This window comes from Carcharodon carcharias, assembly GCF_017639515.1.
Source record: "Carcharodon carcharias isolate sCarCar2 chromosome 12 unlocalized genomic scaffold, sCarCar2.pri SUPER_12_unloc_1, whole genome shotgun sequence".
Taxonomy (NCBI): domain Eukaryota; kingdom Metazoa; phylum Chordata; class Chondrichthyes; order Lamniformes; family Lamnidae; genus Carcharodon; species Carcharodon carcharias.
In genome coordinates this window covers 13,733-156,074 of record NW_024470543.1, presented here as the reverse complement: position 1 = coordinate 156,074, position 142,342 = coordinate 13,733, and the positions used below count along the sequence as shown (strand labels likewise).

The 142,342-nt window shown below is 52.9% G+C and overlaps 1 protein-coding gene across 1 annotated transcript; it reads right to left on the bottom strand.

Annotated features, from left to right (window-relative positions):
• Positions 1-60,362: 60,362 nt before the first annotated feature.
• LOC121273406 (natural resistance-associated macrophage protein 1-like) lies at positions 60,363-131,361 on the bottom strand (the record flags this gene model as incomplete). The annotated part of the gene is made up of 12 exons (XM_041180589.1): positions 131,234-131,361; positions 120,607-120,758; positions 104,850-104,972; positions 104,642-104,761; positions 101,301-101,407; positions 99,555-99,625; positions 91,872-91,939; positions 82,907-83,062; positions 77,497-77,655; positions 73,306-73,392; positions 66,353-66,472; positions 60,363-60,512 (listed from the first exon to the last, which is right to left on the bottom strand). Coding segments are annotated over exons 1-12 (1,329 nt in total), but the record flags the coding sequence as incomplete, so codon positions are not given.
• Positions 131,362-142,342: the final 10,981 nt, after the last annotated feature.

The window sequence follows — 142,342 nt, the reverse complement described above, 5'->3', positions numbered from 1 at the left end:
CAGGGTCCTCCTCTCACACTCTCCTCTAGGTGCTGCTGACTGTCCCAGGGTCCTCCTCTCACACTCTCCTCTAGGTGCTGCTGACTGTCCCAGGGTCCTCCTCTCACACTCTCCTCTAGGTGCTGCTGACTGTCCCAGGGTCCTCCTCTCACACTCTCCTCTAGGTGCTGCTGACTGTCCCAGGGTCCTCCTCTCACACTCTCCTCTAGGTGCTGCTGACTGTCCCAGGGTCCTCCTCTCACACTCTCCTCTAGGTGCTGCTGACTGTCCCAGGGTCCTCCTCTCACACTCTCCTCTAGGTGCTGCTGACTGTCCCAGGGTCCTCCTCTCACACTCTCCTCTAGGTGCTGCTGACTGTCCCAGGGTCCTCCTCTCACACTCTCCTCTAGGTGCTGCTGACTGTCCCAGGGTCCTCCTCTCACACTCTCCTCTAGGTGCTGCTGACTGTCCCAGGGTCCTCCTCTCACACTCTCCTCTAGGTGCTGCTGACTGTCCCAGGGTCCTCCTCTCACACTCTCCTCTAGGTGCTGCTGACTGTCCCAGGGTCCTCCTCTCACACTCTCCTCTAGGTGCTGCTGACTGTCCCAGGGTCCTCCTCTCACACTCTCCTCTAGGTGCTGCTGACTGTCCCAGGGTCCTCCTCTCACACTCTCCTCTAGGTGCTGCTGACTGTCCCAGGGTCCTCCTCTCACACTCTCCTCTAGGTGCTGCTGACTGTCCCAGGGTCCTCCTCTCACACTCTCCTCTAGGTGCTGCTGACTGTCCCAGGGTCCTCCTCTCACACTCTCCTCTAGGTGCTGCTGACTGTCCCAGGGTCCTCCTCTCACACTCTCCTCTAGGTGCTGCTGACTGTCCCAGGGTCCTCCTCTCACACTCTCCTCTAGGTGCTGCTGACTGTCCCAGGGTCCTCCTCTCACACTCTCCTCTAGGTGCTGCTGACTGTCCCAGGGTCCTCCTCTCACACTCTCCTCTAGGTGCTGCTGACTGTCCCAGGGTCCTCCTCTCACACTCTCCTCTAGGTGCTGCTGACTGTCCCAGGGTCCTCCTCTCACACTCTCCTCTAGGTGCTGCTGACTGTCCCAGGGTCCTCCTCTCACACTCTCCTCTAGGTGCTGCTGACTGTCCCAGGGTCCTCCTCTCACACTCTCCTCTAGGTGCTGCTGACTGTCCCAGGGTCCTCCTCTCACACTCTCCTCTAGGTGCTGCTGACTGTCCCAGGGTCCTCCTCTCACACTCTCCTCTAGGTGCTGCTGACTGTCCCAGGGTCCTCCTCTCACACTCTCCTCTAGGTGCTGCTGACTGTCCCAGGGTCCTCCTCTCACACTCTCCTCTAGGTGCTGCTGACTGACTGTCCCAGGGTCCTCCTCTCACACTCTCCTCTAGGTGCTGCTGACTGTCCCAGGGTCCTCCTCTCACACTCTCCTCTAGGTGCTGCTGACTGTCCCAGGGTCCTCCTCTCACACTCTCCTCTAGGTGCTGCTGACTGTCCCAGGGTCCTCCTCTCACACTCTCCTCTAGGTGCTGCTGACTGTCCCAGGGTCCTCCTCTCACACTCTCCTCTAGGTGCTGCTGACTGTCCCAGGGTCCTCCTCTCACACTCTCCTCTAGTGCTGCTGCTGACTGTCCCAGGGTCCTCCTCTCACACTCTCCTCTAGGTGCTGCTGACTGTCCCAGGGTCCTCCTCTCACACTCTCCTCTAGGTGCTGCTGACTGTCCCAGGGTCCTCCTCTCACACTCTCCTCTAGGTGCTGCTGACTGTCCCAGGGTCCTCCTCTCACACTCTCCTCTAGGTGCTGCTGACTGTCCCAGGGTCCTCCTCTCACACTCTCCTCTAGGTGCTGCTGACTGTCCCAGGGTCCTCCTCTCACACTCTCCTCTAGGTGCTGCTGACTGTCCCAGGGTCCTCCTCTCACACTCTCCTCTAGGTGCTGCTGACTGTCCCAGGGTCCTCCTCTCACACTCTCCTCTAGGTGCTGCTGACTGTCCCAGGGTCCTCCTCTCACACTCTCCTCTAGGTGCTGCTGACTGTCCCAGGGTCCTCCTCTCACACTCTCCTCTAGGTGCTGCTGACTGTCCCAGGGTCCTCCTCTCACACTCTCCTCTAGGTGCTGCTGACTGTCCCAGGGTCCTCCTCTCACACTCTCCTCTAGGTGCTGCTGACTGTCCCAGGGTCCTCCTCTCACACTCTCCTCTAGGTGCTGCTGACTGTCCCAGGGTCCTCCTCTCACACTCTCCTCTAGGTGCTGCTGACTGTCCCAGGGTCCTCCTCTCACACTCTCCTCTAGGTGCTGCTGACTGTCCCAGGGTCCTCCTCTCACACTCTCCTCTAGGTGCTGCTGACTGTCCCAGGGTCCTCCTCTCACACTCTCCTCTAGGTGCTGCTGACTGTCCCAGGGTCCTCCTCTCACACTCTCCTCTAGGTGCTGCTGACTGTCCCAGGGTCCTCCTCTCACACTCTCCTCTAGGTGCTGCTGACTGTCCCAGGGTCCTCCTCTCACACTCTCCTCTAGGTGCTGCTGACTGTCCCAGGGTCCTCCTCTCACACTCTCCTCTAGGTGCTGCTGACTGTCCCAGGGTCCTCCTCTCACACTCTCCTCTAGGTGCTGCTGACTGTCCCAGGGTCCTCCTCTCACACTCTCCTCTAGGTGCTGCTGACTGTCCCAGGGTCCTCCTCTCACACTCTCCTCTAGGTGCTGCTGACTGTCCCAGGGTCCTCCTCTCACACTCTCCTCTAGGTGCTGCTGCTGACTGTCCCAGGGTCCTCCTCTCACACTCTCCTCTAGGTGCTGCTGACTGTCCCAGGGTCCTCCTCTCACACTCTCCTCTAGGTGCTGCTGACTGTCCCAGGGTCCTCCTCTCACACTCTCCTCTAGGTGCTGCTGACTGTCCCAGGGTCCTCCTCTCACACTCTCCTCTAGGTGCTGCTGACTGTCCCAGGGTCCTCCTCTCACACTCTCCTCTAGGTGCTGCTGACTGACTGTCCCAGGGTCCTCCTCTCACACTCTCCTCTAGGTGCTGCTGACTGTCCCAGGGTCCTCCTCTCACACTCTCCTCTAGTGTGCTGCTGACTGTCCCAGGGTCCTCCTCTCACACTCTCCTCTAGGTGCTGCTGACTGTCCCAGGGTCCTCCTCTCACACTCTCCTCTAGGTGCTGCTGACTGTCCCAGGGTCCTCCTCTCACACTCTCCTCTAGGTGCTGCTGACTGTCCCAGGGTCCTCCTCTCACACTCTCCTCTAGGTGCTGCTGACTGTCCCAGGGTCCTCCTCTCACACTCTCCTCTAGGTGCTGCTGACTGTCCCAGGGTCCTCCTCTCACACTCTCCTCTAGGTGCTGCTGACTGTCCCAGGGTCCTCCTCTCACACTCTCCTCTAGGTGCTGCTGACTGTCCCAGGGTCCTCCTCTCACACTCTCCTCTAGGTGCTGCTGACTGTCCCAGGGTCCTCCTCTCACACTCTCCTCTAGGTGCTGCTGACTGTCCCAGGGTCCTCCTCTCACACTCTCCTCTAGGTGCTGCTGACTGTCCCAGGGTCCTCCTCTCACACTCTCCTCTAGGTGCTGCTGACTGTCCCAGGGTCCTCCTCTCACACTCTCCTCTAGGTGCTGCTGACTGTCCCAGGGTCCTCCTCTCACACTCTCCTCTAGGTGCTGCTGACTGTCCCAGGGTCCTCCTCTCACACTCTCCTCTAGGTGCTGCTGACTGTCCCAGGGTCCTCCTCTCACACTCTCCTCTAGGTGCTGCTGACTGTCCCAGGGTCCTCCTCTCACACTCTCCTCTAGGTGCTGCTGACTGTCCCAGGGTCCTCCTCTCACACTCTCCTCTAGGTGCTGCTGACTGTCCCAGGGTCCTCCTCTCACACTCTCCTCTAGGTGCTGCTGACTGTCCCAGGGTCCTCCTCTCACACTCTCCTCTAGGTGCTGCTGACTGTCCCAGGGTCCTCCTCTCACACTCTCCTCTAGGTGCTGCTGACTGTCCCAGGGTCCTCCTCTCACACTCTCCTCTAGGTGCTGCTGACTGTCCCAGGGTCCTCCTCTCACACTCTCCTCTAGGTGCTGCTGACTGTCCCAGGGTCCTCCTCTCACACTCTCCTCTAGGTGCTGCTGACTGTCCCAGGGTCCTCCTCTCACACTCTCCTCTAGGTGCTGCTGCTGACTGTCCCAGGGTCCTCCTCTCACACTCTCCTCTAGGTGCTGCTGACTGTCCCAGGGTCCTCCTCTCACACTCTCCTCTAGGTGCTGCTGACTGTCCCAGGGTCCTCCTCTCACACTCTCCTCTAGGTGCTGCTGACTGTCCCAGGGTCCTCCTCTCACACTCTCCTCTAGGTGCTGCTGACTGTCCCAGGGTCCTCCTCTCACACTCTCCTCTAGGTGCTGCTGACTGTCCCAGGGTCCTCCTCTCACACTCTCCTCTAGGTGCTGCTGACTGTCCCAGGGTCCTCCTCTCACACTCTCCTCTAGGTGCTGCTGACTGTCCCAGGGTCCTCCTCTCACACTCTCCTCTAGGTGCTGCTGACTGTCCCAGGGTCCTCCTCTCACACTCTCCTCTAGGTGCTGCTGACTGTCCCAGGGTCCTCCTCTCACACTCTCCTCTAGGTGCTGCTGACTGTCCCAGGGTCCTCCTCTCACACTCTCCTCTAGGTGCTGCTGACTGTCCCAGGGTCCTCCTCTCACACTCTCCTCTAGGTGCTGCTGACTGTCCCAGGGTCCTCCTCTCACACTCTCCTCTAGGTGCTGCTGACTGTCCCAGGGTCCTCCTCTCACACTCTCCTCTAGGTGCTGCTGACTGTCCCAGGGTCCTCCTCTCACACTCTCCTCTAGGTGCTGCTGACTGTCCCAGGGTCCTCCTCTCACACTCTCCTCTAGGTGCTGCTGACTGTCCCAGGGTCCTCCTCTCACACTCTCCTCTAGGTGCTGCTGACTGTCCCAGGGTCCTCCTCTCACACTCTCCTCTAGGTGCTGCTGACTGTCCCAGGGTCCTCCTCTCACACTCTCCTCTAGGTGCTGCTGACTGTCCCAGGGTCCTCCTCTCACACTCTCCTCTAGGTGCTGCTGACTGTCCCAGGGTCCTCCTCTCACACTCTCCTCTAGGTGCTGCTGACTGTCCCAGGGTCCTCCTCTCACACTCTCCTCTAGGTGCTGCTGACTGTCCCAGGGTCCTCCTCTCACACTCTCCTCTAGGTGCTGCTGACTGTCCCAGGGTCCTCCTCTCACACTCTCCTCTAGGTGCTGCTGACTGTCCCAGGGTCCTCCTCTCACACTCTCCTCTAGGTGCTGCTGACTGTCCCAGGGTCCTCCTCTCACACTCTCCTCTAGGTGCTGCTGACTGTCCCAGGGTCCTCCTCTCACACTCTCCTCTAGGTGCTGCTGACTGTCCCAGGGTCCTCCTCTCACACTCTCCTCTAGGTGCTGCTGACTGTCCCAGGGTCCTCCTCTCACACTCTCCTCTAGGTGCTGCTGACTGTCCCAGGGTCCTCCTCTCACACTCTCCTCTAGGTGCTGCTGCTGACTGTCCCAGGGTCCTCCTCTCACACTCTCCTCTAGGTGCTGCTGACTGTCCCAGGGTCCTCCTCTCACACTCTCCTCTAGGTGCTGCTGACTGTCCCAGGGTCCTCCTCTCACACTCTCCTCTAGGTGCTGCTGACTGACTGTCCCAGGGTCCTCCTCTCACACTCTCCTCTAGGTGCTGCTGACTGTCCCAGGGTCCTCCTCTCACACTCTCCTCTAGGTGCTGCTGACTGTCCCAGGGTCCTCCTCTCACACTCTCCTCTAGGTGCTGCTGACTGTCCCAGGGTCCTCCTCTCACACTCTCCTCTAGGTGCTGCTGACTGTCCCAGGGTCCTCCTCTCACACTCTCCTCTAGGTGCTGCTGACTGTCCCAGGGTCCTCCTCTCACACTCTCCTCTAGGTGCTGCTGACTGTCCCAGGGTCCTCCTCTCACACTCTCCTCTAGTGCTGCTGCTGACTGTCCCAGGGTCCTCCTCTCACACTCTCCTCTAGGTGCTGCTGACTGTCCCAGGGTCCTCCTCTCACACTCTCCTCTAGGTGCTGCTGACTGTCCCAGGGTCCTCCTCTCACACTCTCCTCTAGGTGCTGCTGACTGTCCCAGGGTCCTCCTCTCACACTCTCCTCTAGGTGCTGCTGACTGTCCCAGGGTCCTCCTCTCACACTCTCCTCTAGTGCTGCTGCTGACTGTCCCAGGGTCCTCCTCTCACACTCTCCTCTAGTGCTGCTGCTGACTGTCCCAGGGTCCTCCTCTCACACTCTCCTCTAGGTGCTGCTGACTGTCCCAGGGTCCTCCTCTCACACTCTCCTCTAGGTGCTGCTGACTGTCCCAGGGTCCTCCTCTCACACTCTCCTCTAGGTGCTGCTGACTGTCCCAGGGTCCTCCTCTCACACTCTCCTCTAGGTGCTGCTGACTGTCCCAGGGTCCTCCTCTCACACTCTCCTCTAGGTGCTGCTGACTGTCCCAGGGTCCTCCTCTCACACTCTCCTCTAGGTGCTGCTGACTGTCCCAGGGTCCTCCTCTCACACTCTCCTCTAGGTGCTGCTGACTGTCCCAGGGTCCTCCTCTCACACTCTCCTCTAGGTGCTGCTGACTGTCCCAGGGTCCTCCTCTCACACTCTCCTCTAGGTGCTGCTGACTGTCCCAGGGTCCTCCTCTCACACTCTCCTCTAGGTGCTGCTGACTGTCCCAGGGTCCTCCTCTCACACTCTCCTCTAGGTGCTGCTGACTGTCCCAGGGTCCTCCTCTCACACTCTCCTCTAGGTGCTGCTGACTGTCCCAGGGTCCTCCTCTCACACTCTCCTCTAGGTGCTGCTGACTGTCCCAGGGTCCTCCTCTCACACTCTCCTCTAGGTGCTGCTGACTGTCCCAGGGTCCTCCTCTCACACTCTCCTCTAGGTGCTGCTGACTGTCCCAGGGTCCTCCTCTCACACTCTCCTCTAGGTGCTGCTGACTGTCCCAGGGTCCTCCTCTCACACTCTCCTCTAGGTGCTGCTGACTGTCCCAGGGTCCTCCTCTCACACTCTCCTCTAGGTGCTGCTGACTGTCCCAGGGTCCTCCTCTCACACTCTCCTCTAGGTGCTGCTGACTGTCCCAGGGTCCTCCTCTCACACTCTCCTCTAGGTGCTGCTGACTGTCCCAGGGTCCTCCTCTCACACTCTCCTCTAGGTGCTGCTGACTGTCCCAGGGTCCTCCTCTCACACTCTCCTCTAGGTGCTGCTGACTGTCCCAGGGTCCTCCTCTCACACTCTCCTCTAGGTGCTGCTGACTGTCCCAGGGTCCTCCTCTCACACTCTCCTCTAGGTGCTGCTGACTGTCCCAGGGTCCTCCTCTCACACTCTCCTCTAGGTGCTGCTGACTGTCCCAGGGTCCTCCTCTCACACTCTCCTCTAGTGCTGCTGACTGACTGTCCCAGGGTCCTCCTCTCACACTCTCCTCTAGGTGCTGCTGACTGTCCCAGGGTCCTCCTCTCACACTCTCCTCTAGGTGCTGCTGACTGTCCCAGGGTCCTCCTCTCACACTCTCCTCTAGGTGCTGCTGACTGTCCCAGGGTCCTCCTCTCACACTCTCCTCTAGGTGCTGCTGACTGTCCCAGGGTCCTCCTCTCACACTCTCCTCTAGGTGCTGCTGACTGTCCCAGGGTCCTCCTCTCACACTCTCCTCTAGGTGCTGCTGACTGTCCCAGGGTCCTCCTCTCACACTCTCCTCTAGGTGCTGCTGACTGTCCCAGGGTCCTCCTCTCACACTCTCCTCTAGGTGCTGCTGACTGTCCCAGGGTCCTCCTCTCACACTCTCCTCTAGGTGCTGCTGACTGTCCCAGGGTCCTCCTCTCACACTCTCCTCTAGGTGCTGCTGACTGTCCCAGGGTCCTCCTCTCACACTCTCCTCTAGGTGCTGCTGACTGTCCCAGGGTCCTCCTCTCACACTCTCCTCTAGGTGCTGCTGACTGTCCCAGGGTCCTCCTCTCACACTCTCCTCTAGGTGCTGCTGACTGTCCCAGGGTCCTCCTCTCACACTCTCCTCTAGGTGCTGCTGACTGTCCCAGGGTCCTCCTCTCACACTCTCCTCTAGGTGCTGCTGACTGTCCCAGGGTCCTCCTCTCACACTCTCCTCTAGGTGCTGCTGACTGTCCCAGGGTCCTCCTCTCACACTCTCCTCTAGGTGCTGCTGACTGTCCCAGGGTCCTCCTCTCACACTCTCCTCTAGGTGCTGCTGACTGTCCCAGGGTCCTCCTCTCACACTCTCCTCTAGGTGCTGCTGACTGTCCCAGGGTCCTCCTCTCACACTCTCCTCTAGGTGCTGCTGACTGTCCCAGGGTCCTCCTCTCACACTCTCCTCTAGGTGCTGCTGACTGTCCCAGGGTCCTCCTCTCACACTCTCCTCTAGGTGCTGCTGACTGTCCCAGGGTCCTCCTCTCACACTCTCCTCTAGGTGCTGCTGACTGTCCCAGGGTCCTCCTCTCACACTCTCCTCTAGGTGCTGCTGACTGTCCCAGGGTCCTCCTCTCACACTCTCCTCTAGGTGCTGCTGACTGTCCCAGGGTCCTCCTCTCACACTCTCCTCTAGGTGCTGCTGACTGTCCCAGGGTCCTCCTCTCACACTCTCCTCTAGGTGCTGCTGACTGTCCCAGGGTCCTCCTCTCACACTCTCCTCTAGGTGCTGCTGACTGTCCCAGGGTCCTCCTCTCACACTCTCCTCTAGTGCTGCTGCTGACTGTCCCAGGGTCCTCCTCTCACACTCTCCTCTAGGTGCTGCTGACTGTCCCAGGGTCCTCCTCTCACACTCTCCTCTAGGTGCTGCTGACTGTCCCAGGGTCCTCCTCTCACACTCTCCTCTAGGTGCTGCTGACTGTCCCAGGGTCCTCCTCTCACACTCTCCTCTAGGTGCTGCTGACTGTCCCAGGGTCCTCCTCTCACACTCTCCTCTAGGTGCTGCTGACTGTCCCAGGGTCCTCCTCTCACACTCTCCTCTAGGTGCTGCTGACTGTCCCAGGGTCCTCCTCTCACACTCTCCTCTAGGTGCTGCTGACTGTCCCAGGGTCCTCCTCTCACACTCTCCTCTAGGTGCTGCTGACTGTCCCAGGGTCCTCCTCTCACACTCTCCTCTAGGTGCTGCTGACTGTCCCAGGGTCCTCCTCTCACACTCTCCTCTAGGTGCTGCTGACTGTCCCAGGGTCCTCCTCTCACACTCTCCTCTAGGTGCTGCTGACTGTCCCAGGGTCCTCCTCTCACACTCTCCTCTAGGTGCTGCTGACTGTCCCAGGGTCCTCCTCTCACACTCTCCTCTAGTGTGCTGCTGACTGTCCCAGGGTCCTCCTCTCACACTCTCCTCTAGGTGCTGCTGACTGTCCCAGGGTCCTCCTCTCACACTCTCCTCTAGGTGCTGCTGACTGTCCCAGGGTCCTCCTCTCACACTCTCCTCTAGGTGCTGCTGACTGTCCCAGGGTCCTCCTCTCACACTCTCCTCTAGGTGCTGCTGACTGTCCCAGGGTCCTCCTCTCACACTCTCCTCTAGGTGCTGCTGACTGTCCCAGGGTCCTCCTCTCACACTCTCCTCTAGGTGCTGCTGACTGTCCCAGGGTCCTCCTCTCACACTCTCCTCTAGGTGCTGCTGACTGTCCCAGGGTCCTCCTCTCACACTCTCCTCTAGGTGCTGCTGACTGTCCCAGGGTCCTCCTCTCACACTCTCCTCTAGGTGCTGCTGACTGTCCCAGGGTCCTCCTCTCACACTCTCCTCTAGGTGCTGCTGACTGTCCCAGGGTCCTCCTCTCACACTCTCCTCTAGGTGCTGCTGACTGTCCCAGGGTCCTCCTCTCACACTCTCCTCTAGGTGCTGCTGACTGTCCCAGGGTCCTCCTCTCACACTCTCCTCTAGGTGCTGCTGACTGTCCCAGGGTCCTCCTCTCACACTCTCCTCTAGTGTGCTGCTGACTGTCCCAGGGTCCTCCTCTCACACTCTCCTCTAGGTGCTGCTGACTGTCCCAGGGTCCTCCTCTCACACTCTCCTCTAGGTGCTGCTGACTGTCCCAGGGTCCTCCTCTCACACTCTCCTCTAGGTGCTGCTGACTGTCCCAGGGTCCTCCTCTCACACTCTCCTCTAGGTGCTGCTGACTGTCCCAGGGTCCTCCTCTCACACTCTCCTCTAGGTGCTGCTGACTGTCCCAGGGTCCTCCTCTCACACTCTCCTCTAGGTGCTGCTGACTGTCCCAGGGTCCTCCTCTCACACTCTCCTCTAGGTGCTGCTGACTGTCCCAGGGTCCTCCTCTCACACTCTCCTCTAGGTGCTGCTGACTGTCCCAGGGTCCTCCTCTCACACTCTCCTCTAGGTGCTGCTGACTGTCCCAGGGTCCTCCTCTCACACTCTCCTCTAGGTGCTGCTGACTGTCCCAGGGTCCTCCTCTCACACTCTCCTCTAGGTGCTGCTGACTGTCCCAGGGTCCTCCTCTCACACTCTCCTCTAGGTGCTGCTGACTGTCCCAGGGTCCTCCTCTCACACTCTCCTCTAGGTGCTGCTGACTGTCCCAGGGTCCTCCTCTCACACTCTCCTCTAGGTGCTGCTGACTGTCCCAGGGTCCTCCTCTCACACTCTCCTCTAGGTGCTGCTGACTGTCCCAGGGTCCTCCTCTCACACTCTCCTCTAGGTGCTGCTGACTGTCCCAGGGTCCTCCTCTCACACTCTCCTCTAGGTGCTGCTGACTGTCCCAGGGTCCTCCTCTCACACTCTCCTCTAGGTGCTGCTGACTGTCCCAGGGTCCTCCTCTCACACTCTCCTCTAGGTGCTGCTGACTGTCCCAGGGTCCTCCTCTCACACTCTCCTCTAGGTGCTGCTGACTGTCCCAGGGTCCTCCTCTCACACTCTCCTCTAGGTGCTGCTGACTGTCCCAGGGTCCTCCTCTCACACTCTCCTCTAGGTGCTGCTGACTGTCCCAGGGTCCTCCTCTCACACTCTCCTCTAGGTGCTGCTGACTGTCCCAGGGTCCTCCTCTCACACTCTCCTCTAGGTGCTGCTGACTGTCCCAGGGTCCTCCTCTCACACTCTCCTCTAGGTGCTGCTGACTGTCCCAGGGTCCTCCTCTCACACTCTCCTCTAGGTGCTGCTGACTGTCCCAGGGTCCTCCTCTCACACTCTCCTCTAGGTGCTGCTGACTGTCCCAGGGTCCTCCTCTCACACTCTCCTCTAGGTGCTGCTGACTGTCCCAGGGTCCTCCTCTCACACTCTCCTCTAGTGCTGCTGACTGACTGTCCCAGGGTCCTCCTCTCACACTCTCCTCTAGGTGCTGCTGACTGTCCCAGGGTCCTCCTCTCACACTCTCCTCTAGGTGCTGCTGACTGTCCCAGGGTCCTCCTCTCACACTCTCCTCTAGGTGCTGCTGACTGTCCCAGGGTCCTCCTCTCACACTCTCCTCTAGGTGCTGCTGACTGTCCCAGGGTCCTCCTCTCACACTCTCCTCTAGGTGCTGCTGACTGTCCCAGGGTCCTCCTCTCACACTCTCCTCTAGGTGCTGCTGACTGTCCCAGGGTCCTCCTCTCACACTCTCCTCTAGGTGCTGCTGACTGTCCCAGGGTCCTCCTCTCACACTCTCCTCTAGGTGCTGCTGACTGTCCCAGGGTCCTCCTCTCACACTCTCCTCTAGGTGCTGCTGACTGTCCCAGGGTCCTCCTCTCACACTCTCCTCTAGGTGCTGCTGACTGTCCCAGGGTCCTCCTCTCACACTCTCCTCTAGTGTGCTGCTGACTGTCCCAGGGTCCTCCTCTCACACTCTCCTCTAGGTGCTGCTGACTGTCCCAGGGTCCTCCTCTCACACTCTCCTCTAGGTGCTGCTGACTGTCCCAGGGTCCTCCTCTCACACTCTCCTCTAGGTGCTGCTGACTGTCCCAGGGTCCTCCTCTCACACTCTCCTCTAGGTGCTGCTGACTGTCCCAGGGTCCTCCTCTCACACTCTCCTCTAGGTGCTGCTGACTGTCCCAGGGTCCTCCTCTCACACTCTCCTCTAGTGCTGCTGCTGACTGTCCCAGGGTCCTCCTCTCACACTCTCCTCTAGGTGCTGCTGACTGTCCCAGGGTCCTCCTCTCACACTCTCCTCTAGGTGCTGCTGACTGTCCCAGGGTCCTCCTCTCACACTCTCCTCTAGGTGCTGCTGACTGTCCCAGGGTCCTCCTCTCACACTCTCCTCTAGGTGCTGCTGACTGTCCCAGGGTCCTCCTCTCACACTCTCCTCTAGGTGCTGCTGACTGTCCCAGGGTCCTCCTCTCACACTCTCCTCTAGGTGCTGCTGACTGTCCCAGGGTCCTCCTCTCACACTCTCCTCTAGGTGCTGCTGACTGTCCCAGGGTCCTCCTCTCACACTCTCCTCTAGGTGCTGCTGACTGTCCCAGGGTCCTCCTCTCACACTCTCCTCTAGGTGCTGCTGACTGTCCCAGGGTCCTCCTCTCACACTCTCCTCTAGGTGCTGCTGACTGTCCCAGGGTCCTCCTCTCACACTCTCCTCTAGGTGCTGCTGACTGTCCCAGGGTCCTCCTCTCACACTCTCCTCTAGGTGCTGCTGACTGTCCCAGGGTCCTCCTCTCACACTCTCCTCTAGGTGCTGCTGACTGTCCCAGGGTCCTCCTCTCACACTCTCCTCTAGGTGCTGCTGACTGTCCCAGGGTCCTCCTCTCACACTCTCCTCTAGGTGCTGCTGACTGTCCCAGGGTCCTCCTCTCACACTCTCCTCTAGGTGCTGCTGACTGTCCCAGGGTCCTCCTCTCACACTCTCCTCTAGGTGCTGCTGACTGTCCCAGGGTCCTCCTCTCACACTCTCCTCTAGGTGCTGCTGACTGTCCCAGGGTCCTCCTCTCACACTCTCCTCTAGGTGCTGCTGACTGTCCCAGGGTCCTCCTCTCACACTCTCCTCTAGGTGCTGCTGACTGTCCCAGGGTCCTCCTCTCACACTCTCCTCTAGGTGCTGCTGACTGTCCCAGGGTCCTCCTCTCACACTCTCCTCTAGGTGCTGCTGACTGTCCCAGGGTCCTCCTCTCACACTCTCCTCTAGGTGCTGCTGACTGTCCCAGGGTCCTCCTCTCACACTCTCCTCTAGGTGCTGCTGACTGTCCCAGGGTCCTCCTCTCACACTCTCCTCTAGGTGCTGCTGACTGTCCCAGGGTCCTCCTCTCACACTCTCCTCTAGGTGCTGCTGACTGTCCCAGGGTCCTCCTCTCACACTCTCCTCTAGGTGCTGCTGACTGTCCCAGGGTCCTCCTCTCACACTCTCCTCTAGGTGCTGCTGACTGTCCCAGGGTCCTCCTCTCACACTCTCCTCTAGGTGCTGCTGACTGTCCCAGGGTCCTCCTCTCACACTCTCCTCTAGGTGCTGCTGACTGTCCCAGGGTCCTCCTCTCACACTCTCCTCTAGGTGCTGCTGACTGTCCCAGGGTCCTCCTCTCACACTCTCCTCTAGGTGCTGCTGACTGTCCCAGGGTCCTCCTCTCACACTCTCCTCTAGGTGCTGCTGACTGTCCCAGGGTCCTCCTCTCACACTCTCCTCTAGGTGCTGCTGACTGTCCCAGGGTCCTCCTCTCACACTCTCCTCTAGGTGCTGCTGACTGTCCCAGGGTCCTCCTCTCACACTCTCCTCTAGGTGCTGCTGACTGTCCCAGGGTCCTCCTCTCACACTCTCCTCTAGGTGCTGCTGACTGTCCCAGGGTCCTCCTCTCACACTCTCCTCTAGGTGCTGCTGACTGTCCCAGGGTCCTCCTCTCACACTCTCCTCTAGGTGCTGCTGACTGTCCCAGGGTCCTCCTCTCACACTCTCCTCTAGGTGCTGCTGACTGTCCCAGGGTCCTCCTCTCACACTCTCCTCTAGGTGCTGCTGACTGTCCCAGGGTCCTCCTCTCACACTCTCCTCTAGGTGCTGCTGACTGTCCCAGGGTCCTCCTCTCACACTCTCCTCTAGGTGCTGCTGACTGTCCCAGGGTCCTCCTCTCACACTCTCCTCTAGGTGCTGCTGACTGTCCCAGGGTCCTCCTCTCACACTCTCCTCTAGGTGCTGCTGACTGACTGTCCCAGGGTCCTCCTCTCACACTCTCCTCTAGGTGCTGCTGACTGTCCCAGGGTCCTCCTCTCACACTCTCCTCTAGGTGCTGCTGACTGTCCCAGGGTCCTCCTCTCACACTCTCCTCTAGGTGCTGCTGACTGTCCCAGGGTCCTCCTCTCACACTCTCCTCTAGGTGCTGCTGACTGTCCCAGGGTCCTCCTCTCACACTCTCCTCTAGGTGCTGCTGACTGTCCCAGGGTCCTCCTCTCACACTCTCCTCTAGGTGCTGCTGACTGTCCCAGGGTCCTCCTCTCACACTCTCCTCTAGGTGCTGCTGACTGTCCCAGGGTCCTCCTCTCACACTCTCCTCTAGGTGCTGCTGACTGTCCCAGGGTCCTCCTCTCACACTCTCCTCTAGTGCTGCTGCTGACTGTCCCAGGGTCCTCCTCTCACACTCTCCTCTAGGTGCTGCTGACTGTCCCAGGGTCCTCCTCTCACACTCTCCTCTAGGTGCTGCTGACTGTCCCAGGGTCCTCCTCTCACACTCTCCTCTAGGTGCTGCTGACTGTCCCAGGGTCCTCCTCTCACACTCTCCTCTAGGTGCTGCTGACTGTCCCAGGGTCCTCCTCTCACACTCTCCTCTAGGTGCTGCTGACTGTCCCAGGGTCCTCCTCTCACACTCTCCTCTAGGTGCTGCTGACTGTCCCAGGGTCCTCCTCTCACACTCTCCTCTAGGTGCTGCTGACTGTCCCAGGGTCCTCCTCTCACACTCTCCTCTAGGTGCTGCTGACTGTCCCAGGGTCCTCCTCTCACACTCTCCTCTAGGTGCTGCTGACTGTCCCAGGGTCCTCCTCTCACACTCTCCTCTAGGTGCTGCTGACTGTCCCAGGGTCCTCCTCTCACACTCTCCTCTAGGTGCTGCTGACTGTCCCAGGGTCCTCCTCTCACACTCTCCTCTAGGTGCTGCTGACTGTCCCAGGGTCCTCCTCTCACACTCTCCTCTAGGTGCTGCTGACTGTCCCAGGGTCCTCCTCTCACACTCTCCTCTAGGTGCTGCTGACTGTCCCAGGGTCCTCCTCTCACACTCTCCTCTAGGTGCTGCTGACTGTCCCAGGGTCCTCCTCTCACACTCTCCTCTAGGTGCTGCTGACTGTCCCAGGGTCCTCCTCTCACACTCTCCTCTAGGTGCTGCTGACTGTCCCAGGGTCCTCCTCTCACACTCTCCTCTAGGTGCTGCTGACTGTCCCAGGGTCCTCCTCTCACACTCTCCTCTAGGTGCTGCTGACTGTCCCAGGGTCCTCCTCTCACACTCTCCTCTAGGTGCTGCTGACTGTCCCAGGGTCCTCCTCTCACACTCTCCTCTAGGTGCTGCTGACTGTCCCAGGGTCCTCCTCTCACACTCTCCTCTAGGTGCTGCTGACTGTCCCAGGGTCCTCCTCTCACACTCTCCTCTAGGTGCTGCTGACTGTCCCAGGGTCCTCCTCTCACACTCTCCTCTAGGTGCTGCTGACTGTCCCAGGGTCCTCCTCTCACACTCTCCTCTAGGTGCTGCTGACTGTCCCAGGGTCCTCCTCTCACACTCTCCTCTAGGTGCTGCTGACTGTCCCAGGGTCCTCCTCTCACACTCTCCTCTAGGTGCTGCTGACTGTCCCAGGGTCCTCCTCTCACACTCTCCTCTAGGTGCTGCTGACTGTCCCAGGGTCCTCCTCTCACACTCTCCTCTAGGTGCTGCTGACTGTCCCAGGGTCCTCCTCTCACACTCTCCTCTAGGTGCTGCTGACTGTCCCAGGGTCCTCCTCTCACACTCTCCTCTAGGTGCTGCTGACTGTCCCAGGGTCCTCCTCTCACACTCTCCTCTAGGTGCTGCTGACTGTCCCAGGGTCCTCCTCTCACACTCTCCTCTAGGTGCTGCTGACTGTCCCAGGGTCCTCCTCTCACACTCTCCTCTAGGTGCTGCTGACTGTCCCAGGGTCCTCCTCTCACACTCTCCTCTAGGTGCTGCTGACTGTCCCAGGGTCCTCCTCTCACACTCTCCTCTAGGTGCTGCTGACTGTCCCAGGGTCCTCCTCTCACACTCTCCTCTAGGTGCTGCTGACTGTCCCAGGGTCCTCCTCTCACACTCTCCTCTAGTGCTGCTGCTGACTGTCCCAGGGTCCTCCTCTCACACTCTCCTCTAGGTGCTGCTGACTGTCCCAGGGTCCTCCTCTCACACTCTCCTCTAGGTGCTGCTGACTGTCCCAGGGTCCTCCTCTCACACTCTCCTCTAGTGTGCTGCTGACTGTCCCAGGGTCCTCCTCTCACACTCTCCTCTAGTGCTGCTGCTGACTGTCCCAGGGTCCTCCTCTCACACTCTCCTCTAGGTGCTGCTGACTGTCCCAGGGTCCTCCTCTCACACTCTCCTCTAGGTGCTGCTGACTGTCCCAGGGTCCTCCTCTCACACTCTCCTCTAGGTGCTGCTGACTGTCCCAGGGTCCTCCTCTCACACTCTCCTCTAGGTGCTGCTGACTGTCCCAGGGTCCTCCTCTCACACTCTCCTCTAGGTGCTGCTGACTGTCCCAGGGTCCTCCTCTCACACTCTCCTCTAGGTGCTGCTGACTGTCCCAGGGTCCTCCTCTCACACTCTCCTCTAGGTGCTGCTGACTGTCCCAGGGTCCTCCTCTCACACTCTCCTCTAGGTGCTGCTGACTGTCCCAGGGTCCTCCTCTCACACTCTCCTCTAGGTGCTGCTGACTGTCCCAGGGTCCTCCTCTCACACTCTCCTCTAGGTGCTGCTGACTGTCCCAGGGTCCTCCTCTCACACTCTCCTCTAGGTGCTGCTGACTGTCCCAGGGTCCTCCTCTCACACTCTCCTCTAGGTGCTGCTGACTGTCCCAGGGTCCTCCTCTCACACTCTCCTCTAGGTGCTGCTGACTGTCCCAGGGTCCTCCTCTCACACTCTCCTCTAGGTGCTGCTGACTGTCCCAGGGTCCTCCTCTCACACTCTCCTCTAGGTGCTGCTGACTGTCCCAGGGTCCTCCTCTCACACTCTCCTCTAGGTGCTGCTGACTGTCCCAGGGTCCTCCTCTCACACTCTCCTCTAGGTGCTGCTGACTGTCCCAGGGTCCTCCTCTCACACTCTCCTCTAGGTGCTGCTGACTGTCCCAGGGTCCTCCTCTCACACTCTCCTCTAGGTGCTGCTGACTGTCCCAGGGTCCTCCTCTCACACTCTCCTCTAGGTGCTGCTGACTGTCCCAGGGTCCTCCTCTCACACTCTCCTCTAGGTGCTGCTGACTGTCCCAGGGTCCTCCTCTCACACTCTCCTCTAGGTGCTGCTGACTGTCCCAGGGTCCTCCTCTCACACTCTCCTCTAGGTGCTGCTGACTGTCCCAGGGTCCTCCTCTCACACTCTCCTCTAGGTGCTGCTGACTGTCCCAGGGTCCTCCTCTCACACTCTCCTCTAGGTGCTGCTGACTGTCCCAGGGTCCTCCTCTCACACTCTCCTCTAGGTGCTGCTGACTGTCCCAGGGTCCTCCTCTCACACTCTCCTCTAGGTGCTGCTGACTGTCCCAGGGTCCTCCTCTCACACTCTCCTCTAGGTGCTGCTGACTGTCCCAGGGTCCTCCTCTCACACTCTCCTCTAGGTGCTGCTGACTGTCCCAGGGTCCTCCTCTCACACTCTCCTCTAGGTGCTGCTGACTGTCCCAGGGTCCTCCTCTCACACTCTCCTCTAGGTGCTGCTGACTGTCCCAGGGTCCTCCTCTCACACTCTCCTCTAGGTGCTGCTGACTGTCCCAGGGTCCTCCTCTCACACTCTCCTCTAGGTGCTGCTGACTGTCCCAGGGTCCTCCTCTCACACTCTCCTCTAGGTGCTGCTGACTGTCCCAGGGTCCTCCTCTCACACTCTCCTCTAGGTGCTGCTGACTGTCCCAGGGTCCTCCTCTCACACTCTCCTCTAGGTGCTGCTGACTGTCCCAGGGTCCTCCTCTCACACTCTCCTCTAGGTGCTGCTGACTGTCCCAGGGTCCTCCTCTCACACTCTCCTCTAGGTGCTGCTGACTGTCCCAGGGTCCTCCTCTCACACTCTCCTCTAGGTGCTGCTGACTGTCCCAGGGTCCTCCTCTCACACTCTCCTCTAGTGCTGCTGACTGACTGTCCCAGGGTCCTCCTCTCACACTCTCCTCTAGGTGCTGCTGACTGTCCCAGGGTCCTCCTCTCACACTCTCCTCTAGGTGCTGCTGACTGTCCCAGGGTCCTCCTCTCACACTCTCCTCTAGGTGCTGCTGACTGTCCCAGGGTCCTCCTCTCACACTCTCCTCTAGTGCTGCTGCTGACTGTCCCAGGGTCCTCCTCTCACACTCTCCTCTAGGTGCTGCTGACTGTCCCAGGGTCCTCCTCTCACACTCTCCTCTAGGTGCTGCTGACTGTCCCAGGGTCCTCCTCTCACACTCTCCTCTAGGTGCTGCTGACTGTGTCCCAGGGTCCTCCTCTCACACTCTCCTCTAGGTGCTGCTGACTGTCCCAGGGTCCTCCTCTCACACTCTCCTCTAGGTGCTGCTGACTGTCCCAGGGTCCTCCTCTCACACTCTCCTCTAGGTGCTGCTGACTGTCCCAGGGTCCTCCTCTCACACTCTCCTCTAGGTGCTGCTGACTGTCCCAGGGTCCTCCTCTCACACTCTCCTCTAGGTGCTGCTGACTGTCCCAGGGTCCTCCTCTCACACTCTCCTCTAGTGCTGCTGCTGACTGTCCCAGGGTCCTCCTCTCACACTCTCCTCTAGGTGCTGCTGACTGTCCCAGGGTCCTCCTCTCACACTCTCCTCTAGGTGCTGCTGACTGTCCCAGGGTCCTCCTCTCACACTCTCCTCTAGGTGCTGCTGACTGTCCCAGGGTCCTCCTCTCACACTCTCCTCTAGGTGCTGCTGACTGTCCCAGGGTCCTCCTCTCACACTCTCCTCTAGGTGCTGCTGACTGTCCCAGGGTCCTCCTCTCACACTCTCCTCTAGGTGCTGCTGACTGTCCCAGGGTCCTCCTCTCACACTCTCCTCTAGGTGCTGCTGACTGTCCCAGGGTCCTCCTCTCACACTCTCCTCTAGGTGCTGCTGACTGTCCCAGGGTCCTCCTCTCACACTCTCCTCTAGGTGCTGCTGACTGTCCCAGGGTCCTCCTCTCACACTCTCCTCTAGGTGCTGCTGACTGTCCCAGGGTCCTCCTCTCACACTCTCCTCTAGGTGCTGCTGACTGTCCCAGGGTCCTCCTCTCACACTCTCCTCTAGGTGCTGCTGACTGTCCCAGGGTCCTCCTCTCACACTCTCCTCTAGGTGCTGCTGACTGTCCCAGGGTCCTCCTCTCACACTCTCCTCTAGGTGCTGCTGACTGTCCCAGGGTCCTCCTCTCACACTCTCCTCTAGGTGCTGCTGACTGTCCCAGGGTCCTCCTCTCACACTCTCCTCTAGGTGCTGCTGACTGTCCCAGGGTCCTCCTCTCACACTCTCCTCTAGGTGCTGCTGACTGTCCCAGGGTCCTCCTCTCACACTCTCCTCTAGGTGCTGCTGACTGTCCCAGGGTCCTCCTCTCACACTCTCCTCTAGGTGCTGCTGACTGTCCCAGGGTCCTCCTCTCACACTCTCCTCTAGGTGCTGCTGACTGTCCCAGGGTCCTCCTCTCACACTCTCCTCTAGGTGCTGCTGACTGTCCCAGGGTCCTCCTCTCACACTCTCCTCTAGGTGCTGCTGACTGTCCCAGGGTCCTCCTCTCACACTCTCCTCTAGGTGCTGCTGCTGACTGTCCCAGGGTCCTCCTCTCACACTCTCCTCTAGGTGCTGCTGACTGTCCCAGGGTCCTCCTCTCACACTCTCCTCTAGGTGCTGCTGACTGTCCCAGGGTCCTCCTCTCACACTCTCCTCTAGGTGCTGCTGACTGTCCCAGGGTCCTCCTCTCACACTCTCCTCTAGGTGCTGCTGACTGTCCCAGGGTCCTCCTCTCACACTCTCCTCTAGGTGCTGCTGACTGTCCCAGGGTCCTCCTCTCACACTCTCCTCTAGGTGCTGCTGACTGTCCCAGGGTCCTCCTCTCACACTCTCCTCTAGGTGCTGCTGACTGTCCCAGGGTCCTCCTCTCACACTCTCCTCTAGGTGCTGCTGACTGTCCCAGGGTCCTCCTCTCACACTCTCCTCTAGGTGCTGCTGACTGTCCCAGGGTCCTCCTCTCACACTCTCCTCTAGGTGCTGCTGACTGTCCCAGGGTCCTCCTCTCACACTCTCCTCTAGGTGCTGCTGACTGTCCCAGGGTCCTCCTCTCACACTCTCCTCTAGGTGCTGCTGACTGTCCCAGGGTCCTCCTCTCACACTCTCCTCTAGGTGCTGCTGACTGTCCCAGGGTCCTCCTCTCACACTCTCCTCTAGGTGCTGCTGACTGTCCCAGGGTCCTCCTCTCACACTCTCCTCTAGGTGCTGCTGACTGTCCCAGGGTCCTCCTCTCACACTCTCCTCTAGGTGCTGCTGACTGTCCCAGGGTCCTCCTCTCACACTCTCCTCTAGGTGCTGCTGACTGTCCCAGGGTCCTCCTCTCACACTCTCCTCTAGGTGCTGCTGACTGTCCCAGGGTCCTCCTCTCACACTCTCCTCTAGGTGCTGCTGACTGTCCCAGGGTCCTCCTCTCACACTCTCCTCTAGGTGCTGCTGACTGTCCCAGGGTCCTCCTCTCACACTCTCCTCTAGGTGCTGCTGACTGTCCCAGGGTCCTCCTCTCACACTCTCCTCTAGGTGCTGCTGACTGTCCCAGGGTCCTCCTCTCACACTCTCCTCTAGGTGCTGCTGACTGTCCCAGGGTCCTCCTCTCACACTCTCCTCTAGGTGCTGCTGACTGTCCCAGGGTCCTCCTCTCACACTCTCCTCTAGGTGCTGCTGACTGTCCCAGGGTCCTCCTCTCACACTCTCCTCTAGGTGCTGCTGACTGTCCCAGGGTCCTCCTCTCACACTCTCCTCTAGGTGCTGCTGACTGTCCCAGGGTCCTCCTCTCACACTCTCCTCTAGGTGCTGCTGACTGTCCCAGGGTCCTCCTCTCACACTCTCCTCTAGGTGCTGCTGACTGTCCCAGGGTCCTCCTCTCACACTCTCCTCTAGTGTGCTGCTGACTGTCCCAGGGTCCTCCTCTCACACTCTCCTCTAGGTGCTGCTGACTGTCCCAGGGTCCTCCTCTCACACTCTCCTCTAGGTGCTGCTGACTGTCCCAGGGTCCTCCTCTCACACTCTCCTCTAGGTGCTGCTGACTGTCCCAGGGTCCTCCTCTCACACTCTCCTCTAGGTGCTGCTGACTGTCCCAGGGTCCTCCTCTCACACTCTCCTCTAGGTGCTGCTGACTGTCCCAGGGTCCTCCTCTCACACTCTCCTCTAGGTGCTGCTGACTGTCCCAGGGTCCTCCTCTCACACTCTCCTCTAGGTGCTGCTGACTGTCCCAGGGTCCTCCTCTCACACTCTCCTCTAGGTGCTGCTGACTGTCCCAGGGTCCTCCTCTCACACTCTCCTCTAGGTGCTGCTGACTGTCCCAGGGTCCTCCTCTCACACTCTCCTCTAGGTGCTGCTGACTGTCCCAGGGTCCTCCTCTCACACTCTCCTCTAGGTGCTGCTGACTGTCCCAGGGTCCTCCTCTCACACTCTCCTCTAGGTGCTGCTGACTGTCCCAGGGTCCTCCTCTCACACTCTCCTCTAGGTGCTGCAGACAGACTGTCCCAGGGTCCTCCTCTCACACTCTCCTCTAGGTGCTGCTGACTGTTCCAGGGTCCTCCTCTCACAGGCTCCTCTAGGTGCTGCTGACTGTGTCCCAGGGTCCTCCTCTCACACTCTCCTCTAGGTGCTGCTGACTGTCCCAGGGTCCTCCTCTCACACTCTCCTCTAGGTGCTGCTGACTGTCCCAGGGTCCTCCTCTCACACTCTCCTCTAGGTGCTGCTGACTGTCCCAGGGTCCTCCTCTCACACTCTCCTCTAGGTGCTGCTGACTGTCCCAGGGTCCTCCTCTCACACTCTCCTCTAGGTGCTGCTGACTGTCCCAGGGTCCTCCTCTCACACTCTCCTCTAGGTGCTGCTGACTGTCCCAGGGTCCTCCTCTCACACTCTCCTCTAGGTGCTGCTGACTGTCCCAGGGTCCTCCTCTCACACTCTCCTCTAGGTGCTGCTGACTGTCCCAGGGTCCTCCTCTCACACTCTCCTCTAGGTGCTGCTGACTGTCCCAGGGTCCTCCTCTCACACTCTCCTCTAGGTGCTGCTGACTGTCCCAGGGTCCTCCTCTCACACTCTCCTCTAGGTGCTGCTGACTGTCCCAGGGTCCTCCTCTCACACTCTCCTCTAGGTGCTGCTGACTGTCCCAGGGTCCTCCTCTCACACTCTCCTCTAGTGCTGCTGCTGACTGTCCCAGGGTCCTCCTCTCACACTCTCCTCTAGGTGCTGCTGACTGTCCCAGGGTCCTCCTCTCACACTCTCCTCTAGGTGCTGCTGACTGTCCCAGGGTCCTCCTCTCACACTCTCCTCTAGGTGCTGCTGCTGACTGTCCCAGGGTCCTCCTCTCACACTCTCCTCTAGGTGCTGCTGACTGTCCCAGGGTCCTCCTCTCACACTCTCCTCTAGGTGCTGCTGACTGTCCCAGGGTCCTCCTCTCACACTCTCCTCTAGGTGCTGCTGACTGTCCCAGGGTCCTCCTCTCACACTCTCCTCTAGGTGCTGCTGACTGTCCCAGGGTCCTCCTCTCACACTCTCCTCTAGGTGCTGCTGACTGTCCCAGGGTCCTCCTCTCACACTCTCCTCTAGGTGCTGCTGACTGTCCCAGGGTCCTCCTCTCACACTCTCCTCTAGGTGCTGCTGACTGTCCCAGGGTCCTCCTCTCACACTCTCCTCTAGGTGCTGCTGACTGTCCCAGGGTCCTCCTCTCACACTCTCCTCTAGGTGCTGCTGACTGTCCCAGGGTCCTCCTCTCACACTCTCCTCTAGGTGCTGCTGACTGTCCCAGGGTCCTCCTCTCACACTCTCCTCTAGGTGCTGCTGACTGTCCCAGGGTCCTCCTCTCACACTCTCCTCTAGGTGCTGCTGACTGTCCCAGGGTCCTCCTCTCACACTCTCCTCTAGGTGCTGCTGACTGTCCCAGGGTCCTCCTCTCACACTCTCCTCTAGGTGCTGCTGAGTGTCCCAGGGTCCGCCTCTCACACTCTCCTCTAGGTGCTGCTGACTGTCCCAGGGTCCTCCTCTCACACTCTCCTCTAGGTGCTGCTGACAGGGTCCTCCTCTCACACTCTCCTCTAGGTGCTGCTGACTGTCCCAGGGTCCTCCTCTCACACTCTCCTCTAGGTGCTGCTGACTGTCCCAGGGTCCTCCTCTCACACTCTCCTCTAGGTGCTGCTGACTGTCCCAGGGTCCTCCTCTCACACTCTCCTCTAGGTGCTGCTGACTGTCCCAGGGTCCTCCTCTCACACTCTCCTCTAGGTGCTGCTGACTGTCCCAGGGTCCTCCTCTCACACTCTCCTCTAGGTGCTGCTGACTGTCCCAGGGTCCTCCTCTCACACTCTCCTCTAGGTGCTGCTGACTGTCCCAGGGTCCTCCTCTCACACTCTCCTCTAGGTGCTGCTGACTGTCCCAGGGTCCTCCTCTCACACTCTCCTCTAGGTGCTGCTGACTGTCCCAGGGTCCTCCTCTCACACTCTCCTCTAGGTGCTGCTGACTGTCCCAGGGTCCTCCTCTCACACTCTCCTCTAGGTGCTGCTGACTGACTGTCCCAGGGTCCTCCTCTCACACTCTCCTCTAGGTGCTGCTGACTGTCCCAGGGTCCTCCTCTCACACTCTCCTCTAGGTGCTGCTGACTGTCCCAGGGTCCTCCTCTCACACTCTCCTCTAGGTGCTGCTGACTGTCCCAGGGTCCTCCTCTCACACTCTCCTCTAGGTGCTGCTGACTGTCCCAGGGTCCTCCTCTCACACTCTCCTCTAGGTGCTGCTGACTGTCCCAGGGTCCTCCTCTCACACTCTCCTCTAGGTGCTGCTGACTGTCCCAGGGTCCTCCTCTCACACTCTCCTCTAGGTGCTGCTGACTGTCCCAGGGTCCTCCTCTCACACTCTCCTCTAGGTGCTGCTGACTGTCCCAGGGTCCTCCTCTCACACTCTCCTCTAGGTGCTGCTGACTGTCCCAGGGTCCTCCTCTCACACTCTCCTCTAGGTGCTGCTGACTGTCCCAGGGTCCTCCTCTCACACTCTCCTCTAGGTGCTGCTGACTGTCCCAGGGTCCTCCTCTCACACTCTCCTCTAGGTGCTGCTGACTGTCCCAGGGTCCTCCTCTCACACTCTCCTCTAGGTGCTGCTGACTGTCCCAGGGTCCTCCTCTCACACTCTCCTCTAGGTGCTGCTGACTGTCCCAGGGTCCTCCTCTCACACTCTCCTCTAGGTGCTGCTGACTGTCCCAGGGTCCTCCTCTCACACTCTCCTCTAGGTGCTGCTGACTGTCCCAGGGTCCTCCTCTCACACTCTCCTCTAGGTGCTGCTGACTGTCCCAGGGTCCTCCTCTCACACTCTCCTCTAGGTGCTGCTGACTGTCCCAGGGTCCTCCTCTCACACTCTCCTCTAGGTGCTGCTGACTGTCCCAGGGTCCTCCTCTCACACTCTCCTCTAGGTGCTGCTGCTGACTGTCCCAGGGTCCTCCTCTCACACTCTCCTCTAGGTGCTGCTGACTGTCCCAGGGTCCTCCTCTCACACTCTCCTCTAGGTGCTGCTGACTGTGTCCCAGGGTCCTCCTCTCACACTCTCCTCTAGGTGCTGCTGACTGTCCCAGGGTCCTCCTCTCACACTCTCCTCTAGGTGCTGCTGACTGTCCCAGGGTCCTCCTCTCACACTCTCCTCTAGGTGCTGCTGACTGTCCCAGGGTCCTCCTCTCACACTCTCCTCTAGGTGCTGCTGACTGTCCCAGGGTCCTCCTCTCACACTCTCCTCTAGGTGCTGCTGACTGTCCCAGGGTCCTCCTCTCACACTCTCCTCTAGGTGCTGCTGACTGTCCCAGGGTCCTCCTCTCACACTCTCCTCTAGGTGCTGCTGACTGTCCCAGGGTCCTCCTCTCACACTCTCCTCTAGGTGCTGCTGCTGACTGTCCCAGGGTCCTCCTCTCACACTCTCCTCTAGGTGCTGCTGACTGTCCCAGGGTCCTCCTCTCACACTCTCCTCTAGGTGCTGCTGACTGTCCCAGGGTCCTCCTCTCACACTCTCCTCTAGGTGCTGCTGACTGTCCCAGGGTCCTCCTCTCACACTCTCCTCTAGGTGCTGCTGACTGTCCCAGGGTCCTCCTCTCACACTCTCCTCTAGGTGCTGCTGACTGTCCCAGGGTCCTCCTCTCACACTCTCCTCTAGGTGCTGCTGACTGTCCCAGGGTCCTCCTCTCACACTCTCCTCTAGGTGCTGCTGACTGTCCCAGGGTCCTCCTCTCACACTCTCCTCTAGGTGCTGCTGACTGTCCCAGGGTCCTCCTCTCACACTCTCCTCTAGGTGCTGCTGACTGTCCCAGGGTCCTCCTCTCACACTCTCCTCTAGGTGCTGCTGACTGTCCCAGGGTCCTCCTCTCACACTCTCCTCTAGGTGCTGCTGACTGTCCCAGGGTCCTCCTCTCACACTCTCCTCTAGGTGCTGCTGACTGTCCCAGGGTCCTCCTCTCACACTCTCCTCTAGGTGCTGCTGACTGTCCCAGGGTCCTCCTCTCACACTCTCCTCTAGGTGCTGCTGACTGTGTCCCAGGGTCCTCCTCTCACACTCTCCTCTAGGTGCTGCTGACTGTCCCAGGGTCCTCCTCTCACACTCTCCTCTAGGTGCTGCTGACTGTCCCAGGGTCCTCCTCTCACACTCTCCTCTAGGTGCTGCTGACTGTCCCAGGGTCCTCCTCTCACACTCTCCTCTAGGTGCTGCTGACTGTCCCAGGGTCCTCCTCTCACACTCTCCTCTAGGTGCTGCTGACTGACTGTCCCAGGGTCCTCCTCTCACACTCTCCTCTAGGTGCTGCTGACTGTCCCAGGGTCCTCCTCTCACACTCTCCTCTAGGTGTGCTGCTGACTGTCCCAGGGTCCTCCTCTCACACTCTCCTCTAGTGCTGCTGACTGACTGTCCCAGGGTCCTCCTCTCACACTCTCCTCTAGGTGCTGCTGACTGTCCCAGGGTCCTCCTCTCACACTCTCCTCTAGGTGCTGCTGACTGTCCCAGGGTCCTCCTCTCACACTCTCCTCTAGGTGCTGCTGACTGTCCCAGGGTCCTCCTCTCACACTCTCCTCTAGGTGCTGCTGACTGTCCCAGGGTCCTCCTCTCACACTCTCCTCTAGGTGCTGCTGACTGTCCCAGGGTCCTCCTCTCACACTCTCCTCTAGGTGCTGCTGACTGACTGTCCCAGGGTCCTCCTCTCACACTCTCCTCTAGGTGCTGCTGACTGTCCCAGGGTCCTCCTCTCACACTCTCCTCTAGGTGCTGCTGACTGTCCCAGGGTCCTCCTCTCACACTCTCCTCTAGGTGCTGCTGACTGTCCCAGGGTCCTCCTCTCACACTCTCCTCTAGGTGCTGCTGACTGTCCCAGGGTCCTCCTCTCACACTCTCCTCTAGGTGCTGCTGACTGTCCCAGGGTCCTCCTCTCACACTCTCCTCTAGTGCTGCTGACTGACTGTCCCAGGGTCCTCCTCTCACACTCTCCTCTAGGTGCTGCTGACTGTCCCAGGGTCCTCCTCTCACACTCTCCTCTAGGTGCTGCTGACTGTCCCAGGGTCCTCCTCTCACACTCTCCTCTAGGTGCTGCTGACTGACTGTCCCAGGGTCCTCCTCTCACACTCTCCTCTAGGTGCTGCTGACTGTCCCAGGGTCCTCCTCTCACACTCTCCTCTAGGTGCTGCTGACTGTCCCAGGGTCCTCCTCTCACACTCTCCTCTAGGTGCTGCTGACTGTCCCAGGGTCCTCCTCTCACACTCTCCTCTAGGTGCTGCTGACTGTCCCAGGGTCCTCCTCTCACACTCTCCTCTAGGTGCTGCTGACTGTCCCAGGGTCCTCCTCTCACACTCTCCTCTAGGTGCTGCTGACTGTCCCAGGGTCCTCCTCTCACACTCTCCTCTAGGTGCTGCTGACTGTCCCAGGGTCCTCCTCTCACACTCTCCTCTAGGTGCTGCTGACTGTCCCAGGGTCCTCCTCTCACACTCTCCTCTAGGTGCTGCTGACTGTCCCAGGGTCCTCCTCTCACACTCTCCTCTAGGTGCTGCTGACTGTCCCAGGGTCCTCCTCTCACACTCTCCTCTAGTGCTGCTGCTGACTGTCCCAGGGTCCTCCTCTCACACTCTCCTCTAGGTGCTGCTGACTGTCCCAGGGTCCTCCTCTCACACTCTCCTCTAGGTGCTGCTGACTGTCCCAGGGTCCTCCTCTCACACTCTCCTCTAGGTGCTGCTGACTGTCCCAGGGTCCTCCTCTCACACTCTCCTCTAGTGCTGCTGACTGACTGTCCCAGGGTCCTCCTCTCACACTCTCCTCTAGGTGCTGCTGACTGTCCCAGGGTCCTCCTCTCACACTCTCCTCTAGGTGCTGCTGACTGACTGTCCCAGGGTCCTCCTCTCACACTCTCCTCTAGGTGCTGCTGACTGTCCCAGGGTCCTCCTCTCACACTCTCCTCTAGGTGCTGCTGACTGTCCCAGGGTCCTCCTCTCACACTCTCCTCTAGGTGCTGCTGACTGACTGTCCCAGGGTCCTCCTCTCACACTCTCCTCTAGGTGCTGCTGACTGTCCCAGGGTCCTCCTCTCACACTCTCCTCTAGGTGCTGCTGACTGTCCCAGGGTCCTCCTCTCACACTCTCCTCTAGGTGCTGCTGACTGTCCCAGGGTCCTCCTCTCACACTCTCCTCTAGGTGCTGCTGCTGACTGTCCCAGGGTCCTCCTCTCACACTCTCCTCTAGGTGCTGCTGACTGTCCCAGGGTCCTCCTCTCACACTCTCCTCTAGGTGCTGCTGACTGTCCCAGGGTCCTCCTCTCACACTCTCCTCTAGGTGCTGCTGACTGACTGTCCCAGGGTCCTCCTCTCACACTCTCCTCTAGGTGCTGCTGACTGTCCCAGGGTCCTCCTCTCACACTCTCCTCTAGGTGCTGCTGACTGTCCCAGGGTCCTCCTCTCACACTCTCCTCTAGGTGCTGCTGACTGTGTCCCAGGGTCCTCCTCTCACACTCTCCTCTAGGTGCTGCTGACTGTCTGTCCAGGGTCCTCCTCTCACACTCTCCTCTAGGTGCTGCTGACTGTCCCAGGGTCCTCCTCTCACACTCTCCTCTAGGTGCTGCTGACTGTCCCAGGGTCCTCCTCTCACACTCTCCTCTAGGTGCTGCTGACTGTCCCAGGGTCCTCCTCTCACACTCTCCTCTAGGTGCTGCTGACTGTCCCAGGGTCCTCCTCTCACACTCTCCTCTAGGTGCTGCTGACTGTCCCAGGGTCCTCCTCTCACACTCTCCTCTAGGTGCTGCTGACTGTCCCAGGGTCCTCCTCTCACACTCTCCTCTAGGTGCTGCTGACTGTCCCAGGGTCCTCCTCTCACACTCTCCTCTAGGTGCTGCTGACTGTCCCAGGGTCCTCCTCTCACACTCTCCTCTAGGTGCTGCTGACTGTCCCAGGGTCCTCCTCTCACACTCTCCTCTAGGTGCTGCTGACTGTCCCAGGGTCCTCCTCTCACACTCTCCTCTAGGTGCTGCTGACTGTCCCAGGGTCCTCCTCTCACACTCTCCTCTAGGTGCTGCTGACTGTCCCAGGGTCCTCCTCTCACACTCTCCTCTAGGTGCTGCTGACTGTCCCAGGGTCCTCCTCTCACACTCTCCTCTAGGTGCTGCTGACTGTCCCAGGGTCCTCCTCTCACACTCTCCTCTAGGTGCTGCTGACTGTCCCAGGGTCCTCCTCTCACACTCTCCTCTAGGTGCTGCTGACTGTCCCAGGGTCCTCCTCTCACACTCTCCTCTAGGTGCTGCTGACTGACTGTCCCAGGGTCCTCCTCTCACACTCTCCTCTAGGTGCTGCTGACTGTCCCAGGGTCCTCCTCTCACACTCTCCTCTAGGTGCTGCTGACTGTCCCAGGGTCCTCCTCTCACACTCTCCTCTAGGTGCTGCTGACTGCTGTCCCAGGGTCCTCCTCTCACACTCTCCTCTAGGTGTGCTGCTGACTGTCCCAGGGTCCTCCTCTCACACTCTCCTCTAGGTGCTGCTGACTGACTGTCCCAGGGTCCTCCTCTCACACTCTCCTCTAGGTGCTGCTGACTGTCCCAGGGTCCTCCTCTCACACTCTCCTCTAGGTGCTGCTGACTGTCCCAGGGTCCTCCTCTCACACTCTCCTCTAGGTGCTGCTGACTGTCCCAGGGTCCTCCTCTCACACTCTCCTCTAGGTGCTGCTGACTGTCCCAGGGTCCTCCTCTCACACTCTCCTCTAGGTGCTGCTGACTGTCCCAGGGTCCTCCTCTCACACTCTCCTCTAGGTGCTGCTGACTGTCCCAGGGTCCTCCTCTCACACTCTCCTCTAGGTGCTGCTGACTGTCCCAGGGTCCTCCTCTCACACTCTCCTCTAGTGCTGCTGCTGACTGTCCCAGGGTCCTCCTCTCACACTCTCCTCTAGGTGCTGCTGACTGTCCCAGGGTCCTCCTCTCACACTCTCCTCTAGGTGCTGCTGACTGTCCCAGGGTCCTCCTCTCACACTCTCCTCTAGGTGCTGCTGACTGTCCCAGGGTCCTCCTCTCACACTCTCCTCTAGGTGCTGCTGACTGTCCCAGGGTCCTCCTCTCACACTCTCCTCTAGGTGCTGCTGACTGTCCCAGGGTCCTCCTCTCACACTCTCCTCTAGGTGCTGCTGACTGTCCCAGGGTCCTCCTCTCACACTCTCCTCTAGGTGCTGCTGACTGTCCCAGGGTCCTCCTCTCACACTCTCCTCTAGGTGCTGCTGACTGTCCCAGGGTCCTCCTCTCACACTCTCCTCTAGGTGCTGCTGACTGTCCCAGGGTCCTCCTCTCACACTCTCCTCTAGGTGCTGCTGACTGTCCCAGGGTCCTCCTCTCACACTCTCCTCTAGGTGCTGCTGACTGTCCCAGGGTCCTCCTCTCACACTCTCCTCTAGGTGCTGCTGACTGTCCCAGGGTCCTCCTCTCACACTCTCCTCTAGGTGCTGCTGACTGTCCCAGGGTCCTCCTCTCACACTCTCCTCTAGGTGCTGCTGACTGCTGTCCCAGGGTCCTCCTCTCACACTCTCCTCTAGGTGCTGCTGACTGTCCCAGGGTCCTCCTCTCACACTCTCCTCTAGGTGCTGCTGACTGTCCCAGGGTCCTCCTCTCACACTCTCCTCTAGGTGCTGCTGACTGTCCCAGGGTCCTCCTCTCACACTCTCCTCTAGGTGCTGCTGACTGCCTGTCCCAGGGTCCTCCTCTCACACTCTCCTCTAGGTGCTGCTGACTGTCCCAGGGTCCTCCTCTCACACTCTCCTCTAGGTGCTGCTGACTGTCCCAGGGTCCTCCTCTCACACTCTCCTCTAGGTGCTGCTGACTGTCCCAGGGTCCTCCTCTCACACTCTCCTCTAGGTGCTGCTGACTGACTGTCCCAGGGTCCTCCTCTCACACTCTCCTCTAGGTGCTGCTGACTGTCCCAGGGTCCTCCTCTCACACTCTCCTCTAGGTGCTGCTGACTGTCCCAGGGTCCTCCTCTCACACTCTCCTCTAGGTGCTGCTGACTGTCCCAGGGTCCTCCTCTCACACTCTCCTCTAGGTGCTGCTGACTGTCCCAGGGTCCTCCTCTCACACTCTCCTCTAGGTGCTGCTGACTGACTGTCCCAGGGTCCTCCTCTCACACTCTCCTCTAGGTGCTGCTGACTGTCCCAGGGTCCTCCTCTCACACTCTCCTCTAGGTGCTGCTGACTGTCCCAGGGTCCTCCTCTCACACTCTCCTCTAGGTGCTGCTGACTGTCCCAGGGTCCTCCTCTCACACTCTCCTCTAGGTGCTGCTGACTGTCCCAGGGTCCTCCTCTCACACTCTCCTCTAGGTGCTGCTGCTGACTGTCCCAGGGTCCTCCTCTCACACTCTCCTCTAGGTGCTGCTGACTGTCCCAGGGTCCTCCTCTCACACTCTCCTCTAGTGCTGCTGACTGACTGTCCCAGGGTCCTCCTCTCACACTCTCCTCTAGGTGCTGCTGACTGTCTGTCCAGGGTCCTCCTCTCACACTCTCCTCTAGGTGCTGCTGACTGTCCCAGGGTCCTCCTCTCACACTCTCCTCTAGGTGCTGCTGACTGTCCCAGGGTCCTCCTCTCACACTCTCCTCTAGGTGCTGCTGACTGTCCCAGGGTCCTCCTCTCACACTCTCCTCTAGGTGCTGCTGACTGTCTGTCCCAGGGTCCTCCTCTCACACTCTCCTCTAGGTGCTGCTGACTGTCCCAGGGTCCTCCTCTCACACTCTCCTCTAGGTGCTGCTGACTGTCCCAGGGTCCTCCTCTCACACTCTCCTCTAGGTGCTGCTGACTGTCCCAGGGTCCTCCTCTCACACTCTCCTCTAGTGCTGCTGACTGACTGTCCCAGGGTCCTCCTCTCACACTCTCCTCTAGGTGCTGCTGACTGTCCCAGGGTCCTCCTCTCACACTCTCCTCTAGGTGCTGCTGACTGTCCCAGGGTCCTCCTCTCACACTCTCCTCTAGGTGCTGCTGACTGTCCCAGGGTCCTCCTCTCACACTCTCCTCTAGGTGCTGCTGACTGTCCCAGGGTCCTCCTCTCACACTCTCCTCTAGGTGCTGCTGACTGTCCCAGGGTCCTCCTCTCACACTCTCCTCTAGGTGCTGCTGACTGTCCCAGGGTCCTCCTCTCACACTCTCCTCTAGGTGCTGCTGACTGTCCCAGGGTCCTCCTCTCACACTCTCCTCTAGGTGCTGCTGACTGTCCCAGGGTCCTCCTCTCACACTCTCCTCTAGGTGCTGCTGACTGTCCCAGGGTCCTCCTCTCACACTCTCCTCTAGGTGCTGCTGACTGTCCCAGGGTCCTCCTCTCACACTCTCCTCTAGGTGCTGCTGACTGTCCCAGGGTCCTCCTCTCACACTCTCCTCTAGGTGCTGCTGACTGTCCCAGGGTCCTCCTCTCACACTCTCCTCTAGGTGCTGCTGACTGTCCCAGGGTCCTCCTCTCACACTCTCCTCTAGGTGCTGCTGACTGTCCCAGGGTCCTCCTCTCACACTCTCCTCTAGGTGCTGCTGACTGCCTGTCCCAGGGTCCTCCTCTCACACTCTCCTCTAGGTGCTGCTGACTGTCCCAGGGTCCTCCTCTCACACTCTCCTCTAGGTGCTGCTGACTGTCCCAGGGTCCTCCTCTCACACTCTCCTCTAGTGCTGCTGACTGACTGTCCCAGGGTCCTCCTCTCACACTCTCCTCTAGGTGCTGCTGACTGTCCCAGGGTCCTCCTCTCACACTCTCCTCTAGGTGCTGCTGACTGTCCCAGGGTCCTCCTCTCACACTCTCCTCTAGGTGCTGCTGACTGTCCCAGGGTCCTCCTCTCACACTCTCCTCTAGGTGCTGCTGACTGTCCCAGGGTCCTCCTCTCACACTCTCCTCTAGGTGCTGCTGACTGTCCCAGGGTCCTCCTCTCACACTCTCCTCTAGGTGCTGCTGACTGTCCCAGGGTCCTCCTCTCACACTCTCCTCTAGGTGCTGCTGACTGTCCCAGGGTCCTCCTCTCACACTCTCCTCTAGGTGCTGCTGACTGCTGTCCCAGGGTCCTCCTCTCACACTCTCCTCTAGGTGCTGCTGACTGTCCCAGGGTCCTCCTCTCACACTCTCCTCTAGGTGCTGCTGACTGTCCCAGGGTCCTCCTCTCACACTCTCCTCTAGGTGCTGCTGACTGTCCCAGGGTCCTCCTCTCACACTCTCCTCTAGGTGCTGCTGACTGACTGTCCCAGGGTCCTCCTCTCACACTCTCCTCTAGGTGCTGCTGACTGTCCCAGGGTCCTCCTCTCACACTCTCCTCTAGGTGCTGCTGCTGACTGTCCCAGGGTCCTCCTCTCACACTCTCCTCTAGGTGCTGCTGACTGTCCCAGGGTCCTCCTCTCACACTCTCCTCTAGGTGCTGCTGACTGTCCCAGGGTCCTCCTCTCACACTCTCCTCTAGGTGCTGCTGACTGTCCCAGGGTCCTCCTCTCACACTCTCCTCTAGGTGCTGCTGACTGTCCCAGGGTCCTCCTCTCACACTCTCCTCTAGGTGCTGCTGACTGTCCCAGGGTCCTCCTCTCACACTCTCCTCTAGGTGCTGCTGACTGTCCCAGGGTCCTCCTCTCACACTCTCCTCTAGGTGCTGCTGACTGTCCCAGGGTCCTCCTCTCACACTCTCCTCTAGGTGCTGCTGACTGTCCCAGGGTCCTCCTCTCACACTCTCCTCTAGGTGCTGCTGACTGTCCCAGGGTCCTCCTCTCACACTCTCCTCTAGGTGCTGCTGACTGTCCCAGGGTCCTCCTCTCACACTCTCCTCTAGGTGCTGCTGACTGTCCCAGGGTCCTCCTCTCACACTCTCCTCTAGGTGTGCTGCTGACTGTCCCAGGGTCCTCCTCTCACACTCTCCTCTAGGTGCTGCTGACTGTCCCAGGGTCCTCCTCTCACACTCTCCTCTAGGTGCTGCTGACTGCCTGTCCCAGGGTCCTCCTCTCACACTCTCCTCTAGGTGCTGCTGACTGTCCCAGGGTCCTCCTCTCACACTCTCCTCTAGGTGCTGCTGACTGTCCCAGGGTCCTCCTCTCACACTCTCCTCTAGGTGCTGCTGACTGTCCCAGGGTCCTCCTCTCACACTCTCCTCTAGGTGCTGCTGACTGTCCCAGGGTCCTCCTCTCACACTCTCCTCTAGGTGCTGCTGACTGTCCCAGGGTCCTCCTCTCACACTCTCCTCTAGGTGCTGCTGACTGTCCCAGGGTCCTCCTCTCACACTCTCCTCTAGGTGCTGCTGACTGACTGTCCCAGGGTCCTCCTCTCACACTCTCCTCTAGGTGCTGCTGACTGTCCCAGGGTCCTCCTCTCACACTCTCCTCTAGGTGCTGCTGACTGACTGTCCCAGGGTCCTCCTCTCACACTCTCCTCTAGGTGCTGCTGACTGTCCCAGGGTCCTCCTCTCACACTCTCCTCTAGGTGCTGCTGACTGTCCCAGCGTCCTCCTCTCACACTCTCCTCTAGGTGCTGCTGACTGTCGCAGGGTCCTCCTCTCACACTCTCCTCTAGGTGCTGCTGACTGTCCCAGGGTCCTCCTCTCACACTCTCCTCTAGGTGCTGCTGACTGTCTGTCCAGGGTCCTCCTCTCACACTCTCCTCTAGGTGCTGCTGCTGACTGTCCCAGGGTCCTCCTCTCACACTCTCCTCTAGGTGCTGCTGACTGTCTGTCCCAGGGTCCTCCTCTCACACTCTCCTCTAGGTGCTGCTGACTGTCCCAGGGTCCTCCTCTCACACTCTCCTCTAGGTGCTGCTGACTGACTGTCCCAGGGTCCTCCTCTCACACTCTCCTCTAGGTGCTGCTGACTGTCCCAGGGTCCTCCTCTCACACTCTCCTCTAGGTGCTGCTGACTGCCTGTCCCAGGGTCCTCCTCTCACACTCTCCTCTAGGTGCTGCTGACTGTCTGTCCAGGGTCCTCCTCTCACAATCTCCTCTAGGTGCTGCTGACTGACTGTCCCAGGGTCCTCCTCTCACACTCTCCTCTAGGTGCTGCTGACTGTCGCAGGGTCCTCCTCTCACACTCTCCTCTAGGTGCTGCTGACTGTCCCAGGGTCCTCCTCTCACACTCTCCTCTAGGTGTTGCTGAGTGTCCCAGGGTACTCCTCTCACACTCTCCTCTATGTGCTGCTGACTGTCCCAGGGTCCTCCTCTCACACTCTCCTCTAGGTGCTGCTGACTGTCCCAGGGTCCTCCTCTCACACTCTCCTCTAGGTGCTGCTGACTGTCCCAGGGTCCTCCTCTCACACTCTCCTCTAGGTGCTGCTGACTGTCCCAGGGTCCTCCTCTCACACTCTCCTCTAGGTGCTGCTGACTGTCCCAGGGTCCTCCTCTCACACTCTCCTCTAGGTGCTGCTGACTGTCCCAGGGTCCTCCTCTCACACTCTCCTCTTGGTGCTGCTGACTGTCCCAGAGTCCTCCTCTCACACTCTCCTCTAGGTGCTGCTGACTGTCTGTCCCAGGGTCCTCCTCTCACACTCTCCTCTAGGTGTTGCTGACTGTCCCAGGGTCCTCCTCTCACACTCTCCTCTAGGTGCTGCTGACTGTCCCAGGGTCCTCCTCTCACACTCTCCTCTAGGTGCTGCTGACTGTCCCAGGGTCCTCCTCTCACACTCTCCTCTAGGTGCTGCTGACTGTCCCAGGGTCCTCCTCTCACACTCTCCTCTAGGTGCTGCTGACTGCCTGTCCCAGGGTCCTCCTCTCACACTCTCCTCTAGGTGCTGCTGACTGTCCCAGGGTCCTCCTCTCACACTCTCCTCTAGGTGCTGCTGACTGTCCCAGGGTCCTCCTCTCACACTCTCCTCTAGGTGCTGCTGACTGTCCCAGGGTCCTCCTCTCACACTCTCCTCTAGGTGCTGCTGACTGCCTGTCCCAGGGTCCTCCTCTCACACTCTCCTCTAGGTGCTGCTGACTGTCCCAGGGTCCTCCTCTCACACTCTCCTCTAGGTGCTGCTGACTGTCCCAGGGTCCTCCTCTCACACTCTCCTCTAGGTGCTGCTGACTGTCCCAGGGTCCTCCTCTCACACTCTCCTCTAGGTGCTGCTGACTGTCTGTCCCAGGGTCCTCCTCTCACACTCTCCTCTAGGTGCTGCTGACTGTCTGTCCCAGGGTCCTCCTCTCACACTCTCCTCTAGGTGCTGCTGACTGTCCCAGGGTCCTCCTCTCACACTCTCCTCTAGGTGCTGCTGACTGTCCCAGGGTCCTCCTCTCACACTCTCCTCTAGGTGCTGCTGACTGTCCCAGGGTCCTCCTCTCACACTCTCCTCTAGGTGCTGCTGACTGACTGTCCCAGGGTCCTCCTCTCACACTCTCCTCTAGGTGCTGCTGACTGTCCCAGGGTCCTCCTCTCACACTCTCCTCTAGGTGCTGCTGACTGTCCCAGGGTCCTCCTCTCACACTCTCCTCTAGGTGCTGCTGACTGTCCCAGGGTCCTCCTCTCACACTCTCCTCTAGGTGCTGCTGACTGTCCCAGGGTCCTCCTCTCACACTCTCCTCTAGGTGCTGCTGACTGTCCCAGGGTCCTCCTCTCACACTCTCCTCTAGGTGCTGCTGACTGTCCCAGGGTCCTCCTCTCACACTCTCCTCTAGGTGCTGCTGACTGTCCCAGGGTCCTCCTCTCACACTCTCCTCTAGGTGCTGCTGACTGTCCCAGGGTCCTCCTCTCACACTCTCCTCTAGGTGCTGCTGACTGTCCCAGGGTCCTCCTCTCACACTCTCCTCTAGGTGCTGCTGACTGTCCCAGGGTCCTCCTCTCACACTCTCCTCTAGGTGCTGCTGACTGTCCCAGGGTCCTCCTCTCACACTCTCCTCTAGGTGCTGCTGACTGTCCCAGGGTCCTCCTCTCACACTCTCCTCTAGGTGCTGCTGACTGTCCCAGGGTCCTCCTCTCACACTCTCCTCTAGGTGCTGCTGACTGTCCCAGGGTCCTCCTCTCACACTCTCCTCTAGGTGCTGCTGACTGTCCCAGGGTCCTCCTCTCACACTCTCCTCTAGGTGCTGCTGACTGTCCCAGGGTCCTCCTCTCACACTCTCCTCTAGGTGGTACTGCCTGCCTGTCCCAGGGTCCTCCTCTCACACTCTCCTCTAGGTGCTGCTGACTGTCTGTCCCAGGGTCCTCCTCTCACACTCTCCTCTAGGTGCTGCTGACTGTCCCAGGGTCCTCCTCTCACACTCTCCTCTAGGTGCTGCTGACTGTCCCAGGGTCCTCCTCTCACACTCTCCTCTAGGTGCTGCTGACTGTCCCAGGGTCCTCCTCTCACACTCTCCTCTAGGTGCTGCTGACTGTCTGTCCCAGGGTCCTCCTCTCACACTCTCCTCTAGGTGCTGCTGACTGTCCCAGGGTCCTCCTCTCACACTCTCCTCTAGGTGCTGCTGACTGTCCCAGGGTCCTCCTCTCACACTCTCCTCTAGGTGCTGCTGACTGTCCCAGGGTCCTCCTCTCACACTCTCCTCTAGGTGCTGCTGACTGTGTCCCAGGGTCCTCCTCTCACACTCTCCTCTAGGTGCTGCTGACTGTCCCAGGGTCCTCCTCTCACACTCTCCTCTAGGTGCTGCTGACTGTCCCAGGGTCCTCCTCTCACACTCTCCTCTAGGTGCTGCTGACTGTCCCAGGGTCCTCCTCTCACACTCTCCTCTAGGTGCTGCTGACTGTCCCAGGGTCCTCCTCTCACACTCTCCTCTAGGTGCTGCTGACTGTCCCAGGGTCCTCCTCTCACACTCTCCTCTAGGTGCTGCTGACTGTCCCAGGGTCCTCCTCTCACACTCTCCTCTAGGTGCTGCTGACTGTCCCAGGGTCCTCCTCTCACACTCTCCTCTAGGTGCTGCTGACTGTCCCAGGGTCCTCCTCTCACACTCTCCTCTAGGTGCTGCTGACTGCCTGTCCCAGGGTCCTCCTCTCACACTCTCCTCTAGGTGCTGCTGACTGTCCCAGGGTCCTCCTCTCACACTCTCCTCTAGGTGCTGCTGACTGTCCCAGGGTCCTCCTCTCACACTCTCCTCTAGGTGCTGCTGACTGTCCCAGGGTCCTCCTCTCACACTCTCCTCTAGTGCTGCTGACTGACTGTCCCAGGGTCCTCCTCTCACACTCTCCTCTAGGTGCTGCTGACTGTCCCAGGGTCCTCCTCTCACACTCTCCTCTAGGTGCTGCTGACTGTCCCAGGGTCCTCCTCTCACACTCTCCTCTAGGTGCTGCTGACTGTCCCAGGGTCCTCCTCTCACACTCTCCTCTAGGTGCTGCTGACTGTCTGTCCCAGGGTCCTCCTCTCACACTCTCCTCTAGGTGCTGCTGACTGTCCCAGGGTCCTCCTCTCACACTCTCCTCTAGGTGCTGCTGCTGACTGTCCCAGGGTCCTCCTCTCACACTCTCCTCTAGGTGCTGCTGACTGTCCCAGGGTCCTCCTCTCACACTCTCCTCTAGGTGCTGCTGACTGTCCCAGGGTCCTCCTCTCACACTCTCCTCTAGGTGCTGCTGACTGTCCCAGGGTCCTCCTCTCACACTCTCCTCTAGGTGCTGCTGACTGTCCCAGGGTCCTCCTCTCACACTCTCCTCTAGGCTGCTGACTGACTGTCCCAGGGTCCTCCTCTCACACTCTCCTCTAGGTGCTGCTGACTGTCCCAGGGTCCTCCTCTCACACTCTCCTCTAGGTGCTGCTGACTGTCCCAGGGTCCTCCTCTCACACTCTCCTCTAGGTGCTGCTGACTGTCCCAGGGTCCTCCTCTCACACTCTCCTCTAGGTGCTGCTGACTGTCCCAGGGTCCTCCTCTCACACTCTCCTCTAGGTGCTGCTGACTGTCCCAGGGTCCTCCTCTCACACTCTCCTCTAGGTGCTGCTGACTGTCCCAGGGTCCTCCTCTCACACTCTCCTCTAGGTGCTGCTGACTGTCCCAGGGTCCTCCTCTCACACTCTCCTCTAGGTGCTGCTGACTGTCCCAGGGTCCTCCTCTCACACTCTCCTCTAGGTGCTGCTGACTGTCCCAGGGTCCTCCTCTCACACTCTCCTCTAGGTGCTGCTGACTGTCCCAGGGTCCTCCTCTCACACTCTCCTCTAGGTGCTGCTGACTGTCCCAGGGTCCTCCTCTCACTCTCTCCTCTAGGTGCTGCTGACTGTCCCAGGGTCCTCCTCTCACACTCTCCTCTAGGTGCTGCTGACTGCCTGTCCCAGGGTCCTCCTCTCACACTCTCCTCTAGGTGCTGCTGACTGTCCCAGGGTCCCCCTCTCACACTCTCCTCTAGGTGCTGCTGACTGTCTGTCCCAGGGTCCTCCTCTCACACTCTCCTCTAGGTGCTGCTGACTGTCCCAGGGTCCTCCTCTCACACTCTCCTCTAGGTGCTGCTGACTGTCCCAGGGTCCTCCTCTCACACTCTCCTCTAGGTGCTGCTGACTGTCCCAGGGTCCTCCTCTCACACTCTCCTCTAGGTGCTGCTGACTGTCCCAGGGTCCTCCTCTCACACTCTCCTCTAGGTGCTGCTGACTGTCCCAGGGTCCTCCTCTCACACTCTCCTCTAGGTGCTGCTGACTGTCCCAGGGTCCTCCTCTCACACTCTCCTCTAGGTGCTGCTGACTGTCCCAGGGTCCTCCTCTCACACTCTCCTCTAGGTGCTGCTGACTGTCCCAGGGTCCTCCTCTCACACTCTCCTCTAGGTGCTGCTGACTGTCCCAGGGTCCTCCTCTCACACTCTCCTCTAGGTGCTGCTGACTGTCCCAGGGTCCTCCTCTCACACTCTCCTCTAGGTGCTGCTGACTGTCCCAGGGTCCTCCTCTCACACTCTCCTCTAGGTGCTGCTGACTGTCCCAGGGTCCTCCTCTCACACTCTCCTCTAGGTGCTGCTGACTGTCCCAGGGTCCTCCTCTCACACTCTCCTCTAGGTGCTGCTGACTGTCCCAGGGTCCTCCTCTCACACTCTCCTCTAGGTGCTGCTGACTGTCCCAGGGTCCTCCTCTCACACTCTCCTCTAGGTGCTGCTGACTGTCCCAGGGTCCTCCTCTCACACTCTCCTCTAGGTGCTGCTGACTGTCCCAGGGTCCTCCTCTCACACTCTCCTCTAGGTGCTGCTGACTGCCTGTCCCAGGGTCCTCCTCTCACACTCTCCTCTAGGTGCTGCTGACTGTCCCAGGGTCCTCCTCTCACACTCTCCTCTAGGTGCTGCTGCTGACTGTCCCAGGGTCCTCCTCTCACACTCTCCTCTAGGTGCTGCTGACTGTCCCAGGGTCCTCCTCTCACACTCTCCTCTAGGTGCTGCTGACTGTCCCAGGGTCCTCCTCTCACACTCTCCTCTAGGTGCTGCTGACTGTCCCAGGGTCCTCCTCTCACACTCTCCTCTAGGTGCTGCTGACTGTCCCAGGGTCCTCCTCTCACACTCTCCTCTAGGTGCTGCTGACTGACTGTCCCAGGGTCCTCCTCTCACACTCTCCTCTAGGTGCTGCTGACTGTCTGTCCCAGGGTCCTCCTCTCACACTCTCCTCTAGGTGCTGCTGACTGTCCCAGGGTCCTCCTCTCACACTCTCCTCTAGGTGCTGCTGACTGTCCCAGGGTCCTCCTCTCACACTCTCCTCTAGGTGCTGCTGACTGTCCCAGGGTCCTCCTCTCACACTCTCCTCTAGGTGCTGCTGCTGACTGTCCCAGGGTCCTCCTCTCACACTCTCCTCTAGGTGCTGCTGACTGTCCCAGGGTCCTCCTCTCACACTCTCCTCTAGTGCTGCTGCTGACTGTCCCAGGGTCCTCCTCTCACACTCTCCTCTAGGTGCTGCTGACTGACTGTCCCAGGGTCCTCCTCTCACACTCTCCTCTAGGTGCTGCTGACTGCCTCCCAGGGTCCTCCTCTCACACTCTCCTCTAGGTGCTGCTGCTGACTGTCCCAGGGTCCTCCTCTCACACTCTCCTCTAGGTGCTGCTGCTGTCTGTCCCAGGGTCCTCCTCTCACACTCTCCTCTAGGTGCTGCTGACTGTCCCAGGGTCCTCCTCTCACACTCTCCTCTAGGTGCTGCTGACTGACTGTCCCAGGGTCCTCCTCTCACACTCTCCTCTAGGTGCTGCTGACTGTCCCAGGGTCCTCCTCTCACACTCTCCTCTAGGTGCTGCTGACTGTCCCAGGGTCCTCCTCTCACACTCTCCTCTAGGTGCTGCTGACTGACTGTCCCAGGGTCCTCCTCTCACACTCTCCTCTAGGTGCTGCTGACTGTCCCAGGGTCCTCCTCTCACACTCTCCTCTAGGTGCTGCTGACTGCTGTCCCAGGGTCCTCCTCTCACACTCTCCTCTAGGTGCTGCTGCTGACTGTCCCAGGGTCCTCCTCTCACACTCTCCTCTAGGTGCTGCTGACTGTCCCAGGGTCCTCCTCTCACACTCTCCTCTAGGTGCTGCTGACTGTCCCAGGGTCCTCCTCTCACACTCTCCTCTAGGTGCTGCTGACTGTCCCAGGGTCCTCCTCTCACACTCTCCTCTAGGTGCTGCTGACTGTCCCAGGGTCCTCCTCTCACACTCTCCTCTAGGTGCTGCTGACTGTCCCAGGGTCCTCCTCTCACACTCTCCTCTAGGTGCTGCTGACTGTCCCAGGGTCCTCCTCTCACACTCTCCTCTAGGTGCTGCTGACTGTCCCAGGGTCCTCCTCTCACACTCTCCTCTAGGTGCTGCTGACTGTCCCAGGGTCCTCCTCTCACACTCTCCTCTAGGTGCTGCTGACTGTCCCAGGGTCCTCCTCTCACACTCTCCTCTAGGTGCTGCTGACTGTCCCAGGGTCCTCCTCTCACACTCTCCTCTAGGTGCTGCTGACTGTCCCAGGGTCCTCCTCTCACACTCTCCTCTAGGTGCTGCTGACTGTCCCAGGGTCCTCCTCTCACACTCTCCTCTAGGTGCTGCTGACTGTCCCAGGGTCCTCCTCTCACACTCTCCTCTAGGTGCTGCTGACTGCCTGTCCCAGGGTCCTCCTCTCACACTCTCCTCTAGGTGCTGCTGACTGTCCCAGGGTCCTCCTCTCACACTCTCCTCTAGGTGCTGCTGACTGTCCCAGGGTCCTCCTCTCACACTCTCCTCTAGGTGCTGCTGACTGTCCCAGGGTCCTCCTCTCACACTCTCCTCTAGGTGCTGCTGACTGCTGTCCCAGGGTCCTCCTCTCACACTCTCCTCTAGGTGCTGCTGACTGTCCCAGGGTCCTCCTCTCACACTCTCCTCTAGGTGCTGCTGACTGTCTGTCCCAGGGTCCTCCTCTCACACTCTCCTCTAGGTGCTGCTGACTGTCCCAGGGTCCTCCTCTCACACTCTCCTCTAGGTGCTGCTGACTGTCCCAGGGTCCTCCTCTCACACTCTCCTCTAGGTGCTGCTGACTGTCCCAGGGTCCTCCTCTCACACTCTCCTCTAGGTGCTGCTGACTGCTGTCCCAGGGTCCTCCTCTCACACTCTCCTCTAGGTGCTGCTGACTGTCCCAGGGTCCTCCTCTCACACTCTCCTCTAGGTGCTGCTGACTGACTGTCCCAGGGTCCTCCTCTCACACTCTCCTCTAGGTGCTGCTGACTGTCCCAGGGTCCTCCTCTCACACTCTCCTCTAGGTGCTGCTGACTGTCCCAGGGTCCTCCTCTCACACTCTCCTCTAGGTGCTGCTGACTGTCCCAGGGTCCTCCTCTCACACTCTCCTCTAGGTGCTGCTGACTGTCCCAGGGTCCTCCTCTCACACTCTCCTCTAGGTGCTGCTGACTGTCCCAGGGTCCTCCTCTCACACTCTCCTCTAGGTGCTGCTGACTGTCCCAGGGTCCTCCTCTCACACTCTCCTCTAGGTGCTGCTGACTGTCCCAGGGTCCTCCTCTCACACTCTCCTCTAGGTGCTGCTGACTGTCCCAGGGTCCTCCTCTCACACTCTCCTCTAGGTGCTGCTGACTGTCCCAGGGTCCTCCTCTCACACTCTCCTCTAGGTGCTGCTGACTGTCCCAGGGTCCTCCTCTCACACTCTCCTCTAGGTGCTGCTGACTGTCCCAGGGTCCTCCTCTCACACTCTCCTCTAGGTGCTGCTGACTGTCCCAGGGTCCTCCTCTCACACTCTCCTCTAGGTGCTGCTGACTGACTGTCCCAGGGTCCTCCTCTCACACTCTCCTCTAGGTGCTGCTGACTGTCCCAGGGTCCTCCTCTCACACTCTCCTCTAGGTGCTGCTGACTGTCCCAGGGTCCTCCTCTCACACTCTCCTCTAGGTGCTGCTGACTGTCCCAGGGTCCTCCTCTCACACTCTCCTCTAGGTGCTGCTGACTGTCCCAGGGTCCTCCTCTCACACTCTCCTCTAGGTGCTGCTGACTGTCCCAGGGTCCTCCTCTCACACTCTCCTCTAGGTGCTGCTGACTGTCCCAGGGTCCTCCTCTCACACTCTCCTCTAGGTGCTGCTGACTGTCCCAGGGTCCTCCTCTCACACTCTCCTCTAGGTGCTGCTGACTGCCTGTCCCAGGGTCCTCCTCTCACACTCTCCTCTAGGTGCTGCTGACTGTCCCAGGGTCCTCCTCTCACACTCTCCTCTAGGTGCTGCTGACTGTCCCAGGGTCCTCCTCTCACACTCTCCTCTAGGTGCTGCTGACTGCCTGTCCCAGGGTCCTCCTCTCACACTCTCCTCTAGGTGCTGCTGACTGTCCCAGGGTCCTCCTCTCACACTCTCCTCTAGGTGCTGCTGACTGTCCCAGGGTCCTCCTCTCACACTCTCCTCTAGGTGCTGCTGACTGTCCCAGGGTCCTCCTCTCACACTCTCCTCTAGGTGCTGCTGACTGTCCCAGGGTCCTCCTCTCACACTCTCCTCTAGGTGCTGCTGACTGTCCCAGGGTCCTCCTCTCACACTCTCCTCTAGGTGCTGCTGACTGTCCCAGGGTCCTCCTCTCACACTCTCCTCTAGGTGCTGCTGACTGTCCCAGGGTCCTCCTCTCACACTCTCCTCTAGTGTGCTGCTGACTGTCCCAGGGTCCTCCTCTCACACTCTCCTCTAGGTGCTGCTGACTGTCCCAGGGTCCTCCTCTCACACTCTCCTCTAGGTGCTGCTGACTGTCCCAGGGTCCTCCTCTCACACTCTCCTCTCGGTGCTGCTGACTGTCTGTCCCAGGGTCCTCCTCTCACACTCTCCTCTAGTGCTGCTGACTGACTGTCCCAGGGTCCTCCTCTCACACTCTCCTCTAGGTGCTGCTGACTGTCCCAGGGTCCTCCTCTCACACTCTCCTCTAGGTGCTGCTGACTGTCCCAGGGTCCTCCTCTCACACTCTCCTCTAGGTGCTGACTGACTGTCCCAGGGTCCTCCTCTCACACTCTCCTCTAGGTGCTGCTGACTGTCCCAGGGTCCTCCTCTCACACTCTCCTCTAGGTGCTGCTGACTGTCCCAGGGTCCTCCTCTCACACTCTCCTCTAGGTGCTGCTGACTGACTGTCCCAGGGTCCTCCTCTCACACTCTCCTCTAGGTGCTGCTGACTGTCCCAGGGTCCTCCTCTCACACTCTCCTCTAGGCTGCTGACTGACTGTCCCAGGGTCCTCCTCTCACACTCTCCTCTAGGTGCTGCTGACTGTCCCAGGGTCCTCCTCTCACACTCTCCTCTAGGTGCTGCTGACTGTCCCAGGGTCCTCCTCTCACACTCTCCTCTAGGTGCTGCTGACTGTCCCAGGGTCCTCCTCTCACACTCTCCTCTAGGTGCTGCTGACTGTCCCAGGGTCCTCCTCTCACACTCTCCTCTAGGTGCTGCTGACTGTCCCAGGGTCCTCCTCTCACACTCTCCTCTAGGTGCTGCTGACTGTCCAGGGTCCTCCTCTCACACTCTCCTCTAGGTGCTGCTGACTGTCTGTCCCAGGGTCCTCCTCTCACACTCTCCTCTAGGTGCTGCTGACTGTGTCCAGGGTCCTCCTCTCACACTCTCCTCTAGTGCTGCTGACTGACTGTCCCAGGGTCCTCCTCTCACACTCTCCTCTAGGTGCTGCTGACTGTCCCAGGGTCCTCCTCTCACACTCTCCTCTAGGTGCTGCTGACTGTCCCAGGGTCCTCCTCTCAAACTCTCCTCTATCTGCTGCTGACTGACTGTCCCAGGGTCCTCCACTCACACTCTCCTCTAGGTGCTGCTGACTGTCCCAGGGTCCTCCTCTCACACTCTCCTCTAGGTGCTGCTGACTGTCCCAGGGTCCTCCTCTCACACTCTCCTCTAGGTGCTGCTGACTGCCCAGGGTCCTCCTCTCACACTCTCCTCTAGGTGCTGCTGACTGTCCCAGGGTCCTCCTCTCACACTCTCCTCTAGGTGCTGCTGACTGCTGTCCCAGGGTCCTCCTCTCACACTCTCCTCTAGGTGCTGCTGACTGTCCCAGGGTCCTCCTCTCACACTCTCCTCTAGGTGCTGCTGACTGTCCCAGGGTCCTCCTCTCACACTCTCCTCTAGGTGCTGCTGACTGCCTGTCCCAGGGTCCTCCTCTCACACTCTCCTCTAGGTGCTGCTGACTGTCCCAGGGTCCTCCTCTCACACTCTCCTCTAGGTGCTGCTGACTGTCCCAGGGTCCTCCTCTCACACTCTCCTCTAGGTGCTGCTGACTGTCCCAGGGTCCTCCTCTCACACTCTCCTCTAGGTGCTGCTGACTGCCTGTCCAGGGTCCTCCTCTCACACTCTCCTCTAGGTGCTGCTGACTGTCCCAGGTCCTCCTCTCACACTCTCCTCTAGGTGCTGCTGACTGTCCCAGGGTCCTCCTCTCACACTCTCCTCTAGGTGCTGCTGACTGTCCCAGGGTCCTCCTCTCACACTCTCCTCTAGGTGCTGCTGACTGTCCCAGGGTCCTCCTCTCACACTCTCCTCTAGGTGCTGCTGACTGTTTGTCCAGGGTCCTCCTCTCACACTCTCCTCTAGTGCTGCTGACTGACTGTCCCAGGGTCCTCCTCTCACACACTCTCCTCTAGGTGCTGCTGACTGTCCCAGGGTCCTCCTCTCACACTCTCCTCTAGGTGCTGCTGCTGACTGTCCCAGGGTCCTCCTCTCACACTCTCCTCTAGGTGCTGCTGACTGTCCCAGGGTCCTCCTCTCACACTCTCCTCTAGGTGCTGCTGACTGTCCCAGGGTCCTCCTCTCACACTCTCCTCTAGGTGCTGCTGACTGCCTGTCCCAGGGTCCTCCTCTCACACTCTCCTCTAGGTGCTGCTGACTGTCCCAGGTCCTCCTCTCACACTCTCCTCTAGGTGCTGCTGACTGCCACAGGGTCCTCCTCTCACACTCTCCTCTAGGTGCTGCTGACTGTCCCAGGGTCCTCCTCTCACACTCTCCTCTAGGTGCTGCTGACTGTCCCAGGGTCCTCCTCTCACACTCTCCTCTAGGTGCTGCTGACTGTCCCAGGGTCCTCCTCTCACACACTCCTCTAGGTGCTGCTGACTGTCCCAGGACCTCCTCTCACACTCTCCTCTAGGTGCTGCTGACTGTCCCAGGGTCCTCCTCTCACTCTCTCCTCTAGTTGCTGCTGACTGTCCCAGGGTCCTCCTCTCACTCTCTCCTCTAGGTGCTGCTGACGGTCTGTCCCAGGGTCCTCCTTTCACACTCTCCTCTAGGTGCTGCTGACTGCCTGTCCCAGGTGCCTCCTCTCACTCACTCCTCAAGGTGCTGCTGACTGTCCCAGGGTCCTCCTCTCACACTCTCCACTAGGTGCTGCTGACTGTCCCAGGGTCCTCCTCTCACACTCTCCTCTAGGTGCTGCTGACTGTCCCAGGGTCCTCCTCTCACACTCTCCTCTAGGTGCTGCTGACTGTCCCAGGGTCCTCCTCTCACACTCTCCTCTAGGTGCTGCTGACTGTCCCAGGGTCCTCCTCTCACACTCTCCTCTAGGTGCTGCTGACTGTCCCAGGGTCCTCCTCTCACACTCTCCTCTAGGTGCTGCTGACTGTCCCAGGGTCCTCCTCTCACACTCTCCTCTAGGTGCTGCTGACTGTCCCAGGGTCCTCCTCTCACACTCTCCTCTAGGTGCTGCTGACTGTCCCAGGGTCCTCCTCTCACACTCTCCTCTAGGTGCTGCTGACTGTCCCAGGGTCCTCCTCTCACACTCTCCTCTAGGTGCTGCTGACTGTCCCAAGGTCCTACTCTCACACTCTCATCTAGGTGCTGCTGACTGTCTGTCCCAGGATCCTCCTCTCACACTCTCATCTAGGTGCTGCTGACTGTCCCAGGGTCCCCCTCTCACACTCTCCTCTCGCTGCTGCTGACTGTCTGTCCCAGGGTCCTCCTCTCACACTCTCCTCTAGGTGCTGCTGCTGACTGTCCCAGGGTCCTCCTCTCACACTCTCCTCTAGTGCTGCTGACTGTCCCAGGGTCCTCCTCTCACACTCTCCTCTAGGTGCTGCTGACTGTGTCCCAGGGTCCTCCTCTCACACTCTCCTCTAGGTGCTGCTGACTGTCCCAGGGTCCTCCTCTCACACTCTCCTCTAGGTGCTGCTGACTGTCCCAGGGTCCTCCTCTCACACTCTCCTCTAGGTGCTGCTGACTGCCTGTCCCAGGGTCCTCCTCTCACACTCTCCTCTAGGTGCTGCTGACTGTCTGTCCCAGGGTCCTCCTCTCACACTCTCCTCTAGGTGCTGCTGACTGTGTCCCAGGGTCCTCCTCTCACACTCTCCTCTAGGTGCTGCTGACTGTGTGTCCCAGGTCCTCCTCTCACACTCTCCTCTAGGTGCTGCTGACTGTCCCAGGGTCCTCCTCTCACACTCTCCTCTAGGTGCTGCTGACTGTCTGTCCCAGGGTCCTCCTCTCACACTCTCCTCTAGGTGCTGCTGACTGTCCCAGGGTCCTCCTCTCACACTCTCCTCTAGGTGCTGCTGACTGTCCCAGGGTCCTCCTCTCACACTCTCCTCTAGGTGCTGCTGACTGTCCCAGGGTCCTCCTCTCACACTCTCCTCTAGGTGCTGCTGACTGTAGAGTCCCAGGTCCTCCTCTCACACTCTCCTCTAGGTGCTGCTGACTGTCTGTCCAGGGTCCTCCTCTCACACTCTCCTCTAGGTGCTGCTGACTGTCCCAGGGTCCTCCTCTCACACTCTCCTCTAGGTGCTGCTGACTGTCTGTCCCAGGGTCCTCCTCTCACACTCTCCTCTAGTGTTTGCTGCTGACTGTCCCAGGGTCCTCCTCTCACCCTCTCTCCTCTGGGGTGTTTGCTGCTGACTGTCCCAGGGTCCTCCTCTCACTCTCCCTCTAGGTGCTGCTGACTGTCCCAGGGTCCTCCTCTCACACTCTCCTCTAGGTGCTGCTGACTGTCCCAGGGTCCTCCTCTCACACTCTCCTCTAGGTGCTGCTGACTGTCCCAGGGTCCTCCTCTCACACTCTCCTCTAGGTGCTGCTGACTGTCTGTCCAGGGTCCTCCTCTCACACTCTCCTCTAGTGCTGCTGACTGCCTGTCCAGGGTCCTCCTCTCACACTCTCCTCTAGGTGCTGCTGACTGTCCCCAGGGTCCTCCTCTCACACTCTCCTCTAGTGCTGCTGACTGACTGTCCCAGGGTCCTCCTCTCACACTCTCCTCTAGGTGCTGCTGACTGTCCCAGGGTCCTCCTCTCACACTCTCCTCTAGGTGCTGCTGACTGTGTCCCAGGGTCCCTCCTCTCACACTCTCCTCTAGGTGCTGCTGACTGCCCAGGGTCCTCCTCTCACACTCTCCTCTAGGTGCTGCTGACTGTCCCAGGTCCTCCTCTCACACTCTCCTCTAGGTGCTGCTGACTGTCCCCAGGTCCTCCTCTCACTCTCTCCTCTAGGTGCTGCTGACTGCTGTCCCAGGGTCCTCCTCTCACACTCTCCTCTAGTGCTGCTGACTGTCCCAGGTCCTCCTCTCACACTCTCCTCTAGGTGCTGCTGACTGTCCCAGGGTCCTCCTCTCACACTCTCCTCTAGGTGCTGCTGACTGTGTCCAGGGTCCTCCTCTCACACTCTCCTCTAGGTGCTGCTGACTGTCCCAGGTCCTCCTCTCACACTCTCCTCTAGGTGCTGCTGACTGTGAGGGAGGGTCCTCCTCTCACACTCTCCTCTAGGTGCTGCTGACTGACTGTCCCAGGGTCCTCCTCTCACACTCTCCTCTAGGTGCTGCTGACTGTCCCAGGGTCCTCCTCTCACACTCTCCTCTAGGTGCTGCTGACTGTCTGTCCCAGGGTCCTCCTCTGAGGATGAGGGATGGAGTGAGGATGAGGAATGGAATGAGGATGAGGGATGGAGTGAGGGTGAGGGATGGAGTGAGGGTGAGGGATGGAGTGAGGATGAGGGATGGAGTGAGGATGAGGGATGGAGTGAGGGTGAGGCATGGAGTGAGGGTGAGGGATGGAGTGAGGATGAGGGATGGAGTGAGGATGAGGAATGGAGTGAGGATGAGGGATGGAGTGAGGCTGAGGGATGGAGTGAGGATGAGGGATTGAGTGAGGATGAGGAATGGAATGAGGATGAGGGATGGAGTGAGGGTGAGGAATGGAGTGAGAGTGAGGGATGGAGTGAGGATGAGGGATGGAGTGAGGATGAGGGATGGAGTGAGCATGAGGAATGGAGTGAGGGTGAGGGATGGAGTGAGGATGAGGGATGGAGTGAGGATGAGGAATGGAGTGAGGATGAGGGATGGAGTGAGGATGAGGGATGGAGTGAGGATGAGGGATGGAGTGAGGATGAGGGATGGAGTGAGGGTGAGGGATGGAGTGAGGATGAGGGATGGAGTGAGGATGAGGGATGGAGTGAGGATGAGGAATGGAGTGAGGATGAGGGATGGAGTGAGGGTGAGGGATGGAGTGAGGGTGAGGGATGGAGTGAGGATGAGGGATGGAGTGAGGATGAGGAATGGAGTGAGGATGAGGGATGGAGTGAGGGTGAGGGATGGAGTGAGGATGAGGGATTGAGTGAGGATGAGGAATGGAATGAGGATGAGGGATGGAGTGAGGGTGAGGAATGGAGTGAGAGTGAGGGATGGAGTGAGGATGAGGGATGGAGTGAGGATGAGGGATGGAGTGAGCATGAGGAATGGAGTGAGGGTGAGGGATGGAGTGAGGATGAGGGATGGAGTGAGGATGAGGAATGGAGTGAGGATGAGGGATGGAGTGAGGATGAGGGATGGAGTGAGGATGAGGGATGGAGTGAGGATGAGGGATGGAGTGAGGGTGAGGGATGGAGTGAGGATGAGGGATGGAGTGAGGATGAGGGATGTGAGTTTACATATCTGAGCTTTTGAAGGAAAAACCATTAAAACATGGAAATGAATTGTTGGTGTAAACTTGTGTGACCTGGTCTCGTGTTTCTCAGACTGGAACCCCCAGTGTTACTGGAACCCCCAGTGTTACTGGAACCCCAGTGTTAGTGGAACCCCAGTGTTACTGGAACCCCAGTGTTACTGGAACCCCCAGTGTTACTGGAACCCCAGTGTTACTGGAACCCCAGTGTTACTGGAACCCCCAGTATTACTGGAACCTCAGTGTTAATGGAACCACCAGTGTTACTGGAACCCCAGTGTTAGTGGAACCCCAGTGTTAGTGGAACCCCAGTGTCACTGGAACCCCAGTGTTACTGGAACCCCCAGTGTTACTGGAACCCCCAGTGTTACTGGAACCCCCAGTGTTAGTGGAACCCCAGTGTTAGTGGAACCCCAGTGTTAGTGGAACCCCAGTGTTAGTGGAACACCTGTGTTACTAGAACCCCAGTGTCACTGGAACCCCAGTGTCACTGGAACCCCAGTGTTAATGGAACCCCAGTGTCACTGGAACCCCAGTATCACTGGAACCCCAGTGTTAATGGAACCCCAGTGTTACTGGAACCCCAGTGTTACTGGGACCCCCAGTGTTACTGGAACCCCAGTGTTAGTGGAAACCCAGTGTTACTGGAACCCCAGTGTTACTGGAACCCCCAGTGTTAGTGGAACCCCAGTGTTACTGGAACCCCAGTGTTACTGGAACCCCCAGTGTTACTGGAACCCCAGTGTTACTGGAACCCCAGTGTTACTGGAACCCCCAGTGTTACTGGAACCCCAGTGTTAGTGGAACCCCAGTGTCAGTGGAACCCCAGTGTTACTGGAACCCCCAGTGTTACTGGAACCCCAGTGTTAGTGGAACCACAGTGTTACTGGAACCCCCAGTGTTACTGGAACCCCCAGTGTTAGTGGAACCCCAGTGTTACTGGAACCCCCAGTGTTACTGGAACCCCCAGTGTTACTGGAACCCCCAGTGTTAGTGGAACCCCAGTGTTAGTGGAACCACAGTGTTAGTGGAACCCCAGTGTCACTGGAACCCCAGGGTTACTGGAACCCCCAGTGTTACTGGAACCCCCAGTATTACTGGAACCCCAGTGTTACTGGAACCCCCAGTGTTACTGGAACCCCAGTGTTACTGGAACCCCCAGTGTTACTGGAACCCCCAGTGTTAGTGGAACCCCCAGTGTTACTGGAACCCCCAGTGTTAGTGGAACCCCAGTGTTACTGGAACCCCCAGTGTCACTGGAACCCCCAATGTTAGTGGAACCCCAGTGTTACTGGAACCCCCAGTGTTACTGGAACCCCCAGTGTTAGTGGAACCCCAGTGTTACTGGAACCCCCAGTGTTACTGGAACCCCAGTGTTACTGGAACCCCAGCGTTAGTGGAACCCCAGTGTTAGTGGAACCCCAGTGTCACTGGAACCCCAGTGTTACTGGAACCCCCAGTGTTACTGGAACCCCAGTGTTACTGGAACCCCCAGTATTACTGGAACCCCAGTGTCACTGGAACCCCAGTGTTACTGGAACCCCAGTGTTACTGGAACCCCCAGTGTTACTGGAACCCCCAGTGTTACTGGAACCCCCAGTGTTACTGGAACCCCCAGTGTTAGTGGAACCCCAGTGTTACTGGAACCCCCAGTGTTACTGGAACCCCCAGTATTACTGGAACCCCAGTGTTAGTGGAACCCCCAGTGTTACTGGAACCCCAGTGTTAGTGGAACCCCAGTGTTACTGGAACCCCCAGTGTTACTGGAACCCCAGTGTTACTGGAACCCCAGTGTTAGTGGAACCCCAGTGTTAGTGGAACCCCAGTGTTAGTGGAACCCCAGTGTTAGTGGAACCCCCAGTGTTACTGGAACCCCCAGTGTTACTGGAACCCCCAGTGTTACTGGAACCCCAGTGTCACTGGAACCCCAGTGTTACTGGAACCCCCAGTGTTACTGGAACCCCCAGTGTTACTGGAACCCCAGTGTTAGTGGAACCCCAGTGTTACTGGAACCCCCAGTGTTACTGGAACCCCAGTGTTAGTGGAACCCCAGTGTTACTGGAACCCCAGTGTTACTGGGACCCCCAGTGTTACTGGAACCCCAGTGTTAGTGGAAACCCAGTGTTACTGGAACCCCAGTGTTACTGGAACCCCCAGTGTTAGTGGAACCCCAGTGTTACTGGAACCCCAGTGTTACTGGAACCCCCAGTGTTACTGGAACCCCAGTGTTACTGGAACCCCAGTGTTACTGGAACCCCCAGTGTTACTGGAACCCCAGTGTTAGTGGAACCCCAGTGTCAGTGGAACCCCAGTGTTACTGGAACCCCCAGTGTTACTGGAACCCCAGTGTTAGTGGAACCACAGTGTTACTGGAACCCCCAGTGTTACTGGAACCCCCAGTGTTAGTGGAACCCCAGTGTTACTGGAACCCCCAGTGTTACTGGAACCCCCAGTGTTACTGGAACCCCCAGTGTTAGTGGAACCCCAGTGTTAGTGGAACCCCAGTGTTAGTGCAACCCCAGTGTCACTGGAACCCCAGGGTTACTGGAACCCCCAGTGTTACTGGAACCCCCAGTATTACTGGAACCCCAGTGTTACTGGAACCCCCAGTGTTACTGGAACCCCAGTGTTACTGGAACCCCCAGTGTTACTGGAACCCCCAGTGTTAGTGGAACCCCCAGTGTTACTGGAACCCCCAGTGTTAGTGGAACCCCAGTGTTACTGGAACCCCCAGTGTTACTGGAACCCCCAATGTTAGTGGAACCCCAGTGTTACTGGAACCCCCAGTGTTACTGGAACCCCCAGTGTTAGTGGAACCCCAGTGTTACTGGAACCCCCAGTGTTACTGGAACCCCAGTGTTACTGGAACCCCAGTGTTAGTGGAACCCCAGTGTTAGTGGAACCCCAGTGTCACTGGAACCCCAGTGTTACTGGAACCCCCAGTGTTACTGGAACCCCAGTGTTACTGGAACCCCCAGTATTACTGGAACCCCAGTGTCACTGGAACCCCAGTGTTACTGGAACCCCCAGTGTTACTGGAACCCCCAGTGTTACTGGAACCCCAGTGTTAGTGGAACCCCAGTGTTACTGGAACCCCCAGTGTTAGTGGAACCCCAGTGTTAGTGGAACCCCAGTGTTACTGGAACCCCCAGTGTTACTGGAACCCCAGTGTTAGTGGAACCCCAGTGTTACTGGAACCCCCAGTGTTACTGGAACCCCCAGTGTTACTGGAACCCCAGTGTCACTGGAACCCCAGTGTTACTGGAACCCCCAGTGTTACTGGAACCCCCAGTGTTAGTGGAACCCCAGTGTTACTGGAACCCCCAGTGTTACTGGAACCCCAGTGTTACTGGAACCCCAGTGTTAGTGGAACCCCAGTGTTAGTGGAACCCCAGTGTCACTGGAACCCCAGTGTTACTGGAACCCCCAGTGTTACTGGAACCCCAGTGTTACTGGAACCCCAGTGTCACTGGAACCCCAGTGTTACTGGAACCCCCAGTGTTACTGGAACCCCCAGTGTTACTGGAACCCCAGTGTTAGTGGAACCCCAGTGTTACTGGAACCCCCAGTGTTAGTGGAACCCCAGTGTTAGTGGAACCCCAGTGTTACTGGAACCCCCAGTGTTACTGGAACCCCAGTGTTAGTGGAACCCCAGTGTTACTGGAACCCCCAGTGTTACTGGAACCCCCAGTGTTACTGGAACCCCAGTGTCACTGGAACCCCAGTGTTACTGGAACCCCCAGTGTTACTGGAACCCCCAGTGTTAGTGGAACCCCCAGTGTTACTGGAACCCCCAGTGTTACTGGAACCCCCAGTGTTAGTGGAACCCCAGTGTTACTGGAACCCCCAGTGTTAGTGGAACCACAGTGTTACTGGAACCCCCAGTGTTACTGGAACCCCAGTGTTACTGGAACCCCCAGTGTCACTGGAACCCCCAGTGTTACTGGAACCCCAGTGTTACTGGAACCCCCAGTGTCACTGGAACCCCCAGTGTCACTGGAACCCCAGTGTTACTGGCACCAATATCACTGATTCTCACTGGGAGTTGAAATTTTGAACTGGCTTTTCCTTCAGCTGTTGATTAAATTCACGTTGTGTCGATGAGAAAGTGTAAGCCAGGCTTCAGGCTAAACAGGAAGTGTCTGTGTGACTGTCCTCTGGGAAGGGGTGGACACCATCATGGGCTGGAGAAGAGGGCTGGTAGGGGCAGGGTCCTACCCCCCCCCCCACCCCCCCAGGAGGGAGCCGGGGAAGGCGTGGGGACCAGGGAGAGCCCAGGGAAGGAGCTGGGCCTTTCCTGCTCTGGGTGTGAGGCTCAAAGAACACAACGGGTAAGATCGGGGAGCCCAGCAGAGGCTGGGAATGAAACCCACTGGACATTTATCTTTGATGCCCATGAGGAGCTTAGTGCTGCGTTTGAGGTACAATACGGTCACAATTTCTACAGCTCTCTTGCAATGAGTTTCAAGAGCAATACAATTCTCTGTGCTGTGGATCCCGTTGATGGGGTGTGGCTGTGCATATGAGCGAGTACATGTGTTTGTGTGTGTGTGGACGTGGGGGGCTGTGAGGGTGTGAATGTGGGTATGAGTGAGGGTGAAGGGGCCTGAATGTTTGAGGAACTGAGGGTGAGAGTGTGTGTGTGTGAGAGTGTGTGGGTGTGAGAGTGTGTGGGTGTGAGAGTGTGTGGGTGTGAGAGTGTGTGGGTGTGAGAGTGTGTGGGTGTGAGCGTGTGTGGGTGTGAGAGTGTGTGGGTGTGAGAGTGTGTGGGTGTGAGCGTGTGTGGGTGTGAGAGTGTGTGGGTGTGAGCGTGTGTGGGTGTGAGAGTGTGTGGGTGTGAGAGTGTGTGGGTGTGAGAGTGTGTGGGTGTGAGAGTGTGTGGGTGTGAGCGTGTGTGGGTGTGAGCGTGTGTGGGTGTGAGAGTGTGTGGGTGTGAGCGTGTGTGGGTGTGAGCGTGTGTGGGTGTGAGAGTGTGTGGGTGTGAGCGTGTGTGGGTGTGAGAGTGTGTGTGTGTGAGAGTGTGTGTGTGTGAGCGTGTGTGGGTGTGAGCGTGTGTGTGTGTGAGCGTGTGTGGGTGTGAGAGTGTGTGGGTGTGAGCGTGTGTGGGTGTGAGAGTGTGTGGGTGTGAGCGTGTGTGGGTGTGAGAGTGTGTGGGTGTGAGCGTGTGTGGGTGTGAGCGTGTGTGGGTGTGAGAGTGTGTGGGTGTGAGCGTGTGTGGGTGTGAGAGTGTGTGGGTGTGAGCGTGTGTGGGTGTGAGCGTGTGTGGGTGTGAGAGTGTGTGGGTGTGAGCGTGTGTGGGTGTGAGAGTGTGTGGGTGTGAGAGTGTGTGGGTGTGAGAGTGTGTGTGTGTGAGAGTGTGTGGGTGTGAGCGTGTGTGGGTGTGAGAGTGTGTGGGTGTGAGAGTGTGTGGGTGTGAGCGTGTGTGTGTGTGAGCGTGTGTGGGTGTGAGAGTGTGTGTGTGTGAGAGAGTGTGTGGGTGTGAGCGTGTGTGGGTGTGAGCGTGTGTGGGTGTGAGAGTGTGTGTGTGTGAGCGTGTGTGGGTGTGAGAGTGTGTGTGTGTGAGAGTGTGTGGGTGTGAGCGTGTGTGGGTGTGAGCGTGTGTGTGTGTGAGCGTGTGTGGGTGTGAGAGTGTGTGGGTGTGAGAGTGTGTGGGTGTGAGCGTGTGTGGGTGTGAGCGTGTGTGGGTGTGAGCGTGTGTGGGTGTGGTGTGAGAGTGTTTGGGTGTGAGCGTGTGTGGGTGTGAGCGTGTGTGGGTGTGAGAGTGTGTGGGTGTGAGCGTGTGTGGGTGTGAGAGTGTGTGGGTGTGAGAGTGTGTGGGTGTGAGAGTGTGTGTGTGTGAGCGTGTGTGGGTGTGAGAGTGTGTGGGTGTGAGAGTGTGTGGGTGTGAGAGTGTGTGGGTGTGAGAGTGTGTGGTTGTGAGAGTGTGTGGGTGTGAGCGTGTGTGGGTGTGAGAGTGTGTGTGTGTGAGAGTGTGTGGGTGTGAGCGTGTGTGGGTGTGAGAGTGTGTGGGTGTGAGCGTGTGTGGGTGTGAGAGTGTGTGGGTGTGAGCGTGTGTGGGTGTGAGCGTGTGTGGGTGTGAGAGTGTGTGGGTGTGAGCGTGTGTGGGTGTGTGCGTGTGTGGGTGTGAGAGTGTGTGGGTGTGAGCGTGTGTGGGTGTGAGAGTGTGTGGGTGTGAGAGTGTGTGGGTGTGAGCGTGTGTGTGTGTGAGCGTGTGTGGGTGTGAGAGTGTGTGGGTGTGAGCGTGTGTGGGTGTGAGAGTGTGTGGGTGTGAGCGTGTGTGGGTGTGAGAGTGTGTGGGTGTGAGAGTGTGTGGGTGTGAGAGTGTGTGGGTGTGAGAGTGTGTGGGTGTGAGCGTGTGTGGGTGTGAGCGTGTGTGGGTGTGAGAGTGTGTGGGTGTGAGCGTGTGTGGGTGTGAGCGTGTGTGGGTGTGAGAGTGTGTGGGTGTGAGCGTGTGTGGGTGTGAGAGTGTGTGTGTGTGAGAGTGTGTGTGTGTGAGCGTGTGTGGGTGTGAGCGTGTGTGTGTGTGAGCGTGTGTGGGTGTGAGAGTGTGTGGGTGTGAGCGTGTGTGGGTGTGAGAGTGTGTGGGTGTGAGCGTGTGTGGGTGTGAGAGTGTGTGGGTGTGAGCGTGTGTGGGTGTGAGCGTGTGTGGGTGTGAGAGTGTGTGGGTGTGAGCGTGTGTGGGTGTGAGAGTGTGTGGGTGTGAGCGTGTGTGGGTGTGAGCGTGTGTGGGTGTGAGAGTGTGTGGGTGTGAGCGTGTGTGGGTGTGAGAGTGTGTGGGTGTGAGAGTGTGTGGGTGTGAGAGTGTGTGTGTGTGAGAGTGTGTGGGTGTGAGCGTGTGTGGGTGTGAGAGTGTGTGGGTGTGAGAGTGTGTGGGTGTGAGCGTGTGTGTGTGTGAGCGTGTGTGGGTGTGAGAGTGTGTGTGTGTGAGAGAGTGTGTGGGTGTGAGCGTGTGTGGGTGTGAGCGTGTGTGGGTGTGAGAGTGTGTGTGTGTGAGCGTGTGTGGGTGTGAGAGTGTGTGTGTGTGAGAGTGTGTGGGTGTGAGCGTGTGTGGGTGTGAGCGTGTGTGTGTGTGAGCGTGTGTGGGTGTGAGAGTGTGTGGGTGTGAGAGTGTGTGGGTGTGAGCGTGTGTGGGTGTGAGCGTGTGTGGGTGTGAGCGTGTGTGGGTGTGGTGTGAGAGTGTTTGGGTGTGAGCGTGTGTGGGTGTGAGCGTGTGTGGGTGTGAGAGTGTGTGGGTGTGAGCGTGTGTGGGTGTGAGAGTGTGTGGGTGTGAGAGTGTGTGGGTGTGAGAGTGTGTGTGTGTGAGCGTGTGTGGGTGTGAGAGTGTGTGGGTGTGAGAGTGTGTGGGTGTGAGAGTGTGTGGGTGTGAGAGTGTGTGGGTGTGAGAGTGTGTGGGTGTGAGCGTGTGTGGGTGTGAGAGTGTGTGTGTGTGAGAGTGTGTGGGTGTGAGCGTGTGTGGGTGTGAGAGTGTGTGGGTGTGAGCGTGTGTGGGTGTGAGAGTGTGTGGGTGTGAGCGTGTGTGGGTGTGAGCGTGTGTGGGTGTGAGCGTGTGTGGGTGTGGTGTGAGAGTGTTTGGGTGTGAGCGTGTGTGGGTGTGAGCGTGTGTGGGTGTGAGAGTGTGTGGGTGTGAGCGTGTGTGGGTGTGAGAGTGTGTGGGTGTGAGAGTGTGTGGGTGTGAGAGTGTGTGTGTGTGAGCGTGTGTGGGTGTGAGAGTGTGTGGGTGTGAGAGTGTGTGGGTGTGAGAGTGTGTGGGTGTGAGAGTGTGTGGTTGTGAGAGTGTGTGGGTGTGAGCGTGTGTGGGTGTGAGAGTGTGTGTGTGTGAGAGTGTGTGGGTGTGAGCGTGTGTGGGTGTGAGAGTGTGTGGGTGTGAGCGTGTGTGGGTGTGAGAGTGTGTGGGTGTGAGCGTGTGTGGGTGTGAGCGTGTGTGGGTGTGAGAGTGTGTGGGTGTGAGCGTGTGTGGGTGTGAGCGTGTGTGGGTGTGAGAGTGTGTGGGTGTGAGCGTGTGTGGGTGTGAGAGTGTGTGGGTGTGAGAGTGTGTGGGTGTGAGCGTGTGTGGGTGTGAGCGTGTGTGGGTGTGAGAGTGTGTGGGTGTGAGCGTGTGTGGGTGTGAGAGTGTGTGGGTGTGAGCGTGTGTGGGTGTGAGAGTGTGTGGGTGTGAGAGTGTGTGGGTGTGAGAGTGTGTGGGTGTGAGAGTGTGTGGGTGTGAGCGTGTGTGGGTGTGAGCGTGTGTGGGTGTGAGAGTGTGTGGGTGTGAGCGTGTGTGGGTGTGAGAGTGTGTGGGTGTGAGAGTGTGTGGGTGTGAGCGTGTGTGGGTGTGAGAGTGTGTGTGTGTGAGAGTGTGTGTGTGTGAGCGTGTGTGGGTGTGAGCGTGTGTGTGTGTGAGCGTGTGTGGGTGTGAGAGTGTGTGGGTGTGAGCGTGTGTGGGTGTGAGAGTGTGTGGGTGTGAGCGTGTGTGGGTGTGAGAGTGTGTGGGTGTGAGCGTGTGTGGGTGTGAGCGTGTGTGGGTGTGAGAGTGTGTGGGTGTGAGCGTGTGTGGGTGTGAGAGTGTGTGGGTGTGAGCGTGTGTGGGTGTGAGCGTGTGTGGGTGTGAGAGTGTGTGGGTGTGAGCGTGTGTGGGTGTGAGAGTGTGTGGGTGTGAGAGTGTGTGGGTGTGAGAGTGTGTGTGTGTGAGAGTGTGTGGGTGTGAGCGTGTGTGGGTGTGAGAGTGTGTGGGTGTGAGAGTGTGTGGGTGTGAGCGTGTGTGTGTGTGAGCGTGTGTGGGTGTGAGAGTGTGTGTGTGTGAGAGAGTGTGTGGGTGTGAGCGTGTGTGGGTGTGAGCGTGTGTGGGTGTGAGAGTGTGTGTGTGTGAGCGTGTGTGGGTGTGAGAGTGTGTGTGTGTGAGAGTGTGTGGGTGTGAGCGTGTGTGGGTGTGAGCGTGTGTGTGTGTGAGCGTGTGTGGGTGTGAGAGTGTGTGGGTGTGAGAGTGTGTGGGTGTGAGCGTGTGTGGGTGTGAGCGTGTGTGGGTGTGAGCGTGTGTGGGTGTGGTGTGAGAGTGTTTGGGTGTGAGCGTGTGTGGGTGTGAGCGTGTGTGGGTGTGAGAGTGTGTGGGTGTGAGCGTGTGTGGGTGTGAGAGTGTGTGGGTGTGAGAGTGTGTGGGTGTGAGAGTGTGTGTGTGTGAGCGTGTGTGGGTGTGAGAGTGTGTGGGTGTGAGAGTGTGTGGGTGTGAGAGTGTGTGGGTGTGAGAGTGTGTGGGTGTGAGAGTGTGTGGGTGTGAGCGTGTGTGGGTGTGAGAGTGTGTGTGTGTGAGAGTGTGTGGGTGTGAGCGTGTGTGGGTGTGAGAGTGTGTGGGTGTGAGCGTGTGTGGGTGTGAGAGTGTGTGGGTGTGAGCGTGTGTGGGTGTGAGCGTGTGTGGGTGTGAGCGTGTGTGGGTGTGAGAGTGTGTGGGTGTGAGCGTGTGTGGGTGTGAGAGTGTGTGGGTGTGAGAGTGTGTGGGTGTGAGAGTGTGTGTGTGTGAGAGTGTGTGTGTGTGAGAGTGTGTGTGTGTGAGCGTGTGTGTGTGTGAGCGTGTGTGGGTGTGAGAGTGTGTGGGTGTGAGAGTGTGTGGGTGTGAGCGTGTGTGGGTGTGAGAGTGTGTGGGTGTGAGAGTGTGTGTGTGTGTGAGCGTGTGTGGTTGTGAGTGTGTGTGGGTGTGAGAGTGTGTGGGTGTGAGCGTGTGTGGGTGTGAGCGTGTGTGGGTGTGAGAGTGTGTGGGTGTGAGCGTGTGTGGGTGTGAGCGTGTGTGGGTGTGAGAGTGTGTGGGTGTGAGAGTGTGTGGGTGTGAGCGTGTGTGGGTGTGAGCGTGTGTGGGTGTGAGAGTGTGTGTGTGTGAGCGTGTGTGGGTGTGAGAGTGTGTGTGTGTGAGCGTGTGTGGGTGTGAGAGTGTGTGTGCGTGAGCGTGTGTGGGTGTAAGCGTGTGTGTGTGTGAGTGTGTGTGTGTGTGTGAGCGTGTGTGGGTGTGAGTGTGTGTGTGTGAACGTGTGTGTGTGTGAGCGTGTGTGGGTGTGAGAGTGTGTGTGTGTGAGTGTGTGTGGATGTGAGCGTGTGTGGGTGTGAGCGTGTGTGGGTGTGAGCGTGTGTGGGTGTGAGCATGTGTGTGTGTGAGCGTGTGTGGGTGTGAGCGTGTGTGGGTGTGAGCGTATGTGGGTGTGAGCGTGTGTGGGTGTGAGCGTGTGTCTGAGTATGCTTGCGTGTGTATGAGCTTGCATGTGTGCGTGTGAGCGTGTGTGTGAGCATGTGTGTGTGTGTGAGCATGTATCTGAGTATGCTTGCGTGTGTATGAGCTTGCATGTGTGTATGTGTGTGCGTGTGTGTGTGCATGTGTGTACGTGTGTGCATGTGTGTGAGCGTGTGTGTGTGTGAGCGTGTATCTGAGTATGCTTGCCTGTATATGAGCTTGCACGTGTGTGTGAACGTGTGAGAGAGAGATGGAGAATGGGGGCAGAGATGGGCAAAGAGTGGCTGTGAGCTAATCAGCCAGTTTCTGAGTGGAAGGCTCGCTCATCCTTACCAGAATACTCTGCAAGACATTGAGAATATCATTCATGTTCGACAGGTTGGACACATCCTGGTATGCTGCCACTATCACTGTGGGGATGATCGCCAGTGATCGTGTTACACTCACTCGTGCAAATCGGGACCAAGTCAGATTGAGGAAACCCTGAATGTGAACAGAACAGTTTGAAAAGGAAATGTTGGTAACATATCTGATCAAAATGCACCAATACCCAAGGGGATAGTGAGTGATTTACAGGAAGCATCTTTTCTGGTGTGTTTTACAGTGATCAGTTATCCACAGGTTTTAAAGCTGTAAGAAAGAAAGACTTGCATTTATATAGCACCCTTCATTATCACCAGACATCTCGAAGCACTTTACAGCCAATGAAGTGCTTTTGAAGTGCAGTCACTGTTGTAATGTAGGAAACACATCAGCCAATTTGTGCACAGCAAGATCCCACAAACGGCAACATGATAATGACCAGAACATTTGTTTTACTGATGTTGGCTGAGAGCTAAATATTGGCCAGGACACCAGGGAGAACTCCCCTATTTTTCTTCAAAATAGTGCCCAGGGATCCTTCACATCCACCTGACGGGCAGATGGGGCCTTGCAGTATAAGGATCTGGCATAGTAATGGCTAACGTGGGACTGTGTACAGTAGCGGCCACACTGTGATATAAAGGAACACATGATCCAAATCTAAAGGACATTCTTGTACTGGGCAGAGACATGGGTAGAGGCAAGCACGGAGACAGCTCCGAGCTTAGACTTTATACTGTATATATGGACATATATGGATGAGTGGTTAATAAACATTTAGTGTTGAACTATACAAGACTCAGAACCTCTTGGTGAGACCTACCGAACTACACACAACATCTCACAACATGGTGACAGCTATTGGAACAGCCCAAAAGCTCACAGAAGCTGAAGAAGAGATTTAAAAGCTGGAAGGTTGAAAGAGCAGCACTCTGCTGACCTGACAGAAACACCAGGAGGGAAGGAGAAGGAGATCAGCAGAGAAACGCTCCGGAACAGGGTTGAAAGCAGGAGGCAGAAAGAAACCCACACTGTCACAGAAGCCCAGCTTCATTACCCAGAGGGTGCAGGATTAGCAGGGGTGAGCTAAAGACTTCAGCTCTTGGGCGGAGTGAGTTTTAAAAAGCTTCTAAGCCAGCCGCAGCCAGAACTGCTGCCTTAAATAGCACCACAAACAACCCTGGGTCCCGAGCTGGCTCCTGACCATGTGGCAGCCGAGCTCACTCTGTGTGAAAGAGAAATTACATTTCAACATAATCGACATTTTAAACCCTAGCAAAGGCCAGGAGTCAATGGTTTCGAGAGCCAAGAACCCTCAAATACTGTGGGGAAGGCCCAGAAATGTTGATTCAGGGGGTCACTGCTGAAAATTTTGAAACATAGAAACCGTGAACGCCATCACTGTGGGAGCTCCCCCAAAACCAACAACCACAGGAAAGTGCACCGAGGAGACGTGTACCTGCCATCTTGCATTTTCCATCAGCGTTTAAAGCTGTACACACTTTTAATTTTGAATGGTCATGGATCAAAAAACCATCGACCTTACCCAGGCCAATTTGGATTCATCCAAAGTCCAGACCAGTCTCAAAATCAGGAACATTTGAGAAAAAGATTCCTTAGAACATGATTGCTTCAGGTCCAGACAACAAGACAGAAGCTGAGTTGGTTAATCCACTGCTTTTTTTGGCAGCTCTGGTAGCTGATGATACAACAGGAATCCTTAGCAAAATTTGATGAGGTTTTAAAATCATTTGACACATATTTTAATCTGAAGCAGTAACAAGATCCTCGAAAGAGCATCCATGCATTCATTAATTCACCAATGAGCTGTACAGGCTCAAGGTTGTGACTACGGTGACCTGAGATCACAATTAATTAGGGACAGAATGGTTGTCAGAGTGGCAGACAATGCACTGGTAGACACGCCTCAAGCTAAGGAAGATTTGACCCTAGAGAAGGCCATTCAGACTGTCAGGCAATCCGAAATCTGTTTAGAGCACAGATCCAACCTAAGGGGCAAAAGCAAGCCCTACTGTTCAGCTAGTAAAACAGCTGAGGAGCAGGGATACACCAGGCCAAGGGAAACAATACAAAAACAGAATTACCTGGAAAAACTCAGCAGGTCTGGCAGCATCGGCGGAGAAGAAAAGAGTTGACGTTTCGAGTCCTCATGACCCTTCAACAGAACTTGAGTTCGAGTCCAACAAAGAGTTGAAATATAAGCTGGTTTAAGGTGTGTGTGTGGAAAGATAGAGAGACAGAGAGGTGGAGGGGGGAGTGGGGGGGTGTGGTTGTAGGGACAAACAAGCAGTGATAGAAGCAGATCATCAAAAGATGTCAACGACAATAGTACAATAGAACACATAGGTGTTAAAGTTAAAGTTGGTGATATTATCTAAACGAATGTGCTAATTAAGAATGGATGGTAGGGCACTCAAGGTATAGCTCTAGTGGGGTTTTTTTTATATATAATGGAAATAGGTGGGAAAAGGAAAATCTTTATAATTTATTGGAAAAAAAAGGAAGGGGGAAACAGAAAGGGGGTGGGGATTGGGGAGGGAGCTCACGACCTAAAGTTGTTGAATTCAATATTCAGCCTGGAAGGCAGTAAAGTCCCTAGTCGGAAGATGAGGTGCTGTTCCTCCAGTTTGCGTTGGGCTTCACTGGAACAATGCAGCAAGCCAAGGACAGACATGTGGGCAAGAGAGCAGGGTGGAGTGTTAAAATGGCAAGCGACATGGAGGTTTGGGTCATTCTTGCGGACAGACCGCAGGTGTTCTGCAAAGCGGTCGCCCAGTTTACATTTGGTCTCTCCAATGTAGAGGAGACCACATTGGGAGCAACGAATGCAGTAGACTAAGTTGGGGGAAATGCAAGTGAAATGCTGCTTCACTTGAAAGGAGTGTTTGGGTCCTTGGACGGTGAGGAGAGAGGAAGTGAAGGGGCAGGTGTTGCTTCTTTTGCGTGGGCATGGGGTGGTGCCATAGGATGGGGTTGAGGAGTAGGGGGTGATGGAGGAGTGGACCAGGGTGTCCCGGAGGGAGCGATCCCTACGGAATGCCGATAGTGGGGGTGAAGGGAAGATGTGTTTGGTGGTGGCATCATGCTGGAGTTGGCGGAAATGGCGGAGGATGATCCTTTGAATGAGGAGGCTGGTGGGGTGATAAGTGAGGACAAGGGGGACCCTATCATGTTTCTGGGAGGGAGGAGAAGGCGTGAGGGTGGATGCGCGGGAGATGGGCCGGACACGGTTGAGGGCCCTGTCAACTACCGTGAGTGGAAAACCTCGGTTAAGGAAGAAGGAGGACATGTCAGAGGAACTGTTTTTGAAGGTAGCATCATCGAAACAGATGCGACGGAGGCGAAGGAACTGGGAGAATGGGATGGAGTCCTTACAGGAAGCGGGGTGTGAGGAGCTGTAGTCGAGATAGCTGTGGGAGTCGGTGGGTTTGTAATGGATATTGGTGGACAGTCTATCACCAGAGATTGAGACAGAGAGGTCAAGGAAGGGAAGGGAAGTGTCAGAGATGGACCACGTGAAAATGATGGAGGGGTGGAGATTGGAAGCAAAATTAATAAATTTTTCCAAGTCCCGACGAGAGCATGAAGCGGCACCGAAGTAATCATCAATGTACCGGAGAAAGAGCTGTGGAAGGGGGCCGGAGTAGGACTGGAACAAGGAATGTTCCACATACCCCATAAAGAGACAGGCATAGATGGGGCCCATGCGGGTACCCATAGCCACACCTTTTATTTGGAGGAAGTGAGAGGAGTTGAAGGAGAAATTGTTCAGCGTGAGAACAAGTTCAGCCAGACGGAGGAGAGTAGTGGTGGATGGGGATTGTTCGGGCCTCTGTTCGAGGAAGAATCTAAGGGCCCTCAGACCATCCTGGTGGGGGATGGAGGTGTAGAGGGATTGGACGTCCATGGTGAAGAGGAAGCGGTTGGGGCCAGGGAACTGGAAATTGTTGATGTGACTTAAGGTGTCAGAGGAATCACGGATGTAGGTGGAAAGGGACTGGACAAGGGGAGAGAGAAGGGAGTCAAGATAACGAGAAATGAGTTCTGTGGGGCAGGAGCAAGCTGAGACGATCGGTCTACCGGGGCAGTTCTGTTTGTGGAAACAATACCCTACCAACAACTAGATGGAAGGCAGCTATGCCAGTGCTGTGGAGCCAAGTGACCCCACAGGCCTGATCAACATCTGGCAGCCTGAGCACAGTGTTTTAATTACTACTGCACAGGACGCTTTGGAATACGAGGCGAAGTTAACACGACCAGATGCACAGATGATCCCAAGATGATTCATGAAGTCAATGCATCACACCAAGAGGGCACACAACCATGCTTCTTGGGTGAGGTTAAAGATCTTGGGTTTTCAGTCTGGAACACAGACATCTTGGTTAATGGACATCTCACAAGCGTTAAATTGGACACAAGAGCCAGTGTTATGGTCCTATTGGACAAGGAACCATGGCTGAGAGACCTCTGGCTTCAAACAACAGACACACTGCTCTTTGGGCCCAGTGGAATCTAACTTTTGGTCATAGACATGATTCTGGAACCATTAAGGTATGGTGGCAAACAAACCTTTATCCATTTGTGAAGACCATACAGGACTTACACATCGATAGCAATACATGTGCTATCGATGCAATGCATGTGTTCATTTGACATTGCTAGCATATTCACCAATGTTCCAATTAAAGAGACCATAGATATTTGTGCTGCAGCATTATATCATCGTGATCTAGACCAACCTCCATTGTGTGAATCAGTATTCATTGACTAATGAACTCAGCAGTTCGCACAGTTGAGTTCAGTTTTAATGGCACCATGTATGTCTAAATAGATGGTATTGCCATGGGATCCCCTCTAGGCCCAGCTCTCACAAACATCTTTGTTGAGTTCCATCAGGAACATGTCTTCGATGGAATGACACTAACCTCCTACACCTCGCATATTTCTGATATGTGGATGATTTGTTTAAATATTTAAATCCGTAGCTGTGTGTAATTATTTGCTTACATGTCTGAATGGGCTCCATCCTGCACTCAAATTCACCTTTGATATGGAGCAGTCAAGTGAACCCCCCTTCCTTGATGTACTTGTTGAGAAATCTGCCAGGGGATTCTCTACCCCGAGCCTACCTTCACTGGTCAATATACCCGTTAGGATTCTTACAGATCCAATCGCTATAAGATTGGCTTTATTGGCAACCTCGTTAAATAGGGCCTGAGCGTTTGTTCACTATACAAGCTTGATGCTGAAACAGGGGCTTCAAAGACATCCTGCGGGATAATGGCTGCGCTGATCAGATTATTTCACGCTGTATATCATGCAAATCCATGAACGGGCCTAATGGTGTCAATTTCAGCCCTGAAAGATGCCCAGTCTACCTCAGGTTACCCTGGAAGGGTAAGGTATCTCAAATGTGAGTAACAGGTGAAGTTGCTGTTTCATGCTGCTACTATGCAGTAGCAACACGAGTGGTATTCACCATTAACAGGAAGCTGCCGTCAAGCCAAAAAGACATTCTGCCTATCACACAAATGGGTGATGTGGTATATGAATTTCAGTGTCAGTGTGATGTTAGGTATGTAGGCCGTATGTCCCCAAAGACTGGCGGATCGTATCAAACAGCCTGTGCCAGCCGCTGTTCACATTGGACAGGGTACAGACTGTACCCAACCAGCACATACTTACAAAACTCAAAACACAGAGTCCAACATTAGATTCTGTGATTAGACAATACTTACTAAACAATCCTGAATGTGCTAAGAATTATGCTAACAACCAATTTAAGATTGTTAGTCAGGCTTGCTGTGTGACGCATTTGCATCTACTGCCCCACATCACTCACCCTCCCTACCTCGCTCACCTGCCCTGCCCTACCTTGCCAGCTTTGTCCTGTGCATAGAAACTGGAATGTTGAGTGGAAGCAGCAGGTTTACACAAACCTCCATCACAAACTGTCCTGAATATGTCCCCGTCATTGTTGAACTTTGACCTGCAGCAAGAATACCGATAGCCCAGATATAGAGAGCGGGCATTCCAAAATAACATCCGAGCACAATGCCCTGCAGACACAAAGAGACAACAGTAAACATCTGGAAACACAGAGACATCTAAACAACAGGATAACAGTGCAGAAACATCTGTACAAAAAGACAATTAGTTTGGGGATTGACACAGGGCTATGGGGAGAGAGTGGGGCAGTGGGATTAGTTTGGGATTGATACAGGGCTATGGGGAGAGGCCGGGGCAGTGGGATTAGTTTGGGAATTGATACAGGGCTATGGGGAGAGAGCGGGGCAGTGGGATTAGTTTGGGGATTGATACAGGGCTATGGGGAGAGAGTGGGACAGTGGGATTAGTTTGGGGATTGATACAGGGCTATGGGGAGAGTTCAGGACAGTGGGATTAGTTTGGGGATTGATACAGGGCTATGGGGAGAGAGTGGGAGAGTTAGATTAGTTTGGGGATTGATAAAGGGCTATGGGGAGAGAGCAGGGCAGTGGGATTAGTTTGGGGATTGATACAGGGCTATGGGGAGAGAGCGGGGCAGTGGGATTAGTTTGGGGATTGATACAGGGCTATGGGGAGCGAGCAGGGCAGTGGGATTAGTTTGGGGATTGATACAGGGCCATGGGGAGCGAGCGGGGCAGTGGGATTAGTTTGGGGATTGATACAGGGCAATGGGGAGAGCTGGGCAGTGGGATTAGTTTGGGGATTGATACAGGGCTATGGGGAGAGAGCGGGGCAGTGGGATTAGTTTGGGATTGATACAGGGCTATGGGGAGAGCTGGGCAGTGGGATTAGTTTGGGGATTGATACAGTTCTATGGGGAGAGCTGGGCAGTGGGATTAGTTTGGGGATTGATACAGGGCTATGGGGAGAGAGTGGGGCAGTGGGATTAGTTTGGGGATTGATACTGGGCTATGGGGACAGAGCGGGGCATTGGGATTAGTTTGGGGATTGATACAGGGCTATGGGGAGAGAGCGGGGCAGTGGGATTAGTTTGGGATTGATACAGGGCTATGGGGAGAGAGCGGGGCAGTGGGATTAGTTTGGGATTGATACTGGGCTATGGGGAGAGATAGCGGGGCAGTGGGATTAGTTTGGGATTGATACAGGGCTATGGGGAGAGAGTGGGGCAGTGGGATTAGTTTGGGATTGATACTGGGCTATGGGGAGAGAGCGGGACAGTGGGATTAGTTTGGGGATTGATACAGGGCTATGGGGAGAGAGCAGGGCAGTGGGATTAGTTTGGGATTGATACTGGGCTATGGGGAGAGAGCGGGGCAGTGGGATTAGTTTGGGGATTGATACAGGGCTATGGGGAGAGAGCAGGGCAGTGGGATTAGTTTGGGGATTGATACAGGGCTATGGGGAGAGAGCAGGGCAGTGGGATTAGTTTGGGGATTGCTACAGGCTCTGGGGAGAGAGTGGAGCAGTGGGAGTAGTTTGGGATTTATACTGGGCTATGGGGAGACAGTGGAGCAGTGGGATTATTTTGGGGATTGATACAGGGCTATGGGGAGAGAGTGGGGCAATGGTATTAGTTTGGGGATTGATACAGGGCTATGGGTAGCGAGCGGGGCAGTGGAATTAGTTTGGGGATTGATACAGGGCTATGGGGAGAGAGCGGGGCAGTGGGATTAGTTTGGGGATTGATACAGGGCTATGAGGAGAGAGCGGGGCAGTGGGATTAGTTTGGGATTGATACAGGGCTATGGGGAGAGCTGGGCAGTGGGATTAGTTTGGGGATTGATACAGTTCTATGGGGAGAGCTGGGCAGTGGGATTAGTTTGGGGATTGATACAGGGCTATGGGGAGAGAGTGGGGCAGTGGGATTAGTTTGGGGATTGATACTGGGCTATGGGGACAGAGCGGGGCATTGGGATTAGTTTGGGGATTGATACAGGGCTATGGGGAGAGAGCGGGGCAGTGGGATTAGTTTGGGATTGATACAGGGCTATGGGGAGCGAGCGGGGCAGTGGGATTAGTTTGGGATTGATACTGGGCTATGGGGAGAGATAGCGGGGCAGTGGGATTAGTTTGGGATTGATACAGGGCTATGGGGAGAGAGCGGGGCAGTGGGATTAGTTTGGGATTGATACTGGGCTATGGGGAGAGAGCGGGACAGTGGGATTAGTTTGGGGATTGATACAGGGCTATGGGGAGAGAGCAGGGCAGTGGGATTAGTTTGGGGATTGCTACAGGCTCTGGGGAGAGAGTGGAGCAGTGGGAGTAGTTTGGGATTTATACTGGGCTATGGGGAGACAGTGGAGCAGTGGGATTATTTTGGGGATTGATACAGGGCTATGGGGAGAGAGTGGGGCAATGGTATTAGTTTGGGGATTGATACAGGGCTATGGGTAGCGAGCGGGGCAGTGGGATTAGTTTGGGGATTGATACAGGGCTATGGGGAGAGAGTGTGGCAGTGGGATTAGTTTGGGGATTGATACAGGTCTATGGGGAGCGAGCAGGGCAGTGGGATTAGTTTGGGGATTGATACAGGGCCATGGGGAGCGAGCGGGGCAGTGGGATTAGTTTGGGGATTGATACAGGGCAATGGGGAGAGCTGGGCAGTGGGATTAGTTTGGGGATTGATACAGGGCAATGGGGAGAGCTGGGCAGTGGGATTAGTTTGGGGATTGATACAGGGCTATGGGGAGAGAGCGGGGCAGTGGGATTAGTTTGGGATTGATACAGGGCTATGGGGAGAGCTGGGCAGTGGGATTAGTTTGGGGATTGATACAGTTCTATGGGGAGAGCTGGGCAGTGGGATTAGTTTGGGGATTGATACAGGGCTATGGGGAGAGAGTGGGGCAGTGGGGTTAGTTTGGGGATTGATACTGGGCTATGGGGACAGAGCGGGGCATTGGGATTAGTTTGGGGATTGATACAGGGCTATGGGGAGAGAGCGGGGCAGTGGGATTAGTTTGGGATTGATACAGGGCTATGGGGAGAGAGCGGGGCAGTGGGATTAGTTTGGGATTGATACTGGGCTATGGGGAGAGATAGCGGGGCAGTGGGATTAGTTTGGGATTGATACAGGGCTATGGGGAGAGAGCGGGGCAGTGGGATTAGTTTGGGATTGATATTGGGCTATGGGGAGAGAGCGGGACAGTGGGATTAGTTTGGGGATTGATACAGGGCTATGGGGAGAGAGCAGGGCAGTGGGATTATTTTGGGGATTGCTACAGGCTTTGGGGAGAGAGTGGAGCAGTGGGAGTAGTTTGGGATTTATACTGGGCTATGGGGAGTCAGTGGAGCAGTGGGATTATTTTGGGGATTGATACAGGGCTATGGGGAGAGAGTGGGGCAATGGTATTAGTTTGGGGATTGATACAGGGCTATGGGTAGCGAGCGGGGCAGTGGAATTAGTTTGGGGATTGATACAGGGCAATGGAGAGAGAGTGGGGCAGTGGGATTAGTTTGGGATTGATACTGGGCTATGGGGAGAGAGCGGGACAGTGGGATTAGTTTGGGGATTGATACAGGGCTATGGGGAGAGAGCAGGGCAGTGGGATTATTTTGGGGATTGCTACAGGCTTTGGGGAGAGAGTGGAGCAGTGGGAGTAGTTTGGGATTTATACTGGGCTATGGGGAGACAGTGGAGCAGTGGGATTATTTTGGGGATTGATACAGGGCTATGGGGAGAGAGTGGGGCAATGGTATTAGTTTGGGGATTGATACAGGGCTATGGGTAGCGAGCGGGGCAGTGGAATTAGTTTGGGGATTGATACAGGGCAATGGGGAGCGAGCAGGGCAGTGGGATTAGTTTGGGGATTGATACAGGGCCATGGGGAGCGAGCGGGGCAGTGGGATTAGTTTGGGGATTGATACAGGGCAATGGGGAGAGCTGGGCAGTGGGATTAGTTTGGGGATTGATACAGGGCAATGGGGAGAGCTGGGCAGTGGGATTAGTTTGGGGATTGATACAGGTCTATGGGGAGAGCTGGGCAGTGGGATTAGTTTGGGGATTGGTACAGGGCTATGGGGAGAGAGTGGGGCAGTGGGATTAATTTAAGATTGATGTAACCAAGCGATTCCACAGTTCCGATGGGCTTTCTGCTATGTTGTTAAGTGCTGACAGGATTTGATTTGCTGCCTACAGTCACTGTACAGAGTAACCATTCTTCTAACATTATTCTTGAAAGGGAGTGTTGGGAAGATTCCTTTTATTCAGGATCCATATGTCTTTTACTGAGTTCTTTGTCTCTGGGGTGACCTGCAGCCCAGGTCTGGGAACTCATTATCAGTTTGCTTACTCAGGAAGGGAGATCGAGCAGAATTCATTGACGTTTTCAAAGTCTTGATTGGAATTGGTAAGGTTGACCTGGGAAGATAATTACTGGTGAAATTAAAAATGAGGGAGTTTGGATAAAATGGGCCAATCATATTCTATCTCACTCCTGACTTGTGCCTTGTAGTTGGTGGGAAGGCTTTGGGGAATCAGGACTACACCTGGTTCCATTCACTCACCAACCTCACATCCACGTTGCTTATGTGGCACTTTTATCAAATGCCCCGCGGAAGTCCATGTGCACCTAGTCAAGCTTCTGTTATCTCTAAAACAATCAATGTAGACACTAACAAATCCTTGCTAAGTTTCCTTAATTAATCTCCACTTGCCTAAGTGACAATTTTGTCTTTGTTTTAAAAGCTTTCCCACCACAGAGGTTAGACCGTTTTTTTTTGTATATTTATTCTCACTTGGTATCTGGGCTTTGCTGGCTGGGCCAGCATTTGTTGTCCATCCCTAATTACCCTTGAGAAGGTGGTGGTGAGCTGCCTTCTTGAGCCGCTGCAGTCCATGTGGTGTAGGTACACCCACAGTGCTGTTAGGGAGGGAGTTCCAGGATTTTGACCCAGCGACAGTGAAGGAATGGTGATATATTTCCAAGGCAGGATGGTGAGTGACTTGGAGGGGAACTTCCAGGTGGTGGGGTTCCCATCTATCTGCTGCCCTTGTCCTAGATGGTAGTGGTTGTGGGTTTGGAAGCTGCTGTCTAAGGGGCCTTGGTGAATTCCTGCAGTGCATCTTGTAGATGGTACACACACTGCTGCCACTGTGCGTCGGTGATGGAGTGAGTGAATGTTTGTGGATGTGGTGCCAATCAAGTGGGCTGCTTTGTCCTGGATGGTGTCAAGCTTCTTGAGTGTTGTGGGAGCTGCACTCATCCAGGCAAGTGGGGAGTATTCCATCACACTCCTGATTTGTGCCTTGTAGATGGTGGACAGGCTTTGGGGAGTCAGGAGGTGAGTTACTCACTGCAGGATTCCTAGTGTCTGACCTGCTCTTGTAGCCACAGTATTTATATGGCTAGTCCAGTTCAGTTTCTGGTCAATGGTAACTCCCAGGATGTTGATAGTGGGGGATTCAGTGATGGTAATGCCATTGAATATCGAGGGGCGATGGTTGGATTCTCTCTTGTTGGAGATGATCATTACCTGACACTTGTGTGGTGTGAATGTTACTTGCCATTTGTCAGCCCAAGCCTGGATATTGTCCAGGTCTTGCTGCATTTGGACATGGACTGCTTCAGTATCTGAGGAGTCACAAATGGTGCTGAACGTTGTGCAATCATCAGCGAACATCCCCACTTCTGACCTTATGATGGAAGGAAGGTGATTGATGAAGCAGCTGAAGATGGTTGGGCCGAGGACACTACCCTGAGGAACTCCTGCAGTGATGTCCTGGAGCTGAGATGATTGACCTCCAAGTATTATCATCTTCCTGGGGAGAACCTGGTAGGCAAACTTAAGGAATGTGGTGTGAATATGGGGTTGAGGTATATGGTGTGAGTGTGGGATTAAGGTATTTGATGTGAGTGTGGGGTTGAGGTATACGGTATGAGTATGGGGTTGAGGTATACAGTGTGAGTGTGGGGTTAATGTATACGGCGTGAGTGTGGGATTAATGTACATGGTGTGAGTGTGGGGTTGACGTACATGGTGTGAGTGTGGGGTTGATGTACATGGTGTGAGTGTGGGATTGAGGTATACGTTGTGAGTGTGGGATTGAGGTATATGGTGTGAGTGTGGGATTGATGTACATGATGTGAGTGTGGGATTGATGTACACGGTGTGAGTGTGGGGTTGATGTATACGGTGTGAGTTTGGGGTTGATGTATACGGTGTGAGTGTGGGGTTGATGTATACGATGTGAGTGTGGGGTTGAGGTATATGGTGTGAGTGTGGGATTGATGTACACGGTGTGAGTGTGGGATTAATGTATACGGTGTGAGTGTGGGATTAATGTATACGGTGTGAGTGTGGGATTGAGGTATACGGTGTGAGTGTGGGATTGAGGTATACGATGTGAGTGTGGCGTTGAGGTATTTGGTGTGTGTGGGATTAATGTATACGGTGTGAGTGTGGGATTAATGTATACGGTGTGAGTGTGGGATTGAGGTATACGGTGTGAGTGTGGGATTGAGGTATATGGTGTGAGTGTGGGATTGAGGTATACGGTGTGAGTGTGGGATTGAGGTATATGGTGTGAGTGTGGGATTGAGGTATACGGTGTGAGTGTGGGATTGAGGTATACGGTGTGAGTGTGGGATTGAGGTATACGGTGTGAGTGTGGGATTAATGTATACGGTGTGAGTGTAGGGTTGATGTACATGGTGTGAGTGTGGGATTGAGGTATACGGTGTGAGTGTGGGATTGAGGTATACGGTGTGAGTGTGGGATTGAGGTATATGGTGTGAGTGTGGGATTGATGTACATGATGTGAGTGTGAGATTAATGTATATGGTGTGAGTGTGGGATTGAGGTATACGGTGTGAGTGTCGGTAGATAAGGTTCTTTTTATGGATGGGAGGTGGTTATAACCTTTAACGATTGTGTTCCTGTTGTGAAATATCTTTTCCTAGTGACGCCATCTCCTGTTGCTTACCCCTTTGAAAATATCCACCTCCAAGGTGTTGTTGTCGATTGGCAGTTTATCGATGTAGGGACTTCCACTCTCTGCACAGATGTTATACTGCAGGAAACATACACAAAAAATAGTGTGGTTACCGAGCAGATATAATTGAAGTATACAAAAGTATCAGGGGTCCGGATAGAGTGGGGAGAAAGCAAATATTTCCATTAGCAGACAGACCAACAACAATGGGGCAGAGATTTAAATTCATTGCTGGAAAGATTAAAGAGTTGAAGAGAAATGTTTTCACCCAAGGGGCAGTGAGATCTGGAACTCTCTGCCTGGACCCTTAACACTTTTAATAAATATTTGGATATGAACTTGAGGTGTTGAAACCTAAAAGGTTAGAGAGCAAGAGTCGGAAAATGGGATTAGACTAGAAAAGTGTTTTTGACTGACGCAGGCATGATGGGCTGAAAGGTCTCTTTCTGCACCATAAGTGTTTATGTTTCTAAGTTGCTATGTTTCAATGGTGAGAGCATAAGGTTGGCCCTCACAAGGATGGGCGTATTGATGACTAATGGTGGGAGAGTGGTAGTGGAGCCCTGTAAGAATGGGTGTCTCAGGTGACCAATGGTGAGAGATTAAGAATAAGGATGGGAGTGTCTGACAACCAATGGCAGGAGAGTTGGGATGAGGATTTTTTCAGGGTGGGAGCTCCTATGATGTGCTCAATGACAGGAAACAAAGTGTAAAGGTCAATGGATGTTTTTGCGAATGGAAAATGGTTTCCAGTGGTGTTCCACAGGGCTTAGTGTTGGGGCCCTTGCTGTTTGTTGTATATGTTAATGATTTAGACTTAAATGTGGGAGGAATGGTTGGGAAATTTGCAGATGACACAAACATTGGCCGTGTCATTGATAGTGAAGAGGATACTGTTGTCTCCAGAATGATATCAATGGTTTGGTTGAGTGGGCGGAGAATTTTCAAATGGAATTCAATCTGGAAAAGTGTGAGGTAATGTATTTGGGGAGGGCAAACAAAGCAAGGGAAAACTCAATAAATGGGAGGATATTGAGGGGGATTGAGGAAATGAGAGACCTTGGAGTGTATGTCCACAGGTCCCTGAGGGTGGCAGGACAGGTGGATAAGGTGGTGAAGAAAGCATATGGAATGCTTTCCTTTATTGGGTGAGGTATTGAATAAAAAAGCAGGGATGTAATGCTGGAACTGTATAAAACACTGGTTAGGCCACAGCTGGAATTTTGTTCACAGTTTTGGTCACCACATTACAGGAAAAACATAATTGCTCTGGAGACAGGGCAGAGGAGATTTATAAGAATGTTGCCAGGGCTGGAAAATTGCAGCTATGAGGAGAGATTGGATAGGCTGGGGTTGTTTTCCTTAGAACAGAGGAGGCTGAGGGATGACCGAATTGAAAAACCTTTTCACCCAGAGGGTGGTGGGCGTCTGGAATTCACTGCCTAAGTTGGTGGTTGAGGCTGAAACGCTCAACTCATTAAAAAGGAACCTGGATCTGAGTCTGAAGTGCTGGAACCTGCAAGGCAACAGACCAGGTGCTGGGAAGTGGGATTAAGAATGACTGACCAGTTTCTTTTTTCTCTTTTTTGACTGGCACAGACACAATGGGCTGAATGACCTGCTCTGCACCATAATTTTTGCTATGGTACCTCCAATAAGGGGCCTAGCCAGAGTTGGCAAGTCTTAAATCCATGAGGCTGAAACAAAGACAAAGACTTTCACTGGGAGTGTCACTGGCACAATGTGAAATTCCAGCCCTTTTTTCAGAGCTTCACAGAACATAAGAAATAGGAGCAGGAGGAGGCCATTCAGCCCCTCGAGCCTGCTCTGCTATTCAATACGATCATGGCTGAATTGACATGGCCTCAACTCCACTTTCCTACCTGCTGTCCCCATCCCCTCCCACCACCCCCAGCCCATAACCCTTGACCCCCTTGATCAAAAATCTGTTTAACTCAGCCTTGATTATATTCAATAACCCAGCTTCCTTTGCTCTCTGGGGGAAGAGAATTCTACAGATTACCAAGCCTCCAAAGGAAAAAACCCCTCTTCATCTCCGTTTTAAATGGGCAATGCCCTATTTTGAAATCTTCCTAGTACAAGATCCCTCCACAAGAGGACGCATCCTCTCAGCATATACCCTGTCAACAACCCTCAAAATCTTTTATGTTTCAATAGGTCACGTCTCATTTTTCTAAACTCCAATCAGTTTAGGCCCTTCCTGCTCAAACTTGCCTCATTAAACAACCCCTTTATCCCAGGAATGAGCCAAGTGAACCTTCTCTGAACTGCTTCCAATGCCAGTTTATTCCTACTTAAGTAAGGAGATCAATACTGTACACAGTACTCCAGGTGTGGTCTCACTGATGCTGTGTACAGTTGTAGCAAGACTTCCCTCCTCTTATACCCCATCCCCCTTTTGATAAAGGCCAACATTCCATTTGCCTTCCTAACTGCTTACTGTATCTGCATGCTAATATTTTGTGAATCGTGTACAAAGACACCCAGATCCCTCTGCACCACAGAATTCTGCAGTGTCTCTTCATTTAAATAATATTCTGCTTTTTGTCCCTCCAAAGTGGATGAGTTCACATGTTCCCACGTTATGCTCAATCTGGTACACGTTTGCCCATTCGCTTAACCTATCTATATCCCTTTGCAGACTCTTTGTACTATCCCACAACCTGATCTCCTGCTTATCTTTGTATCATCAGAAAATTTTGTCACAATACATTCGGTCCCTTCACCCAAGTCACTGATAAAGATTGTAAATAGTTGAGGCTCCAGCACTGATCCCTGTGATACTCCACTAGATACAGATCTAGCCAACCTGAAAATGACCCATTTATCCTGACTGGGTTTCCTGTTAGTCAATCCACTATCCACGCTAATATATGACCCCCAATAACATGAGCTCTTACCTTGTGTAATAATCTTTTATGCGGCACCTTACTGAATGCATTTTACAAATCCAAATGCACCAAATCTACTGGTTCCCCTTTATGTACATTGCTTGTTACACCTTCAAAGAACTCTAATAAAATTGTCAAACATGATTTCACTTTCATTAAACTATGTTGAATCTGCCTGATTGTGTTAGGATTTTCTAATTGTCTTGCTATTACTTCCTTAATAATGGATTCTAGCATTTTCACAGTGATGGATGTTAGGCTAACTGGCCCATAGTATCCTGCTTTCTTGTTACATTTGCAGTTTTCTAATCCACTGGGTCTTTTCCAGAACCTGGGAAATGTTGGAAGATTATATCCATCTATTATCATCTATTATCTCTGCAGTCACTTCATTTAGGACCCTCGGATGCAGACCGTCTTTTCCAGGGGACTTGTCAGCCTTTGGTCCCATTAGGTTCCCTAGTATTTTTTTCTCTAATTATAATGGTTGTTTTAAGTTCCTCCATCTCTTTTGCCTCTTGATTTTCCATTATTCTTGGGATGTTTTCTGTGTTTTCTACTGTGAGGACAGGTACAAAATACTTGTTAAAAGTTTCTGCCATTTCCTTGTTCCCCATTATTATTCCCCAGTCCCATCCTCTAAGGGACCAATGTTACTTTAGCTACTCTCTTACTTTTTATATATTTGTAAAAGCTCTTAATGTCTGCTTTTATATTTCTTGCCAGAGTACTCACATAATTATAAGTTCTCTTACTTTATATTTTTTTTATCTTTCCTTTGCTGGTTTCTAAAATGTTCCCACTCTTCAAGCCTATCACTAATTTTTGTGGCATTGTACATCTTTTCTTTCAATTTGATACCATCCTTAAATTCTTTAGTTAGCTACAGATGATGAATTCTTCTTTTACAGTCTTTCTTTCTCAATGCAATATATCTTTGTTGAGGATTATGAAATATCTCCTTAAATGTCTGCTACTGCTTCACTACCACCTTACTTATTTTTCTAGTCCATTTTAGCCAACTCTCCCATAACTTTTTAATTGTTTTTATTTATGTTTAAGAGACTAGTTTCAGACCCAGGTTTCTCACCCTCAAACTGAGAGTGAAATTATAACATATTATGATCACTCTCCCTTAGAAGATCCTTTACTATGAGATCATTAATTAATCCTGTATCATTACATATTACCAGTCCTAAAAAAAAATATTCCCTGTTTGGTTCCAGGGCATGTTGTTCCAAGAGAAGTGTAGTGTCTGTCTCTCACTCACCACATCCAAGTTAGTCTTCTGGTAGAAGGCAGATCCAAACACAGCAATGACAAATATATTGATGAGCAGGGAAATAAACAGGGCGATGGAGCACTCAATCAGGTAGTACATGTTTGCCTCCTTCACCTCTGCTGGTTTGGAACGATCAACCTGTCTAGACTGGGGGAAAAACAAATAGAAGTAACCCAGGAATTGACTGATGTCAGTGAATATCTCCATAAATCTCACTTTCCATTGACGATATCCATTACATGTATTAAAGATAGTTAAAAGATTCAATGATGTAGATAGAGCAGCTATTTCCTCTGAGGAGTGGGGGAAGGGGGACAGTGTGGGAGAGAGTCCAGAACAAGGGGGGGCAGAACATTAAATTTAGAGCCAAGCTGTTAAGGGGGTGATGCCCAAAATCACTTCCTCTCACAAAGAGGAGTGGAAATCCGGAACTCTGTTCCTCCAAAAGCTTTGAGGCTGGGGTTCAATTGGAGATTTCAAGACTGAGATAATAGTTTTTTGTTGATAAGGCTATCGAGGGATTTGGAGTGAAGATGGGGAAATGGAGTTATCATACAGATCAGCCATGGTCTAATTGAATGGCAAGACAGACTCGGGGGCTGAATGGTCTCCTCCTGTTTCTACAATCACCACTTGGTATCTCAGATGGCCGTTCTTCATGGTGTGCTTAATGACTGTTTGACCTGGTTGGGTATCACACATGTGATCCTAGGGTGGCACAAGATGCTTAGACTGTTCTGTTCAGCGTAGGTAAGTGGATAGGGTTGAGAAGCAGGAATGGTAAACTGAGTCTGTTAGGATCCCTGTAGAGATTGATAATGTTAAATAAGAGACCTGAATTCCCAGTGAGCAATGAAAAGGATCATGTGACAAGATTTCAAATGTTAAATCTCTTACGGTAAAAAATTGCACTAAACTTCCTTCACTGTCACTGAGTGAAAATCCTGGAGCTCCCTCCCTAACAGCACTGTGGGTGTACCTACACCACATGGACTGCAGCGGCTCAAGAAGGCAGCTCACCACCACCTTCTCAAGGGGCAATTAGAGATGGGCAATAAATGCTGGGCCCAGCCAGTGAAGCCCCACATCTCGTGAATGAATAAAAAAAATCAACTAAACATTATTTTGTGCGCAACTAATACACTAAAGTACAGAAAAGATATCCCCCTTTAACTTAATAACATGACCAAACCATTCCAGTTTTCACAGCTACACTTCACAACCCGCTCTACACATAATTATAAAAACAAAAAAACTGCGGATGCTGGAAATCCAAAACAAAAACAGAATTACCTGGAAAAACTCAGCAGGTCTGGCAGCATCGGCGGAGAAGAAAAGAGTTGACGTTTCGAGTCCTCATGACCCTTCGACAGAACTTGAGTTCGAGTCCAAGAAAGAGTTGAAATATAAGCTGGTTTAAGGTGTGTGTGTGGGGGGCGGAGAGATAGAGAGACAGAGAGGTGGAGGGGGGGGGGGTGTGGTTGTAGGGACAAACAAGCAGTGATAGAAGCAGATCATCAAAAGATGTCAACGACAATAGTACAATAGAACACATAGGTGTTAGAGTTAAAGTTGGTGATATTATCTAAACGAATGTGCTAATTAAGAATGGATGGTAGGGCACTCAAGGTATAGCTCTAGTGGGGTTTTTTTTTTAATTATATAATGGAAATAGGTGGGAAAAGGAAAATCTTTATAATTTATTGGGGGTGGGGATGGGGGAGGGAGCTCACGACCTAAAGTTGTTGAATTCAATATTCAGTCCGGAAGGCTGTAAAGTCCCTAGTCGGAAGATGAGGTGTTGTTCCTCCAGTTTGCGTTGGGCTTCACTGGAACAATGCAGCTCCGCCCCCCACACACACACCTTAAACCAGCTTATATTTCAACTCTTTCTTGGACTCGAACTCAAGTTCTGTCGAAGGGTCATGAGTACTCGAAACGTCAACTCTTTTCTTCTCCGCCGATGCTGCCAGACCTGCTGAGTTTTTCCAGGTAATTCTGTTTTTGTTCTACACATAATTGCTGTTTCTACAGGGATAATTCACCTTCACTCCCAGCGTCGAACCAGTTTGCTTCTCCCCCTCTTGCTGAATTGTAATCCACCTTCACTGTCTCTGATATCTCGTCAGCATCTCCAGGCAGGACAAGGTCAATAACTCAGAGGTCCTGGAGACTGCTAATTCCATCAGCTTATCCTCATTGTTAAGCCAATGACACCTGCACTGGCTCGACTATGCTCATCAGATGGATGATGGTCGTATACCCAAAGACCTTCTATACGGTGAACTGGCTACGGGGTCACGACCTCCTGGACGACCATACCTCCTCTACACGGGAAACTGCAAGTGAGATATGAAGATGGCAGACATTGACACTGACAACTGGGAGACAGTCGCTGTTTGGAAGGGTATTGGAAGAGGTGACCAGAAACAAAGAGCTCAGCTGGCTGAGAAGAGGTACCAGAGGAACAGAGGACAGTGAATCCTGCAACTTCTCTGCCACTGTCTTCCTCTGCAGCAAATGCAGCAGTGACTGTCACTGCCAGAGTAGGGCTTCTGAGACACATCACCCCTAAGGCGATACTTAAAACTGAGCCGACCACCGTGGCACAAACCTGGGTCTTAGGAGACCAGAAAAGTACCACCAGCTGTAAGGGACTTCAGCAATGTGGAGGGACAGGAGCCAGTGCAGACATCATTAAGACAGAAAGCTACCACAGAACATTGAATGACCATCAGAAAACGCTTCTCTCAGTTCCCAGAGTCGTCCTGAACTGAATCCCAGCAGCAAGGCCTGCTCCTGCCATGGTAAATTTCCTGGATTCCTTGGGATCTCTTGCACAGAGACCACCTTCCCTCCCATATCCTGCTCGGTGGTTCACACAAAGGCAACAAGCTCCACCCTGCTTATGGGATACTTGCCTTTATTAGCCGAGGCATAGAATACAAGAGCAGGGAGATTACGCTGGAACAGTATAAAATGCTGGTTAGGCCACAGCTGGAGTACTGTGTGCAGTTCTGGTCACCACATTATAGGAAGGATGTGATTGCACTGGAGAGGGTGCAGAGGAGATTTACCAGGATGCTGCCTGGGCTGGAGGGTCGGAGCTATGAGGAAAGATTGGATAGGCTGGGGTTGTTTTCCTTGGAGCAGCGAAGGTTGAGAGGGGACCTGATAGAGGTGGATAAGATCATGAGGGGCATAGATAGGATGGGTAGAAAGGTACTTTTTCCATTAGTAGAGGGGTCAATAACCAGGGGGCATAGATTTAAGGTAAGGGGTAGAAGGTTAAGAGGGGAGTTGAGGAAAAAATTTTCACCCAGAGGGTGGTGGGAGTCTGGAACTCAGTGTCTGAAAAGGTGGCTGAGTCAGAAACTCTTGGAACATTTAAGAAGTATTTAGATATTCACTTGTGTTGCCATAGCCTCCAGGTCTGGAATAGCTCCAAGCACTGGAAATGGGATTAGTGTAGTCAGATCTGTGTTGACTGGCGCAGACACAATGGGCTGAATGGCCTCCTTCTGTGCTGTAAGCATCTATGAGTCTGCCTTCAGGGAGCTCGCTAGAAGTGCTCACCCACACCCTCACTTATGTCGGCGTCCGCCCTCTTCCCGTCCCCCTCAGCAGCACTGAGGCTTTCTCGACATGTATTTCACACCCAATTGAAATTGCGTTTGGAGGCGGATTGCAGGTGGAAGCTCATCTTGTGTCACCTCTGGGCCCACCAACTTGGTGCACACGCCAAATGTGACATTCAGAGGATGGAGTTGACGTAAATGCTCTGGAATATTGGATCAGGTATATTTAACTATCATGATCTGAAGTGATTTAAATCCTTAGCCCTTTAAAAATGAAAAAAAAACATGCTCCAGGTATAAGTGAGAGCTGCAAGAAAAACTCTACCATATTGCTTTGATTGGCAGGCCAAGTGGTGTAGCATCTGTTCTAGCAGTTCCAATGGTTGTTCATTGACATTTTCTTAAGGGCTATTTAAGAATATTTGGCTGATTTCCAAAAGCTACAATTATCTCAGCAGCGCTGTTCAGGGTTCACAGTTCTAATGACAGGTTAAAGAGCTTATTAAAGGATTATATGTCTTTGAGTATGTGTAGCATTAATGGAAGCTTGTTTCTTTTTATAAGAGATTAGTCACTTAAGTACTAATGGGCTTTCATGAATGGGAGATTTCTTTACAATCAGTTCTGTGTAATGCGAGCTATATTAGATTTTTAGAACCTTATTTTATTTCATCTCCACATGACTCCTGTGGTCTGCCCATGGTGGATACTGGGTGAGTTGGCATGGGGCTATAAAGGGGTCATGGGGTTAGGTGGGGTAGGTGAGTGAGGGGGTATGAGGGCTAAAGGATCTAAAATCTTATGACACAATTGGGACAAAGTCCCAGAAAACTGAGGTGAGCCTCCCAACCAGACTGCTTATCCACTCAGCCTCTCGCATGGCCACCTACTCTCTGCTTTGGTGGACCCCAGGTCTTCCTGCAGAACACCCCCTCCCCCACCAGATCAAGGATCGCCCACCGCAGAACCCCCCCCTCCCCCGCTGGATCGAGGATCGCCCTCCGCAGAACCCCCCTCCTCCCCCACCAGATCGAGGATCGCCCACTGCAGAACCCACCCCCCTCCACCGGATCGAGGATCGCCCACTGCAGAACCCCCCCTCCCCCAGCGGATTGCCCCATTCAGGCGCCTTTTTACCGAGGTGTGGGGGGCAACATGTGTGGGAATTTCCCACCTCGGTAGCGGCACTGTGGGTCTGCCCACTGTCAGCCCCGGCTGCTCTTGCCTTTGTTTTCAGCTGTGAGGATTTTGCACCTTGCAATGGGTCCTGACGTCCCCATGGTAACCAAATCATCCAGACTTTCTTGTTGAGCAGGATTCAGGACAGATCACATGGACTCTCTTTACTGCCCCATTTTACCTTGAGTTAAAGAAATAGTCCCAAAAAATAATCATCTTATAAAACCTGGCACTCAGAATAACTCCGCTGCCCAGGGACACTAATCACAATGTCCCTGACCTGATCCAGCCCCAGGCAGCTGGATCCAGAGATAATTGTGGATCCTGTTGGACTCAGAAAAGATCAGAAGAGCCATGATCATTACGCAGTTAAATCAACTCAAATAGAAGGGGCATTTTTATTACTGGGATATTAACAAGCAAACAGTAATATTACAGGAATAACTGTAAAAAAAAAGCTATATAAAACTCCAAGCCGGAGAGGAGAGGGGAATTGGTAAGTTATATGTGTGAGATAGTAGTTAGGGTATGAATGTAGTACAGTGGCTAAGTACAATGATTAGCTGATGTGATTAGGTTAGATGCAGTAGTCAGATTTACTGTTGCTGACCAGCTCAATCTCTCTTAACATGGTTACTGACCTTAACGAGAGCTGAGTGCAGGTAGATATTGTGGGGCATTATAATTGCCCCAATGATACCCACAGCTTGAAGCAGTTCATTCCTGCCACACCCAGAACAATACGGATAGAATAATCCTTTCACCACGTCCCTTTGGCTCGGTTTTACCACCACATACTGTAGAGAGAGAGAGAGAGAGATGGTCAGTAGGTACAGTGAGTGGGCACAATCAGTAGGTATAACTCACTGAAAACAGTCACCGACCTCAATTACAGAATCAACAAGGATAGAATCAGATTATCCCCACCTCCTCCCTGTCTCTTCCCCATTCTAACCTACATACAAACAGATCAATCAGGAGCAGGAGGCCACTCAGCCCCTCGAGACTGCTCCACCATTCAATATGATCATGACTGATCTGATTGTGACCTCAACCCCACATTCCTGCCACCCCTGATAACCTTTCACCCCCTTGTTAATCAAGAACCTATCTAGCTCGGCCTTAACAATATTTAAAGACTCTGCTTCCACCGTCTTTTGAGGAAGAGAGTTCCAAAACTCATAGGAAGTTAGGAAGATAGGAACAGGAGAAGGCCATTCAGCCCATCAAGCCTGTTCTGCCATTCAATACGATCATGGCTGATCAAACACTTCAATGCCTTTCCCCCACATTATCCCCATAACCCTTTATATTATTGTTAATCAGAAATCTATCAGTCTCCACCTTAAACACACTCAATGACTGAGCCCCCCTGGGGTAGAGAATTCCAAATATTCACAACCCTCTGAGTAAAGGCATTTCTCATCATCTCAGCCCTAAGTGACTTCCCCCTTATTTGGAAATTGTGTCCCCTGGTTCTAGACTCCCCAACCAGGAGCACCATCTTACCTGCATCTACTCTGTCCATCCCTTAAAGTATTTTGTCGGTTTCAATGAGATCACCTCTCACTCTTTGAAACTCTAGAGAATACAGGCCCAATTTCTCCAATCTCTCTTCACAGGACAGTCCCACCATCCCCGGAACAAGTCTGGTGAATCTTTGCTGCACTCCCTCCATGGCAATAATATCCTTCCTGAGGTAAGGGGACCAAAGCTGCACACACCACTCCAAGTGCGGTCTAACAAAGATTCTAAACAATTGAAGCTAGACTTCACCACTCCTATACTCAAATCCTCTTGTGACAGAGGCTAACATTCCATTAGCTTCCTAACTGCCTGCTGCACCTGCATGTTAACTTGCAGTTATGGTCTTACCCATCCTGTTCAGACATGTTCAATTGCCTTTTGAAATCTTTCTGTTCCTCCTTTTCAGGCAATGCATTCCAGACCTTAACAATTCCCGGCAAAGAAATTACACCTCATTTCCCCTCTAAACCTTTTGACAATTATTTTAAATCTATTCCTCTGGCCAGTGACCTGTCTGCCATTGGAAACAGATTCTCCCTGTTTGTTTTATGAAAAAACCCTCATAATTTTGAATCCTTGCAAACTGATCAAGATATGGTCAAAAGCTCCTGTTGTCCGACACTCTGATGATATCTAATACTCTGATAATATTTAATCTCTGCTTAATATTAAACTGCTTTTAATGGGTGACCTGCTAAGCTGAAAATCAAGTGGATAGCGAGGTAAACTGGTTCTCCCTTTCTACTTTAAAAGAATCTTGCAATAGAGGAGGCCATTCAGCCCATCGTGTTTGTGCTGGTTCTTTAAAAGAGCATTTTGACCTAGTGCCATTGCCCTGCCTTTTCCCTGTACCCCAGCACATTGTTTCTAATCAAATAATCAGCTAATACCCCCACCCCCTTGAATGCCTCGATTGAACCTATCTCCACCACACTTCCAGTCAGTGCATTCCAGACCTGAACAACTTGTTGTGTAAATACGTTTTTTTCTCACATCACATTTGCTTCTTTTGCAAATCACTTTAAATCTTTTCCCTCTCGTTCTTGATCCTTTTATGAGTGGGAACAGCTTCTCCCTGTCTACTCTGTCCAGCCCCCTCATGATTTTGAACATCTCTAGCAAATCTCCTCTCAGCCACCTTCTCTCCAAGGAGAACAGTCCCAACCTCTCCAATCGATCCTCATCGCTGAAGTTTCTCATCCCTGGAACCATTCTTGTAAACCTCTTCTACACTCTCTCCAATGTGTTCACATCCTTCCCACAATGTGTCTCCCAGAACTGTACACAATACTCCAGCTGGGGTCTAACGAATGTCTTATATAAATTCAGCATATCCTCCCTGCTCTTGTACTATATGCTCCTATTAATAAAGCCCAGGATACTATATGCTTTATTAACTGCTCTCTCCACCTGTCCTGCCACCTTCAATGATCTATGCACATATACACCCAAGTCTTTCTGCTCCTGCAGCCCCTTCAAAATTTCACCCCTTATTTTATGTTGTCTGTCCATGTTCTTCCTACCAAAATGCATCACCCCACACTTCTCCACATTGAACTTCATCTGCCACCTATCTGCCCACTCCACCAACTTGTCTATGTCCTCTTGAAGTTCCACGCTGACCTCCTCACAGTTCACAACACTCCCAAGCTTTGTATCATCCAAAAACTTTGAAATTGTCCCCTGCTCACCAAGATTTAGATCATTAATATATATCAGGAAAAGCAAGTGTCCCAATACTGACCCCTGGGGAACTCCAATACAAACCTTCCTCCAGCCCGAAAAATATCCATTGACTATTACCCTCTGCTTCCTATTTTTCAGCCAATTTTGTATCCACGTTGCTACTGACCCTTTTATTCCATGAGCAATAACTTTTCTCACAAGTCTGTTGTGTGGCACTGAATCAAATGCCTTTTGAAAGTCCATGTACACCATATCAACAGCGTTACCCTCATCGACTTTTTCTGTTATCTCTTCAAAAAAAAACTCCAGCAAGTTAGTTAAACATGATTTCCCCTTTAGAAATCCACGCTGGCTCTTCCTTATCAATCCATATTTTTCCATGTGACTACTAATTCTATCCCGAATAATTGTTTCTAGAATCTTCCCCACCACTAAAGTTAAACTGACTGATCTGTAATTGCTGGGCTTATCCTTACAACCCTTTTCGAACAAAAGCGTAATGTTTGTAATTCTCCAGTCCTCTGGTACCTCCCCTGAGTCCAGGGAAGACGGAAAGATTATGGCCAGTGCCCCTGCAATTTCTACTCTCACTTCCTTCAGCATCCTTGGATGTATCTCATCCGGTCCCAGTGCCTTGTCAACTTTAATTACCGACAGTCTAATCAACACTTCCTCCTCATCAGTTTTGAACCCTTCTAGCAACAGAGTTTCCCTCGTCTGTCACCGTGGCCTGGGTAGTATCTACCTCCTTGGTAAAGATGGATGCAAAATATTCATTTAATACCTCAACCATGGCCCCTTCATCCATGTGTAAAGTTCCTTTTAGCTCTGTAATCGGCCCCACTCCTTTTACCACCCTTTTACTGTTTATATGCCTATAGAAGACTTTGGGATTCCCCTTTATGCTGGCTGCCAGTCTTTTCTCATAATCCCTCTTTGCTTCTCTAATACGCTTTTTCACCTGCCCTCTGACCCTTCTGTGTCCTCTTGGTTCTCAATTGTATTTTCTACTTGACACCTGTCATAAGCACAGTTTTTCTTCTTTATCTTAATTTCTATCTCCTTTTTCATCCAGGGAGCTCTGGAGTTGTTTGTCCTACCTTTTCCTTTCAATGGAATATACTTTGACTGTGCCCGAAATGTTTCTAGTGTTTATCCAATTCCCTTTTGAAAGTTCCTATTGAATCTGCCTCCCCTGCCCTTTCAGACAGCACCTCCCAGTTCAGAACAACTCGCTGTGTTAGAGTTTCTAGTCCAGAACAACTCACTGTGTTAGAGTTTCCAGTTCAGAACAACTCACTGTGTTAGAGTTTCCAGTTCAGAACAACTCACTGTGTTAGAGTTTCCAGTTCAGAACAACTCACTGTGTTAGAGTTTCCAATTCAGAACAACTCACTGTGTTAGAGTTTCCAGTTCAGGACAACTCACTGTGTTAGAGTTTCCAATTCAGAACAACTCGCTGTGTTAGAGTTTCCAATTCAGAACAACTCACTGTGTTAGAGTTTCCAGTTCAGAACAACTCACTGTGTTAGAGTTTCCAGTTCAGGACAAATCACTGTGTTAGAGTTTCCAATTCAGAACAACTCGCTGTGTTAGAGTTTCCAGTTCAGGACAAATCACTGTGTTAGAGTTTCCAATTCAGAACAACTCGCTGTGTTAGAGTTTCCAGTTCAGAACAACTCGCTGTGTTAGAGTTTCCAGTTCAGAACAACTCACTGTGTTAGAGTTTCCAGTTCAGAACAACTCACTGTGTTAGAGTTTCCAGTTCAGAACAACTCACTGTTAGAGTTTCCAGTTCAGAACAACTCACTGTGTTAGAGTTTCCAGTTCAGAACAACTCACTGTGTTAGAGTTTCCAGTTCAGAACAACTCACTGTGTTAGAGTTTCCAGTTCAGGACAACTCACTGTGTTAGAGTTTCCAATTCAGAACAACTCACTGTGTTAGAGTTTCCAGTTCAGAACAACTCACTGTGTTAGAGTTTCCAGTTCAGAACAACTCACTGTGTTAGAGTTTCCAGTTCAGAACAACTCACTGTGTTAGAGTTTCTAGTCCAGAACAACTCACTGTGTTAGAGTTTCCAGTTCAGAACAACTCACTGTGTTAGAGTTTCCAATTCAGAACAACTCACTGTGTTAGAGTTTCCAGTTCAGAACAACTCACTGTGTTAGAGTTTCCAGTTCAGAACAACTCACTGTGTTAGAGTTTCCAATTCAGAACAACTCACTGTGTTAGAGTTTCCAATTCAGAACAACTCACTGTGTTAGAGTTTCCAATTCAGAACAACTTGCTGTGTTAGAGTTTCCAATTCAGAACAACTCGCTGTGTTAGAGTTTCTAGTCCAGAACAACTCGCTGTGTTAGAGTTTCCAGTTCAGAACAACTCACTGTGTTAGAGTTTCCAGTTCAGGACAACTCACTGTGTTAGAGTTTCCAGTTCAGGACAAATCACTGTGTTAGAGTTTCCAGTTCAGGACAACTCACTGTGTTAGAGTTTCCAGTTCAGGACAACTCACTGTGTTAGAGTTTCCAATTCAGAACAACTCACTGTGTTAGAGTTTCCAGTTCAGAACAACTCACTGTGTTAGAGTTTCCAGTTCAGAACAACTCACTGTGTTAGAGTTTCCAGTTCAGGACAACTCACTGTGTTAGAGTTTCCAATTCAGAACAACTCACTGTGTTAGAGTTTCCAGTTCAGAACAACTCACTGTGTTAGAGTTTCCAGTTCAGAACAACTCACTGTGTTAGAGTTTCTAGTACAGAACAACTCACTGTGTTAGAGTTTCCAGTTCAGAACAACTCACTGTGTTAGAGTTTCCAATTCAGAACAACTCACTGTGTTAGAGTTTCCAATTCAGAACAACTTGCTGTGTTAGAGTTTCCAATTCAGGACAACTCACTGTGTTAGAGTTTCCAGTTCAGAACAACTCACTGTGTTAGAGTTTCCAGTTCAGAACAACTCACTGTGTTAGAGTTTCCAGTTCAGAACAACTCACTGTGTTAGAGTTTCTAGTCCAGAACAACTCACTGTGTTAGAGTTTCCAGTTCAGAACAACTCACTGTGTTAGAGTTTCCAATTCAGAACAACTCACTGTGTTAGAGTTTCCAGTTCAGAACAACTCACTGTGTTAGAGTTTCCAGTTCAGAACAACTCACTGTGTTAGAGTTTCCAATTCAGAACAACTCACTGTGTTAGAGTTTCCAATTCAGAACAACTCACTGTGTTAGAGTTTCCAATTCAGAACAACTTGCTGTGTTAGAGTTTCCAATTCAGAACAACTCGCTGTGTTAGAGTTTCTAGTCCAGAACAACTCGCTGTGTTAGAGTTTCCAGTTCAGAACAACTCACTGTGTTAGAGTTTCCAGTTCAGGACAACTCACTGTGTTAGAGTTTCCAGTTCAGGACAAATCACTGTGTTAGAGTTTCCAGTTCAGGACAACTCACTGTGTTAGAGTTTCCAGTTCAGGACAACTCACTGTGTTAGAGTTTCCAATTCAGAACAACTCGCTGTGTTAGAGTTTCCAGTTCAGAACAACTCACTGTGTTAGAGTTTCCAATTCAGAACAACTCACTGTGTTAGAGTTTCCAGTTCAGAACAACTCACTGTGTTAGAGTTTCCAGTTCAGAACAACTCACTGTGTTAGAGTTTCCAATTCAGAACAACTCACTGTGTTAGAGTTTCCAATTCAGAACAACTCACTGTGTTAGAGTTTCCAATTCAGAACAACTTGCTGTGTTAGAGTTTCCAATTCAGAACAACTCGCTGTGTTAGAGTTTCTAGTCCAGAACAACTCGCTGTGTTAGAGTTTCCAGTTCAGAACAACTCACTGTGTTAGAGTTTCCAGTTCAGGACAACTCACTGTGTTAGAGTTTCCAGTTCAGGACAAATCACTGTGTTAGAGTTTCCAATTCAGAACAACTCGCTGTGTTAGAGTTTCTAGTCCAGAACAACTCGCTGTGTTAGAGTTTCCAGTTCAGAACAACTCACTGTGTTAGAGTTTCCAGTTCAGGACAACTCACTGTGTTAGAGTTTCCAGTTCAGGACAAATCACTGTGTTAGAGTTTCCAGTTCAGGACAACTCACTGTGTTAGAGTTTCCAGTTCAGGACAACTCACTGTGTTAGAGTTTCCAATTCAGGACAACTCACTGTGTTAGAGTTTCCAGTTCAGGACAACTCACTGTGTTAGAGTTTCCAGTTCAGAACAACTCACTGTGTTAGAGTTTCCAATTCAGGACAACTCACTGTGTTAGAGTTTCCAGTTCAGAACAACTCACTGTGTTAGAGTTTCCAATTCAGGACAACTCACTGTGTTAGAGTTTCCAGTTCAGAACAACTCACTGTGTTAGAGTTTCCAATTCAGGACAACTCACTGTGTTAGAGTTTCCAATTCAGGACAACTCACTGTGTTAGAGTTTCCAATTCAGAACAACTCGCTGTGTTAGAGTTTCCAGTTCAGAACAACTCACTGTGTTAGAGTTTCCAATTCAGGACAACTCACTGTGTTAGAGTTTCCAGTTCAGGACAACTCACTGTGTTAGAGTTTCCAATTCAGGACAACTCACTGTGTTAGAGTTTCCAATTCAGAACAACTCGCTGTGTTAGAGTTTTTCACCAAATTCAAGTGGACAGATCCCAGGGAAACAATGATTGCTGCACTGTCAATGTTCTGGCAGCAGCTCATTAAGTGACGGGTGTGCGTGGGCTGGTGCTTGCTCTTTCTGATTTGGTTTGATTTTGGAGGGATCACAAATCAGTCTCTAATTGGGAGCTCACCAGATTGGGAGTTGGTGGAGGGTGGTGTGCGGTGGGCAGACGGAGGAAGGGTATGCTGGGTACTAGTGTTGTACTGTAGCTTTAAGGAACATGCCAATTCCCAGCTGTTTCTTGGTGAAGGAAAGAAGATTGTCCAGCATGTTAGACAGCCAGGGTGTGCAGTGGTGATGGGGTAGAGCCCTCCAGTTTTGTGATGGAATGGTTGGCTATGACATGGATTTAGATGATGAGAGGAAGGAAGCATCCTTTAGTACAGAGCCTCAAAGGGAGTTACACAAAGGTTAATGCACAGCTCTAGGAATGTACATTGCTCCTTGGAAATGTTATATTAGCCTTTGAAAGAACACAGCACGGATTCACCAGGCTGTTTGCAGGGCTCCAAGCATTAGGTGATAAGGAGAGATTACGTAATCTAAGGTTTGTATTCTCTAGAATATAGGAGGTCAAGGGATGATTTGATTGAGGACTTCAGGATTTGAAAGGAATTGATAGGGTAGGTAGAGAGAAACCTTTAGCACTGCTGGGGGAGTCTAGGACATGCAGACATAACCAGATCCAGGTCATTCAGGAAAGAAACCAGCAAACACTTCTTCACACAAAGAATGGTAGAAATGAGGAATTCTCTCTCCCAGAATCCCTGTGGATGCTGCCTCAATTCATCATTTCAATCTGAAATCGATAGGATTTTGCTAGACAAAGCTACAAAAGGAGATGGAGCCAGAGTGCTGGATGAAGTTAAGTTTGAGAGTACAAGAGCACAGTCACTATGTTACTGACCGGTAATCCAGAGACCTGAACTAATGATCTGAAGAGACGAGTTCTAATTGACCACAACAACTGCTGGAATTTAAGTTCAGTTCATTAAATAAATCTGGAGTTAAAAGCTAGTCCCAGTAATGGTGACCATCATGCTACCGAATTGTTGTAAAAACCTACCTGCCTTTAGGGAAGGAAATCTGCTGTCCCTGCTCTGGCCACAGCAATAATGACTCTTAACTGCTCTCTAAAATGACCTAGCAAAATTGTTAGTTGTATTCAAGAACTTGGCTCACCGCCTGCTTCTCAAGGGCAACTAGGGATGGACAATAAATGCTGACCCAGCCAGTGATGTCCATATTCTGTAAATCCATTAAAATGTCATGTAGAGCAGCCATGATTTCAGTGATTGGTGGAGCAGACTCAAAGGGCTAATTAGCCTCCTCATTCCTATGTTGCTGTCAACTACCCCATACTGCTAAATAATAGTTTGATGACCTCACCAGGCCAGGAAAAGTAAGAGGAGGTAATCACACCTACCCAGAATTCTATGTACTGAATATTTCCAACATAGCTCAGACTGTGTGCAGGTACTTACCACTCCTGCCCAATCCAGTGAAAGGATGGTTCACACACAGTTATCAGATTTTAAGGGCTCTATCTCTTTAAGGGCGTCCCCTCTCCCCATCACCATTCTCAAACTAAGCTCAGTTAATTCCGATTGGGATACTGCTAGTTGATGTTGTGTTTGGGGATGCTCCCTTCCTGATGTCTAACAGCCTCTGGGTAGGATTTGAAATGCTGGGAGTATTTGTAAGAACATCTCTCAGTGTAAAAACGCTATCGTTGTATCCTTATCTTTACCTCATATCCAAATGTTACTGCCATAATCGCAATCAGCAAACAGAAAAAAGCTTCTAACTTCCTGAGACCTGCAATCAGAATATAATCCATCAGCAATGAATACAGTCCTGACAGAGTGACTCTTCAGGCACAGACTCCAGCTCTTCTTCATCAATTCCTCCTGAATTTAACCCTCCTCACATTATTAACCAGGCTTCCACATTCCCTTTAATACCGACTCTCTCTCTCCCTCTCTCTCTCTCTCTGCATTCATGGAATTACATTGAATTACAGACATAAAAAAGCCATTCAGCCCAACAGATCAATTCTGGAGTTTATGCTCCACATGAACCTCCTCCAACACTTCATTATCTCGTTCCATCAGCATGTCCGTCTGTTCCTTTCTCCCTTGTGTGTTCATCCAGCTTCCTCTTAAATACACAAAACTATTCACCTCAATTACTTTCTGTGGTAGCATATTCCACATCTTCACCACTCGAGTAGGTTAAATCAAATCAAATAACCCAATCCAAACTCTATTGAGTTTACCTCCCCCCACCCTGATCAGACATTGTTCTACCTGTGGTACCAACAGCTAATTGATGCCAGATGCTAGAATGTGATGATGCTTGGTGCCATTGCTCAACATGAAGCAGGTTCTTGGGGCAGGTTAAGGACTGGAGTGTGACCTCAATGGAGTGCTGGGAGTATGGTGAATTGAGGGAATTTAAATCTCTTTCTAAAAATCTAATATTATTTAAATTTAACATTTGACTGAAAGTACCATTTAAATTCTAAATTTCATCCAGAGGCCTAAGTGGAGAGATAGAAACTATCCACTAGGGAGCAGCTGTAGATAGCTAACTAAGGAAACAAGCTTGAACTGTTTTTTTGTACCTGGAGCTCAGCTATGGCTCTCGTTTCAGAACAGAGAAATTCAGACATTTCGGTGCCCCCCCAGACTGCAGTGCTAGGAGTTGGATGAGTGACAGGGTTAGGGGAAAAGGATATGGAGGTGCTGCTTCGCTTTGGCTAACTTTTTCACCCTTTAGGAATTGGTTCTTACTCTACTGCAGGGGGAGAAGCCAGCTGTTTAGTGAGCATCTGGTAAGTGGCAAGGTCTGTTCTATTCCTAAAGTTTAGAATAGCACAGGAGCTGGTGGTGAGTTTAATAGAATATATAAAAAACAAAAATAAATAATTGAATAATATGATTAAGTAGTTAATTAAAGGTTGGCAGGACAGTTGTTGTATCACAGCTGCAGTGTGTGGGAGCTCCTGGATGTCACTGTGATCCAGGGCAAATACCGCTGCACTAAATGTTTGTGGCTCGAGGAACTTTGGCTCAGAGTCATCGAGCTGGAGGCTGAGCTGCAGACACTGTGACACATCAGCTAGAGGGAAAGTTACCTGGATGCTTTGTGCCAGGAGATGGTCACACCCCTTGGGATAGGGTCTTCTGATTTGGTTAGTGGTCAGGGACAGGAAGGTGTGACTGCGAATGAGGCAGGGAAGGGGATGCAGAGTGCGGGGGGGGGTGAGTCTCTGCAATTGTCCCACAGCTTTGAGGTTCTCTCAGCTTGTTTGGATGAGAGTGGGGGCTGCAAGGTGGATGAGCAAGCTGACCATGGCCCTGTGGTACAGGGAGCCGTCCAACAGGGGGGAACAAACAGGAATGTTGTGGTAGTAGGGGATAGTATATTCAGAGGGATTGACACCATTCCTTGCAGCAAGGAGCGTGAGTCCGGGCGGCTGTGTTGCCTGCGCTATGCTGGGGTTCAGGATATCTGCTCAGGGCTGGAGAGGAACTTATAGTGGGAGGGGGAGGATCCAGTTGTTGTGTCCTTGTATCTACCAATGACATTGGCAGGGTGAGGAAGGAGGCTCAGCATGATGAGGTAGGCACCAGGTTAAGAAGCAGAACCTTAGAGGTCATAATCTCTGGATTATTACCTGAGCCGTGTGCAAACTGGCAAAGGACAAATCAGATGAGGGAAATGAATGTGTGTCTCAAAGCCTGGTGTGGGAGAAATGGGTTGTGGTTTGTGGGGCACTGACACCAGTACTGGGGAAGTGGGGGCTGTACCGTTGAGATGGTCTATACCTGAACCGTGCTGGGAGCAGTGTTCTAGTGAGCTGCGTAACTAGGGAAGTAAACTAAATAGTCGGGTAAGGGATCAAAGGTGGGAAGATGTGGCAAATCAAAGAGTAGAGACAAGGCAAGAGTTAATGTGTGAAATGATAAATAGGGCTGAATTTTCCCCACCGTTGGGGGGAAGTTGATAGGCTGATGTGTGCTGGTGCGCTTCCTATCTGCAGCCCCAATCGGAGGCGCGGCGCCATTTTATGTGGGCGGGCCAGTTAAGGCCTGCCCAGCATGACGTCTGCACAGAAGTGCTATGTGCTCCCTGTGTGGGCAGGGAGGGGATTGGAAATGCCTAAAATCGTACACGCACATGAAAGAGCGCAATCGTCTCCCTGAGGCTAAGTGCAGCCTCAGAGAGATCAGTCTAGATGTGTAAAAGATCAAAATAGAAAAATAAAATTTCCCTAACATGTCCCCTCATGTGACAATGTTACATGAGTTGGGACATGTTCATAATTTCCAAAAAAACTTTATTAAACTGTTTAAAACCCTACATGAAGGCTCATCCTGCCAGTGGATGAGGTTTCATGTTTTCTCTATTTGCAGCCGGGACTCCTGGTCAATCCGCCAACTTTAAGGTTGGACGGGCAGGTCCTTTAATTAACTTAATGACTCTGTCAAAGGCCTCAATTGGCCACTGACAGGTCGGCGGGCCCGCAACTGATTTTGCTGCGCCCCCACCTTCCTGAATATTTAAATGGGGCGGGGTGACATTGGGAGTACCGCCCAACATCATCACACGTGATTTTACATGTCAATGAGCGGGCCCCACCCCCTGCTCACCAACGGTAAAATCCTGCCCATAAAATGTGACAGGAAGGGATAGCGAATACAAATCTAAGAGTTAATCAGCAGATAAGGCAAGAGTTACAAAAATAATAAAAGGGCAAAACTAAAGGCTCTGTATCAAATGCACTTAGCATTTAAAACAAAACAGATGAACTGAGAGCTCAAATAGAAATGAATAAATATGATCTGATAGCTATTACAGAGACATGGCTGCAGGATGACACAGATCGAGATGTGAATACTGAAGGGTGCGTGACATTTCGGAGGGACAGGAAGCTAGGAAAAGGTGGGGTATTGGGGTGGCTTTGTTAATTACTGATGGTATTAGCACAATAGAGAGGGATTACCTAAGTTTAGGAAACCAGGAAATAGAAACAGTTTGGGTAGAGGTGAGAAATGATAAAGACAAGGAGTCACTTGTGGGAGTGGTCTACAGCCCCCTAGCAGTAACCACACAGTTGGGCGGAATATAAAGGAAGAAATAATGGGAGCTGGTCAGAAAGGTACAGCGATAATCATGGGGGATTTTAACCTAAATATAGACTGGAAAAATCAGATGGACAAAGGTAGCCGAGACGAGGAGTTCATAGAATGTCTTCAGGATAGTTTCTTGAAACAATACATTCTGGAGCCAACCAGAGAGCAGGCTACATTAGAACTAGCATTGAGCAATGAGATAGGATTAATTAATGACCTCATGGTGAAGGCTCCCCTAGGTAGCAGCGATCATAATATGGTTGAATTTTACATTCAGTTTGGGAGAGAGAGAAATCCAAGACTAGTATTTTAAATTCAAATAAGGCAATAATGAAGACATGAAAGTTGAGCTGGCAAAAGTGAACTGGCAAATTAGGATAAGGGATGGGTCAATAGAGATGCAGTTGCAGATATTTAAGGGGATATTTCAGAAAACGCAGAATAGAAACAATCCAATTAGAAAGAAAAATTCCAAGGGACGGACCCACCATCTGTGGTTAACTAAAAAAGTTAAAGATATTATCAAACTTAAAGAAAAAGCTTTTCAATACTCAGGGTGGCAGGTCAGAAGATTGGACAGAATTTGAAAAATGGGAAGGAATGACTAACAGATGAATAAGGATGGAAAAATCAGAGTACGAGAGAAAGTTAGCTAGAAATATAAAAACAGATAGTAAGAGTTTCTATAGATATTTAAATAAGAAACAAGTTAGCAAACTGAGTTCTGGTCCTATAGAAAGTGAGTCTGGGGAATTAATAATGGGAAATTAGGAGGTGGCAGGTGAATTGAACAGGTCTTCACTATAGAGGATACAAGGGAGGGGGTGGGGGTGGGAGGTGAGGGTGGGGGCGGGGCTGAGGGTGGGAGGGAGGGTGGGGCTGGGGGTGAGGGTTGGGGTGGGAGGGGGGTGGGGGTGGGTGTGAGGGTGGGAGGGAGGGTGGGGTTGGGAGTGGGGTTGTGGATGGGGGTGGGGGTGGGGGTGGGGGTGGGAGGGGGTGGGTGTGGGAGGTGGGGGTGAGGGTGGGATCGGGGGTGGGTGGGGGTGGGAGGTGGGGGTGTGGTTGGGGGTGGGAGGGGGTGTGGGGGTGGGAGGTGGGGGTGGGGGTGGGGGTGGGTGGGGGTGGGGGGTGGGGGGGGGGGTGGGGGGTGGGTGGGGGGGTGGGGGTGGGATCGGGGGGTGGGGGTGTGGGGGTGGGGGTGGGGGGGGGGTGGGGGTGGGGGTGGGGGTGGGGGTGGGGGGGGTGGGGGTGTGGGTGTGGGGGGTGGGGGGGGGGGTGGGGGTGGGTGGGGGGGTGGGGGTGGGATGGGGGGGGGGTGGGGGTGTGGGGGTGGGGGTGGGGGTGGGGGTGGGGGTGGGGGTGGGGGGGGGTGTGGGGGGGGGGGTGGGGGTGTGGGTGTGGGGGTGGGGGTGGGGGTGGGGGTGGGTGGGGGGGGTGGGGGTGGGATCGGGGGTGGGGGGTGTGGGGGGTGGGGGTGGGGTGTGGGTGTGGGGGGGTGTGTGGGGGGGGGGGGGGGGTGGTGGGGGGTGGGGTGGGGGGGGGGGTGGGTGGGGGGGGGGGTTTGTGGGGGTGTGTGGGGGTGGGGGTGGGGGTGGGTGTGGGTGTGGGTGTGGGTGTGGGTGTGGGTGGGGGGGGGTGTGGGGGTGGGGGTGGGGGTGGGGGTGGGGTGGGTGTGGGGGTGGGGGTGGGGGTGGGAGGTGGGTGTGGGGGTGGGAGGGGGTGTGGGGTTGGGGGTGGGTGTGGGGGTGGGTGTGGGGGTGGGGGTGTGGTTGGGGGTGGGAGGTGGGTGTGGGTGTGGGGGTGGGTGTGGGGGTGGGGGTGGGGGGTGGGGGTGGGATCGGGGGTGGGATCGGGGGGTGGGAGGTGGGGGTGGGTGTGGGTGTGGGGGTGGGGGTGGGTGTGGGGGTGGGGGTGGGGGTGGGGGTGGGATCGGGGGTGGGGGTGGGGGTGGGTGTGGGGGTGGGGGTGGGTGTGGGGGTGGGGGTGGGGTGGGATCGGGGGTGGGGGTGGTTGTGGGGGTGGGGGTGGGGGTGGGGGTGGGGGTGGGTGTGGGGGTGGGAGGTGGGAGGTGGGTGTGGGGGTGGGAGGGGGTGTGGGGGTGGGGGTGGGGGTGGGGGTGGGTGTGGGGGTGGGGGTGGGAGGTGGGGGTGGGATCGGGGGTGGGTGTGGGTGTGGGGGTGGGGGTGGGATCGGGGGTGGGGGTGTGGGGGGTGGGGGTGGGTGTGGGGGTGGGGGTGGGGGTGGGGGTGGGGGTGGGTGTGGGGGTGGGAGGTGGGGGTGGGGGTGGGAGGTGGGGGTGGGGGTGGGTGTGGGGGTGGGGGTGGGATCGGGGGTGGGAGGTGGGGGTGGGGGTGGGTGTGGGGGTGGGGGTGGGGGTGGGGGTGTGGTTGGGGGTGGGGGTGGGGGTGGGGCTGTGGTTGGGGGTGGGGGTGGGGGTGGGGGTGGGGGTGGGGGTGGGGGGTGGGGGTGGGGGTGGGGGGTGGGGGTGGGGGTGTGGTTGGGGGTGGGGGTGGGGGTGGGGGTGGGGGTGGGGGTGGGGGTGGGAGTGGGGCTGTGGTTGGGGTGGGGGTGGGGGTGGGGGTGGGGGTGGGGGTGGGGGTGGGAGGTGGGGGTGGGGGTGGGGGTGGGGGTGGGGGGTGGGGGTGGGATCGGGGGTGGGAGGTGGGGGTGGGTGTGGGAGGGGCTGGGTTTGTGGATGGGGGTGGGGGTGGGATCGGGGGTGGGGGTGTGGTTGGGGGTGGGGGTGGGTGTGGGGATGGGGGTGGGGGTGGGATCGGGGGTGGGGGTTTGGTTGGGGGTGGGGGTTTGGTTGGGGGTGGAGGTGGGTGTGGGGGTGGGGGTGGGGGTGGGAGGTGGGGGTGGAGGTGGGTGTGGGGGTGGGGGTGGGGGTGGGGGTGGGTGTGGGGGTTGGGGGTGGGTGTGGGGGTGGGTGTGGGGGTGGGGGTGGGGGTGGGTGTGGGGGTGGGTGTGGGGGTGGGTGTGGGGGTGTGGGTGGGTGTGGGAGGTGGGGGTGGGGGGTGGGTGTGGGGGTGGGGGGTGGGTGTGGGGGTGGGTGTGGGGGTGTGGGTGTGGGGGTGGGAGGTGGGGGTGGAGGTGGGTGTGGGTGTGGGGGTCGGGGGTGGGAGGTGGGGGTGGGTGTGGGGGTGGGAGGTGGGGGTGGGATCGGGGGTGGGTGGGGGTGGGATCGGGGGTGGGGGTGGGGGTGGGGGTGGGATCGGGGGTGGGGGTGGGTGTGGGGGTGGGAGGTGGGTGTGGGGGTGGGGGTGGGGGTGGGGGTGGGGGTGGGGTGGTGGGGGTGTGGTTGGGGGTGGGGGTGGGTGTGGGGGTGGAGGTGGGGGTGGGTGTGGGGGTGGGAGGGGGTGTGGGGGTGGGGGTGGGAGGTGGGGGTGGGGGTGGGTGTGGGAGGGGCTGGGTTTGTGGATGGGGGTGGGAGGTGGGGGTGGGGGTGGGGGTGGGTGTGGGGGTGGGTGTGGGGGAGGGTGTGGGGGTGGGTTCTGGGGTGGTGGGTGTGGGGGTGGGTGTGGGGGTGGGTGTGGGGGTGGGTGTGGGGGTGGGTGTGGGCGGTGGGGGTGGGGGTGGGGGTGGGAGGTGGGTGTGGGGGTGTGGGTGGGTGTGGGGGTGGGGGTGGGTGTGGGGCTGGGGGCACAACGGAAACTCCCTGAAGGCCGAGAACTGCCTCATGAGGTGAAGGATTTTATACCCAAAAATAAAGAATATGAAATTCCCAGAAAAGTTCCACCCGTGAGAACCACTGACCGAAATAAACTGAGGATGAAAATTCTACCCAAAAATTATTATCGGAACCCAGGTCCTGTCCTCGGGTGAGGTTCCCTCAAAACTCCAAAGGGTGCCCGGCTGATTCTCCTCCTGCCTCTCAACCAGAACATTGGGACCAGCAGCAACAATAGGCCCCCTCCCCCCACACCCCCTCCCCCACCCCCCAAACACCTCCCCCCACACCCCCTCCCCCCACACCCCCTTCCCCAGACCCCTCCCCCACACCTCCGCCCCCCCACACCTCCACCCCCCCCACACTCCCTCCCCCATACCCCCTCCCCCACACCCCCGCCTCCACACCCCCGCCCCCACACCCCCGCCCCCACACCCCCCACCACACTGTCCACCCTAAAGTGAGCCTATCCTTCTATAGCTAAGGAGACCAAACAGTAGAAGCTGAAGACAGTGACTGATCCTTGGCAGAGGCAACCCCGGAGAAACAAAGACGATGAAGAGAAAGAGCTCAAAATCAAAAGTTCTAGAGAGACATATTCAACATGGAGAATGAGACGTACCATATCTGTCAAGGAACAGGAACGTGATGGTGTCCACAATTGTTATAATGACTCCTCCCCAAAGTGGAATCCTGCAAGAATCATGAATGGTTTTAGCCAATACTTTAAGCGGGCACCAGTAAATTCAAAGATAAGGAAAAAGTTGGACAGACCCTATCAGTGCTGATTCAAATATTGCCTGGGTAAGACTAGCATTCCTGATATATCTGGTAGCTGGTGCCCAGGTCATACTGACAGAGCTGTAGCTTTCAGCTGAACATTTGAAGATGCACTGCAGGAACTCACCAAGGCTCCTTAGACAGCACCTTCCAAACCCATGACCACTACCATCTAGAAGGACAAGAGCAGCAGATAGATGGGAACCCCACCGCCTGGAAGTTCCCCTCCAAGTCACTCACCATCCTGACTTGGAAATATATCACCATTCCTTCACTGTCGCTGGGTCAAAATCCTGGAACTCCCTCCCTAACAGCACTGTGGGTGTACCCACACCACATGGACTGCAGCGGCTCAAGAAGGCAGCTCAACACCACCTTCTCAAGGGCAACTAGGGATGGGCAATAATGCTGGCCCAGCCAGTGTTACTTGCATCCTGTTATGATCTTGGACCAAACGCCCACATCTTTGGTATGATCCAGTTAGGGACCAGTAACTTTTTGTTTATAGTAGACAAGAGTTTGGGATTCAAGACGCTTACTAAGAGAATAAAACCTCAAGATTCCATGGGTTTTTAACAAACAAAATAAACCTTACTACACACAGTCAGAAATTTACAATATCTATCTTATATTCAAACATTCAGAATCAATGTAAGACACATGTGAATTAACAGGCAAGCTGTGGTCGAACACACCACACTGAACAATAAATGGCAAATGTGAGCAAGACAGAGTCCACTGATAGCTCTGCAACCCATCCAGACATCAGTAAACAGTTAGAACTCTGTCTCCCTTGTGAGGAATCACAAGTCTTCACTCTTCCCTGTTGAAGACCTAGCCTTAGATTCCCTCCAAAAGTTGCTCCAATTCGGACTCCCTCAACAATTGCCCACCTCGCATGTAGGGTTTCAATCTTGTCTCCCTTGGATCCCTAAACCCGCACTCCAGAACTGACTCACAGGAATAACTTCAGTTCTTCAGCCACACTGAGCAGAAGGCCACTGTTCCAAAGTGTTATCCTTACCCCATGCTCTGCAGCACAGAAGCCCCAAACCTCTGCTGCCTATTTGGCTCTCCAGAGGCTCCTCCCGAGCCCTCACTACTTGGAGCCTACCAGCCACAACACTTTTAATGCATGGGATCAACTTTCTTTGCTCCTCTCGCTGGTGGTTTCTCCCTGTGGTCACCCCCTTTGGATCCCTCCCCGGTCCCCTCTTTGTCTCACTCTCTGAGACCTCTCCATGTCCTGGGGCTCTTCTGTCCCATGCCTGGGTCCCGTGACTGGGTTTTTGCGCGGTATCTTCCCATGAAGGTGTCCTGGGCACTTGTCCCCAGCCCAAAGATCTCACAATGCTGAAGCGCGAACGCAGAGCTCGCTCCCGATCTGCACACGTGCAGAAACCCGCGGGGACATGTTGGGACTTGGAGCCCCTGCCCTCCCCTTAGAAAAATTGGTACGCTCTTATTTCTTCACAATCCCAGGAATTAAAATCTGTTGTCTGCAACGGGTTGCATGTGTTGTATCTTGATACCATTATGTTGAAATATATCTTGTTTAGTGATTGCTGGAGGAGAGGGAATATCCTACCATTGAGCGGTGAGTAGATTGATGGCAATTGCTGTGCCGATCACCTCTTGCATGTCGGACCCAATGATGGCAATCTCAATCATCAGCCACAGTATTATACGTGGATACTGAAACACAGGAACAGCGGCACGCTCTGTCACAAAGGTCAAACCTGAATGTTATGCACACAGTTAATAGGAGGAGCTGGGTTCTATCCCAAGTGTTGAGTTAGTCACTGAGGCAACGTTTGCAAATTGTCCTCGGTGCCTCTGGAGGGAGGGGTGACCATCCAGGGAAGGCTGGAAGCTGCAGGAGTGGTTCCTCAGCTCAATCCAGGGCAAGGTCAAACCCTGATTCCGTTTTGTGCTGACAAAGATTTTTAGCCTCTAAAGAAGGCAACAATGGAGACGTGTGGCCGGGTGTGAAAGTTTGTGTCACCAGCCATCATACCCGTTTCCTGGCATGTCCTGTTCTGCATCAGGGAAAGCTGCCCTCGAGCAGTGGGTAACCACTTGAATTTCTAGGCCACTTAAGACTTGTTAAAGTGGAAATTTCCTAATGGCCCTCAGGCTCCCAGAGACATGGAGGAAAAGCTACATGCCTAAAGGCAGCCCAGGGGCCCAGCACCCAAGGCAGGCTTAGAGGTTCTCCCTGCCTGTCCTGTGGAGGGTCTCTCCCCCCCCAGTATACTGGCCTAGCTACTAAGTCCAAGTTTTAATTTGGAAGTTTAGAAAGTTGGAAGGAGGGAGCCTCCATCTTGAGACACCCCTGTCTCTCTCCTCTCCGCAACGGCAGCTTCTTCACTGCTGGACAATTTCCTTTACACCCTCCAGCTGCCCTTCTTAACTGGATAGCTCTCTGGCCGCCATTTGGCCAATTCAGGGAGAATCATTGTTGGGTGAAGGGTTCCCACAAAGGGTGGGCTTCTGACTCCCATTTGACCCTGAAATAAGGGTCCTGAATCCTGTGGGGAAAATCCTGTCCTAAGACAGTCTGAACAGTCCCTGTGATATTTGGGTTCAGCCCAAGGTGCACCCACTATTAGGCCTCAAGGAAACCCATAAAAGCTACAGAATCTTGTTAGGAATCCAGAGGAAACCCACTGGTGAAAGGAAGTTGGATTTGGGTCACTCAATCACTGTTAGGTTCTTCTCTACATCCCAATCATACAGAAGGTGAAAAAATAATGTGGGCTTTTTATTTGAAGATAAGATTATACACATATAGGGTTAGCTAGGAGACTAAGTATTGTAGATCTAATCTCTACTCTCGCAGCTTATGCTCTGACAACAAGTCATGAGACTAATACATCACATCCTGTGATCAATTGACAGCAGTTTAGGATATACCCCCTTAAAGGTACATACCATCTTTTTAAAACAATCACCATCAGAGGCCCTCGGATAGATTGTTAAAGGGGAAGAGAAGGGGATTGGGAGGTGGAAGAGGGTGCATTGTCAAAAGGGAAATTGGAAGAGGGGAGGACCCCAGAGTTTAAAAGAATGAACTAAATTCCTATTGCTTCTTTCACAAACTTAGGATGTTCCAGTTCACAGCCAATTAAATGCTTCTGAAATGTAAGCACAGTTGTAGTGTAGGAAACTTGGCAGCCAATTTCTGCACAGCAAGATCCCACAAATAGCAATGAGATAAAAAGTGACTCTGTACAGTTACCCAGTGAGCATTCCTTACCCTGAATAAACAGTGACTGTACAGTTACCCAGTGAGCTTTCCTTACCCTGAATAAACAGTGACTGTACAGTTACCCAGTGAGCTTTCCTTACCCTGAATAAACAGTGACTCTGTACAGTTACACAGTGAGCACTCCTTACCCTGAATAAACAGTGACTGCACAGTTACCCAGTGAGCATTCCTTACCCTGAATAAACAGTGACTGCACAGTTACCCAGTGAGCATTCCTTACCCTGAATAAACAGTGACTGTACAGTTACCCAGTGAGCATTCCTTACCCTGAATAAACAGTGACTCTGTACAGTTACACAGTGAGCACTCCTTACCCTGAATAAACAGTGACTGCACAGTTACCCAGTGAGCATTCCTTACCCTGAATAAACAATGACTGTACAGTTACCCAGTGAGCATTCCTTACCCTGAATAAACAGTGACTGCACAGTTACCCAGTGAGCATTCCTTACCCTGAATAAACAGTGACTCTGTACAGTTACCCAGTGAGCATTCCTTACCCTGAATAAACAGTGACTCTGTACAGTTACACAGTGAGCACTCCTTACCCTGAATAAACAGTGACTGCACAGTTACCCAGTGAGCATTCCTTACCCTGAATAAACAGTGACTGCACAGTTACCCAGTGAGCATTCCTTACCCTGAATAAACAGTGACTGTACAGTTACCCAGTGAGCATTCCTTACCCTGAATAAACAGTGACTCTGTACAGTTACACAGTGAGCACTCCTTACCCTGAATAAACAGTGACTGCACAGTTACCCAGTGAGCATTCCTTACCCTGAATAAACAATGACTGTACAGTTACCCAGTGAGCATTCCTTACCCTGAATAAACAGTGACTGCACAGTTACCCAGTGAGCATTCCTTACCCTGAATAAACAGTGACTCTGTACAGTTACACAGTGAGTGACACTTACCCTGAATAAACAGTGACTGTACACTTACCCAGTGAGCATTCCTTACCCTGAATAAACAGTGACTCTGCACAGTTACCCAGTGAGCATTCCTTACCCTGAATAAACAGTGACTCTGTACAGTTACACAGTGAGTGACACTTACCCTGAATAAACAGTGACTCTGCACAATTACCCAGTGAGCATTCCTTACCCTGAATAAACAGTGACTGTACACTTACCCAGTGAGCATTCCTTACCCTGAATAAACAGTGACTCTGCACAGTTACCCAGTGAGCATTCCTTACCCTGAATAAACAGTGACTCTGTACAGTTACACAGTGAGTGACACTTACCCTGAATAAACAGTGACTCTGTACAGTTAAACAGTGAGTGACCCTTACCCTGAATAAACAGTGACTCTGTACAGTTACACAGTGAGTGACCCTTACCCTGAATAAACAGTGACTCTGTACAGTTACCCAGTGAGCATTCCTTACCCTGAATAAACAGTGACTCTGTACAGTTACACAGTGAGTGACACTTACCCTGAATAAACAGTGACTCTGTACAGTTACCCAGTGAGCATTCCTTACCCTGAATAAACAGTGACTCTGTACAGTTACACAGTGAGCACTCCTTACCCTGAATAAACAGTGACTCTGTACAGTTACACAATGAGTGACCCTTACCCTGAATAAACAGTGACTCTGTACAGTTACACAGTGACGGTCCTTACCCTGCTGAATCACTTTCCCTTACCTTGGGGTAGTAAATCCGACAGACCTCTGCGAGGTGTAATCCTGTCACCACCCCGAGTCGGGCTGCGAGTCTCTGGAGGAGCAAACCGAGGATGGTGGATCCAAGGAGGACCCACAGGAGCTGTGAGGAACAGAGGCAGCGAGGGTTAATGATTGCTGCTGAGGGTAGTAAATGCTGTGGGAACAATAAACCAGAGTCTTGGACTGACCTTATAGCCCGCTACCGCTCCTGACTGTAGGTCAGACTCAATGTTTCCGGGGTCCAGGTATGCAATGCTCATTAGGAATCCTGGTCCTGTGAACATCCACAGCTTCCTGAAACTGAATCCTGGCTGAACAGGACAGAGAGAGTTACATAAACAAACTGGCTATCTCACGCTAATCAACCTATCACACCATGTCTATCCAACATGACAATGTCATTATGGCACAGAAGGAGACCATTCAGCCCATTGAGTCCATGCTTTCTCTCTGCACAGCAATCCAGACAGCTTCATTTCCCAAATCTATCTCTGTAGTCCTGAAGGTTTATTTCCCTCAAGTCCCAACCCACTTTTCTTTTGAAATCCTTCATCATCCCTGCTTCCACCCTCTCGTGGGCAGTGAGTTCCAGCTCAGTACCAGTCCCTGTACAAAAAAGGTTCTTCCTCACACACCCCCTGTATCTCTTGCCCAAAACATTCAATCTGTGAATCCCAGTCCTTGTACCCTCAGCCAATGGGAACAGCTTTTCATTCTCATTGCCCGTGGATGAGGTTTCAGGCTTTTTCTGAAGCCCGCCAGGGCTCCTGACCTTCCCACCAACCCTAAGGTGGGATGGGCAGGTCCACCAATGAGGTCAATTGGTTTTTTAATGGCCTTAATAGGCCATTGACAGGTTGGCGGGCGCGCGTCCCACTCAGATGCCACCCGCTGAACTGACAATCTAAATGTCGCGCGGTAATGTTGGGACACACCCTGCGTCATTTCAGACGTCAGCGAGCAGGCCCCACACCCACTCGCCGACCAGGAGATGCTGGCCAGAGAGTGGATAAAGGGGAATCAGTAGCTCCTGTATACTTGGATTTCCAAAAGGCCCTTGATTATCTGCCACACTAAAGGTTAATTCACAAGCTAAGGGACCATGGAGTTGGCGGTGTTATATCGGTACGGATAGAGGATTGATTAATGGGCAGGAAGCAGGGAGTAGGGATAAAGGGGGGTCTTTTCAAGTTGGCAGGCTGTGACTAGTGTAGTGCTGCAAGGATCAGTGCTGGGGCCTCAGCTATGTACAATCTATATTAATGACTTAGACAAAGAGACAGAGAGTAATGTATCCAAGCTTTCTGATATAAAGCTAGGAGTTCATGCGGGCTGTAGGGAGGTCACAAAGAGGCTGCAAAGAGATATGGTCAGGTTAAGCGAATGGCCTACTTCTCCTACATCTTATGGTCTTATGACCCTCTCCATATGCCCCTAGTTATTGTTAATCTATATTTTTGATGACATTGTTTGAGGAAGGAATATTGGTCCGGATACCATGAGGACTCCCTTGAGCTCTTCATCAAACAGAGCTGGGCACCAAAACATTCACTGCCCAGACAGGCAGCGGGTGCACTCTCCTATCTCTCCCTGGCTGTGCTGGAGAATGAGCTCCCTTCTACGTGTGCTGATCCTGTGGAGCATTTCTCATCAGGACATGATTTGATCTGCGTCACTCACCTCTAAAAGGATATATATTGGTCTTGGAAAGGGTGCAACACAGATTCATCAGAATGATACCAGGGCTGAAAGGGTTAAATTATGGGGACAGGTTTCATAGAATCAGACCATAAGATAATAAGACTTAGGAACAGAAATAGGCCATTCAGCCCATCGAGTCTGCTCCACCATTCAATGAGATCATGACTGATCTGATAATCCTCAACTCCCCTTTCCTGCCTTGTCCCCATACCCCTTGATTCCCTTACTGATTAAAAATCTGTCTACCTCAGCCTTGAATATACTTAACGACCCAGCCTCTACAGCCCTCCGCGGTAAAGAATTCCACAGAGACACTACCCTCTGAGAGAAGAAATTCCTCTTCATCTCTGTTTTAAATGGGTGACACCTTACTCTGAGATGATGCCCTCTGGTCCTAGAATCTCCCACAAGGGGAAACAACCTCTCAGCTTCTACCCTGTCAAGCTCCCTAAGAATCTTATATGTTCCAATAAGGTCTCCTCTCATTCTTCTAAACTCCAATGAGTACAGGCCCAACCTACTCAACCTCTCCTCATAAGAAAATCCCCCCATACCCGGATCAACCTAGTGAACATTCTCTGGGCTGCCTCCAATGCCTGTATAGCTTTCCTTATATAAGGGGACCAAAACTATTCACAGTATCCTAGGCGTGGCCTTTAGAGCTAATGGAGGGTCATACGGATTTGAAACATTAACTTTATTTTTTTTCTCCACAGATGCTGTCTGACCTACTGAGGTTTTCCAGCATTTTCTGTTCTTATTCCATTTGCCTTCCCTATTACCTGCTGAACTTGTATGCTAGCTTTTTGTGATTCATGCACAACGACCCCCAAATCCCCCTGTGCTGTAGCTTTCTGCAGTCTTTCTCCATGTAAATAATATTCAGCTCCTCTATTCTTCCTGACAAAGTGCATAACCTCACACTTTCCCACATTATAGCCCATCTGCCAAGTTTTTGCCCACTCACTTACCCTGTCTATATCCCTCTGTAGACTCCTTGTGTCAGCCTCACCACTTGCCTTCCCACCTATTTTTGTGTCATCTGCAGATCTGATGATACTACATTCATTTCCCTCATCCAAGTCATTAATATAAATTGCAAATAATTATGGCCCCAGCACTGATCCCTGTGGCACTCCACTAGTTACAGGTTGATATCCTGAAAATTCCCCCCCTTATCCCATCTCTCTGTCTTCTATTAGTTAGCCAATCCTCTATCCATGCTAATATACTACCCCTAACACCATGGGCTCTTATCTTATTAAGTAGCCTTATGTGTGGTACCTTATTGAACGCCTTTTGGAAATCCAAATATATTACATCTACTGGTTCCCCTTTATCTATCCTGCTTGTTACCTCTTCAAAGAATTCTAATAAATTTGTCAGGTATGATTTCCCCTTCATGAAGCCATGCTGACTCTGCTTGATTAGATTATGTATTTCTAAATGCTCTGCTATTACATCCTTTATAATAGACTCCAACGTTTTCCCAATGACAGGGGTTAAGCTAACTGGGCCTATAGTTACCTGTTTTTTTGTCTCCCTCCCTTTTTGAATAAGAGTGTTACATTGGCAGTTTTTCAATCACCTGGGACTTTTCCAGAATCTAAGGATTCTTGAAATATTACTACCAGTACATCCACTATCTCTGTAACTACTTCCTTTAATATTCTGGGATACAACATATCAGATCCAGGGGACTTATCAGCCTTTAGCCCCATTAGTTTCCCTAGTGCTTTTTTCCCAGTGATAGTTATTGTATTTATCTCCTACCCCACAACCCCGCACTCTTTTGCCCCTTGTTTGTTTAGTATTTTTTGAATGCTATTAGTGTCTTCTACCATGAAGACTGAAGACTGAAGACTCCTCTGCCATTATTATTTCTCCAGCCTCAATCTCTAAGGGGCCTATGTTCACTTTGGCCTCTCTCTACCTTTTTATATATTTAAAGGAGCTCTTACTGTCTGTTTTTATATTACTTGCTAGTTTACCCTCAAAGTTTATTTTCTTCCTCTTTATTATTTTTTGGTCATCTTTTGTTGGTTTTTAAAACTTTCCCAATCCTCTGGCTTACTACTAATCTTGTATGTTTTATCTTTTAATTTGATACAATCCTTAACTTCGTTGGTTAACCTTGGTTGGTTTATCCCATTCCTACAACCTCTCTTCCTCACAGGGATATATCTTTGTTGAGAGTCATGAACTATTTTCTTAAACGTCTGCCATTGTTCATCAACCATATTTTCTGCTAAACTCCTTTCTCAGTCCACTCCAGCCAATTCTGCCCTCATTCCATTGTAATTACCCTTATTTAAGTTTAGCACAGTTGTTTCCGACCCAAGTTTCTCACTCTCAAACTGAATGTTAAGTTCTATCATGTTATGGCTGGTAAACTCTTCACAGAATTACCGAATAACAGAATTGTTACAGATCCGAAGGAGGCCATTCAGCCCATTGTGTCTGCACCACTCTCAGCAATTCCCTTAGTGCCACTCCCCTGCCTTCTCCCCTTAACCTTGCAACATTTTCCTTTTCAGATAACAGTTTAACCCCTCTTGAAAGCCTCGATTGAACCTGCCTCCTCCACACTCTCAGGCAGTGCATTCCAGACCCTAACCACTCGCTGCATGAAAATGTTTTCCCTCATGTCTCCATTGCTTCTTTTACCAATCATTTTAAATCTGTGCCCTCTGGTTCTCAATCCTTCCACCAATCGGAACACTTTATCCTTATTTACTGTTGGGTGTTGAAAATTCAGAGGGGATCGAATTGAGTTGTTTAAGATGTTGTAAGGAGTCGATACAGTGAATAGAGAGAAACTATTTCCTCTGGTGGGTAGGAGTGTCCGGAACAAGTTGACATCATTTTGAAATTTCAGCAAGGGTATTGCCAGTTAATGGAAATCTGGAACTCTCCATCAAAAAGCTGTCAATGTTGGAGGTTAATGGAAAATTTTCTAATTTTTGTTTGACAGATTTTTGTTAGGTAAAAGTATTAAAGGGATCCAGGATAAAGGTAGGTAAGTGAAGTTAGGTACAAATCAGCCATGATCTAATTGGGTGACAGAGCAGATATATGGGACTGAATGGCCTCCTTCTGTTTCTTTGTTCCTATGTCATGATCTACAGAAAATACAACTGAACCACTCAGAGCTTGTGTACACTCTACCCTCTGACTAGTATATTTGCACCTTGAGTTGTCAGAAAAGAACCAAAGGAGGCTGCCAGGTAGAAAGGGCCTGGAAATGTTAAATGTCTTGTCCATGGAGTTGGAAAGAATGGCATTTCTGGATGTTTGCTAGCCTGCCTCCTCAATCTCTATTCCCAATAACACCCCCCCCGCCCCACCCCCACCCCCATACCACCACTCACCCTGGCTGATTATACCTCCAATATCCCCCCAGTCAGCCCAGTGGTTAAGTGATTATACCTCCAATATCCCCCCAGTCAGCCCAGTGGTTAAGGCCTCTTGATGTCATATGGGGGGTGGAGAATAATACAGAGAATTTACAACATGGGCACTCGCCATTTTGACCTATATTGTTATTGCTCTACTTGGGAGGATCCTAATCACATTTACCTGCTCTGTTCCCCTATTCCATTAACTCCTTTCCTTCCTGTCCTGTCCAGCCTAATCTTCAATGTGGACACAGTTTTCTGCCTCAGTCTCTAGCCCTGGGAGTAACGGCCTCACAAATCCACTCCCCTCTGTCCTTAATCTCTTGAGTTTAATCTTGTACCCCTGGTCCCTCGTTCCAGTCCCCTCGACTACCAGAAACAGTCTGCATTCATCTACCTGTCTTGTTTTTTCTGAATTTTAAACACTTGCAGCCTACTGCATTGTACCCTGTGTAGTTAGAATGAAAGAGTAATTATGTTCCCAGTCCTGCCTTTGTATATACTCAGGGCAGTGGCACTGAATCTGCATTATCACCCCTATAAAAAGCCTCAGTATCCTTCAAGCTACTGCACTCGGTGCTCTAACTCAGCTCTTAGTAAGTTTTCATATTGAATTATTACACCTGGCTTTCATATTCTAAAATCTTTCATAAAAACCTACAAAGCCATTAGATTTCTTCACTGTCTTTATCAGCCTGAAAAGTTGCCTTTAGTTGAAGAGGGAATGATGCCTTTGTGATATTTGGTGGTTGCCTGTTCAGTGACTGTGGTCTCAGTGTCCTGGACTCAGTTACTGCATGTGTCTCAGATACACGCACTGTGGTATGACCTCGCTGACTGTTACCCTGTGATTCAGATATAGGGACTATTTTGAACTTCAGCCAAGAAAATGAGCTAAAAGAACGGAAACAATCTTCAGAAAAGCTGACAGCTCGAAAAATAGCCCTGACCGTAAGCTTTGGAGGATAAACAGGAGGACAAGGTCTTATTACATACTTAATCTATAATTGCAATGGATACAAATCTAACAACTAAAAAACTAGAGTTTACAGCAACATTAAGAATAGACATTATTCAGAGATTGCGCTGAATTACACAGCACTTACAGTCCAGAGACAGACCAATATACCTGACAGGGCTGAGCTGCTTTTTCTGCTCCAGAGGAACCTCCACCCCATCCCATCCATTCCCATCCCATCCCATCCCACCCCATCCCACCCCATCCCACCCCATCCCATCCCATCCCACCCCATCCCACCCCATCCCATCCCATCCCATCCCATCCCACCCCATCCCATCCCACCCCATCCCATTCCATCCCACCCCATCCCATCCCATCCCATCCTATCCCATCCCATCCCATCCCACCCCATCCCATCCCATCCCATCCCACCCCATCCCATCCCACCCCATCCCATCCCACCCCATCCCATCCCATCCCACCCCATCCTATCCCATCCCATCCCATCCCATCCCATCTCATCCCACCCCATCCCATCCCACCCCATCCCATCCCATCGCATCCCATCCTATCCCATCCCATCCCACCCCATCCCATCCCATCCCATCCCATCCTATCCCATCCCATCCTATCCCACACTATCAGAGTTTTTGCTAGTGCTTATCTAGTTTCCCCTTAACTGTATGTGGACTAATTACTAAATTACTCCTGGTGCTAGCGAGTTCCACATTCTCACCACATTCTCACCTAAAGCCTGGGGACTTTGTTTGGTGAATATTCTGGTCAATTTGAATCCTCCTTTATTTCTACTTTTTTTCAAACCAAAGCTAATTTCTCCTGGAAGTAAAGTTCATTGACCTGGAAAGTTAACTCTGTTTCTCTCTCCACAGACGCTGGCAGACTGGCTGAGTATTTTCAGCACTATCTGTATTGATCACAGGTGTGGCTGTACACAATCCGATTCCAGTCATCAAAATGCACAAGTTTTATTATTCTCCTTACAGTGAAGATGGTTAAGTGAGGATTTAATCGAGGCTTTAACATCATGAGGGGATTTGATAGAGTAAACGAGCAGATACTGTATCCATTGTCAGAAGGATTGGTAACCAGGTGATTTAAAACAATTGGTAAAATTGCCAGGATGATGATGAGAAATTTTGTGCACAGTGATTTGTTGTGACCAGGAATTCAATGCCTGAAAAAGTGAGGGAAGCAGATTCAATAGGAATTTTCAAATGGGAGTGGAACAAATTGGATAACCTTTCAAAGAGCTAGCATGGGAACAATGGGCCAGATGGACTCCTTCTGTGCAGCTCTGTATCATTCTATGATAATATCTGGAAAGAAAAATGTTGGGTTATGATATTTGTGGTATCCTCCCTTTGTCAGACCCCACATGAAAACGTTGACACTTGTCACTCCCGAAACCATCAACTCATCTAAAACGCGCCTAAATCAAATGTATACACAGTTCATGTTTGATTGGTTCTAAAACCCTTCACTACAGTGCTCCGAATAAACTAATTGGCTGCTTCAGACCATTTCTAATCACACTGACAATCAGTATTTCTGTGAAACTCTACCACAGCGGTTGAAACACTGGATAGCCACTCACAGTGCTCAGGGTTGGCATGTGCAGATGTCCACCGCACGGTAGACACCAGACTCAGTAATAACAGAGACAGACTGGTATTTATTGCTTGCCTTTCACATCCACAGCACAAGCCAAAGAATTCTACAGCCAATGGGGTATTTGAAGTATTGTCACTATTGTATAGTAGACAATGCAGCAGTCATTTTTGGCACAGCATGATCCCACAAAGAGCGTGGCGACAAATGACCAAGTGATCCATGAAGGTAATGTTGGTTGGGAATAACTATTGAGCCACGGGGCTGGGGAGAACTCGTTTGCCTTTATTGTAACCTTTCATATTCAGCTGAAAGGCAGACAGAGCTTTAATTTAGCACCTAACCTGAAAGCTGACATTTCAGACAGTGCAGCACTGCCTCATTACTGAACCGACAGTGCAGCACTCCATCAGTACTGACCCTCTGACAGTGCAGCACTTCCTCAGTACTGACCCTCTGACAGTGCAGCACTCCCTCAGTACTGACCCTCTGACAGTGCAGCACTCCCTCAGTACTGACCCTCTGACAGTGCAGCACTCCCTCAGTACTGACCCTCTGACAGTGCAGCACTGCCTCATTACTGAACCTCCGACAGTGAAGCACTCCCTCAGTACTGACCCTCTGACAGTGCAGCACTCCCTCAGTACTGACCCTCTGACAGTGCAGCACTCCCTCAGTACTGACCCTCTGACAGTGCAGCACTCCCTCAGTACTGACCCTCTGACAGTGCAGCACTCCATCAGTACTGAACCTCTGACAGTGCAGCACTCTCTCAGCACTGACCTTCTAACAGTGCAGCACTCCCTCAGTACTGACCCTCTGACAGTGCAGCACTCCCTCAGTGATGACCCTCCGACTGTGAAGCACTCCCTAAGTACTGACCCTCTGAAAGTACAGTACTCCCTCAGTACTGACCCTCTGACAGTGCAGCACTCCCTCAGTACTGACTCTCCGACGGTAGCAGCAATCCCTCAGTACTGATCCTCTGACAGTGCAGCACTCCCTCGGTACTGACCCTCGGACAGTGTAGCACTCCCTCAGTACTGACCCCCTGACAGTGCAGCATCACACAATATTGACTCTCCGGCAGTGAAACATTCTCTCAGTACTGACCCTCTGACAGTGCAGCACTCCCTCAGTACTGACCCCCTGACAGTGCAGCATCACATAATATTGACCCTCCGGCAATGAAACATTCTCTCAGTACTGACACTCTGACAGTGCAGCACTCCAGCAGTACTGATCCTCTGACAGTGCAGCACTCCCTCAGTACTGACCCTCTGACAGTGCAGCACTCCCTCAGTACTGACCCTCTGACAGTGCAGCACTCCCTCAGTACTGACCCTCTGACAGTGCAGCACTCCCTCAGTACTGACCATCTGACAGTGCAGCACTCCCTCAGTACTGACCCTCTGACAGTGCAGAACTGCCTCAGTACTGACCCTCTGACAGTGCAGCACTCCCTCAGTACTGACCCTCTGACAGTGCAGCACTCCCTCAGTACTGACCATCTGACAGTGCAGCACTCCCTCAGTACTGACCCTCTGACAGTGCAACACTCCCTCAGTACTGACCCTCTGACAGTGCAGCACTCCCTCAATAATGACCCTCTGACACTGCGGCACTCTCTCAGTACTGACCCTCTGACAGTGCAGCACTCCCTCAGTACTGACCCTCCGACAGTGCAGCACTGCCTCAGTACTGACCCTCTGACAGTGCGGCTCTCCCTCAATACTGACCGGCTGACAGTGCAGCACTCCCTCAGTGCTGACCACCTGACGGTGCAGCACCCCCTCAGTACTGACCCTCTGACAGTGCGGCACTCTCTCAGTACTGACCCTCCGACAGTTAAGCAAGCCCTCAGTACTGACCCTCTGACAGTGCAGCACTCCCTCAGTGCTGACCACCTGATGGTGCAGCACTCCCTCAGTACTGACCCTCTGACAGTGCGGCACTCTCTCAATACTGACCCTCTGACAGTGCAGCACTCTCTCAGTACTGACCCTCTGACAGTACAGCACTCATTCAGTACTGACCCTCTGACAGTACAGCACTCATTCAGTACTGACCCTCTGACAGTGCAGCACTCCCTCAATACAAATACTCTGACATGCTGCACTCCCTCAGTACTGACCCTCTGATAGTGCAGCACTCCCTCAGTACTGACCCTCTGACAGTACAGCACTCATTCAGTACTGACCCTCTGACAGTCCAGCACTCCCTCAGTACTGACCCTCTGACAGTGCAGCACTCCCTCAGTATTGACCCTCTGACAGTGCAGCACTCCCTCAGCACTAACCCTCCGACAGTGCATCACTGCCTCAATACTAACCCTCTGACAGTGCAGGACTCCCTCAGTGCTGACCATTCGGCAGTGCAGCACTCCCTCAGTACTGACCCTCTGACAGTGCAGCACTCCCTCAATACAAACCCTCTGACATGCTGCACTCTCTCAGTACTGACCCTCTGACAGTGCAGCACTCCCTCAGTACTGACCCTCTGACATTACAGCACTCCCTCAGCACTGACCCACTGACATTGCAGTTCTCACTCAGTACTGACCCTCCGACAGTGCAGCACTCCCTCAGTACTGACCCTCTGACAGTGCAGCACTCCCTCAGTACTGACCCTCCGACAGTGCAGCACTCCCTCAGTACTGACCCTCTGACAGTGCAACACTCCCTCAGTACTGACCCTCCGACAGTGCAGCACTCCCTTAGCACTGACTCTCCAACAGTGCAGCATTCCCTCAATATTGACCCTCCGGCATTGAAACACTCTCTCAGTACTGACCCTCCGACAATGCAGCACTCCCTCAGTACTGACCCTCTGACAGTTCGGCAATCTCTCAGTACTGACCCTCTGACAGAGCATCACTCCCTCAGTACTGACCCTCTGACAGTGCGGCACTCTTTCAGTACTGGCCCTCTGACAGTTAAGCACTCCCTCAGTGCTGACCCTCTGACAGTGCAGCACTCCGTCAGTGCTGACCCTCTGACAGTGCAGCATCACACAATATTGACTCTCCGGCAGTGAAACATTCTCTCAGTACTGACCCTCTGACAGTGCAGCACTCCCTCAGTACTGACCCCCTGACAGTGCAGCATCACATAATATTGACCCTCCGGCAATGAAACATTCTCTCAGTACTGACCCTCTGACAGTGCAGCACTCCAGCAGTACTGATCCTCTGACAGTGCAGCACTCCCTCAGTACTGACCCTCTGACAGTGCAGCACTCCCTCAGTACTGACCCTCTGACAGTGCAGCACTCCCTCAGTACTGACCCTCTGACAGTGCAGCACTCCCTCAGTACTGACCATCTGACAGTGCAGCACTCCCTCAGTACTGACCCTCTGACAGTGCAGAACTGCCTCAGTACTGACCCTCTGACAGTGCAGCACTCCCTCAGTACTGACCCTCTGACAGTGCAGCACTCCCTCAGTACTGACCATCTGACAGTGCAGCACTCCCTCAGTACTGACCCTCTGACAGTGCAACACTCCCTCAGTACTGACCCTCTGACAGTGCAGCACTCCCTCAATAATGACCCTCTGACAGTGCGGCACTCTCTCAGTACTGACCCTCTGACAGTGCAGCACTCCCTCAGTACTGACCCTCTGACAGTGCAGCACTCCCTCAGTACTGACCCTCCGACAGTGCAGCACTCCCTCAGTACTGACCCTCTGACAGTGCGGCTCTCCCTCAATACTGACCGGCTGACAGTGCAGCACTCCCTCAGTGCTGACCACCTGACGGTGCAGCACCCCCTCAGTACTGACCCTCTGACAGTGCGGCACTCTCTCAGTACTGACCCTCCGACAGTTAAGCAAGCCCTCAGTACTGACCCTCTGACAGTGCAGCACTCCCTCAGTGCTGACCACCTGACGGTGCAGCACTCCCTCAGTACTGACCCTCTGACAGTGCGGCACTCTCTCAATACTGACCCTCTGACAGTGCAGCACTCTCTCAGTACTGACCCTCTGACAGTGCAGCACTCATTCAGTACTGACCCTCTGACAGTACAGCACTCATTCAGTACTGACCCTCTGACAGTACAGCATTCATACAGTACTGACCCTCTGACAGTGCAGCACTCCCTCAATACAAATACTCTGACATGCTGCACTCCCTCAGTACTGACCCTCTGATAGTGCAGCACTCCCTCAGTACTGACCCTCTGACAGTACAGCACTCATTCAGTACTGACCCTCTGACAGTACAGCACTCCCTCAGCACTAACCCTCCGACAGTGCAGCACTCCCTCAATACTAACCGTCTGACAGTGCAGGACTCCCTCAGTGCTGACCATTCGGCAGTGCAGCACTCCCTCAGTACTGACCCTCTGACAGTGCAGCACTCCCTCAATACAAACCCTCTGACATGCTGCACTCTCTCAGTACTGACCCTCTGACAGTGCAGCACTCCCTCAGTACTGACCCTCTGACATTACAGCACTCCCTCAGCACTGACCCACTGACATTGCAGTTCTCACTCAGTACTGACCCTCCGACAGTGCAGCACTCCCTCAGTACTGACCCTCTGACAGTGCAGCACTCCCTCAGTACTGACCCTCCGACAGTGCAGCACTCCCTCAGTACTGACCCTCTGACAGTGCAACACTCCCTCAGTATTGACCCTCCGACAGTGCAGCACTCCCTTAGCACTGACTCTCCAACAGTGCAGCATTCCCTCAATATTGACCCTCCGGCATTGAAACACTCTCTCAGTACTGACCCTCCGACAATGCAGCACTCCCTCAGTACTGACCCTCTGACAGTTCGGCAATCTCTCAGTACTGACCCTCTGACAGAGCATCACTCCCTCAGTACTGACCCTCTGACAGTGCGGCACTCTTTCAGTACTGGCCCTCTGACAGTTAAGCACTCCCTCAGTGCTGACCCTCTGACAGTGCAGCACTCCCTCAGTACTGACCCCCTGACAGTGCAGCATCACATAATATTGACCCTCCGGCAATGAAACATTCTCTCAGTACTGACCCTCTGACAGTGCAGCACTCCAGCAGTACTGATCCTCTGACAGTGCAGCACTCCCTCAGTGCTGACCCTCTGACAGTGCAGCACTCCCTCAGTACTGACCATCTGACAGTGCAGCACTCCCTCAGTACTGACCCTCTGACAGTGCAACACTCCCTCAGTACTGACCCTCTGACAGTGCAGCACTCCCTCAATAATGACCCTCTGACAGTGCGGCACTCTCTCAGTACTGACCCTCTGACAGTGCAGCACTCCCTCAGTACTGACCCTCTGACAGTGCAGCACTCCCTCAGTACTGACCCTCCGACAGTGCAGCACTCCCTCAGTACTGACCCTCTGACAGTGCGGCTCTCCCTCAATACTGACCGGCTGACAGTGCAGCACTCCCTCAGTGCTGACCACCTGACGGTGCAGCACTCCCTCAGTACTGACCCTCTGACAGTGCGGCACTCTCTCAGTACTGACCCTCCGACAGTTAAGCAAGCCCTCAGTACTGACCCTCTGACAGTGCAGCACTCCCTCAGTGCTGACCACCTGACGGTGCAGCGCTCCCTCAGTACTGACCCTCTGACAGTGCGGCACTCTCTCAATACTGACCCTCTGACAGTGCAGCACTCTCTCAGTACTGACCCTCTGACAGTGCAGCACTCATTCAGTACTGACCCTCTGACAGTACAGCACTCATTCAGTACTGACCCTCTGACAGTACAGCACTCATTCAGTACTGACCCTCTGACAGTGCAGCACTCCCTCAATACAAATACTCTGACATGCTGCACTCCCTCAGTACTGACCCTCTGATAGTGCAGCACTCCCTCAGTACTGACCCTCTGACAGTACAGCACTCATTCAGTACTGACCCTCTGACAGTACAGCACTCCCTCAGCACTAACCCTCCGACAGTGCAGCACTGCCTCAATACTAACCCTCTGACAGTGCAGGACTCCCTCAGTGCTGACCATTCGGCAGTGCAGCACTCCCTCAGTACTGACCCTCTGACAGTGCAGCACTCCCTCAATACAAACCCTCTGACATGCTGCACTCTCTCAGTACTGACCCTCTGACAGTGCAGCACTCCCTCAGTACTGACCCTCTGACATTACAGCACTCCCTCAGCACTGACCCACTGACATTGCAGTTCTCACTCAGTACTGACCCTCCGACAGTGCAGCACTCCCTCAGTACTGACCCTCTGACAGTGCAGCACTCCCTCAGGACTGACCCTCCGACAGTGCAGCACTCCCTCAGTACTGACCCTCTGACAGTGCAACACTCCCTCAGTACTGACCCTCCGACAGTGCAGCACTCCCTTAGCACTGACTCTCCAACAGTGCAGCATTCCCTCAATATTGACCCTCCGGCATTGAAACACTCTCTCAGTACTGACCCTCCGACAATGCAGCACTCCCTCAGTACTGACCCTCTGACAGTTCGGCAATCTCTCAGTACTGATCCTCTGACAGAGCATCACTCCCTCAGTACTGACCCTCTGACAGTGCGGCACTCTTTCAGTACTGGCCCTCTGACAGTTAAGCACTCCCTCAGTGCTGACCCTCTGACAGTGCAGCACTCCCTCAGTGCTGACCCTCTGACTGTGCAGCACTCCCTCAGTACTTCCCCTTTGACAGTGCAGCACTCCCTCAGTACTGACCCTCTGACAGTGCAGTTCTCACTCAGTACTGACCCTCTGACAGTGCAGCACTCCCTCAATACTGACCGGCTGACAGTACAGAACTCCCTCAGTACTGACCCTCTGACATTACAGCGCTCCCTCAGCACTGACCCACTGATATTGCAGTTCTCACTCAGTACTGACCCTCTGACAGTTCAGCACTCTCTCAGTACTGACCCTCTGACAGTGCAACACTCCCTCTGTACTGACCCTCCGACAGTGCAGCACTCCCTCAGTACTGACCCTCTGACAGTGCAACACTCCCTCTGTACTGACCCTCCGACAGTGCAGCACTCCCTTAGCACTGACTCTCCAACAGTGCAGCATTCCCTCAATATTGACCCTCCAGCATTGAAACACTCTCTCAGTACTGACCCTCCGACAATGCAGCACTCCCTCAGTACTGACCCTCTGACAGTGCGGCAATCTCTCAGTACTGACCCTCTGACAGAGCATCACTCCCTCAGTGCTGACCCTCTGACAGTGTGGCACTCTTTCAGTACTGACCCTCTGACAGTGCAGTTCTCACTCAGTACTGACCCTCTGACAGTGCAGTTCTCCCTCAGTACTGACCCTCTGACAGTGCAACACTCCATCAGTTCCTTCCCTCTGACAGTGCAACACTCCATCAGTACTGACCCTCTGACATTGCAGCACTCCCTCAGTACTGACCCTCTGACAGTGCATTATTCCCTCAATATTGACCCCCCGGCATTGCAAAACTCTCTCAATACTGACCCTTCAACAGTGCAGCACTCCCTCAGTGCTGACCCTCTGACAGTGCAGCACTCCCTCAGAACTGTCCCTCTGACAGTGCAGCACTCCCTCAGTACTGACCCTCTGACAGTGCAGCAATCCCTCAGTACTGACCCTCCAACAGTGCAGCACTCCCTCAGTACTGACCCTCTGACAGTGCAACACTCCATCAGTACTGACCCTCTGACAGTGCAGCACTCCCTCAGTACTGACCCTCTGACAGTGCAGTTCTCACTCAGTACAGACCCTCCGACTGTGCAGCACTCCCTCAGTACTGACCCTCTGACACTGCAGCATTCCCTCAATATTGACCCTCCGGCATTGCAACACTCTCTCAGTACTGACCCTTTGACAGTGCAGCAATCCCTCAGTACTGACCCTCTGACAGTGCAGCACTCCTTCAGTACTGACCCTCCAACAGTGCAGCACTCCCTCAGTACTGACCCTCTGGCAGTGCGGCACTCTCTCAGTACTGACCCTCTGACAGTGCAGCACTCCCTCAGTACTGACCCTCTGAGAGTGCAGCACTCCCTCAGTACTGACCCTCTGACAATGCAGTTCTCACTCAGTACTGACCCTCTGACAGTGCAGCACTCCCTCAGTACTGCTTGTTTCACTCTCTGAGCCTAAGTCAGCCTCTACTCCTTTGCTTGTTCTGAATGGATCTGTGTTTGGCTGAGATTTGAACCGTTACCTACGGAGTTTCTGAGAGAGTTTTGGGCTGTCTGACTTTTTCTGGCTGTTTGACTCTTTTGAAGAAACCAGATGTGGTTTTTTCAGCTTGCAAAGAAACAGAAGCAGGGTTGTGGAAGGGGAAGAACTTTCTGCTTACCATTCCCGCATCAGGGATTGAAATCTTCTCATCCAGGCCTATTTGACCCTCAATGGGTTTGTAATCAACATCTGGATGGTCAGAGGTCTCTCCTATCAGGCTCCCTTCATCCTCCTGCTGGGAAATAGCTGCATCTTCGTTACTCACCGAATCTGTAAAGGATTTAACAATGTTATTTCGTAGGGGGATTGATCCCAGAAAAAGAGAGCGATTGATCCCAGAGGGACATTGATCCAGGGATGGAGTGATCCCAGAGACAGAGAGAGAGAGAGAGAGAGATCCCACAATGAGGGTGATCACATCCTGAGAGTGATTCCAGAGAGACAGTGATCTGAGAGAGAGAGTGATCCGAGAGAGAGAGTGATTCGAGAGAGAGACAGTGATCCGAGAGAGAGAGAGTGATCTGAGAGAGAGAATGATCCAAGAGAGTGATTCGAGAGAGAGAGTGAGCCGAGAGCGAGAGAGTGATCCGAGAGAGAGTGAATGATCTGAGAGAGAGAGTGATCCGAGAGAGAGAGAGTGATCCGAGAGAGAGAGTGATCCGAGAGAGAGAGTGATCCGAGGGAGCGAGATCCCACTGAGAGTGATCCACAGGGAGAGAGTGATCCATAGGGAGAGAGTGATCCCACAGTGAGAGTGATCCCTAAGTGGGAGTGATCCCACTGAGAGTGATCCATAGGGAGAGAGTGATCCCACAGTGGGAGTGATCCCAAAGTGGGAGTGATCCCACTGAGAGTGATCCACAGGGAGAGAGTGATCCATAGGGAGAGAGTGATCCCACAGTGAGAGTGATCCCAAAGTGGGAGTGATCCCACTGAGAGTGATCCACAGGGAGAGAGTGATCCATAGGGAGAGAGTGATCCCACAGTGAGAGTGATCCCTAAGTGGGAGTGATCCCACTGAGAGTGATCCATAGGGAGAGAGTGATCCCACAGTGGGAGTGATCCCAAAGTGGGAGTGATACCACTGAGAGTGATCCACAGGGAGAGAGTGATCCCGCAGTGAGAGTGACGCCAAAGTGGGAGTGATCCCACTGAGAGTGATCCACAGGGAGACAGTGATCCACAGGGAGAGAGTGATCCACAAGGAGAGTGATTTCATTCAATGCGATCATGGCTGATCTTGGGCTTCAACTCCATTTTCCTGCCCTCCCCAAATTACTTGATTCCCTGAGAGACCAAACATCTGTCTATCCCATCCTTAAATATCTTCAACGATGGAGCATCCACAACCCTCTGGGGTAGAGAATTCCAAAGATTCACAACCGTCTGAGTGAAGAAATTTCTCCCCATCTCAGTCTTAAATGATTGGCCCCTTATCCTGAGACTGTGTCCCCGTGCTTTTTTTATTCATTCATGGGATGTGGGGCTTTGCTGGCTGGGCCAGCATTTATTGCCTGTCCCTAATTGCCCTTGAGAAGGTGGTGGTGAGCTGCCTTCTTGAACCGCTGCAGTCCATGTGGTGTAGGTACACCCACAGTGCTGTTAGGGAGGGAGTTCCAGGATTTTGACCCAGCGACAGTGAAAGAACGGTGATATATTTCCAAGTCAGGATGGTGAGTGGCTTGGAGGGGAACTTCCAGGTGGTGGTGTTCCCCATCTATCTGCTGTCCTTGTCCTTCTAGATGGTAGTGGTTGTGGGTTTGGAAGGTGCTGTAGAAGGAGCCTTGATGAATTCCTGCAGTGCATCTTGTAGATAGTACACACACTGCTGTTACTGTGCGTCAGTGTTGGAGGGAGTGAATGTTTGTGGATGGGGTGCCAACCAAGCGGGGCTGCTTTGTCCTGGATGGTTTTTGATTCCCTGACCAGTGGAAACAATGTCAAATCCCTTCAGAATTTTGCAGGTTTCAATGAAATTGCCTGTCATTCTTCTAAACTCCAGAGAAAATAGTCCAATCTCATCATATAACAACCCCCTCATCCAAGGGACCAACCTAGTGAACCTTTGTTGTTCCGGATCCAATGGAAGTGTATCCTTCCTTAAATAGCAGGACTAAAACTGATCTCTGTATTCCAGATTTAGTATCATCACAGCTTTGTTCAATTGTGGGAAGATTTCTTTATTCAAAACAAAGACAAAAATACCTGGAAAAACTCAGCAGGTCTGACAGCATCTGCGGAGAGGAGTACAGTTAACGTTTCGAGTCCGTATGACCCTTCAACAGAACTAAGTAAAAATAGAAGAGAGGTGAAATATAAGCTGGTTTAAGGCGGGGGAGGTGGGACAGGTAGAGCTGGATAGAGGACCAGTGATAGGTGGAGATAACCAAAAGATGTCACAGACAAAAGGACAAAGAGGTGTTGAAGGTGGTGAGATTATCTAAAGGAATGTGCTAATTAAGGGTAGAAAGCAGGACAAGCAAGGTACAGATAGCCCTAGTGGGGTGGGGTGGGGGAAAGGGATTGAAATAGGCTAAAAGGTAGAGATAAAATAATGGATGGAAATACATTTAAAAATAATGGAAATAGGTGGGAAAAGAAAAATATATATAAATTATTGGAAAAAAACAAAAAGGAGGGGGAAAATCAGAAAGGGGGTGGGGATGGAGGAGAGAGTTCATGATCTGAAGTTGTTGAACTCAATATTCAGTCCGGAAGGCTGTAAAGTGCCTAGTCGGAAGATGAGGTGCTGTTCCTCCAGTTTGCGTTGAGCTTCACTGGAACAATGCAGTAGGCCAAGGATGGACATGTGGGCAAGAGAGCAGGGTGGAGTGTTAAAATGGCAAGTGACAGGGACGTCTGGGTCATTCTTGTGGACAGACCGCAGGTGTTCTGCAAAGCGGTCACCCAGTCTGCGTTTGGTCTTTCCAATGTAGAGGAAACCACATTGGGAGCAGTGAATGAAGTAGACTAAATTGAGGGAAGTGCAAGTGAAATACTGCTTCATTTGAAAGGAGTGTTTGGGCCCTTGGACGTTGAGAAGAAGGGAAGTAAAGGGACAGGTGCTGCATCTTCTGCAGTTGCATGGGAAGGTGCTGTGGGAGGGAGTTGAGGTGTAGGGGGTGATGGAGGAGTGGACCAGGGTGTCCCGGAGGGGTTGCGGTGGTGGGGGGGGGGGGGGGGGGTGAAGGGAAGATGTATTTGGTGGTGGCATCATGCTGGAGTTGGCGGAAATGGCGGAGGATGATCCTTTGAATGCGGAGGCTGGTGGGGTGATAAGTGAGGACAAGGGGGACCCTATCATGTTTCTGGGAGGGAGGAGAAGGTGTGAGGGCAAATGCACAGGAGATTTCTTTATTCTTGTGCTCTAATCCCCTTGCAGTAGAGCCCAACATGTAGTGGGAGACATTTAAGGTGATAATTCAGAACACTCAGAATATGTAGAATGATAGAGTTATACAGCACAGAAACAGACCCTTCGGCCCATCATGTCTATCCTGGCCATCAAGGACCTATCTATTCTAATCCCATTTTCCAGCACTTGGCCTGTAGCCCTGTATGCTATTGTGTTTCAAGTGCTCATCTAAGTACTTCTTAAATGTTATGAGGGTTCCTGCCTCTACCATCCCCTCAGTCAGCGTGTTCCAGATTCCAACCACCCTCTGGGTGAAAAATCCCTCCTCAAATCCCTTCTAAACCTCCTCCCATAACCTTAAACCTATGCCTCCTGGTTATTGACACCACTGCTAAGGGAGAAAGTTTCTTCCTATCTACCCTATCTATGACCCTCATAATTTTGAATACCTGTATCAGGTCCCCCCTCAGCCTTCTCTGCTCTAAGGAAAACAACCTCAGCCTATCCAGTCTCTCTTCATAGCTGGGTCTGTAAATCCTTGACATTGGTAGGATCTGTGAATCCTTTTTAGCAAGTACTTGGAGGTAAAGAGCTCCTGGACATAGGAATTGGAGTCGCTGTGCAGTATATCATGTGGGTTGGAATTCTAGTGCCAGTGGACATCGCTAAGACTGTTTTTCAAACGGAAAATATAAGTCGGCCTGGTTTACAGAAATTACCCAAGAATAAGCTGATGGAATTGGTGGATAAGTTGGCGTTAGAATTAACTGAAGGGCCGGGGAAAGTAGACATAGTTAAGTTAATAACACAGCATTTAAAACTGGAAGGGATAAGACAGAGACCACACTCTGCAGGGAGTGAGTGACAGCTGGAGGTAGTGAGACTTCAGTTTGAACTTGAAGAAGCAGAGGAACTGAAAAAAAAACATGAATTAGGAGCAAAGGAAAGAGAAGTGACATTTAAAAGGAAGCAAACAGAAAGGCAGAAGAAAGAAAGGAAGCTGGAACTGGAATTTCAGGAAAGAGAGAAAGAGAGAGAAAGAGAATACCTGCTTAAAAGGCTGGAATCTAAAAAAGAGACCTCAGGTTCTGAGGAGAGTTCTGATGATGAAAATTCTTTAACTTAAAACCCAGTGAGGAGATGTTTAGATTTATACAATCTCTTCCAAAGTTTGAGGGAAAAGATGTTGAAGTGTTCTTCATTCCATTTGAGAAGATAACAGATGAAATGGCCACTGGAGTACTGGACGTTATTATTGCAGTCTAAGTTTACTGGGTAGAGTGCATGAGGTATATACCTCACTGTCTGAAGAGGTATGATGCAGTAAAAAGGGTTATTTTGAGTGCATATGAGTTGGTTCCTGAAGCATACAGGCAGAAATGTAGGAAAATGAGAAAACAGCCTGGGCAAACTTATATTGAGTTTGAAAGAGTAAAACAAAGTAATTTTGACCGGTGGATTTGGACATCAAAAATAGAGGCACCAGCTCTTAGGGAAGCAATTCTTTTGGAAGGATGTAAAGATTCAATCCCTTCTGTAGTAAGAACTCATGTGGAGGAACTGAGAGTTCAAACAGTAAGACAAACAGCAGAGATAGCTGATGATTATGAGTTATGAGCTAAACCTTAGTTTTCTCACTGTTTCAAACTGGGAAAGGATAGAAAGTGGGAAGATGAAAGAAGGTGGGTAGCCAGGGAAGAGAAGGGACAGTTGGGAATTCTCAGTAAATTTCTCCTCAGACCAGAAAGGAAGGTGCTGAGGGCGGAGTGACATTCGAAAGCCTAAGTGTTTTCATAGAAACAAGGTGAGACATGCTCAGACAGTTTGCTGGAGATTAAATGGTAGACCTATTGCAGTGATAGGAACGCCTAAAGAATCCTCAGGAAATGTTGCATCAGAAAAGGAAATGTTTGTTAAAACTGTAGCAGTGGTACAGGTGAAACATCTTCCCTCAGAAGATATCGGAAAGGAGGATATGGTTCAGGATAGTCCAGAGAATTCTTTTTTGATTACTGGTGAAGGAAGTCAGACTAACAGAAGTTCTAGCTGTTATGTGTCGAAGGGAGAAGTGTTCCTTTACTCCTCTGACAAAATAAGTAAACAAATCAAAATTTTGAGGGATACAGGGGAAGAGCAATCATTGATGATGTCTGATGATACAATTTATGTTTCTGATGTTATGTTTGTGTGAGTAGGATGGAAGTCCATTATAAAGAAACCTTCACTGTGTGAAGCTGTCTTTTCTCCAAATGGTTAGGTGTTAGGAAATAGAGAGAGCTTAAGTAAATTATACTTGTAGTTGTGAAGTTAGAAATGAGTTTTAGCTTTAAAGTTTAAGTTTGATTTGTATTTCTGTATCTGTATCTTAAGAAAGGTCAAATGGAGTTTTAGTTTCAATTTAAAAGGCTGCTTGCATTTCTAATGAGGCATTTATGACCCCTATAAAGTGAAAGTAAACACACAAGAGTAGGAAGAACAATGCTGATGACTAGTGGAGTTCCGCAGGGATCAGTGCTGGGACCTTTGCTGTTTGTAGTATACATAAATGATTTGGAGGAAAATGTAACTGGGCTAATTAGTAAGTTTGCAGATGACACCAAGGTTGGAGGAGTTGCAGATAGTGAAGAGGATTGTTAAAGGATACAACGGGATATAGATCGGTTGGAGACTTGGGCGGAGAAATGGCAGATGGAGTTTAATCCAGACAAATGTGAGGTAATGCATTTTGGAAGGTCTAATACAGGCAGGAATTATACAGTAAATGGCAGAGCCCTTAAGTGCATTGACGGGCAGAGGGATCTGGGTGTACAGGTCCACAGGTCACTGAAAGTGGCAACGCAGGTAGATAAGGTAGTCAGGAAGGCATATGACATGCTTGCCTTCATCGGCAGGGGTATTGAATATAAAAGCTGGGAAGTCATGCTGCAGCTGTATAGAACCTTGGTTAGGCCACACTTGGAATATTGTGTGCAGTTCTGGTTGCCACATTACCAGAAGGATATGGAGGCATTGGAGAGTGTGCAGAGGAGGTTTACCAGGATGCTGCCTGGTCTGGAGGTTATTAGCTATGAGGAGAGGTTGGAGAAACTTGGATTGTTCTCACCAGAGCGACGGAGATTGAGGGGCGACTTGATAGAAGTTTACAAAATTATGAGTGGCATGGACAGAGTAGATAGTCAGAAGCTTTTTCCCAGGGTGGAAGAGTCAATTACTAGGGGACATAGATTTAAGGTGAGAGGTGAAAACTATAGAGGAGATGTGCGGGGCAAGTTTTTTACGCAGAGGGTAGTGAGTGTCTGGAATTCGCTGTCAGAGGAGGTGGTGGAAGCAGGTACAATAGTGGTGTTTAAGAGGCAGCTTGACAAATACATGCATAGGATAGGAATAGAGGGATACAGACCCCAGAAGTGCAAAATGTTTTAGTTGACGGGTAATATGATCGGCGCAGGCTTGGAGGGCCGAAGGGCCTGTTCCTGTGCTGTACTTTTCTTTGTTCTTTGTTGCCTAGGCAGGTTATTCACACAGACACACACATAGATCTAAAGAAACCGCAGTTTTAAGTTCAGTATGAAGCCAGAACCCAGAGAGACTGGACACTGGGACAGGGAACTGCAGATTTCCCAAAAGATCAAAAAGGCTCCCAGATAAGAAATACTCCAAAAATCCAAGAGTGTGGAAGAGGAGAAAGTCCAAAGGAGACCTTATAGTCAAAGGAAGGACAGGAACCTGGGAAAATGTCCTGCTAAGTGAAGTTAAGATGGCGGGTCAGAGAGAAAGGCTCCAAGCTTCAGATTTAAAGAGAGAAAAGGTTGCAAGAAGCAAGAAGGTTCAAAGAGACAACTGAAGGTCTATAATTCTTTGTTATGTGCATGTGAAGCAGTGGCATACTGTTAAGCCTGAATTGGTGAGAAAGGGTGCATGGAAGACAACTTGAGTGAATGTAGTGACCCAGGGAAGAGGACCATCAGAAGGAGAGTCTGAAACCCTGAAGGTGGACCCTTGTGGAAGGTGTCTAAGCAAAAAAGTCAGTTTGGGAGAAGATTCCAAGGCAAGGTCCTGAAGAGTGGAAATTGGAATCCCTTGTGTGAAGGATGGAATTTAGTGAGACTGGTTGGCTCTCAGTGTGACAAGTGTCTGGGGGGAGTTGAGGAGAGATCCATAGCATCTGTTTTAGGTGGCATCTGTCACTTGGTTTCAGAGTGCGGTGTGTCTGACCACAGGGTGCCATAGGTTTACAAGGGCTGTGTACTTACTGTCAACATTAGAGTATAAGATAGCTTTTATAACTTGTGTTAGCCTTAAAAATCTGTATACATTTGTAAAGGTATAGCTGTGGGTGAAGGAGTATTGTAATATAGTTCATCTTTTCTTACTGAATAAATGTTTTATTCTTTTGTTAAAAGTAGACCAGCTGACTCCTATGACTCTGTTCCCTAGCCACTCTCTACGTATCTAAACAAACAAAAATAAAAGTGAGGATCGATCAGTGTGGGTTCCACTCTGGGATTGGGCTTGTCCAGGGGTAACCTCAGTGAGAATCATAACAAGGATATAAAGAAACATTCCAGTAGTAGCTGTAAATCAGAAGGTGGAGAGGAAAGAGGAACTTGATCAAATTACAATTAAATTACAATCAGCTTTTAGGACAGAGCTAAGGAGAATGTTTTTTCTCTCAGAGGGTAGTGCTACTTTGGAACTTTCTGCCTCAGAAGGCGGGAATCAAACACCATAAGACCATAGGGCATAGGAGCAGAAAAAGGCCATTCAGCCCATTGAGTCTGCTCCAACATTCAATGAGATAATGACTGATCTGATAATCCTCAATTCCACTTTCCTGCCTTGTCCCCATAACCCTTGATTCCCTTACTGATTAAAAATCTGTCTATCTCAGCCTTGAATATGCTTAAAAACCGAGCCTCTACAGCCCTCTGCAGTAAGGAATTCCACAGATTGACTACCCTCTGAGAGAAGAAATTTCTCCTCGTCTCTGTTTTAAATGGGTGACACCTTACTCTGAGATTATGCCCTCTGGTCCCAGACCCTCCCACAAGGGGAAACAACCTCTCAGCATCTACCCTGTCAAGTCCCCTAAGAATCTTATATGTTTCAATAAGGTCGTCTCTCATTCTTCTAAACTCCAGTGAGTACAGGCCCAACCTACTCAACCTCTCCTCATTAACAAATCCCTCCATGCCCAGGATCAACCAAGTGAACCTTCTCTGGGCTGCCTCCAATGTCAGTATATCTTTTCTTAGATAAGGGGACTAAAATTATTCACAGTATCCTGGGTGTGGTCTAATTATAACAATGTATAATTTTAGCAAGACTTCCCTATTTTTATACTCCATTTACTTTGAAATAAAGGCCAATATTCCACTTGCCTTCCCTATTACCTGCTGAACTTGTATGTTAGCTTTTTGAGATTCATACACGAGGACCCCCAAATCCCCCTGTGCTGTAGCTTTCTGCAGTCTTTCTCCATGTAAATAATATTCAGCTCCTCTATTCTTCCTGACAAAGTGCATAACCTCACATTTTCCCACATTATATTCCATCTGCCCACTCACTTACCCTGTCTCTATCCCTCTGTAGTCTCCTTGTGTCATCCTCACCACTTGCCTTCCCACCTATTTTTGTCATCCGCAAACTTGGCGATAGTACATTCACTTCCTTCATCCAAGTCATTAATATACATTGTAAATAATTGTGGCTCCAGCACTGATCCCTGTGGCACTCCACTAGTTACAGGTCTCCATCCCGAAAATGCCCCCCTTATCCCAGCTCTCTGCCTCCTATCAGTTAGCCAATTCTCTATCCATGCCAATATACTGCCCCCACACCATGGGCAGAATCTTGCCCTCGGATGGCGTGCGGGTCCCACCGGCTCGATGGTGGGCGGGCAGCTGACCCCTGCCACTGAAAGGGCGCCCGCCGCCATTTTAAGTGGTTGGCCTCCCCGATGGGAAGCGCCTTGTGCTAAGGGCTCCCTGTGTGTTGTGGGGGGGGTGGGGGGGCGGCGATTCCCCAGCTCTCAAAGTGCGCTTTATCACACGTGCTCACACTGCTCTCTGAGGCTAAGTGCTGTCTCAGGGAGATTGCTGACAGTGTCAAAAACATTACAAATAGAAATGTTAAATATTATGTTCATGTGACAAAGCCACATGAGATGGGTCATGTTAATAAATATCACGACATTTATTAAAGTTTTTAAAAAGGAACATGAAGCCTCGTCCTGCTGGTGGATGAGGTTTCCTGTATAATCAGAAGGTGCTGGGGCTCCTGGCCTCAGACTATGACCCCTCCTGGCCTGTCCACCAGCCTTAAGCTTGGACGGGCAGGTCTTTAATTACTTTAATTATCCTGTTAATGGCCTCAATTGGCCAGTGACAGTTCGGCATGGGGACAGCTGATTTCACTGTCCGCCCCCTTTCTAAAAATGTAAAGGGATCGGGAAGATGTCGGGGATTCCTCCCAACATCATCCCGCGTTATTTACCCCTCAGCGAGCGGGCCCCGCCCCCAAATCACTGAGGGGAAAATCCTGGCCCATGAGTTCTATCTTATTAAGTAACCTTATGTGCGGCACCTTATCAAATGCCTTTTGGAAGCCCAAATATATTACATCTACTGGTTCCCCTTTATCTATCCTGCTTGTTACCTTAGATTATCGGACATTGATGGGATTGTGGAATTCGAAACACAAACAGATCAGCCATGAATGGTGGAGCAGGCTGGAGGGGCTGAATGGCCTCCTCCTGTTCCTAATTCGTATGTTTGTATTTTTGCATTCCATTTACCTTCCTTGCTGTACTTACTCGCTAACTTCCTGTGTTCCTCATCTGAGTACACCCAACACTCTCTGAACATCATCATTTACACGTTTTACACCTTTAAAAAATATTCTGCTTCTCTGTTCTTATGACCAAAATAAATAGTTCACACTTCCCCACATTATACCCCATTTGACATCTTGTTGCCTACTCACTGAACCTGTCTATAGCACTTTGCAGCTTCTCTGTGTCCTCTCCAGATTACCTTTCCACCTGGCTTTGTGTCATCAGCAAACCTATATAACATTACTCTCTGTCTCTTTGTCTAAGTCACTAATATAGATTGTAAGTAGCCAAGAGCCCCACACTGACCCTCGTGGCATTCCACCATTCACAGCCTTGCACAATGCGCAGATGCCCCATTTATCCCAAATCCCTGCTTCCTGTTTGTTAGCCAAATGCTGTTGGTCAGTCCCACTGTATGGGGCGAATCCCTCAGTCCAGAGACTCCATACCATCAGAGGACACAGTAAAGTGTACAACATGGAATAAATTAGAACCCCGAAATAGTTTGGTGAAGAATTCTTGAACGTTAAACATTTGAGAGAGGGTCAGTCTTACCAGTGCTGTTCTGCATGGTCCAGTGTCTATCTGTCTCAGAGCAGGTCCGGTTGCACTCTGCCTCAGGTATCCCAATCACTGGAAAACAGCAGAACAGTAACTAAGAGAGGGTGGCGACAACTCAATTAAATATGAGGAAGTTGTGGTTAAAATCACAGGAACTGTGCTGGCATAAACCATGAGCTTGATAGGTCATCTAACTGGAATATCCTGTCTCTATATCACGCAAACTCCACGATCCCTTGCTAGAAACTCTGAGCTGGGTCCAATCGAGAGAAGATGCCATTAAATATTAGTGAATACAAAATCTGTTTGGGTTTAGGGACATGTTCAGACATGAGCAACATGTCACATACCACATCACTCGAGATGCCTCCTCTCTCAGTCTCTCTCTGCTGACAGCAATGTGGAGATAGGGAGGGAGTGCTGCATTGTCAGAGGGTCAGTACTGAGGGAGTGCTGCATTGTCAGAGGGTCAGTGCTGAGGGAGTGCTGCATTGTCAGAGGATCAGTACTGAGGCCGTGCTGCACTGTCAGAGGGTCAGTACTGAGGGAGTGCTGCATTGTCAGAGGGTCAGTACTGAGGGAGTGCCACACAGTCAGAGGGTCAGCACTGAGGGAGATCTGCACTGTCAGAGGGTCAGTACTGAGGGAGAGCTGCATTGTCAGAGGGTTAGTACAGAGGGAGTGCCACACAGTCAGAGGGTCAGCACTGAGGGAAAGCAGCACTGTCAGAGGGTCAGCGCTGAGGGAGTGCTGCACTGTCAGAGGGTCAGTTCTGAGGGAGTGCTGCACTGTCAGAGGGTCATTACTGAGGGAGTGCTGCTCTGTCAGAGGGTCAGTACTGAGGGAGTGCTGCACAGTCAGAGGGTCAGTACTGAGGGAGTGCTGCACTGTCAGAGGGTCAGTACTGAGGGATTGCTGCAATGTCGGAGGGTCAGTGTTGAGGGAGTGCTGCATTGTCAGAGGGTCAGTACTGAGGGAGTGCTGCACTGTCAGAGGGTCAGTGCTGAGCGTGTGCTGCACTGTCAGAGGGTCAGTGCTGAGGGAGTGCTGCACTGTCGGAGGGTCAGTACTGAGGGAGTGCTGCACTGTGAGAGGGTCAGTACTGAGGGAGTGCTGCACTGTCGGAGGGTCAGTGCTGAGGGAGTGCTGCACTGTCGGAGGGTCAGTGTTGAGGGAGTGCTGCACTTTCAGAGGGTCAGTACTGAGGGAGTGCTGCATTGTCAGAGGGTCACTACTGAGGGAGTGCTGCACTGTCAGAGGGTCAGTACTGAGGGAGTGCTGCACTGTCAGAGGGTCAGTGCTGAGGGAATGCTTCATTCTGGACTTGCCATCTTTCAGATTTTAAACTCCGGCTCCTTCTGGTCTCTTGGGTGGGTGTAGAAGATCCCATGGTACTATTTCAAAGAAGTGTTTGGAAATTCTCTCCTGTAAGGAACATTTATCCCTCAAACAATATCACAGAAATTCTTTATCAGTTTTTATTAGGTTAATGGATGTTTGGAATTCTCTTTTGCAAATGGCAATTGATGCCAGATCAGTGCTTAATTTTACATCATAGGTTGATAGATATTCCTTAATCGAAAATTACTCAGGGATAAACAGGCATTTTAAGTCAGGTCACAGATCAACCATGGTCACATTGAATGGCAGAACAGGATTAAGGGGCCGAATATATCACCATTCCTTCACTGTCGCTGGGTCAAAATCCTGGAACTCCCTCCCTAACAGCACTGTGGGTGTACCTACACCACATGGACTGCAGCGGCTCAAGAAGGCAGCTCACCCACCACCATGAAGGAATAAGAAAAGAATGACCTTTGCCTGTTGCTATTGGACATTGCTGTTTGTGGGATCTTACTATGTGCGTTTCATACATTACAACTGTGACAACACCTCAAAAGCGCCTATCGGCTGAAACGCAGTTTGGGATATCTGAGGTCATGAAAGGTGCTTTAGAAATGTAAGCTCTTCCTTTACATCTGAGGTGATCAACTCCCACTGAGCCATCTCAATGGCTTCAGGAATCAGAGAGAGAGAAGCCCATTCGACAGGGTGTGGAGGGAGGATTCAACAATAGAGGCAGCATGGGTAATTGAATCGAGGCATGGGGGGTGGGATTAATGACTGAAAGTTCCTCTGTGTGTAGCTCAGTGAGAGGAGCTTGTGAGTTTACTTTGCTGTGTCGATGGTATGGTTTACAGTATACATCTCGTGGCTCTGATTGAACTTGCTTCCAGTTCTGACTGAGCGTGAAGTGAATCAGAGTCTATTCGTCACATACACTGTCACAAGACCTAATGATACATTCCCATTCCACTGGCCAACCGTCAATGATCACTCCTGTTCACCCAATTCTCAAAAATAACTGAGAGTTGCAGAAGTTAACCATGTGACTGACCGGGAACTTGAAACTTGGATTCTGAAACCAGCACTGACCCAAGCCAATAAGGCAATTTCTGCAATTTCCCCCTTCAAAATTCATTCCCTCCACTACCGACACACAGTAGCAGCAGTGTGTGTACCATCTACAGGATTCACTGCACCAACTCACCAAGGCTCCTTAGACAACACCTTCCAAACCCATGACCTCTACCATCTAGAAGGACAAGGGCAGCAGATAGATGGGAACCCCACCACCTGGAAGTTCCCCTCCAAGTCACTCACCATCCTGACTTGGAAATATATCGCCATTCCTTCACTGTCACTGGGTCAAAATCCTGGAACTCCCTCCCTAACAGCACTGTGGGTGTACCTACACCACATGGACTGCAGCGGTTCAAGAAGGCAGCTCACCACCTCCTTCAGGGCAATTAGGGATGGGTAATAAATGCTGGTCCAGCCAGCGAAGCCCCACATCCTGTGAATGAATGTTAAAGTTGTTCCATGTTCAGCTCCCTGCACCCTCAGCTATGGAAATTCCCTCCCTGTACAGCACACAGCTACATTGTGAAACAAATTTACTGGACTGACACCCGGACTCCAAGGATTAAGTTACGAGGTTTTGCAAACTAGTGCTGGATGTTTTGTATGTATTCCCAGCGATGCAGAAGGTTAGTGGGGTGATCCAACCCAAGTTCTCAAGATATTCAGGGGGAGTAAATAGAGAGTAACTATTGCTGACAGCTGGGGGGGGTCTAGAACAAGGGCCATGGACTAAGTGTGAGAGCCAGGCTCTTCAGGGGAGAAATAAGGAAACACCCCTACACACAAAGAGCTGGGTTTTAGAACCATAGAAAAGTTACAGCATAGAAGGAGGCCATTCGGCCCAAGGACACCCAGGTGTCCTTTCTAATCCCACCTTCCTGCACCTGGCCCATAGCCCTGCAGCTTACAGCACTTTAGGTGCAGATCCAGGTACTTTTTAAACGCTTTACCTGTGGGGTACTGTGGTGCTGATGCATCCCCAGCTTAAAAATCAGGGTGGTTGGTGGGGCAGGGAGAAGCTCAGACATGGTCCTGAGGGCTGAGCGTGGTGGTCACTGCCAGGGGCCACAGACAGTCCCGTCACAGGGAGGAGACCAGCTAAGCCTGGGTTTGGATCCATTGGCGAAGAGGGTGAGGGCAGTTGGGGGGAACTGCATTCAAGAGATGCAGTGGATGGTTAAAGGGTGGCGTTGGAGGGGGGTGGGGTGGGGGGGAGACCTTTTGGGGAAAGTGCCTCTGACGGGCTAACGAGGCCCACAAAGGAAGTCACTGACCTTGCCTGACCTCCACCCCCACAGCTAAAGCCACTGAGTTCCCTGCTTGGATTGGGCCACACCTGCCTTGGGTAACACAGAGGTGGTGATGGGATGTGGTCCAAAGCGGGCACCTCCCTCGCCACCCACCCCCCCACCCCCCCGGAAATCTCAGTCAGCTGGACGGAGTGGGTCAGTGAGTGGCAGGAAAGCCTCCCTGAATCACATGATTCACTACCATTCAGACCCGTGAAATGGGAGACGCTGGAACTCAATTGCGCAAAGGACAATTGATGCTAGATGAATTGTTAATTTTAAACCTGCGATTGATAGATTTTTGTTAATCGAGGATATAGGCCAAAGCCAGGTATGTAACATTCGGTCATAAATCAGCATAACCTGACTGAATGGTGGAATAGGCTTGGGGGGCTGAATGGTCTCCTCCTGTTCCTCTGTATTGATAAGGCTCCTTTTGACTATGTTATGCAGGGATGTCTGTCACTCCCACCTGCTGAGTTTTCCGAGTGTGGCCTTGACACTTGAACTGTACGGGCTGAGCTGACTCCATGCTCCATGGGCCGAGGTTCTTGATTGGATCTCAGTCGCCGATTAGCGGTTGGGAATGTGGGGGACAATTAGCCCAAGGTTCTGACTGCTGATCACCGCCTTGTAACCCCGCTGAAATGTTGCTCCTGTGTAGGCCTGACCGAAGGACAGGATTGAGGGTGACTGTGAAGCACCATGTGGTTGAAGAGCCCTCCGTTACTCAGTGTCAGGGTTCGAACATGATGAAATACAATTGTGCTCAAGGAGGGGTAACTGTGGAATTGTAACCATGACTTCGCACCCTCAAGATATCCCACAGCACGTCACAGCAAAAGGTCACTCGGATGAAATGTAGTCACTGTTGCAATGCAGCAAAAGCAGCAGCTAATGTGTGCACAGCAAGATCCCACAAACAGCATGGCGACAATCATCAGGAACTCCATTTCAGTGATATTTGTCAAAGGACAAGTATGGTCCCATAACGGGGGGACCAGGGAGAGGGGAACACCCTGCTTTGTTTATTATATGGGGTTTTTTTGGAAACCCCCTGAGGTGGTAGAAAGGGCTTCAGTCTAAAGACTTAACTGAAAGAGAGCGGTGTGGCACTCACATAGCCTTCCCCCTCCAAAGGTGCAGCACTCCCTCAATACTGACCATCTGACAGTGCAGCACTCCCTCAGTACTGACCCTCTGACAGTGCAGCACTCCCTCAGTACTGACCCTCTGACAGTGCAGCATTCCCTAAGTACTGACCCTCAGACAGTGCAGCACTCCCTCACTACTGACCCTCTGACAGTGCAGCACTCCCTCACTAATGATCCTCTGCTAGTACTGCACAGTCCCAGTAATGACCGCCTGACAGTGCAGCACTCGCTCAGTACTGAATATCTGACATTGCAGCACACCCTCAGGACTGATCCTCCAACTGTGCAGTATTCCCTCGGTACTGACCCTTCGACAGTGCTGCACTCCCTCAGTACTGACTCTCCGACAATGCAGCACTCCCTCGGTACTGACCCTCCGAAAGTGCTGACACTCCCTCAGTACTGACCCTCCAACTGTGCAGCATTCCCTCAGTACTGACCCTCTGACAGTGCGGCATTCCCTCGGTACTGACCCTCTGACAATGCAGCACTCCCTTAGTCCTGACTCTCTGACAATGCAGCACTCCCTCGGTACTGACCCTCCAACAGTGCTGCACTCCCTCAGTACTGACCCTCCAACTGTGCAGCGTTCCGTCGGTACTGACCCTCTGACAGTGCAGCATTCCCTCAGTACTGACTCTCTGACAATGCAACACTCCCTCGGTAATGACACTGCGACAGTGCTGTACTCCCTCGGTACTGACCCTCTGACAGTGCAACACTCCCTCGGTAATGACACTGCGACAGTGCTGTACTCCCTCGGTACTGACCCTCTGACAGTGCTGCACTCCCAAATTACTGACCCTCTGACAGTGCAGCACTCCCTCGTCACTTCCTCGGTACGGACACACTGAAAGTACAGCGCTCCCTCGGTACTGACCCTCTGATAGTGCAGCACTCCCTCAGTACTGACACTCTGACATTGCAGCACTCCCTCAGCACTGACCCTCTGACAGTGCTGCACTCCCTCAGTACTGACCCTCTGACAGTGCAGCACTCCCTAAGTACTGACCAACTGACAGTGCAGCACTCCCTCATTGCTGACCCTCTGACAGTGCAGCACTCCCTCAGTACTGACCCTCTGACAGTGCAGCACTCCCTAAGTACTGACCCTCTGACAGTGCAGCACTCCCTCAGTACTGACCCTCTGAGAGTGCAGCACTCCCTCAGTACTGACCCTCTGACAGTGCAGCACTCCCTCAGTACTGACCCCCTGACAGTGCAGCAGTCCCTCATTGCTGACCCTCTGACAGGACAGCACTCCCTCAGTATTGACCCTCTGAAAATGCAGCACTCACTCAGTGTTGACTTTCTGAAAGTGCAGCACTCCCTCGGTACTGATCCTCTGACAGTGCAGCACTCCCTCAGTACTGACCCTCTGATAGTGCAGCACTCCCTCAGTACTGACCCTCTGACAGTGCAGCACTCCCACAGTACTGACCCTCTGACAGTGCAGCAATACGTCAGTACTGACCCTCTGATAGTGCGGCACTCCCTCAGTACTGACCCTCTGACAGTGCAGCACTTCCTCAGTACTGACCCTCTGACAGTGCAGTATTCCCTCAGTACTGACCCTCTGACAGTGCAGCGCTCCCTCAGTACTGACCCTCTGACAGTGCAGCACTCCCTCAGTACTGACTCTCTGACAATACAGCACTCCCGAGGTACTGAATTGCCGACAGTGCAGCACTCCCTCAGTACTGACCCTCTGATAGTGCAGCACTCCCTCAGTACTGACCCTCTGATAATGCAGCACTTCCTCAGTACTGACCCTCTGACAGTGCAGCGCTCCCTCAATACTGACCCTCCAACAGGGCAGCACTCCCTCAGTACTGACTCTCTGACAATGCAGCACTCCCGAGGTACTGAATTGCCGACAGTGCAGCACTCCCTCATTACTGAACCTCTGACAGGGCAGCACTCGCTCATTACTGACCCTCTGACAGTGCAGCACGCCCACAGTACTGACCCTCTGACAGTGCAGCACGCCCTCGGTACTGACCCTCCGAAAGTGCTGCACTCCCTCAGTACTGACCCACCAAATGTGCAGCATTCGCTCGGTACTGACCCTCTGACAGTGCAGCATTCCCTCAGTACTGACCCTCTGACAGTGCAACACTCCCTCGGTACTGACACTGCGACAGTGCTGCACTCCATCGGTACTGACCCTCTGACAGTGCTGCACTCCCAAATTACTGACCCTCTGACAGTGCAGCACGCCCTCGGTACTGACCCTCTGACAGTTCAGCATTACCTCAGTACTGACTCTCTGACAGTGCAGCACGCCCTCGGTACTGACCCTCTGACAGTGCAGCATTCCCTCAGTACTGACTCTCTGACAATGCAACACACCCTCGGTAATGACACTGCGACAGTGCAGCACTCCCTCAGTACTGACCCTCTGACATTGCAGCACTCCCTCACTACTGACCCTCTGACAGTGCAGCACTCCCTCAGTACTGACCTTCTGACAGTGCAGCACTCCCTCATTACTGACCCTCTGACAGTGCATAACTCCCTCATTACTGACCCTCTGACAGTGCAGCACTCCCTCAGTACTGGCCCTCTGACAGTGCAGCACATCCTTAATACCGACCCTCTTACAGTGCATCACTCCCTAAGTAGTGACCCTCTGACAGTGCAGCACTCCCTCAGTACTGACTCTCTAACAGTGCATCACTCCCTCAATACTGACCCTCTGACAGTGCAGCACTCCCTCAGTACTGACCCTCTGACAGTGCTGCACTCCAACAGCACTGACCCTCTGACAGTGCAGCACTCCCTCAGTATTGACTCTCTGACAGTGCAGTACGCCCGCAGTACTGACCCTCTAACATTGCATTACTCCCTCAGTACTGACACTCTGACAGTGCAGCACTCCCTCTGTATTGACCCTCTGACAGTGCAGCACTCCCTCAATACTGACCCTCCGACAGTGCCGCACTCCCTCAGTACTGACCCTCTGACAATGCAGCAAACCCTCGGTAATGACTCTCGGACAATGCAGATCCTCCGAGGTACTGATTCTCTGACAATGCAGCACTCCCTCAGTACTGACCCTCTGACATTGCAGCACTCCCTCAGTACTGACCCTCTGACAGTGCAGCACTCCCTCAGTACTGACCCTCTGACAGTGCAGCACTCCCTCAGTACTGACACTCTGACAGTGCAGCACTCCCTCAGTACTGACCATCTGACAGTGCAGCTCTCCCTCAGTACTGACCCTCTGACAGTGCAGCACTCCCTCAGTACTGACCCTCTGACAGTGCAGCAATCCCTCAGTACTGAATCTCTGACAATGCAGCACTCCCTCGGTACTGACACTCTGACAGTGCTGCACTTCTTCGATGCTGACCCGATGACACTACTGCGCTCCCTGTTACTGACCCTCTGACAGTGCATCACTCCCTCATTACTGTCCCTCTATAAGAGCATCACTCCCTCAGTACTGACCCTCTGAAGTGCAGCACTCCCTTAGCACTGACCCTCTGACAGTGCAGCACTCTTCAGTACTGACGCTCTGACAGTGCAGGACTCCCTCAGTACTGACCCTCTGACAGTGCAGGACTCCCTCCGTACTGACCCTCTGACAGTGCAGCACTCCCTCAGTACTGACCTTCTAACAGTGCAGCACTCCCTCGGTCATGACCCTCTGACAGCGCAGCACTCCCTCAATATTGACACTCTGACAGTGCAGCACTCCCTCAGTACTGACCCTCTGACAGTGCAGCACTCCCTCAGTACTGACCCTCTGACAGTGCAGCAGTCCCTCAGTACTGACACTTTGACAGTGCAGCACTCCCTCAGTAATGACCATCTGACAGTGCAGCACTCCCTCATTACTGACCCTCTGACAGTGCATAACTCCCTCATTACTGACCCTCTGACAGTGCAGCACTCCCTCAGTACTGGCCCTATGACAGTGCTGCACACCCTTAATACCGACCCTCTTACAGTGCATCACTCCCTAAGTAGTTACCCTCTGACAGTGCAGCACTCCCTCGTCACTTCCTCGGTACTGACACTCTGACAGTACAGCGCTCCCTCGGTATTGACCCTCTCAAAGTTCAGCGCTCCCTCGTTACTGACCCTCTGATAGTGCAGAACTCCCTCAGTACTGACACTCTGACATTGCAGCAATCCCTCAGTACTGACCCTCTGACAGTGCAGCACTCCCTCAGTACTGACCCTCTGACAGTGCAGCACTCCCTCAGTACAGACCCTCTGACAGTGCAGCATTCCCTCAGTACTGACCCTCTGACAGTGCAGCACTCCCTCAGTACTGACCCTCTGACAGTGCAGCACTCCCTCAGTACTGACCCTCTGACAGAGCAGCACTCCCTCAGTACTGACCCTCTGATAGTGCAGCACTCCCTCAGTACTGACCCTCTGACAGTGCAGCACTCCTTCAGTACTGACCCTCTGACAGTGCAGTATTCCCTCAGTACTGACTCTCTGACAATGCAGCACTCCCGAGGTACTGACTCTCTGACAATGCAGCACTCCCTCGGTACTGAATTGCCGACAGTGCAGCACTCCCTTCGTACTGACCCTCTGACAGTGCAGCGCTCGCACAGTACTGACCCTCTGACAGTGCAGCACGCCCTCGGTACTGACCCTCTGACAGTACAGAACGCCCTCGGTACTGACCCTCCGACTGTGCTGCACTTCCTCAGTACTGACCCACCAAATGTGCAGCATTCCCTCGGTACTGACCCTCTGACAGTGCAGCATTCCCTCGGTACTGAACCTCTGACAGTGCAGCACTCCCTCAGTACTGACCCTATGACAGTGCAGCACTCCCTCGGTACTGACTGTCTGACAATGCAGCACTCCCTCAGTACTGACTCTCTGACAATGCAGCACTCCCTCGGCACTTCCTCGGTACTGACACTCTGACAGTACAGCGCTCCCTCTGCACTGACCCTCTCAAAGTGCAGCGCTCCCTCGTTACTGACCCTCTGACAGTTCAGCACACCCTCAGTACTGACCCTCTGACCGTGCAGCAGTCCCTCAGTACTGACCCTCTGACCGTGCAGCACTCCCTCAGTACTGACCCTATGACAGTGCAGCAATCCCTCAGTAATGACCCTCTGACAGTGCAGCACTCCCTCGGTACTGACTGTCTGACAATGCAGCACTCCCTCAGTACTGACTCTCTGACAATGCAGCACTCCCTCTGTACTGATTCTCTGACAATGCAGCACTCACTCGGTACTGAATTGCCAACAGTGCAGCACTCCTTTGGTACTGAACCTCCAACAGTGTAGCACTCCCTTGGTACTGACTCTATGACAGGGCGGCACTCCCTCAGTACTGACCCTTTGACAGTGCAGCACTCCCTCAGTACTGAACCTCTGACAGGGTAGCATTCTCTCAGTACTGATCCTCTGCTAGTACTGCACAGTCCCAGTAATGTCCCTCTGACCGAGCAGCAATACATCTGTACTGACCATCTGACAGTCCAGCACTCCCTCAGTACTGACCCTGTTACAGTGCAGCACTCCCTCAGTACTGACCCTCTGACAGTGCGGCACACCCTCAGTACTGACCCTCTGACATTGCAGCACTCCCTCACTACTGATCCTCCAACTGTGCAGCATTCTCCCGGTACTGACCATCTGACAGTGCAGCACTCCCTCAGTACTGACCCTCTGACAGTGCGGCACTCCCTCAGTACTGACTCTCTGACATTGCAACACTCCCTCACTACTGATCCTCGAATTGTGCAGCATTCCCTCGGTACTGACCCTCTGACAGTCGGGCACTCCCTCAGTACTGACTCTCTGACATTGCAACACTCCCTCACTACTGATCCTCCAAGTGTGCAGCATTCCCTCGGTACTGAACCTCTGACAGTGCTGCACTCCCAAATTACTGACCCTCTGACATTGCCGCACTCCCTTGGCACTTCCTCGGTAGTGACCCTCTCAAAGTGCAGCACTCCCTCAGTATTGACCCTCTGACAGGGTAGCACTTCCTCAGTATTGACCCTATGAAAATGCAGCACTCCCTAGGTGCTGACCTTCTGACATTGCAGCACTCCCTCGATACTGACCCTCTGACAGTGCATCACTCCGTCAGTACTGACCCTCTGACAGTGCAGCACTCCCTCTGTACTGAGTCTGTGACAATGCAGCACTCCCTCGGGACTGATTCTCTGACAATGCAGCAGCCCCGAGGTACTGACTCTCTGACAATGCAGCACTCCCTCGGCACTGACTCTCTGACAATGC